Raw genomic sequence first — 119,997 nt, forward strand, 5'->3', positions numbered from 1 at the left:
GTAAGGCACCATGCAGTATAGTATTACTTCTCACTTGATCTACTGTGAGACCTGTATAGGCCGCTCAGTTTTCTCTTCATCTGTTTATGCGCTATGTTTTTCTTCCACTTATTTAGACAGTCTAAAGCTGGAAGTCTGTATGGTGTATAGGCTTCAAAGCTGAGTTTTATAAGAGCACTGACAAAAGTTTTGGAAACACAATTTGGTGAGGTATGATACAAGTAAGGCAAACCTCCCATAGATTTGTCCATTATATCTTCTAAGTAAATCTTCAGAGTTGCACTCAGGATAGTGAGCCAGTGGCTTTGTTGGTTCAAACAAATTCTGCCAGTCTCCTTTTGGGTCCCTAGGTAAACTGTATTCCACTAAAGACAGGCCACATCTGCTCAATTCTTCCTTCAGCATTTTCCAACTGGGGCTTTTTTTCTACTTGCTGGGCCATTTTTCTAATTCATTGTAAAAGCTGAAACAGTGATCAGAAAGTTAAATGCCATGAAGCTAGTCCTGTACCCATTCTACAACTTGAAGGGAAACTGGTTCTTGATCGTAATGCTGCCAGTTTTTCATGAATGGAGCAGGAATTTGTGATTGAAGAACAAGTACAGCTGAAGTAATGTCAAGATACAGACTCCATAGCACCTTGTGCAAAACCTGAGGTTAGTTCATCAAAAAAAAAAAAAACTTTTTTGTTGTTTGATTATGGATTGGGATGTTTTTAAAATATCTAAATAAGAAGAAAACCAATAAATTGCAAAGCAAGGCTTTATACTAAGTATTACTGAACATTAGGTAAAACTGTGAGATGATGTCATTTTGAAATAAACCATCCTTATCTGTGTCTTGACCCTGTTTTGGGGCATTCCCAACAGCTCTGCAGTGCTGCTGGCCAGGCTGAACCTTGGATGTTGATCCAAGTTTGCAGCTCAAATGTGACTTAGCAGATGCTTCTGTTTGGGAAAAAATACATGTAGTTGTGGTCAAATTTGATTAGTTTAGCCCTTCTCAGAACATCTCCCCTGGTTTTTGAAACAGGCTTATAAAAGAACCAAGCATATAGAAAAGTGTTTTTCTGTGTGTGGCTTTTTCAGGTTTTCAAACTATAGCAATAGCTACTTCTGCAGCGCCACAATGTAAGATTTCTGGTTTTATCTGTAGATTTGGGGGGGAATGCACTCCAAAGAAGAGAAGCATTTTAGAATCTCATCTGTTCTTTGGCAGTTCGTCATAATGTCAGGAAATTATAACTTGTTACAAAGTAAAAACTTCCTCTTCCTGCCAAGTTCTGTATTTTTGTCAGATCCTGCTTCCATTTTATTAAGCAAAGGGAGGTAATCCAGTCTTATTTTAAGACTGAAGTTCGAGACTGCATTTAGCAAAACAAGATGCTAGTTTTTGGTGTTGTGAATACTCTGACAAATCAGGATTACAGCGGGGGTGGTGTCTGTGTGCTTACTGGCTGACTGAGGGTGATAGTTACTAGCCCAATTACAGTAAGCTGGAGTTTTCTGGAAGACTGCAAAATACCTGGGGACAATTCTGCACCAAGCCGTGTTAAAGGTAGTAGGCAGCAATCTCCACTGCCACGTGCTGGGGGAAGGAGCAGGTACTGTCTGTGCAGAGCAATGAAACAGTCGTATGGAGGTGACTATCACATCTTTTTAAACCCACAAAATAAGGATTAGTCACTTATTTTTTTCAGCACAGCTCATTCTCTCCTCTGTCTATGAGATGACAGCTGTTTGGTATTAGAGACAAGTCGTCATGTTTCTAGTAGACGCCAGAGAACACGTTCTAAGAATAATGATTTCTCATCACGAGCAACATGCCAACACCTCTCTACACAGGGATGCTCCAGCTCAGATACCTTTCTCATCTTTACTTTGACTTCTTCATCACGATCACTGCTGGCTGCTGAAATATCAGTGAGCTGATCTATAGGAGTCCTAAAGGTATTCAGTGTCACGAGTAGGCAGAAGTATTTGATTTGGCTGCTAAATGGGGTTAGACTGCTAAAGCCGAGCTGGCAAAAATGCAGTAACTGTACGGAGATTCATATTGGCTAGAAAAGCCCCCACATACATTCAAAAGAAAGGAAAAAAGAATTAAGTGAAAAAATGGTGCTGTATATTTTTATGGAAATAGCTGCACAATTAAGTGCTACTTGAAACAGTTTTCATTACTTATTCTTCTGTTCTTTATCAGCTCATTTTACTGGACCTTTTAAAGGTGTTTCTTTTATACATTGTAAAACTCAGTGTAACTTTTCTTGAGAAAAGGAGTTGGGAAAGCTGTGAATCACTTCTGAAGGTAAAAGGTAGATGGAACTACTAACAGAAGAGAATTGAGCTGATGTGTAAAATTCTGAACACTGAGGAACTAATCCTCCAGAAATGCTATATGTGGAAAATGGGACTGCACAAACCCAGGATGCAAATCAGGGACACTATTTTGAAGAGGTTAGATAATTAACCTCTAACTAACCTACCTTGGGAATGTGATTCTCAGTACTGTAATATTTTTGGTCTTTTTGTATGCAGGGGAGTGTTTGGTTGTGTGGTTTTTGGTGGTTACTTTCTTTAATCCAATCACTGAAGATTCTGAAGAAAAATTAGAGGTTCTTAAAAAAAAAAAAAAAATGTGCTTGAGGTAAGCTATAGGGCCTTACTGAGATATTTTTGTTTTACATAGAGCCAAACCTGAAGGTTATGATAGTCCCACTGTACTCTGAAGTCATTTAGTTGTGCTCACTCATTTAGCTTTCCTATAATTAAAAGTGGAAGGACTTTTAAGAGACATTGCTTGCTAACCAAACATTTCAACTAGGAAAATAGATCAAGAGAAAGCAGCCCCAGAACTGGACAGTACTAAAATCCTAATTTATCATACATGCCTATTTCTAAAATTTTTTGGCTGATCAAGGATGAGAATAGTAAACTATGTAACAGTACCCTGAAACTCTGATTTGTGGCATAACGTAAGATGATGCCAAATAGCGTTGTTATTGCTGGTTGCTTCTTTCTTACGAATGGCAATAACTTCCCATTACAAGCCGGAAAGCTTTGAAAAGTACACACACACACAGAAATCCATCCTTTGTAACACTAGCAGCTGGCTGCCATGTGAGTGCTTGACTTGTTTCTTTAAAAACGTGATTTATTTGGAGGAGATTTTTCTGTGGCACTTTGTTCCCCCTCAGGCTCTCTCTGAGTCCATAGCACTGGAGATGGTGGTTAATGAAGACAGATGACATTCCCAGCCCCCAGGCTACTGTTTTCATTTCTCAATACTAGCCTTTGCATCTGGGAGTGTCGAGCAGCTGAGACATTCTCTGCCAACAGCAGGGTCTTTGTTTTCTTTCCCAACGGTCTTCCTTAATGGTAGTGTGGGGAAAAAAAATGTTTGTGTTGTAGGAGCTTTCAAGGACAGTATTAGTTATAAATGCAGTGTGGAATGCGGCAACGTTCAGCCTAATAAATGAACATGAGCATGCCATTTCTTCCTTTCTTGTATAGCTCCTATAGTTACTCAATATACAGTGGTGCTAACAGTGGATAAAGACTTGACTGGGAAATTCGGTTTCAAAATAAGTTTTAAGAAGCTATGCATATGGGATTTTTTTTTCTTATGTGAATCCTGTTAAAATATTTTCCAAGAGGGAGGCAGACAATGTGTTTACACAGCAAACATCACAAGAAGGGTTTGTGACTCAAGTGAATGGCTGGGATTTGGTTTGGAGGTTAATCAACTTTTCAGGATCTCACTGTTGGCCACTTAATTAGGTCACTTGGTTCTCTCACAATGCGTATCCCATTGGCGACTCAGTTTGGCTTAGATAAAGTTGTAGAATTTATTTTAAAAACAAAGTGGATTTCTATGAAGTGACATAATTAAATTCATTTGCACTTGTCTCGTTTGTCAACATGGAGGGAAGGGATGCCATCCAGAGGGATCTTGACAGGCTTGAGTGGTGGGCCCATATGGACCTTAATGATCAACAAGCTCAAGTGCGAAGTCCTGCACCTGGGTCGGTGTAATCCGAAGCACAGATAGAGATCTGGGAATGAGTGGATTGAGAGTAGCCCTGAGAAGAAGGACTTGGGGATGTTGCTGCATGAAAAACTGAATATGAGGTGCCCTTGTTGCTCTCTGCAACTCCCTGAGGAAGGGAAGAGCAGAGGGGGTGCCAGCCTCTTCTCCCTGGGAACCAATGGCAGGGCATAGGGAACAGCACTGAGCTGTGCCAGGGTAGGGTCAGACTGCACATCAGGGAAAATTTCTGTACCCTCAGGGTGGGCTAACACTGCAACAGGCTTCCTAGTGAGCTGGTTGATGCCCCCTGTCTGGTGGTGGGGCCTCTTCTGGAGGCATTCAGATAATGACTTCAATAATATGCTTTAACTTGGTTGGCCCTAAAATGTTCAAGCAGTTGGACTTGATTTTTGTAGGTCCCTTCCAACTGAACTATTCTACTCTAATTTGATCCAACTACAAATACACAGATATGGTTGTGGTTCCCTTTTGGTTAGGGAAAACATAAATTGTTGTTTGTACAGATGTTTGTATTTGACTGTGGTTTTATGACCTCATCTTTATTATTATTCCATAATATTCATATTCATGTTGCAGATAGTATCAGAAAAACTGCACAAGGCTTAATTGCTAGAATATTAATGCGAAACAAGCACAGAAATGTAAGTGAATGCATTTAAAATGTGAACACATTTAGAAACATTAAATTTCTAATTGTTTTATAAAATGTAGGGTTTAAATAAAGATGGAATTCCTTCTGTAAAGATACCTGCTGTTTTCTTTTATAATTTTGTAGCTTTCTCTTAGCTTCTGTTTTTCTGAGTCTTCTGCTGTGTTCTAATTGCATATGGTTTACAACTATAAGAAAAGAACACCTACAAAAAAAAATAGCATGTTTCAAGCCATAGAGAATAATTGCTTGCTCCCTTAAATCTAGAAACTTCAAAGTTAAATTCAAAGAGATAAGAATCTTTGAAGAAGGACCACTTGAGAAATGTGAAGATCATTCTACCTGTTCCTACAGAGATGTGGGAAAGTTGGGAGTAACATTACATATATATGCATGTAATCATCTTTGAAGCATGAAATCCTCTTGAAGTCAATGATAATATATAGCTGACTTTAGTAGGATAAAAATTTTCTGCACTTCTTGAATTCTGTAGTGGAAAAAGTCCACCTCAATTCTGTTGGGGAGGGGAGAAGTATGAAGTTACATTTCTCTGAAAAGAAACTGAATTACTTAAGTAATAATTTCACTATTAGAGAGGAAAACAACATGGTTTGGATTCTTGGTTTCTTTGGTCTTATCATAATGTTGAGTTGTCAATTGATAAACTGGCTAAATTTCTTCAAAATGACTTGGGGGGGAAAAAATGAAAAAGGAATTTTGCTGGTGTTTGTTTTTAAGATGCTGAATTTCATAGGATTGCCATGCTGAAATGGTGGCTCTCTACTCTACTTTATAGCTTCTTAAGGAATGTGGCAGAGTGAACTAGAATTAATAAACCAAGAGCTGCTTTATGCTCTGTATCTGTAGTATAACAAGATAAAATCAGTGCTTTTAAAAATATATATTTATTTTGGGAAAGGCTGCATCTATTTGAAGAGGGGCAAAAGTCACAACATCCACATGCATATCTTAGTTTTTTTCCTCTCCTACTCTTGAGAGGGAGCTCAAATTTAACAGGGTCACCTACTCACGCAACCTACTCACCACTGCTGAACGCATTTTAAAAATCTTTTCCTCCCTTCTTTCATATTTTAAGATCACCCTTTCATAATGATAGGGGAATATATATATATGCTTACGTATGTATTATCAGTTTATAGCTAAAATGAGGAAAAACAGCTCTGTCTTGTTTTTTGTTTTGTTTTGTTGTTGTTGTTGTTGTTGTTTTTCAGAGATAACCAGTGAGGTTCTCACAGGAATCACTAAGGCAGAAAGAAATCCAAATGAAATTGTTACAGTAACATATTTCCTGGTACTACTTTCTTAAAACTTTGGAACTTTTTTCCAATACCTTCCACTGAAACCTAAGATAGATTTTTCATTAATTCAGGAATTTTATTTACAATGGAAATTGTTGGCAAATTTTAAACAGGTGCCTCAAGAATCTTAGGAAAGGTATCTCTAAGAAAGTAGGTCTGTACAAATAAAGTTTAAGTTTCAAGATGTACTGTACTACTCTTTTGCAAGTTCCCTGCATAAACTTCTTAAAGACTGTTTTCCAGGTTCTGTCCCCATTGCATTTTAACTCTCTTCTCTCCCTTTCTTCTCCTCACAGGAGAGGATGGGCTTGTAATTCTGAAGTTTGGCATGACCTTAGCAAGCTGGTGTGTTTGAACTGACTAGAAATGAGATGCAGTGGGGTAACGTCCATCTATAAGAGTGCAAGAAAGTCATATTACCAGAAAATTCCCCTACACTGAAAAAAACAAGTTGAGCTATGTTAATGCAGGAGATGAGGTTGAGAAACGCGGTGAAGTCAATGGTGTTTTGCCTGCTTTGGGACTGCAGGGAGCAGCCCTAGTACCAGCAGGGAATAGTAACAATTTGAAAAGGGTCACTGATTGCTCAGCTTTGCCTAAAGGATTCTACTGCAGATTATAAATAGGACAATTGTGCATTGAACTCATGGAATTATAGGCATCAGTTACACATTTGTGGACTTCTAGTGAAGGCAAGATCACAGTAGATATCCTTGAATATGGCTCAACCTCTTCCAAATCAACTGCCTTAATGTTGGTGAAATCTGTTTTCCCCTCCTCTACAAATACAGAAGTATTGAAATAGTATATATAAATTCTTTGGGATCAAAGTAATGAAAGACAGATACACATTTGGGCCTTTATATACTCCAAGAAATAAAAAAAGCTGTGCCCAGCTGCTGCCTCCCTTGGCCTCCTGCCCAGGTGTTGCCTTACCTCGATCAGGTGTTGCTGGATCTCATGAGAACATGCCTGTCTTATAGCAAGGGATGAAAGCATTAAAAACAAACAATTTTTCTTTTTCTCTGGTGGAAATTGTGTTTGAAATTAGTTACACTGTTTGGAAATTGAGTGCAGAATAAGCACATGCTCTGATTCACTCTAGTCTGGTATTTTCTGTGGCTGCTTTTTGTTAGGTACAAGTAAACATAAAGCACTGTTGTGGTTTGTTAGTCTTTTAACAGCCACTTTACTTTCAGTTTGTGCCGGTATGAATTATGATTGTCAGTTCAGTAAAACTGAACTATAAATCAGACTTTACAAAAAATAGTCACTTTAATACACTGTTAATTTCAGTTGCCCGTCTTTCTGGCTATGCAATATGCTGGAAGCATTTTCCTTACCAGTTATCACAGTAGTCTGAGCAGTTTTTTCTTTTGTTTTCCCCAGGCCTGTTTAAATCATTTTAATTGAATTATTGTGATTCAAAGCTGGTGGTGGATTTGTAAATGAATCCACTGCAATTAAAGGAGCTGACTGCTGTAGTATAGATCCTTCTATGTGCAAGTAACTCAATGTTTCTTTTTAATTTATATTTCTTAAAGGCTGAACTGCCTGTTAGTGACCAGAAGTTTTCGCATGTTTCATCTTGTAAACCAAAGTAACACTTTTTTCAAAATGAAAAAAGTTACCCAAGTCAAAATGAAGAAGTAGACAGGAGTGAAAACACCTGAAGAGAAACAAGCCTGAGTATGAAAAGAATGTTAACATTTTTTGTTGAACTTTAAAGTTATTGTTTGTATCTTATCATGAAGGAAAGAAAGTTTGCAATCAAACATACAAAGAAATTGAAAATGAGCTGATAATATCTACTCATATAGCATAGTGTTTTATCTGCCTAGAACCTGCATCTCGTAATTCCTGCAAAACAAAATGATTGTCATTTTATTAATTCAAGCATATGTATTAAAAAGGTACAGCTCTCCAAAGAGCTACAGAAACTGGAAATAGATTCACTAAGAACTCCTTTGTCATACTTGACTTGTATAAGGTAGCATACCATGTTATGAATTGCAAGTTATGATAGAAAATCAAGATGGCACACTTGAAATTGGTCTTTAGATTTTACATATTAATAAATCAAGAGCAAAAGTAGTAAATAAAATATATCATGCTTGTGTGTGTTCTAATGAATTCCCAAAGCAATTATTTACAGATCTATGGTTTCTAGCATTCTCTTGATCAAGGAGAGAACAAAAAGCAATTGCCTAGCAGAGTTTGTATATGAGACAAAATGAGGAGATAGTAAAGGAAGCATAGTAAATCTCACCAATAGAGGATTATCTGATTTCTTGAGATGACAGTTATGAAAGAGCAATACATACTTTAGTTTATGAGTCTAGTAATACAGGCATCCCATTCTTGCAGAATTGGGTATGGGTACTGGCTCTGAAAAGTGCTGATTTAAGGGTTGTGGTAGATTATGAACTGAGTAGGGAGGGTAACTGGTAGTCAGAAGAACAATCATCTCTTAATGCAACTTCCCTGTGGTGACTAGATTGCACTTTACCTCTCTGTCACTGATGTTGGCAAGCAAGAAGCCTCAGTAACAAAACAAGGTATACAGGTATAAACATCAGGCTCTTGAGTGGCTGCAGTTAACTCTGAGAAAAGAATATCAAAGCTTTAGGGCAAAGCAGCAGCAGACAACCATAAAATAGGAGTAGCTGAAATGAAACTTTGTGCTGGGGGAGCCATATTTGTTTATGAGATAAAAGTTGTTTGCTTATGGAAAAGAAACAAGCTTTTTAGGAAAAAAATGTTGCAAATGAATACAGCCAAATATGAATAGAATATGCTAATTGATTTGAGTTGAATGACACATAACGTTGACTTGTGTTTGCCTGTGGAAAGAAAGGTAGCAATATGAAACCTGGTCAGAGTCCATCACTTGCCTCCCTCTTTCCCACCGTGCTGTTGACTGATTGCTCGGTAGTTTGTCTAGTATAGAAATGGCATGTCTGACATCCAGCTCTGTGTCTTTTCCTGGAAGAATCAAACAGAGCAGCAGCTAGAGTAAATGCTTCCAGGACATTGCTTCAACTCCTAGGCATCAAAACAAACAAGGCTGTCTCTAATCCTTCTCTGGGTTTAATCAAAGTATAAAAAATTGAACACCCCCCTGAAACATCAGAGAAAAAGTGTTTTCGTGTTGTGGCTATTTAGGTATTGTGGCTTCAGAGGAAAAGGTGAAGCTTCAGTGTTTCTTCTGTTATGTCTCTGTACCATTTTTGGCTAATGTTCTCTGTGTAGTAGTCAGGTGGTCATCACACCCGGAGGGCTGGCCATCAGTAACGTCAGGTTTATTAAGAAAAATACCAGATGGGAATCAATCTTAAGTTAAAACACAAATAAATGAAAACATTTGGAGTAAAATTGCCGTCTTCCTTGAATGGTGGAGGGCAGTAGGTATGTCCTTGCTGCAATGGTTATTGTTGGGTGTTGAAAGGGAAGAGGGAGGTCGTTATTGAGTGTAATTGCAGCTCCTCAAGTTCTGATGGCAAGAACACCGAACGGTGTGTCCTTCTTCCCCTTTCTGTCAGGGGAGACTGGAGCCTATCCTATATTTAGGGAGCATATGCAAATTATGTGATATAATTTGCACGATCAATCATTATCGAGGTACTTGTTTTCAGAAATGATGGCTAACAGTTTGATTACGAGTGTAAATCCTAATGCAATAGCACAAAGTGAGTTTTAGCAAAGGAACTTGTGATATTGACGGGTCATAAGTGTGCCTGTTCCACGCAGTCCCTGAGCTACCCTGGCAGGGGGAAAGGGGAAAAAGGTTGCTGATTTGGATGCTGATACCTATTCTGCTTTAAGTTCTGAATGGGCCAAGGTATGGCTGGAGCATTGTGCAATAGGTCCACGTTTACAGCTACTGATCACAGAATCACAGAATCATCTAGATTGGAAGAGACCTCCAAGATCACCCAGTCCAACCTCTGACCTAACACTAACAAGCCCTCCACTAAACCATATCACTAAGCTCTACGTCTAAACGTCTTTTAAAGACCTCAAGGGATGGTGACTCGACCACTTCCCTGGGCCGCCCATCCCAATGCCTAACAAACCTTTCAGTAAAGAAGTTCTTCCTAATATCCAACCTAAACCTCCCCTGGCGCAACTTTAGCCCATTCCCCCTTGTCCTGTCACCAGGCATGTGGGAGAATAGACCAACCCCCACCTCGCTACAGCCTCTTTTAAGGTACCTGTAGAGTGTGATAAGGTCACCCCTGAGCCTCCTCTTCTCCAGGCTGAACAATCCCAGTTCCCTCAGCCGCTCCTCGTAAGACTTGTTCTCCAGACCCCTCACCAGCTTCGTTGCCCTTCTCTGGACTCGCTCGAGCACCTCCATGTCCTTCTTGTTGTGAGGGGCCCAAAACTGAACACAGTACTCAAGGTGCGGCCTCACCAGAGCCGAGTACAGGGGCACAATCACTTCCCTAGACCTGCTGGCCGCACTGTTTGTTATGCAAGCCAGGATGCTGTTGGCTTTCTTGGCCACCTGAGCACACTGCTGGCTCATACTCAGCTGCCTATCAACCAGTATTCCCAGGTCCTTCTCTGCCAGGCAGCTTTCTAACCACTCATCTCCCAGCCTGTAGCGCTGCTTGGGGTTGTTGTGCCCCAAGTGCAGGACCCGGCACTTGGCCTTGTTGAACCTCATACAGTTGGCCTCAGCCCATCGCTCCAGCCTATCCAGATCCTCCTGCAGAGCCTTCCTGCCCTCGAGCAGATCGACACGCACTTAGCTTGGTGTCATCTGCAAACTTACTGAGGGTGCGCTCGATCCCCTCATCCAGATCATCGATAAAGATATTAAAGAGGACTGGCCCCAGTACTGAGCCCTGGGGGACTCCACTAGTGACTGGCCTCCAACTGGATTTGGCTCCATTCACCACAACTCTTTGGGCCCGGCTATCCAGCCAGTTTTTAACCCAACGAAGCGTATGCCAGTCCAAGCCACGAGCAGCCAGTTTCTTGAGGAGAATGTTGTGGAAAATGGTGTCAAAAGCCTTACTGAAGTCAAGGTAGATCACATCCACAGCCTTCCCCTCATCCACCAAGCGTGTCACTTGGTCATAGAAGGAGATCAGGTTCGTCAAGCAGGACCTGCCTTTCATAAACCCATGCTGACTGGGCCTGATGGCCTGGTTGCTGTGTAAGTGCCGCGCGATGACACTCAAGATAATCTGCTCTATGAGCTTCCCTGGCACTGAGTTCAAACTAACAGGCCTATAGTTCCCTGGGTCTACCCTCTGACCCTTCTTGTAGATAGGCGTCACATTTGCTAGCTGCCAGTCGACTGGGACCTCCCCTGATAGCCAGGACTGCCAATAAATGATGGAAAGCGGCTTGGCCAGCTCCTCCGCCAGTTCGCTCAGTACCCTCGGGTGGATCCCATCTGGCCCCATCGACTTGTGTACATCCAAGTGCTGTAGCAGGTCACCAACCATTTCCTCATGGATAGTGAGGGCCACATCCTCCTCCCCATCCCCTTCCACCAGCTCAGGGTACTGGGTACCCAGAGAACAACTGGTCTTGCAGCTAAAGACTGGGGCAAAGAAGGCATTGAGTACCTCAGCCTTTTCCTCATCTTTTGTAACTAAGTTTCCCCCCGCATCCAGTAAAGGATGGAGATTCTCCTTCAACCTTTTGGTGTTGATGTATTTATAAAAACATTTTTTGTTATCTTTAACAGCAGTAGCCAGATTTAGCTCCAGATGAGCTTTGGCCCTTCCAATTTTGTCCCTGCACAGCCTTGCAACAGCCTTATAGTCCTCATGAATGGCCCGCCCTCTTTTCCAAAGATTATAAACCCTCTTTTTTCTCCTAAGCTTGAACCACAACTCTCTGTTCAGCCAGGCCAGTCTAGTTCCGCACCGGCTCGTCTTTGGGCACGTGGGGGCAGACCGCTCCTGAGCCATTAAGATTTCCTTTTTGAGGAGTGCCCAGCCTTCCTGGACTCCTCTGCCCTTCAGAACCTCCTCCCAAGGGACTCTGCCAACCAGCGTCCTGAACAGCTCAAAGTCAGCCCTCCGGAAGTCCAAGACAGCGGTTTTACTGGTCCCCTTCCTGGCTTCGCCAAGAATAGAGAATTCTACCATTTTGTGGTCACTCTGCCCAAGACAGCTTCCGACCACCACATCTCCAACCAGTCCGTCACTGTTTGTGAACAGAAGGTCTAGTGGGGCACCTCCCCTGGTAGGCTCTCTAACCAGCTGCGTCAGGAAGCTATCTTCCACACTCTCCAGAAACCTCTTAGACTGCTTTCCCTGGGCTGTGTTGTGCTTCCAGGATATGTCTGGGAAGTTGAAGTCCCCCACGAGAACAAGCGCTGACAATTTCGCAACTTCTGCCAGTTGCCTGTAGAACTCCTCATCCATCTCCTCATCCTGGTTCGGTGGTCTATAACAGACCCCCACCAGGATGTTTGCCTTGCTGGCCTTCCCGCTGATCCTAACCCACAGAGACTCAACCTTATCAGTCCCAGCCTCAAGTTCCACAACATCAAAACACTCTCTAATATAGAGAGCCACACCACCACCCCTTCTGTGCTGCCTGTCCCTTCTGAAGAGCCTATAGCCAGACATTGGAGCACTCCAGTCATGGGAGTGGTCCCACCACGTTTCCGTGATGGCAACCAAGTCATAGCCTGCCTGCTGCACGATGGCTTCCAGTTCCTCTTGTTTGTTACCCATGCTGCGTGCATTAGCGTAGATGCACTTCAGTCGGGCCATTGTCTTCTCCCCTGGCCTTGCCATTGTTCCCCCTGGCACAGCTCCAACAAGCCTAATTTCAGCCCCATCCCCCTTCTTTCCTAGTTTAAAGCCCTCTCAATGAGCCCTGCCAGCTCCTGGACTAGGATCCATTTTCCCCTTAGAGATAGGGACCTGTCTGCGGCCATCAGGCCGGGTGCCGAGTAAAGCGCCCCATGGTCAAAAAAAAACAAAATTTCTGTGTTGGCACCAGCCTCTGAGCCACGTGTTAATCAGGTGGGCTTTCCGTGTCCACTCTGTACCCCTCTCTGCTACTGTAGGGATGGACGAAAACACCACCTGTACTCCAGCTCCATCCACTAATCATCCCAGTCCCCTAAAGTCCCATTTGATAGCCTTCAGGCTTCTCTATTCAGTATTATCACTGCCAGCCTGGACTATCAAAAGCGGATAGTAGTCAGAGGGGCGAACCAGGTTAGGAAGCTTTCTGGCAACATCCCTGACCCTGGCCCCAGGGAGGCAGCAGACTTCCCTATGGGTAGGGTCCAGCCGACAAATAGGGCCCTCTGTTCCCCTGAGAAGGGAGTTGCCTACAACGATCACCCTTCTGTCTTTCTTGGTGGAGGCAGTCTTGAGGCATGGAGTCAGCTTCCTCGCCCTAGGCATCCTCCTGGGTAGACTTTCTACCTCATCTTCACCCACCAGTCTCTCAAGCTCCAGGGCCTCAAATCTGTTATGTAAGAGCACCTGGGAAGGTGGGGCCAGTGGGGGGGGCGTTGCCTGCGAGGTCGAGCAGGGACCTGTCTCCATTCCTCCTTAACTCCTAGGTCCCCTCCCTCTGCCCGACAGGGCAGGGGGTCTACCCCCATTTGGGGTGTCTCACCCCAGTACCTCTGCTTCCGGCCTTGCAGGGAGTTGCTCCACCAGTCTATCTCTGATGATATAATGGAGCAGGATTTAAACTCACGGCCTGGTTCAGTGCTATGGTATAAGTACTCCAGGCATAGAGATGAAAATTAAAAACAAATTGAAAGCAGGTCACCCAGGTAAAATGAGCTTTTGCTAATCTGAAATATTTCATTAAACTTCAGGCTTAAAAATTTTGTCATAGAAGATATAGAGTTTGTGCCTATGGCATCTATGTGAGATGGGATATTAAGGATCGTGTATAATACTATTGATGAATAGATTTGGTAGTATCACTCACATTTTTGAACAACTATGTGATTTGTATTAACTATCTTTTAGGGATTATAGACAGCTAATTTATACTTGCCTTTTTAACTTTAAAAAAAGAAGGTGCAACTGGTATAAAAGTATTGTTTTGTTTTGTGGTTCTGAAAATAGTTGGGCCTCCTCAACTCAAATATTTCTCTAATGTGATTAGAAAACCTTCAAATGTAAATATTTATAATATAAAGTTGTAGCAAATTTTACCTTTTTGTTTTCTAACTGTATCCTCTCCACTTCTTTTAAACGCGCTTAAATTCTGGATTATAAACTAATACACTGGAACTCAAAATGCTAAAAAGATAGCTTATAGTCTCTCAGTAACGCAAACATTCTTACTTAGAGCACTAAGTTAGGTCTTAATTATGGTAAAATAAACGATTTATTTACTAATTCACAGTCTACCATAATTTGTTACTTTATCTCACTAAGAATAATTAAGTTCCATCCAAACATCCTATCGGTTAATCCTCCCTAGAAAATGAGCTCATTAAATATGTGTGAGAAGGGTATTCTATGTCAAAATTTTTCTCCTGGTTGAATAAACAAAGCTTTATTTGTGTTGCCGAGTTTGGAACATCTTGAGTTTCGTGGTGACACTTTAATTATTACTATTGATGCTACGATTAAGGGCTCAGTGAATCAGCACGGTAAGACAAGGTCTGTACCAAACTTTGTCTAGTTGTTGCTTTCAAGATTTTTTTTTTTCCTATCTGTTGCATGGGAACACATGGAAGGAGGGGGCTAACACAGACGTGGTTCTTAAAGCACAGAAACTTATATTTAGGGCTATTGTTTTCAATCTAGACAGGTGATCTGAACTGCAATTGCTACTCTGACAGCTTTTCTGCTTCCATTTGATGACTATGCTGGTTGTAGAGTAGTCTTTGGTGGCCAAATTCAGAGTGCAGAATTTCTAGAATATAGCAATTCAAAAGGCTACTGTGTGATCTAGTGAACAAATCATTGCAGAAGGAGAATTGCAGGTCTGAAAATGAATTTGGTGATTACAAAATTTCTAACTCAATAGATTAACCCTATAATCCACTTTTTTCTAGTCATACCAGCCTTCAATAGTTCTGACCTTTGTCTGGAAAACTCAGTAAAACCACACAGTGCTTCAGCCTGTGCTTGTACAACACCTGCTGCAGTGCAGAATGGGCTGTGGTTATGATACAAATAATAAGAGGAGAAAGGATGAATAATCTCAGGGATTAATTATGAGTCATTTGGGAGGAATAAGTGGCAGTTCCTGCTAACCCCACTTTGAATGAATACAAATATTATGTTGTCATATGTCTGGCACTCTTAATTTTAGGAATTTTCAATTTCAGGAATACCATATTTCTTTTATTTTTGTTCTTAAAAAGTGCATTTCACTTATTTCCTTTTTTTCTTTGCATATGCTGTCTTCAATATTTTAAGCTATTTCAGAGATTCCTTTTGAAGCATTTTTTTTTTTTGAAGTCATTTAATTTTTCATTCCTGGATGATGGCAGTTACCTATAAGTTTCAGTAGATATTTCTATTATGGAAAACTGGCTATTTCTTTCCATGCCGGGCTTAAAAAATCAATAAAGTAGTATATGCAATGACAAAAATTCGCAGTGAACTAACAGCTTGATTACTTACCAAAATTGTTTTCTATGGCTTTTTGTTCCCTGGTCTGTTTAGACATCTGTTGTATGGAATCCTGATTATGAACCAATCTGACAGCTGTCACTCACAAGCTACTTGGAGTGTAACTGTGCAAAGAACTTAGTTCTTGTTGTATGTTGAAGAAAATGCATTAGAACTAACCTTCACTTCTGTTACTTTTAGGTCAAAATTAGCAGAACTGTTAAATTTGTAGTAGTATCTGTGATTATGTTTTTAGTTATGTTCATATTCTGTAAAATACATGATTTAAAAAAAATAGGGAAAGGAAGTCCCTGAAGTACTAAGTGAAGTACTAATTTTCCATTTATCAATAAGTGTAGGGAATAGAAATAACTATTTTTTAAAAAAAAAAATTTACTTGGGACAGGGAGAGAAGAACAAAACAAGAACAAGTGGTATGAATTATATATCCTGGGTGTGACAGATACAGTATTGTATGGAGATGACGCTGGGCGATGCTCAGATCTGCTTCTCATTCTGATATTGATCTGTTCTCTTACCTGTGTGTCTGGTTCTTCCTTCAGACTTCCTTTTGCTTAGTTAGTGCTGGTTTCTTCAAAACCTGTCGTTGAAACAGTCACTGTACCAACAAAGCTACAGCATTGTCTGGGGGCTCTGAGCTATATGGAGTGCTAACAAAATAAAGTTCCTTCCAAGGGGGACCAGATGTCTTTCAGATATTGAAAAAAGTATTTCCAAATTTCTTAACTGTGATTAACTGATCATTGACCAATATGACGTACAATGAGGGCTCCCAGACCAGTTTGCTTATGTGTTTCTCAGCAGTCTGAATTAAGAAAAAATTAGCCCTTCCGGGTTCACGCTTGGCCTGTTGAAAAGATGTGGTGATGAGGCAGATTAATTTCCTTCACTTTGGATTAGGATTGGGAGCTTTCTGATAAGCAATAATTCTACCTTTAAAGAAAATATCCCAGTGGGCGTATTAATTTGAATTTGCTATATAATATTTATCTGTCTAGTTAACTGGCTTGATTATCACTTCATAATGAAACAGGTAACATAATTTTCTGTTTCATTGTCTGACCTACTGTACAGACTTTCCTTGTTCTTGCCACTGCATTTTAAACTTTCCTGTTGGAGACGTCTTTTTTTTTTTAAGTGTATTTTAAAAATTAATTCTGATTAGTATTACATAATGTGATGTACATTTAGGTATGCTGCTCAGGCACTCCTGGGTCACCTCTTTTTCATTCCTTGTCTCAATTTTCTCATTTGGGGTGAACAGTATTACTGCATTTACATCATAGTGCTGTAGGTGGCAAAATGGACACCACCATCAATACTTTTTCTTACTTATATTCCCTTTCTGTCTCTCTGGAGCTTTGCTTCTGATTTTTATGTTCCTCCTCCATGACAGCAGTGCATTGTATTCAAGCCTGTACATTTTCAGTAGTAACTCCCAAATCCCTACCCTGGTCAGTATGCAGCAGCCTAAGCCTAAATGTCACATCAGAATCTTTCTAATTTCCATTTATTTTACTTTTCCAGTTCTGGCTTGGAGGTTTTCCTTTTATTGCTAAATGAAAGGCTACTAATACCTGCAATCATCCGCAATTTCCATCATATAAACCCAGGAAGTAAAATGATACTGTAATCCACTTCCAATCATGTTACAACAATCCTCATTAACTGAGGCTTGGTCTTCAATCACCTCATAAGATTATGAAGATGGATTTTTGCTTAAAAACTACCACCCTAGTTGAAAATATTACTTTGCTGAAAGCCTCACTTGTGTGCTGGAATTGGGCTGGGATACAGTATTTTTTCACGCATGACTCAGCAACGTACTCACAACCTGTGAACTGTTTCACATTACTCAAATCTCTGCTCAGTGCTGAGGTGCAAAAAGCCCACAGCTATAACCCACGTAATTTTAAACTCTGAATGCATAAGGGTCTAAAGTTGGATGGTTGAAACTGATTTTCCTAATTAGGGCTGCAGTTTCTCATTAGATCTTTTGGCCAGGTAGGAGGTGATAGTGGCAATTATCTTGATTGAAGTGCAGCTTTTTCTTTTTTCTCCAGATGTCTTTCTTCCAAATGAATCTGGAATTAAATTCAATTGTATGCTGGCTCAATTCCTACAATAACAAAAGTTTTATGATGTAGCTGGAGAGGGGCCTGATTACTTAGATAAAATCACTGCTTAGATCTTGGTTTCTCAACATGAACTGAAAATGAAGACGTACAAATACGTTCCAGGACTTTACTATTTAGCTGTACAGTAACATCTTCTGATTTCTTTACCAGGGAATGGGATTTTGTTCTCTCTTTCTGATGCAGCCTTTTTGAATCTTCAGTTTCTTGCACATAGGGCTTTTTCACTTTATAGTATTTTTTTTTCTAGTCAAATCTTTAAAATCCAGTACTGTGCTGCTTATTTTCCTTGACAGGCCTCACTGCTCATTGTTTTGCCATTTGTACATAGTATGTTTTTATACTATTCCAGAATCACAAGGAAGACTTAGCAGAAAAAAATCATTTTATATAGCAGAATATATCCAACACTTACAATAAGTTTTATTAATTTCAGGGAACTTTTTTTTTTTTTGTCAGCTATTCATTTTCTGTGAATCATTTGATACTGTATTAATAATACTACACTATCAATCTTGCATTTAAGTCATCGTATTTAGACTTTCACATTTCTTTTCATAGCATATTCTATCCTTTATTCACTTGGAAATAAAATTCTTACAATTTCTCATCAGTTCTTTTAGAGCAAGAATATATTGCTCAAAGTCAAGTACATCTGTATCTTTAAAAGTCTGCAGAAAAAAAAAAAGTGAGCACAGCCAGATTTTGATATTCCAGTATTTAACAAGCTATTTCTCATAGAATCATAGAATGGCTTGGATTGGAAGGGACCTTAAAGATCATCTAACTCCAACCCCGCTGCCGTAGGTGGGGATGCTACCCACTATGGTGAGAAATGTTATCCTGTGTTATAATACTAAGAAGCTTATTGTTTGAAGACCTTATATAGCACCAACTATAAATCAGTCAAAGAGAGGTGACTGCTGCTTTTTTACAGTGACAGACATGCTATATCTCATATCACACATGAATTAACTCTTTTTGGCGAGGTAATTTTGGTCATATGTCATAATATTTCTCAGAAGGAAAAAAAGCTTCTAAAAGCTTATTTTTTGTCAAATACCAAGACACTTAATTAGAGATAAGGTGTTCAGAATGGGGTGGGGGCAGTAGCTACTTATTGCTTTGTGTTTTATTGTCTACTTTGAACAGGTCAGAGTTAACTAAGCATTTTTTTAGGTATTTAGGCCATACACAGTTGTTACAAGTCACAGCCATGAGGCTCTGTTGTCCTGGGACTATTGCTTTCTAGTCCTGACACAGGTTGTCTGCAGCTACACAATGTTTCCACAACCTCTGTGTTTTTTATCCAACAGTCCTTATAGCATAATACAATCCATCATCTCAGTTTTGTCCCGAGTCCATTCCCTATAGCTAGTCCTTACAACTCAGCAAAAGGAAGAATGAAACAAAAGCATGTAATTAAAACTTTAGCAAATTAGAGGGTATCAGAAAGAAATTCTAGTTCAAGTAATACCACACAGAACTGTGTAATTTTGCCAACATGGTGTGAGACCCAAATTTGTTCAGACAACCCCATTTTAGTGTTTCTTACGAGATAAGGATGAGATACCTGGTGATCATATGCTCAGCCATCGTGTTTGGCCACGTTAACTTTCATAGTTCAAATGATTTGACTCTACCTAGGTGAACATAGCTTGAAAAACAGGTTTTGAGAAAAATCAGAAGACCTTCAAACCCAATATACCTCTAAGACCATTATCTTAAGAAGCAAGGAGGAAGATGGCAAATTAGAGTAGTAAAGCAGAATGCAGAGCTCTACCTCTATTGTAGGTTGCAATAAGCCTTTTAAAGCCTTTTAGAATCAGGCTTCCAGGATAGGGATGTAATTGATTCACACATATGAATAACTTGCCAGTTTTCTCCATGGGAAATTGGAACCGAGATCTGGGGTTACTCATGGGGTGCTACTCTAAATGCTAGCTCATTTAGAATTGTGGTCACAGCTCAGACCACAGATTTAGAGAGATTCTCCACAGCTGTGCCTGTGTTCACAGTTTACTCAGCCAATGCATTCACAGCAAATCAGAGGTATACTCTAGCTGGGTAGAAGAAATGGTGTTGGAAGGTAGATCGGCCTCAAGGGTTGTCATGCCTGTGTCTCAGTGGCACTGTGCAGTTATACTCAAGCACGCTCTTTGTAGGTACTGAAGATACTTAAATATACTAAACAAGAATAAACACCAGATCAGAAAAATTACTTTTAGGGTATCTTACCCTGTTATCAAAACGTTAATAATTACAACCTGACAAATAAGGAAGGTTTTCAGGATATGTGTTCTGCTGCGCCACTGAAGTCTATGAAAAGAAATTCATAAACTTACTAAATAAAATTTAATCAAAATCACCATACTAGCAGCTGCCAAGTAGTGGGATGTTGTACCTGACCTGAAGTGGATGCTAAACCCCAAACTTTCCATTTATTTCATGAAGTTTAGTAGGAAAATGGCACCGTTTACACTTCTCAAGAGATTATGTAAAATAGCATAATTTGCATGAAGGCTGTTGTGTTAGTAGGTAACTAGACAATAAAGTTTAAGCAAGTACAAATGAACACTGAAGCTAAGGATGAGAGAAGAACCAGTTGAAATTAGGGAGGAATTTAACACACACACGTGTGTGTATTTATATATAATATCTGTATCTCTATACTTATAAACTATTAACAGTATTCTAATCAATTGATTACAGGGTTAGTGTTGTTTCATTAGGGTTGAGAGAGCCCAAATCATCCCCTAATCTGAGCTCCAAATATACATATTTAATACTAAGGTATTTTGACCAAAGGACATTCTGCCCTTGGCTAATTCCCAGAGATGATGCAAATTTGCCTAAGGGTCAGAATGTTTTACACTTCCTCTAATATTAGCCATAGAAATATCATAGTGTATTTTGTACAGATATACTCTACCACTTTTTCCCTGAGCAAATAATGAGGAGCAATGGAGGAAAAAAAAAAAGTATATCTTATGGCAAGTCACAAAGAATAAGAGCTTATATTTACTGAAAAGCAGCCTCACAGTATTGTTCCTGGAAGACTCCAATGCCATAAGGCAACTGGTTGTATTTAGTAATCTTCTGCATCAGTAGCTTTGCCTTTTGGGCTCCGAGATTGATTTTCCTTATCTTGGCACATCTTTACAGCTATGTCCCTTGACCTATTGCACTGCACTTGCCAGTAGTGGCGTGAGTAGCAGAAGAAATGCAAGTCAGACTGGTGATTTCTGAGACTTCAGGGCTAGCAGTTTCATGAGTAAACAGAGTTGAGGCATTTCTTTTGAAATATGCTACGGCTGGAAATCGGTCACCCAAAAAGCAGTTCAGATTTCAGAAACTTTCCTCTTCATGGAGAAATCCCCTGTGAGTAGAAATGTGTCTACCCTCTAAGTGCTCAACTCCTAGTAGTTTTGAACATATTTTAGAATTCTGCTAAAGACTTTATAAACTATGTGAGAGCCATCTGTCTCAACCCCCTCACTGTCCCCCTCCCCTTTTTTTATTACAGAGACTTGCTGGGATAAAAAAAGCCTCCACAAAATGTATTCCTGTTTTATTTAAAATTTCTTAAAACTGTCTTAAGCCATGCTATTCTCTTGTATACTATTCAGTCATGTGGGGCAATAGCTTCTGTGAGGATTGTTGACCCGTGTTTGGGGCCACAAGGGGGAACAGAACTGTTTCTTTTAGCCTTATTTTTTTAATGGTGTCCTTGTGATGAGACCACAGAGGCAGCCCCATGCCAGGTTTTAGGATTTTCCACAGAAACCTGTGGCTGGTGTGATCCTGCCCTGTGCTGGGTTGCTCCTGTTTGGCCATGGCCGGGGGAAGCTGGGCGGTGTGGGGGCTGGCGGCCCAGGCCACTCTGGGTTCCTGGCTACTGCTGAAGCCCTGACCAGACCTGGAATCACAAAGAAGCAGATCTGACAGCTGTGACATTGCCTTCTGCCCTGATATACAAATGCATGTGTCCACTGTTTGCCAACCTTGCTTGGCCTGTGTTGTGCTGCTTCACCTCTCACTTTGCAGCCTCCTTGTCTTCAGTTCCTTCTGGTCCTGTATAGGCCAAGTTTCTCCATGTCCTTTTTTTTTTTGTTGTTGTTGTTGTTTTTTGTTTTTTTGTTTGTTTTCCCCCGCTATGAACACTTATGAGAACAGCATGTCCATTCCTATAACTGTGCATAGGGCTAGAACCCTTTGTGTAGTGCTTGAAGTAATGGAGTTGAAATCTCAGGCAAGTTTTTCTCTGTTACAGTACAAAAACTAGTAATAATAGAAACAAGGTATATTTTTGGTCTGGGTTTGGGGGCGTATTACAAATCAGTTTCTGCTGTGTTGGTTTTCTGTTCAAGCTGTTGACCTTGAAGCAAGCTTTCGTTACTTCACTGATGCACACTGTCCAGACACAGTTATGATGTGAAGTGGATGATTATTTGCACTGACCATGGTTTCAGATACCATCAGTCTTTATATCTTTTAAACATACTTTCCAAGCTATTAAATGTTAGATATAATAAAACAAAATAATAGCTAATAACCCATCTAGCTTGCCTGCTATACAGAGGTATAATTGCTTGTCTGACATTTTTTAGAGCCAATATTTACCTTTATCACTGGTAAGTGTCTCCTGAGACTTATTATTCTTGTAATTCCCATTAAGAGGCAGTAGTAAAGCAGCCTGTTGTCTTACAACTGTTGTTGTCAAATACATGGTTTAGTAATAAATATGTCAGATCATGCTATATCAGAGAATTATTATTTATCTCTATACATTTATAAATAAATGAATCATGTTTGTTTATAGACTTCTTTCCACTTAGTTCTTGCAGTGGCCAGATAGAATCGCATTTCTTCAGATGAGCTTCAAGAAATATGACCATATACTACTTTCTACCCTTTGAGCCTAAGGCTGTAAAAAAAAATAACGTTCTTACTTTTTATAAGTCCTACTTTGCAATGGACCGAGAATGCCCTTTAAGTTGAGGGGAGGGGGGAAGCACTGAAGTATAAATATCAGGTCTAGAATAACGTGAAAGGCCTATTTCACAAAATTGAGTTAACTTGTTACTTCGACTTCTGTTATCAAGGTGTGATGCAAGAAGGTTATGATTAGCTTGTGTTTCTAATTTGATCTATGGCTCCGCACAGTTCTATGGCAACCCTCAATATCAGTCTTCCAGTTCTGCTTTATAATTTAAAAAAACTTTGAGAGTGGCATGAACACAACTAGAATTTTTTCTCTTTCAGACACCTGAGACACAGGTTTCTGTGGCATGCCAGTGTAGTATTCATGGCACTGTTCCTGTGCCTACCTGAATAAGATTTTTAGCCCATGCCCTGGCAAAATACAAACTAAGAAAATCATCAGCTGAACTTGCTGCAATGTCAAATTCTCTGCTTTCTGTTGCTTTCTCTTAAATATTATTTAGCAGCATAGTATGCTTTAAAAGTCATTCTGTGTATGGCTAGAAATATCAAGTAAGCTTTTCAAAAGCACCCAATGCTGGTTTTATTCTTCTCTTACCACTTCAAAGGATTTTTGTTATGTTATAAAATACTTTTGCTAGGACAAGACCAATTCGTTCTAGGAGGAATTCTGTCTAGGAGGTGTGTGAAGCTGTCGATAGTCAGGACTAAAGCTGGAACAAACATCTAAATGTGAATTTCTGGTTTACCAGGTTTCTATAGTATCCACAATCATCTTTCTGTTCTGTTTCAATATTATAAAAACTGATCTGCTCAACTTGTAAACTTCTAATGACGGGAGTTGCAAGCAAAAAATCCTTCCATTCAAAAACCAGAATGGAAGTGGACACTCTCAGCCCTGCTACCTCCCTTAGAAAAGGCGGCCAAGGAAGATTAGAGGCATTTACAAATAAACATAACCATTGAGATTCAGTAACTCAATGACCAGGGAACAACTCCTATTCTTTCTTAGAAGTGTGCTACTAAAATCATGGCTGAGAAGCTCTGGAATTATCTTGTGGAACTTCAAAAAAGACTTTCCTCTGCTGGGAATCTGGTGGTATCTTTTAATCTGGCATTTACATATGGATGTAAAAGAAGCATATTCAGGTGTGAAAATTCTGGCTTTGCAGCTATCTAAATATACCAGTGTATATATATTACTCATAATACACAGCGTATCCTTTTAAACTGTTGAAATAGTTGTGTTCATTTGTTTTCTGTGCCTTGCTGCAGAAGAGACACTTAGGAGAGAAGATAATTGCAAACAAGCTGGTAAACGCCCTGATGACCCAAGGACACATTTTGCTCAGTCTAAATTAGCCCAGCTCTTTACAAATCAAGCAAACTAGGGAGGAGATGATGGAAATATGCAGAAATCAGCAGGCTGACTTACAGTAGGTGTTGTTTTCAGAATAGCTGTGCATAGCATATTTTTTTCTTCAAAGCTTGCTTTAGCTGTCTGGTATAAATGAAGAAGCAAAATCCTATCAAGCCCTCGCTTTTACATTAATCTGCATATTATTTTGTTGTCTCCATGAGGCTTAGCTGAACATTATGAGTAGTTAAAAATTGTTTCATACTGCCATATTAGAGCTGTTTTATGTAAGACTCCCACACTGTTATTTCCTGGGATGCGCACAACTACCTTTTGGGAACTGCGTCCTTCATATCTCCATGCCTGCCTTAGCCTCCCCAACAGGAAAGAAAGGAAGCTGAATTTCATGGGTGGCTTTTTTGCTTGTTTTTAGAGAAACAACATCAAAGGGGAAAAAAAAATAAGTCTAAAAGGACTACTGAAACTAGTGAAATTGTACCATTTTCATCCAAAAAGTAGGTGGTGTCTTTTGTTGCTTAAAACCCGTTCCAAAATGTTAATTTGCTTAAATTTTGGCCCCTATGGCTGGTCCTAACAATTGGCAGAGATATCTTACTTCTTTCTCTATTAGTTCTTTCCCTTATTGAAAAGGTGCATTCATTTAAAATGAGCCTTGTCTACTATGATTTTTTTCTGTTTTTGTAAGATACTTCTTTTTTAAAAAGGTAAATTCAAGACGAAAATAAGGATCTTTCTATTGTAGACTCACTTGTTTTATTTGTGATTTTAGATGACCATGAAATATTTTTTGTTTCATTCTTTTTGATGGAGTTTTTCATATCCTTGTGGAAAACTTGTTACATTAATAAATGTCTACAAGGGAGAAAAAAATCCTAGAGGCCTATAAATGACTTATTTAGAAGTGGTGTTTTGCTGTTGCAAGCAGTAGTCAAATAGGAGCTTTAAGTTTTTGGTGTCTTTTCTGTTTTTAAGCAATTTAAATTAATTCCCTAGCAGGGGGATGTAAAACAATGATGTGGTAAAGCAATCGTGATTGTGCTTTCAATCAGATGGTGCTTTCTGGGCAGCAATCAGCAAACTGCTTCTAGCCAAATTCAGTATCATAGTCCTAGTTCAGGTCTTAGGCTTGTTCAACTTGAGTTTAATTGTGTCCTTTGTATATGAAAGCACTTGGAAAGAAATTTGTCCTATCTGTTTGTACTCAAATGTCCTTGTTTGGAGCCAGAGTCCACCAAATACATCTTTCCTCACTTGAGACTACATTTAAAAATCAGTGTCATATGGTCAGTCTGAAGAAGGTTTTTTAGGGAGGTCACGTCTCTAGTTTTTGGGTGAAATTCCTGTAACAGACAGCTGTGCTGCAAGTGTTGAATCTACTCACAGCATCTTCAAATGCCCTAGAGCAATTGAATCAAATGAGTTTATCAGCAGCTGTGAAGTCATCCTGCCTGTTGGGATGGGCCTGTAGGCTGAGTGAATGAGCCTACAGAAACTTGTCATTTGGAGGCTTTTACCTCTCTCATTGTATTGTACAGTTTGTAATCAGATGTAACCTGACAGCAACAGCTTGACAAGCTGATAATACACTTCACTAGCAAAATTCATGTGCTAGGAATGCAAACACATTTATATTTAAGCTGTCTTCTTTATGCATAGTAAGTCTTTATTTTTTTCCCTTGTGGATCTATTACAGAAAGTCTGAGATCTTGAGTTTTTTATCTTTTGAAATGTGGCTGATATTTTTCCAGCCTCTAAGAAAAAGTTAAACTTTCCCCTGTCACACTAATTTATTTGGACAGTCATTTGGATCCAAAGCCAAAGCTGAAAGAATTTCTTTTATTATTTGCTCCCTGAAGCATGTGTGCCCCATTTTCTGACTGTTAGTGTTTCATAAGCTTTTATTATTTGCCATATTGGTGGAGAATAGGAGGAGCTAAAGAGAAAAGGAAATCAGTTTTTCTCAGGTTACCCATCTGTCAATCCAAGCAAAAGAATATAATTAGAAAGGATTTTTTTTTGTGGTTTTGCTTGACTCTCCCAATATTAAACATCCCATCAAAATGTCAAAGATGTTCTTCACCTTTGTTTAACCTGTCAATAGGTGTGGCTAATGCACATGCATTTCTGTGACTAAGGCTGTATGAAGTATGGCTGCCCTTTGACACTGACTGCTTGGGCTGTTGAACCAAATGGCTACCAGGTTGCTGACGGATGCTTCAGCTAAGCGCAGGTATGCGCTTTGACAGCGAGTGAGACTTATTCCCTCAGCCAGACTTGTTCAGCCTGCTGTACTAGTGTGACGTTAAGTGTAGCAGTCCTGAATTACCACTTGTGATTCTGATAATGTGATCGACCCCAGAAGATCAAAACAAGCAGAATGTACATCAAAAAAGGTTTCTTTCTGTAACCTAATGATTAGGTTATCCTGGCCTGTGGACACGGACTCCTTCATCATCTCTCCATTTCCACGAGAGGTGGCTTATGACTGAGAGATAAAACATTTTATCCTCTGCCAATAAATAGGGTTACAGGAGGCACAAGCAGGTTTCAAATTGAGCTAATCTTGTTCTACATTTTTTCAGTAGCTTCCAGGGACAATCCCAGAAAAAATAGAGGATTTTCCCCTATTGATGTAATATCATAGAGCAATGCCATGTCGGGGTGTCGTGCTGGACTGTCTGGTGACTGAATTTACCATCTGGCAGAGCTGTTCTTCCACTCTGTGAGGCTGAATGGTGCTATATGTTTTTCTCTGAGTCAAGTCCTGTTTCATCTTTGTATTTTTCACTCATTTTACTCAAGTTCTGTCCAAGAATGTCTGAGCGGTGATAAAGGAGATGGGGGAGTCTTCATGTATGCTTTGCATCTGGCATGTGAACACAGGAGGTGGATGTTCAGTGTCACTTGCCACTTCCCTACTCCTCCAGAAAATCCTGTGTGGGTTTCCATAGGGATTCGGCTCTGCGTAGTTAGGAGGAGGCAAGGAACAGGGATTCAGACTGCATTATCCTCATTCAATATAGAGGAAAGCAGAATAATTAGTTTCGTTTTTTTCTTTTGTGTTCTTTGTTTTTTTTTTGCCCATATTAATGCTATCTTTCCTTCTATTTTGATAAGTTGTTTTGTGAGACTCAGTTTCTTAAGAATGCTATAAATATTGTTATATACGTTTATGAGTCTTTCCTGCTTTGGTTCCTTTGAAAAATGCCTGCCACTGGTTTTTTCTGTTTCTGTTTCTCTACATAAGAGTATGAGGCTTACTCCCAGGACCTTGCCCAAGAAAATTTGAGGGCTGAGTGCACTTGAATTACTTTTCCTGTATCTGGTATTCTTCTATGTGGAAAAGAAAGACTGGAGTGTTTTTAAGCTATACATACACATGTCTAAATGCTATCCCCATAACTCATTAAATAAGTGAAATAGTGTTATTTTATACCACCTGAGGTCCTGTCCTGACAGTCTTTCTTAGACCTTAGATCTGTATTTATACGACATCTATAATAAAAAGATCCACATCTTTACTAATGGTTTATCGGCCACTTTAGGTGGGAGAGAGCATATTTTATTCTCTTTCCACCACATATCATATTCATTGTTGTGGTACTAAACCTCACCAATTGTTCATCAGATTCAATTTATTGCTTTACTGGAAATACGTTATGTAGACTGAATGATATTTTTTGAAAGTCAAATCAGATTTTGGAAATATTCCTGTTGAAAACACTGAACAGAAAAATTACATCCATTAAACTGCATTCATTACCAAATCTACGAAAAGTTTTTGAATGAATAGCAGTTTATAAAGCAATGTGTTGTAAAAAGCAGTAACTAAAGAAAACCAAAGTAAAACATTCACTTTCATTATTGAACATTTTTAGCTTTATTATTATAATAGAATTACAGTCTGACATAAAATAAAGAGCTTTTGCTAAACTCTGTAAAGCAATACATGCTTCTGCCATAAACAACCTCTATTAGATTTAGGTTTTATTGCCACATCACTGCACTGAGGTGCAATAAACATTCAATGTCATCTTTTTAAAATTATCCCAGGAGTAAACAGAAACTGTCCTCTATAAGAGTGTATCATTATTTTCAAGGAAGACTTACTATTATTACATGGTTTAGCAAAGCACTGTAAAAAAGCTACATAGAATACCTTGTCTTTGATAAACTCTGCAATCAAGTTTGTACAGTATAATACTATTGGCATAGACTAACAAACTAAGAGGTGATATTATGCAGTCATTGCATAGCAAAAAGCAGACTAATTAAGTAATATTCACATCTAATGTGCAAAATGCAGACCAAAAGGTAGCTATGAATTACTAGGAGGATAAAATGCCCTAAATGAACACACTAGTTTAACGCCAAAAATAACAAGATAAACAAGTACACTGAAGTTAAAGAGCCATAGTTTATTTTTTTCTATACATATATCTACACATGATACCAGAAGATGAAAACATCCCCTTTCAATAAGATCCAATCAGATAATTTATCAAGTTTAGACAGGACTAGATGTTAGACAGTGAAGCATTAAAAAGAACCAACCAAACAAACAAAAACCAACAAAAAACACTAAATAAAACAGTAACTATTTCCATTTTTTTTTTAACGTAGAGAATGTCAACTTTCTGATTTATTGAGAAAGTTTATAAAACATTGCCTGAAACACGACTATGAAATTTGATTCTCATTCGCAGTTTCTCTGGAGGTCCATGTAGTATTGTTTTAAAATTCATTCTGTACCATGTATTATGGTTTTTGAATTGATGCTTGCACCACCATTCTTCCCATCTCTTTGAAAAATCTTTATCTGAAGTTTTATTTCTAAGAATCAGCAATAGGAATACTGTCTAGATTTTTTTAAGGGAGCACAGTACCCGCAAAATGGACATCTTGTATTTAAAGCCCTTACATATTGTTCCTACAAATATATTGCTACAGTAAAAATGAAATGTTATAAGTTTACTCAATAAAATCTATTTTCCTGTACATTCTTTTCTGTATGACTTTTTTTGTATTTAATGCTACATATATTACATCACTTATTGTAACAGTTATGTATCAGCAAATATAGCAGTAATATACAGATGAACTTCTGTCTTAATATTTCATCATTTTTACCTACCAAATATAATCCCATTCTTTATTATTTATGCATGACCTGAGCAGACCAGTCGTTAATCTAATAGTAAACATCAGATGACATTGTCAAATTGCAAGCTACTGTACACTTAACCACTTTACAAATGGAAATAATTCCAAGCACTTTCTATGTATTTTTTAGGCTTTCCAGTACCAATACTTTTTTCTTCATCTAGGCTCTAAATATGTTTTATTGAGCATTAGGTAACATATTAAGAGCTAAGAGGTGAATCCTAAATGATGTTTTAAGATCAAAACTTTAAAAAAATTATAAAAAAAAAAAAGAAATGTACAATCTCATGCTGCGTATTTACATATATTATTTAAATACTATATTTTGTCTTTCTGCTATCCATAAATTTCAATCTAAAGCTTTTTTTAATGTATCATTTTATAAAAGAATACATTCAACATATCTAGAGCTTGTGATTTTTTTAACTTTCTAAAACATAGTGATGAATAAAACCTATCTGTAAAAGCATCCAGGATTTGTTTGGATTACACAGGAGATAGAGGGGACTTGGGATATGCACTTGATTGTGCAACTTGTTTTAAATCTAGTCTAGGGACAACTTAATGCTTAGAACAAGACTGCAGTAAGACAGCAGATTAAAGCATTTGTTACCATTAGATCTTATGTGCTATACAGTGATAAACTGTACCTACAGTGAATAATTTCCCTTTTTCTTTAAAGACCATTTAATATTATAAATCAGGTGGTTTGGAGTATAGAAGGGACGAAGGATTAGGAAAATAACATTTTATGTTATTTCAGCAAGGATTCGGCAAATGGGAAGCTTTACATCCTTGAAAAGATTATAAACAGTGGTTGAATGGTACAGCATAGTATATGCAACATGGACTTTGTAAAGAATATTATCCTGCTCCTCACAATCCATTGAATAAAAATATCTTTTTCATGTCCATATACAATATCTGTTGGGGACAGTCAGTACTTAAGGTATCTAAAATGCTTTTCTTTTTCATTATTAGATCTTTCCCTTTTCAAGAGTCAGTTTGTTAAATTATATAGCATATATCCTTCTCTCCCTTGGACACTGGGTTTTTACATATACGGATATATTTTACTTCTGGTTAAATGAAGAAACCTTTATTTTCTTTAAGACAGAGGCAATGAAGCATATGGGAATTACTGTGTGTGAAAACGGGAAGCAATTCCCAGAGCAAAAGACAAAACAGAGCTAGATGAATAAATGAGGTTATTGGTGGGGAGTTGGGGCTTTTAACTGGGGCTCCCGGTTTAAATAGGTAGCCCAATAGACTAAATTAAAGATTCCAAAAAGCAATGGGAAGGCTATTCTTGATAGTCGATCAATTTTGCTGACGCTGTTAAAAGTTTTCTTGGGTTCTGCAGGTTTTGCTTCTGGCTTAACTTCTTTGGGCTCTATCGTTGCACTTTTAGCAATGGTTGCCAGCCCAGGGTCCCTTGCAATATTAGGGGTGTAGCTTGTAGCTGCAGCTGTGTATGTGTTATTTTTCTTAATGAGAGGATCCTTCACTTTCTTTGGCTGAAAAAAGAAGAAAATATTTTACTCTTACTGTTTTCTTGATAGATAACAAACTGAAAAAGCACCATGAACTTTTGCAACAAAAGAAGTTTACACCACAAATTGTGATAGGCTCTAAGTAAGAAGCTAATATTTGGGCACATGACTCATGCAAAATATTTAGATGAAGACATGGACAGAATCATCAGTCTGGATTACTTGTATTAGTTAAACCGACGTATGTGATTGATAAACTATAATGAGGACTTGTACTGGTAGCTAGGCTTACTGATACACAAAATTACCTTTAATGGTAATTAGCAGTGATGATCGACTCAGAATTCAACATTGCCTTAATCAACTGTGCTACCTGACCAGGCCAAAAACTTTAAAAGACACTTAGTTTTTAAATGTAGCTTTCCAATGTTTAGACAAATAATGTTTTTTATAATGCATTCTAACACAGTTCATACATAAAAATACGCAATAAATATATAATGTGATCGTGCACTAAAAGAGTGAATTATTTAGAAATAGGCAAATCTACTAGTCTTTTTACATTAAGGTTACATGCCAGAAGCATATGAATTAAGGAAAACAAAGCTGAAGTTCATGTTTGAGTGTTACAACTGGTTCGTAATGGATGAAATGTCATTCTGAATATAGGGCCCTAAATAGCTGTTCAATTTTTTAGCTATCTAGTGTGGTATAGACCCAGTACACCTACCTGTATTGCTAAAGCAAGAACGTGTTGAAAAGCTTTCAGTGGAGAACTTACTGGAAAGAGTATCTAGATTTTCAAATGGGTCCTTGTGTTTTCTAGTATTTTACTTGTGAGAGAAAAAAAAAAGTTTTGTGTGGGGATGTCAGCTGGAATTCAACTGTCCAGGCTGCAGACAGTCTGAACCCTTCTTCCAGCACTGCACAAGGATATAGAGAAGAGATATACTAGATTGATAAGGAGGTGTAAAGAGAAGCACCATTTATGAGAAAACAGATTAAAAAAAAAAACAGAGGGAGCTTAGAAAATCATTAGGCAGTGATTGCCCCAAAAAGCTAAAGCAAATGTTGATGATTTAGTCCTCTAGAAGGCAAATAATAATGCTAGGTGTGATTTTTTATTACATTATTTCACTAAACAGCAAGCATAATTCTGTTTTCAAGCTGCAGCTATCCCAGGGAGGGAGTGGTTTTTGGTTTTTTGTTTTACTATTTATAACAGATCAACTACAGATTTATAGCTGTATAAACAAGCCAGTAGGTTGGCTTTAGTATAAAAAGAAAAAAAAAATCTTGTTCAAGTGATGAACATTTAAGGAAGCAGAAGGGTTCCTGCAGGATACCTGAGAGCGTGCAGAAAAGCTGCAAAAGCATCTGGACAAGTGGATAGAGGCTTGTAGAAGCATGACATAGAGTCCTATGCAGGAAGGAAACGTAGGCTGAATATTGCGTATTTACTGTTGTGTTTTTTTGTTTTTGTTTTGTTTTTCCTGAAAATAATAGTTTTATTTGAAACAGATTAAGTGGCTGGTTATAGTAACTTATGCTACCAGGTAGGCTATGTTCAAAAGGCAATATTTAATATTCAATTATTATGTTTTATTAATACCATCTATTTTATTAAAAATAGATATCATGAAGATAGGGGCAAAACAAAGAAGCAAATAAATGACTTTCAATGAAAGTATCATCAGTAACTGAAAACTCAATATTGACAAACTGTCGTGAAGCTCAACACCGTACTTTTAAGTTATTTCACTTTGTTCTGCAATACTTTTATGTTTGTTCTCATCTTGTAAATGTCTTAATTTTATTTCTATTTTCTCATTGAGAGTCTTATGCAACTAAAATAGAAAAAAAAAAGATAAAGAATATTTATATATAGGCATACATTCCTGAATTAAACACATATATTCGCATACCAATGAGTAACATCTGCTCCTCCAAATATTTATTCTGCTGAATCTCTAATCCGTGAATGTTCGTAATAAGTAATTAGGCAAGTTAAAAGTCTCTTTCAAGATCTCTTAAAAAAATAACCAAAATTAGCTTCCTCACAGAAGGAGCTCACATGATATTTCATAGGAAATCAGAAACTTTTTCTTTCATCTCGTATGCACCCTTGACAGTTTATTGATGCATATGTGATTTTCAGACAGTCTAATCCCATACCAAAGGAGTCAATGTGATGTCCTTCATTTCCTTGAGGGATGTGTGGAACAGGATTACAGACTCCCAAAATGACTGTCAATGCTTCCCCCAAAACAATTCAACTTCTCCTATATGCTAAGAATTAGGAATAACTTTTTTTTTTTTTGTTAATAGGGAAAAAACAGGAGGCAAAGGAAAGAAAAGGTTCTGTAGTGATTTACTTGATCATGGCTACATGGCAACTCTCTTGAAGTTTAAGTTGGGGAGCAATATAATTTGAAAACTCTCAAGTACTGCAGTCACGAGATTTTCTTCTACATATATATTGAGGCATGAATACTTTCTCTTGCTAAAATATTAGAGAATGAATTGCCTTCCCTTTAAAAAAAAAAAAAAGTGTCTCCTTCCTGCTTATCTGCACAAGTCAAAATCCCAGAGCCTGTTTGCAAAAATGTTTTTTTTTCTCTATGAAAATTCAGAGACTATGCATATTTTTTATGTTATTAATAGCATTAAATATCATCCAGAGAAGAAGACTACATATTGAGGTACTCAGTGTCTAAGCAATTATTCTGTGTGTGTGTGTGTGTAGAAATGCTGTGTGGGTGAGCATGAGGAAACTTTTAGAATAATTATTTAAATTGCACAGGAGCTCTAATAGGCTAAAATATATGGAGATCATGCATGACATAATATGACCTGTTGGAATAAATATTAAGTGGTGTTACCTTTTCAGGAACGACACTTTTGCCATCCCATGCATAACCTCTCTTTGTGAAGTAATTCACTGTTGCAAATTCGATGAGTGCAGAAAACACGAAGGCGTAACAAACCGCTATAAACCAATCCATAGCAGTGGCATAGGCCACCTTGGGTAGTGAATTCCTTGCACTAATGCTCAACGTAGTCATTGTTAGGACAGTTGTTACTCCTGAAAAACAAACAGTTTTTAGGTCTTTATATCAGTGGCTATATTTTGTGTTTCAATTCTCGACTATTACAATAGAAGTGAAACCCTTATTTCTACCCCTAATTTTTATAGACCTCTCAACTTAAATTCACTTAAAATCAAATTTCAATTCCTGTGGAAGTTGCAGGTTCTCTGTAACTTCTCTTTTATACCTTTGTTCTTTGACATTGTTTTAGTAGAATGGTATTTTTTTTTAAATGGGGATGGAAATAATATTTTGAGTTTTGGACCGGATGCTACTTTATGCTTCATGGAATTTGAGGAATTATTGTTCCTGTTCCTTATCCAAGCCCTGTGAATTGCACTGCAGATGTAAAACTTTCATATTTTTAGTTCTTTCTTGCAACAGTTCTAAGATAATAAGATATAAAACTTAAAAACATTGTTTTCATGTTACTCAGCCTGATTAATGGTAACATTTATATATGTTCCTTCAAACCTATACTCAAACATACTAAGCTTTATGTGATATATTCCACATATTTAAGTTGATGGTTTTAGAGATCTCTGTCCTTTTATTTACTGATGCACTGAAAATAGCAATGACCTTATGTAGGAACAGTAACAATGCATTTGTATTTCTGATATCCGCTTGTTCCATTGCTGATGATGCTTTTTTCCTTAGCTGGCCATGGAGCTTTCACTGAGTCACAGGGCTGTATTGAACTCATTCTGCCTATAACAGCTTGAAAAAAAATCTACAAGCGTAAGCTAGACATATACATCAAACTGTATGTCCACAAGTTACCTTGACAACTCCAGTGTCACGTATTGAATGTGTTTTGCTAGTTCATCTTCACTGCACTAAGTGTTATTGAAAATGTGCAGCGGTCTAAAATAGGGCAAATAATGAACAATGTATTTATGTACTGGTGTAAAGAACTTGAATTTTTGGTGCCTAGTGAGGAAGCAATTTCCTTCCCCGAGAGACAACCTAATCTCATCTTTGACTCATTATTGGTGAGCTTATATTTCTCTTATGTAGTAGCCAAGCAGGTTTTATAATTTATATGGTCTGCATTAGTAAGTGGGCTAAAATATCTAAGCTGTATACATACATGCATGCAAAATATTCTGTGACATTTTTTCACTGCCATTAGGAAATGAAAAAACCTATCTTGTTATGTTATGATAAAGCAAACAAAACACTATTTACTAAATAGTGCCTTCTAAGAGGAAAATTTTGAGATATCTCAAGATAACAGCTGCAACACCATACAGTATTATTTATTATTCATTATGAGACTAGTAAATTTTGTTCTCCATCTAGGGACAATGAAGTACGGCATTGCAAAATGCTGATCTGACATTTCTTTTTAAATGGCATGTGCAAAGAGAGATAAAATAGTTACAATTTCAGTAGCTTTGAGTACAGAGGCTCATATAAGTCCCAGATCAGTTCTCAGTAATAAAACTTCTGAACTAATTATAGACATTAATCATATTATGTAAATCAAATTTAATTATCTTGTGCTTTAAACCATTCTTTCGTAAATGCAAATCCATACATCTACAGAAAGTCTTTACTTGGTTCATGAGGTCTAAGGTTATGCATGTTATGAATTATTTCCAGAGGTTTTGGGAAACTAAAGCAAAACTATGAAGAGAGCAAGAAAAAGGTCAATAAAAGCAGCTCTTGTTCAACAACAGTTGAACAGTGTCTGCATGTTTCTCAACATCAGGCCTTGTTATTCTCTCCAGTTTTGCTGTGTACAGTGTAAATGCATAAACTCTTTTCAGCAAAGCAGGAGGGCCTGTGGCATCTTGCCCCAGCACTGCCCCGAGGCAGGGAAATGGGTCTAAAGACCAACTTGGCTGTGTGTTTTTCCACCTCCTCCTGCCAAAGATGTTCAGATGTCCCACAAAAAGACTAGGTAACATTCCAAAAATCTTAGGTTCTATTTTCCCTAACCAGATTTGTTATATCTTTTTTTTTTTTTTAACCATGTGCTTGACTTGGATTAATAGCTTCAAAAAACATGCTAGTTGTTTTTTTCTAATTTTAAAATAAGTGTTTGCAGGCAGCAGTTAAAATACTAGGGACCAACTGTATAAACTTAGAATCCCACAGACTCCCTTCTTACTGCATTCATTAAGTGCATCTTTTCATTGCACAATAGATGATCTCTGATTTCAACAGGAGACAGCAGCCTACAAAAGGGATTTTCAGGATAAGAATTTTCAAAGGGCCTAAGGATGTCAAAGGACCAACACCCATTGATTAAAACTTTTTGACAATCCCCGCCATGAAAGCCATTGCCATTTATCGGAAATGTTTTATTCATATATTTATTGTTTTGGAAAAGTAGAACTGGAATAGATTGATTGAGATATTTTCAGGTCTCTTTTTACAGTCAGTTTAAAAGCTTTTGAACTTGTATCAGCTTCTGATGCACCTTCACAATGAAACACATTAACTGTTGTGTACTGCACTATGTACAGGCTCCTGCTGTTCTCCAATATCACATTACACATAACCACTTTTATCACAAAATTTCTTAAAATTATCTGGCATGTGATTGCCAAGGAGTTTATAGGTCTTTCTTACCAAATACAGTTCTTGCTGGAACAGATTCTCTGTTAAGCCAGAAGGACACCTGTGACAATATCACTGTCATGATGCATGGCAGGTAAGTCTGAATGACAAAGTAACCAATCTTTCTTTTCAAATGAAAATGTGTAGTCATAACAACATATTCTCCTAAAAAAAAAAAAAACAAAACAAAACAAACAACAACAAAAACCTTAAAGCTTTTATAAATAAACAAATTAAAAGACCTTATAGGAACTCACTTTTCATTATAATCACTACTATTATAAAAATAAGAAGTCCTCAGATCAAATTGGGTCAGCTCTGAAGAAAATATTTAATAATAAAGGTTCCACCATTTAATAATCAAGTTCCACTAATAATACAAAACTAGACAGTTCTGGGAAATGCTAATTAAATTTGCATCTTTTTCATCTTCTTCACTGAGTTGTGAATAAAAGTCTCCATTAACTGGTGGCTGTTTAGGCCTCTTGTGAAAGGTTTCATTCTAATAGGAGGTGGAAACACTGTAATATACACATGTAAACATCAAACAATGACTGAATGGAGACAGGAAGTCAGAAATGTTTCAGTAGGGCCAAGCTGTAGCTGTAATTGTTGATGTGATTATGTTTGTATTATCACTGTTTGTGCTTTATCTGCTCTGAAGATTAAGCATCCCTATACCACTAATTCAGTTCCTTACTAAATTAATATTCTCTCCCATAGTAAATGGCCAAAGCAAGAATAACGTATAATATTTTCATTACCAGTAACTTTTAAGGTGCTACAAGAATATATGATCTGGGTATTCCAATTACATACAAAAGGCATCTTAAGTATTTATATAACTCTATAAACCATTTCTTCCAGAGGACAGCAAATATTTACAGACATTATTGACAATATCATTGAAAACAGATTTTGAAAAACAGTATATAGACTGGAAAACCTATACTTGTGACATATTGTTCACCGTAGATTGATTCTTTATTCAATAGACATTAGCTTAGGAAAGAAACAGGTGGAAATGTGACTGGATGAAAACCTCTGTCTAGATTAGAGATGATGTGAAATTACCATTATTCTCTTTTAAAATATAGGCAACTGGAAAGAGACTGTTGCACTTGTACAGGAAAAGCTTAAACTGGATTGAAAAACTATGTCTAGACGTTGACTGCTTATGCACTGAGCATGTCAAATGCCCTTTTCTTTAATTCAGAGTGTAAAAGAACATTCAGTTGAACAATCTTTCTCAATATATAACCCTGAGGAAATCTTATAAATAAGATGTGACAATACTCCCTGTATGTTTCAATATAAAATAGAAGTCAGTAGCAAAGGACGGAAAAGAGAACCAATTAAAAATTGAGAGCTAGAGCAAAGGATATACAAGGAAAATATTCTTTCAGAAAAGAGGACTTCAGGAACAGTAAGGGGGGCCTTGACTTGATTTTTACCTGTTGTTCTGTAACTTTCACCAGAACAACCTACAACAGAGATTATAATTTTCTGAAGGGTGCCAGTCTTAGCTAGAAAAACCAATAATTAAATTTCATCTACTACAATATGTCATGGGAAACTATTTTAATGCAATCAGATATAAAATGTTCACAATGATGTGTCAGAATTAATTCAGTGATTGTAGCTGGCAAGCTAAGAATATAGAGTGAACACATCACTCTGCTCTGAAGCTTTACTTAGCTGCCCTAAATTATGAAAGTATTTTAACCTCTGGAAAATGAGAATGAGATTCGAAGCATGAAGGCAATTTAAAAGACAGGGATTACTCTCATCTGTTAAGACAATAGTTCTGAGCTAGAAGTCAGTTAAAGGTAATGCCATGAGCATCTCAGGCAAAACATAGGCCTAGAATAATGCTTACAGTTCAGTTATAAGTCAAAAACATTTTTGTAGGTGTCCAAAATACCAATGGACTGGAGTCATTTATTAGAATACAATAGATCTTTAATGGATTTTACTTAAATAACTATAAGAGATTAAAACACTCCAGTTATTTACTGAATCTTCAGTTTCCCATATTTTGTCTTTAATTAAAATGCATGGCCACATGACAGCTGCTGACCACTGTACAACTTCCAACCAATTCCTCTTCCACTCAGAGAGATGGGGGTGCTCAGCCTGGAGAAGAGAAGCCTCTGGGGAGACCTCATTGAAGCCCTTCAATACTTGAAAGGGGGCTTATAAAAAGGATGGAGAAGGACTCTTTACTCAGGTAGATAATGAGAAGACAAGGGGCAATGATCTTAAACTAAAAGAGGATAGACTTAGATTAGACATTAGGAAGAAATTTTTCACTGTAGAAGCAGTGAGGCATGGGAACAGGTTGCCCAGAGAAGTTGTGGATGCCCTGTCCCTGGAGGTGTTCAAGGCTAGGCTGGATGGGAGCCTTGGGCAACCTGAGGGGGGTTGGAGCTAGATGATCTTTAAGGTCCCTTCCAACCCGAGGCATTCTATGATGAGTAAATAACTAGATTGTAAAAGCATTTTAGTCTTTGAAAGACTATCTTGAAGACAACGACAAGTGCAGATCTCTTTTCATGAAAAAAATCAGAATTTGTATTTATCTTGTTCTAGACCCCGAACAAGAAAGAAAGATCCTTTTGTCTTTTTGTCAGATGAGTCAATCTCCACCCCTCTAAAAATAGGGAGGGGTTTCACATTTTTCATTACGTATGTCATGTCTTAAAACAGAGATGATCAGAGGATAAAAATGTGCCGGAGGATTGTGTTGAGATAGCTGCCCAGCTATCTGAATGGGGAGAAAGGTGGCCATTACCCACTTCTGACCCCACCATTATTTTGGTGAAGGCAAATATCAAGAAGCACTTTTCCTTGAGATGTTGAATTTGAAAACAATCAATGTTTCTTCCACTGTATATTCTTATCAGGTATTAATTTAAGAGGGTTGCAAGTTTGGAACTAAAAGATTATTTAACGGGCTCGGATTTAGTTTTGATAGTCATTGTATTTAATTTTTTGGAATGTTTTTCTGCATCTAAACAACAGCATATTTGTTTTAGTAAATTTTAATAACACTTCATTTAACTTTATGGATTAGCATGGTAAAAATTTCAGGCAGAAAAAAGGAGGCAGAATTCAAACCTATGAAATATCATGGGCAAAGGAAATGTAATTTAGTTACTTCATGGAAATATATAAAGAATTTTTACACTTCTTAGGTTTGCCTTAATTCTATTTAAACATCTATTATCTGACTGTCTTAAGAATTTAAAGGGTGCTTCTCACAATACCATCTAACTACCCTGAATTATATCTGCTATTATCTGTTCAGTTTAAATATGTTCCCAAGTTTATGAGTCTTTTCTGACTGTCCTGCTGCCCTTAAAATGCATCGAGTAAGCAGGGAATTGGCAATGAGTGCAAAAGGGCAGCCATGCAGGTTGCTGCGGTCTCTCTGAGTGAACAGCCTCCGAAGAGAAAGAGCACAGAGCTCAGGATCCTTGCAGTCCCTCACAAATCACACTGACTTGCCAGGAAAGGGCAGGTGAGGTGAATTACTGGCTCCAAAGAAATCAACAGGAATATTTCTGTCTATGGCCAGGCGGAAAGTTCTCTCTGCTTTTCTTTCTCTTTGACCGATGCTGACCTCAGTGCTCAATAATGAATGTAGTGAATCTGTGGAAGCAGTTGTGTTGATATTTCTTATGCAAAGTCCTTATTTCTGCCATCCCACTTACTTTTATGATTACATCAACAGAAGCTTCCAAGCAGTAACCTCTGAATAGTGGTCCACTGGAAATTTTAGTCTATGAGAAAATTTGTTAGCTTAATAGGCCGCATGAACATATACTGAGAAGCTAAATAAAAAAATAAGACACGAGTTAGGGTTCACCTTAAAATGACTCACTTTGCTTTAAATATTTCTTCATTTTATGAATGACAGATTAGGAAGTTTGGTATAGGCAGGTACAAGTGTACTTCTTTAGTTCCATTACAACTGCAGGGGCATTCAGAGCAATACAGCTACGTCTAATGGAGTGCTTCCCTCCGATTCATAGAACATTAATTCCAGTCAACACTTCAAGATCTTGTTCATGCTCAAAGTTCAGTTTATTTCTGTATTCAGATTTTTGTGCCTTTCCAAAGTAATAAAAAACAAACAAGCAAACAAAACAACAACAAAACACACCCAAAGATTAAATCTTGAAACAGAAAATGCAAAGTGCAAAATTTTTTAGCCAGCTTCAACATTACACTTAACTAATACTGAAAACAAGGGCTATATGGCTATATTTGTTTATCTCACTTTTAATAGTTTTGGAGTAAAAGCTGGTGGCAGCATTAAGGTACCTAAATACTGTGTTTGGATGTTCCAAATGTTTGTGTGTTTGTTTTTTTTTTAATTTGGTGACATTTTTTTCACTTTCTAAATACCTCCTTAAGAGACTATATGCTTTTTTTCAGCATCTTATTTCACTGCCTCCAAGAATATGATCTTTGAGGTCTCATTTTGCTATAAACTGGTAAACCTTTTTCACAAACCTGTACTGGACTGAACAATTCCAGAGTCCACAGTTTGTCCAAGCAGATCATACTGGTTCAGTCGAGAGCCATCTTCAGCCACAACCACTGATCTTGCTGGTTCCCGTGTCCATTCATACACAACCTCTGCTCTGGTATAAGCATCTAATTTAAAACAAATACATTGCATTTCAGCTTTTGTCCATCTACTGCCATATGTCTTTAACAGAACAAGGTTTTGAGCAGTACTTTGAATATTTAATACTCTGTAATCACTTGTAGAAAACCCACAATTAGCATACTGGAACTTTCTGATTATGGGGAATATAAGTGATTTTATAGGTCTATCTGTATTATGATCAGCTAAATAGCTGCTGTAGGGCTGGATTAAGGTTTGCCCTCAATGGCATTGAAAGTCTTTCTCTCCCTTACATCATTCCCACCTATATAATATCTGAATAACCGGAAGGGAGAGTTAGACATGGAATTTCATGGGCATGCAAGGACTCCAGCTCTTATTCTAATCTTTAACTACTATAAAGAAAGACGAGCCCCAGTATTTTTAATTTGTGGTGGTTTGGTGGTGTCTGGGCCACGGTCAGAAAATAAGTCCTTTTCAGAGTAGCTCCAGTGACCTCTTCTTCAGCCTGGCTAGAGCTCTTCATTTTGTCATCACCCTCTCATGGTGCCTTTGCTGTATAACAAGCGTAGCAGATAGTTCTGAGGCTGCCTAGGCTCACATCAGTTTAAATCACAGTGAATCTATTTTCCTCTTTAGTTATTTCTGGGGAATGCTCACACTTATTCAAGTTCACATTTATCGAAGTCCTAAAAAGAGCAAAAGAAAAACACTATTTTCCAGACCCAATTAGTCTAGCATGTTATATAGATAATTCAGTAGTATCCTACATATATCATCCAGGTGTTTTGTGCTGTTATTAGTGTGTTATTTCTGTTATTTCATGAATTAAACTATACATAACATTTTTTATCGTAGTATTGTAATATTCTTCTGCCATTTTGTGTAGTCTGCAGTCTGACAGCTCTTGCTTTGAGCATTCAGGGTGGGAGTAAGTTGTCTACATACAGGCATTGAGTGTCATTCTTGGCACCTAGGAGTATCCAAGACATGTATGGGACTGAATGTGTGATTAGAACCTACATAAAGCTTGCACCCACCAGAGGCAGCTGGAAACCAGATGGGACATCTTAGGACACCTAAAATGGTACTATAAATGTGTGTATAGGTGACTAACTGACTCCTACCTGCAGGATGAGATTTTCTCTGTGCGTTTTCAGAACAGGCAAGCAGGAAAGGGAAAGGAACAATCTGATTCCCTTGATCTCATTTGTGAGTTAATAATTTTATCGTATCAGTGTAAGAGATAACAATGATTAAAGAGGTGGTTTTGAATGGAGTGTGCTGGTATATTAATTGCATGGTATTTGATCCCGCATTATTGAAGTGGAAGGTTACTTTTGCCCTCAGACTTCTTATTCCCTAAGCACTATAACATATAGTTAGCTCTTTTGGAAGCAGTGGTAAATGCAAATCTACTTCTTAATAATTCTGGCCTTAAAAATAATGGCCACAGTAAGTACAAGAATTGGCCTGCTAATCTAGCTAAATAAAATAAAAAAGGGGAAAAAAAAAAAAAAGATAATTTTAAAGCATTTTACTTGTTCTGGATCACATGAGTAGTTTGGAAGAGAGGGAACTGATTTCCTGAGCTGCTGGGAAACAGTGGATTAGGAGTCAGAGGGAAGGCAGTATGCTCATCAGCGCTGGAAATGAGCTCACCCCACCAGGTTCACTTCTCCATTTCCATCACGGATGGTCTGTTCTCCCTCCTACCCTCAGCATCCGGTTGACACGTTGCGTAAGTTCAACATACCCTTTTGCTCCTTTCAGTGCTGCTTTCCAGAGTGGCCTTAGTTTTAAACTGACAATCAGATTTTTGTGGGAAGAGTTGAGGACAGCAGCTGCCTTTCTGATTTTGTTATGCCAACATATGGCTTTTTGTTGTTCCAGAAGCCTCTTTAGCATTTGTCACATTGTACTTACATTGGAATAACCTCTAGCTCAAACTGCTATTTTGGCAAATCATTTTAGCCTTGGAACTGGGTCAAGCATTTATTGGCCTCTACAGTATGGGCAGAGTCCTTGGGAGATATGCCACTCCTTCAAATGTGAGGCTTTTCTGAATCCAGCTTCAACAAGAGATGAGAAATAGTGGAGGATATGGAAAAACTCTTATCCAATTTAATTCAAAACAAACACTGCTGGGCAAATACTACCTTGGGGAGCTACTAAGTCTGGTATTGTAATCTGTACATAAAGAGTGTCTTTCATTACAATTGAAGGTCTTTTTCAGTAAATTCTTCACTCCATTAAGATGAATTTTATGAATTGCTTTAGTTGTTTGATAAAAATGTCCCAAATGTATTGAAAGGATATTCCCACTGAAAAAGCAGCAATTAAATTTTACAACTGTTCTCTTTTTATATGTACAACCGTGAGACCTATTTTCACAACTTGCCTGAGTCCAGCCATTTGTCCAGTGGGAGACAGTTCTATTTGTATCAATACCTAAGTATTCAGACAGAAATATTTTATAATCTGATAACTATGTTATATAATGTAATGGGAAGGATGGGAGAGACCCATATTTAAGGTCCTCTTTTGGACAGTGAAGTCCCCAAGCAGTGTTTGCAGTAAAAGCATGTTGCAGAAGGCACTCCCCCAGATTAGAAGCTCCTTTTAAATTAGTAGCAGAAAGCAGAGTTTCCCTGAAAAGGCCTTGATCTTGTCTCATGGCCCTTCCCAGCATTTGGACTTACTTGTTTTGTTAGGTCCTGCTAAGAACAGCTGGCTTGAAGGCCATTTGTGTTCAAAGTACAAAAATACTCTAAATAGCCTGTAAAATATACAGGTAGCCCATACCTACATTCTGAAATTAGAATGTTAGTATTCACCTCTGACTCTGGTGCAGAAAATGATATTTCAGTTAGAAATAACTCTGATTTTTTTTTTTTTGATTTAAGAAAACTAATGTATATAATGATAAAAAAATACTTTACAGAATAAATTTAGATAGAAGTGTAAAATTGAGTCTGCTAGTTCACATTTATACAAAACCTGTTGATGGTTTAACTTTATGTTAGCAGGTTTTATGCACAAGTACCCGTCTTCCTATCTTCCAGATCCAACATACAGTCAGCATAAACTCCTTAATGTGCATTTCAAGAGAAATTCAGCTCTGCAACCACATCTGATGTAACTGGGATCCCGGGTGATTCCAGGTGCACAGATCTGCTGTTATTGGTCCAGGACCCACTGCCCTATATTAATTAACATTTTCCCCTCTGCTGTTTCACGGGAGATTTGGAAAGGTTTATTGGACGTGCTGTAAGAAAACTTAGCATTCAAATAGTAAACTGTTCCTGTCAGTTATACTCCAACTTTGTATGAGCTTTTTGTTCTGTAAATCTTATCTAGGAGGCTAGTAGGTCTTTAAAGACAAAAGATCAGTCCTTTCTCATTGTAAACACAGAGCTATTCAGCCCAAAGTAAATTATCACCCTGTCTGGTACCACTTGAAGAATGAATCGGGTGTTCTGTTGGTTGACTTCTAAAATGTATCAAGCCACTAAGTACCTATTATCAGTGAAATGACCCATTTCTACTAGAAAAAATAGCCACTGAGGAAACAATTTGTACACTATTACATTTTCCACACATTTTTTCTTCTATGTTTGTGTTGAATCAACCAGAGTAAAACAGCTCTTCAATTTATTTATTTAATCTTAAAGAGTTGTAGCAGGGATTATATTTAATTTATGGAAATAATATGTTTAGCTAAGTTTCAAAGTATCAGTTACAGGTTGGCTGCAATTCAAATCAAAATTTTTGGGAGAAATTCTTGATTTATTGTAAGTGGTGTCAGTTATTACTCTGATTTCAATCACATTATATTTGTTCAGTGTGTTCCCTAATCTAAGGTTAAAAAATGTTGCAAGTGTAGGACTCTCTTAGGAGATTTGTGACATCTTCCACTTCCAGATGTGTCACATGATTGTAATATGAATGGTATTGCAGTCTAAGACAAAATTTCATTCTAAACATAGTAAGACTATGGTAGCGAAACTATTTTTACCTAAACCAATTGAGTTATCCACAGTCCGTATTACTTCTCTCTCAAATTGATTTCGGGACTTTAAAAAAATCAACTGTAAGATTAATATTTTCTAAGCTATTTTTCCAGAAGTTGAGTGCTAACATTTTTCTCCTTTGTGAATGTCCAAGTATGACACTGGAGGATATTTAAGACACCTATTTAAGATAGGAAAATACACAATTAAAACCTTGAAGTTTGCTCAGTTGCAAAATACTTTTGTAAAGTGGCCTTAAAATGGAGAAACCTCAATTTAAAAATAAACTTACAGCTTCCAAATTTCAAGGGGCAAGCATGTGCATCCATAGGAAAGTCTTCTAAATGCATTGGACACTCTGCTCTCACAGTCAATCTATAAAGTGAGCAAAAAGACACATTTATTCTAGTTTCATAGAAATAGCAAATAGACTTCTGTGAAGACACATTAACAGGCATTATACTAATTTTATGTGATTAATAAACAGCTAGAAAAGGCCCTGTCTAGGGGTGCTGACAGGCATGCTGACAGGCTACATGCGTAAACACAGTAGTGGGACTGAGTCTGCCCTCTACCTTGGCTTATTATACAGCAGAGACACACTCAGACTTGTACCTTGGTGTGAGGATTAAGTTCTCTTAGAAACTAAAATCATTTCCCTGCTGCTGTCACTCAACTGGCCCACTCTGGTCGTTCGGACATTTGCTGAAATCATTATGATGCTATTGGCTTGGATGCAAGAATGTTGCTTAATATGAGAGGTTAAGTAAACTAGAAACATTCGCTGAAACAGTCGTGTATCAAACATCAGCAAGGAATGGACAGTAACACTTGAATACCAGGCAGAAGACTGCATTAAAGCACTTGCAAAGATGAAGAAACAGATATGGTTATGGTCAGAAATGGAGACATGAACCACGTGCTGCCATGGTAGTGTTCTTGTGGATTAAACCCCTAGCAGCCCAAGCATTTAGGTAGACCTGGACTTGTCTAAGCACTAGCCAACCGTATTCTACTCTAGCCTAGGGAGCCTTGAATGATGTTTCAGATACATTGAACACATTTGACAAACTTCCAAAAATCCTGGAGACTTTGTTTTCTCCAAATACTTGTATTGCTTTTAAAAGCATTTTTAGAATTGTAAAAAGAAAGTTCAATATTCACCTGCGTACTAAACTATCCATCTTGACTTTGAGTCAAAAGATTCACAAACATGTAGCTCTGTAGAGACAATATACCATTTCTTTCATTGTTTAATTCAAGGTCTTTTTAATCCAGAATGTTTTCACCACTGTGTACCATCATTATTTTCAAAGGACATATTTACCGCATTGCTGACAACCGTTTAGTTCAACTTGTTATTGTCATGGAGAGAATACCCCATTTCCAGTAAGAATGATGCCAGTACAGGAATCTTTCATACCCCTAACATTTCAAATACTATAGTGTATTCTTGTTACAAATGGAATAAGAAATGTCCATTTTAGATTCTCATGTTCACCAACAAGCACAAGAAATGAGAATGTGCAATGAATTCTCTGGTCATCTGCTAGTTCTTAGAATCTGCTTTCTATAGGAAGCAAAGATTAGAGACCCTTATATATGATCTAGTAGGCCAGATTATGTTCAACTTTCAGTCTTTATTCTACTTCTACTGGAAGTGGTCAAAGCCAGGCTGGATGGGGCTTTGGGCAGCCTGATCTTGTGGGAGGTATCCCTACCCGTGTCAGGGACATTGGAACAGGATGGTCCTTAAGGTCTCTTCCAACCCAAACCATTCTGTAATTCTGTTTTGCTGATGGAATACTTGAAAGCAGATCTAAGGTCCTCTGCAAACTGATGGATTCCTAATACTCTAGGTACCTTTTTAAAATCAAGTATTGAGATGCATCCAGGACATGTAAAGGTGGCACAGCAGCAGGAAAAAAATGAACACTGCAAATGTCTGTTTATCCACCATTCTATGACCTATTGTGAAAATAATTACTAAGCAGGAATCAAATTATGCTGAAAAAGGAACCTGTTTCCTGTTTGGAAATTATCTTGCTTTACCAAGTTAAATTGTCAAACTAAATGAAGGATATAATATTTTAGGGCTCACCTCATTGTGTACAGCAATGTCCCATCCTCTGTAATTCGTAATAATTTATTTGGCATCGTCATGTTATGAGCCACTGACTTCTTTCCATTGTGGAAAAAGGTATCAGGTGTCCAAATTTTGCTGGCCATTAAATTGTTTAACCGGAGAACAGTCATAGGTCCTTTGAATTTTAATCTTTCATCTTTCCAGCTTTGGCGGAAAAATACATCTATAGTGTATTCCTACACCAATTCAAAAAAAAAAAAAAAGGTAATATTGTCATATGTTGCAATACAAGAACTTGAAAATTATATTCTTACTGTTCCCTAAAAGCAAGACTATTAATGAAATTAGTAATTACCAGAACGTTTATTCTTTATATTACTTACAATGTATCTGAAGCTGGTTATTTAACAGTTACAACATCATTGCTGTGTTCAATAGAGCAAATGCTGGGAAGAATAGCATATCAAAAGTTAAACAAGAATTTGAGGTATAATATAATGGAAACAAAATATTTTGCCCTTTTCTCCCTTTCCTTTCACCTTCCATAAAACTGTGATTTGAAGCTGTGGATATTCAGCCATTTTGCATAGCCTGCAAAGAATATGTATCTTAGAATAAAATAAGCCTGGTGAGACAGGATCTTACTAGAGCCTTTTGTTTTAGGTGTCTCATTAGCATAAAGAGGTAGTCAACCTGTGAAAAGTTCACACCACTAGAATTATGTGGTCTTATTTATGAGACGTGAAATGGCTCATTGGTCCATATCACTGGACTCAAGAGAGCACAAGCTGAGGATTGCTTTGGACCAACAGTAATAGTTTGGTTATGCAAGGACTGAGGCAGTGGGGAGGAGATGCATTGGCTGAATCAGTGTATATAGGGAGAATAAAACAAACAAACAGAAAACTTGCTATGAAATGAAATAATTATTTTTTACAAAGCAATAGAAATGAAGTTAAGAGGGAGACAGTGAATTTAGGAAACATATGTTGGTGTATTATAGATAAAACATAGAATACTTTCCCACTCTGATGTGGTAAAAATGTGGAAAACTCCTGTGGATGCAGTATAATTTAATATTTACCTAGAGAAAAACCCCATTCTAACATGGAAGTGCTGTATGGGATTATCCTATTCCTTCTATCACTCATGGCTGAGATTTTGTGATGAATATCAAAAGCAGCTATCCAAACACTGTTCAAAATTACTCTGAATTATAATCATTTGGCTGAGAAGCTGAACTTTTGCTGAGATCTTGTACCAATGTCTGATGGCAAATCCTGACGGAAAATGGCACTGGCACACACTGCTACAAGTAAAAGGGCTTCCCCAAGGAATATGCTAGTAAAGAGAAACATTCTGGAATTAACATTTAAAATCTATCCATAGCAGACTCCTTCAGACTCATGAATTTTGTTTTAACAAATTGTAACACTCTGTACAACATAAGCAAGTGTGAGCTGTTTATTACTCGTGCAACTATCAGCAAGCAACAATAGTGAGTTTGGCAGTGGCTTTTCGGTTTTCAAGGCACGTAGTGACTAAATAAATTTATTGTGGACAATAGTAGTAGTTCTATGGGATGGTCTTTGCTGTCGTGTTTTTTTTTTTTCTTTATATCTGAGACCAGTGAATCATGTTGATGCATATTTAATTGCAAACATAATAGCATTTCCACTTTCTTAATCACGTGCTTAGTGTGCTTCTGGAACCGAGATTTGTTCAGAGGAAGGGGCGTTAAAATACTGTATTTTCTCAGTGTTTTACTAGCTCCAAAGATTTCTTCGTACACACGTGGGAAAGGTAAAAGACAAGACAAGCCCAGAAGGTGGTATCACTTCAGTGTGCATTCCCTTTTTACTTCTAGCAACTGCAAAGTAGGAGGTGAGTGGAAAGTGATACAGGTTGAAAGAAGGGAGTTTGGTTCTTCCCTTTATATGAACACAAAATTTTTAGGTTGGAAAAGATCAGAGTCTGAGACATTTGGTAAGGAATATGACAGCAGAAGACAAAACTCAATTAAAAATTAGCTGATAGGTCATACTGCACACAAACTGCATCATTTTTGGCTGAGCTTTCTCACCTCCTTAGCTTTCACTACCCGCTTTAATATGTACAGTAATTCCCTTCGAATCCTGACACATGGATGATCTTTAAGATCTCTTACTCTGATTAGAGCTTTCTTCTACAGGAGAGTGCCATGCAGAACAAACCATGTACTATAGCACTGGTCTATGTGCAAGCAGATGAGAGAGATAAAATTCAGATAAATTCTCCACAGAGGAGATTTTTCATCTCTTAGTGTGCAAGTAAAGAAAGAAGATTGCTATCTGCAATAAATTGTATAGCATTGAATATTTATAACATTTTGTCTTACATGTGAGATCCAGGCAGGAAATAATTTAGTATTTTATACATTCTCTAATTCACTCATCTGTTCTTTCTGCCCAGAGACTGTTTATATACAGGGTAGAACACACCATGGTCTGTATTCTATTAGGTGCTGTACAGGAAGGTACGAAGACAGAAATTCTTTCCTGAAGAGCTTACAGTAGAGAAACAGTGAATGAAAGCTTACTAGAAAAACATCATTTTGTCCTTATGAAAAAAGTGTGTGTTTTTTATCTGGTTCTTATTTCAGATAATATATATCAAAATTTTCACAAAATGATAGTGACTTGAGAATAGACGGTTATCTGATCATTAGTTCAATCCACCATCTGAGAGATCATACCTGAAAACTTGCAAAGTTCTTCCAAAATTAGATGTTTTTATTTTAAAAAGTGCTTTTCTCCTGTTTAACTTGATTCCCAGGTTTAAGACGGAGCCAAGGCATTCTCTTTATAGAATAGCAGGTTATGTCTGTGCTGTTCTTAAAAGAGTGTCTTGAGAGTGGGTAGGAACACCATGTACTGCCTGATATATCAACCTACTATCTATATAACTGCCTCATTGGATTCCTGCAAACAGATGGTCTAGGTATGCTGGTGTCTCACTGTGGCTGTAGTTTCATAACATATGGCGTCAGCTGGAATAGCTCATTCCCAGCTCCCATCCATCAGTCCTGGGCCCAGACAGCAGCACATCCCTCCCCTGGTGTGCCAATACAGCTGCTAGTGAGGCTTCCCTGTGCCTATATCCCATAATGCCAGCAACATCGATTGTTGGTCTGCTTGCTGGAGCAAATTTAGGGTAGCCCTCAAATGGGTCCTGCACCTGGGGCACAACAACCCCAAGCAGTGCTACAGGCTGGGTGAGGAGTGGTTAGAAACCTGCCTGGCAGAGAAGGACCTGGGAGTATTGGTTGATAGTCGGCTGAATATGAGCCAGCAGCGTGCTCAGGTGGCCAAGAAAGCCAACAGCATCCTGGCTTGCATAACAAACAGTGTGGCCAGCAGGGCTAGGGAAGTGATTGTCCCCCTGTACTCAGCTCTGGTGAGGCCGCACCTTGAGTACTGTGTTCAGTTTTGGGCCCCTCACAACAAGAAGGACATGGAGGTGCTCGAGCGAGTCCAGAGAAGGGCAACGAAGCTGGTGAGGGGTCTGGAGAACAAGTCTTACGAGGAGCGGCTGAGGGAGCTGGGATTGTTCAGCCTGGAGAAGAGGAGGCTCAGGGGTGACCTTATCACACTCTACAGGTACCTTAAAGGAGGCTGTAGCGAGGTGGGGGTTGGTCTATTCTCCCACGTGCCTGGTGACAGGACAAGGGGGAATGGGCTAAAGTTGCGCCAGGGGAGGTTTAGGTTGGATATTAGGAAGAACTTCTTTACTGAAAGGGTTGTTAAGCATTGGAATAGGCTGCCCAGGGAAGGAAGGGGTTGAGTCGCCATCCCTGGAGGTCTTTAATAGACATTTAGATGTTGAGCTTAGTGATATGGTTTAGTGGAAGACTTGTTAGTGTTAGGTCAGAGGTTGGACTAGATGATCTTGGAGGTCTCTTCCAACCCAGATGATTCTGTGATTCTGAGTATCTACAACCAACCTGTAGTATGTATGGAAGACTTTGCACTAAATGTACACAGATAATAATCTAAATTTCTATTCTGATAAGGACTACATTTGATCTTTGTCTCTCTGTTTTTCTTGTATTTCACACATTTCCTTAAGCAGAAGAGTTAGCATGAGTAGGCTGTACACATATTACTTTTTCTGGGAGGTGAGTAGGAGTATTACATGAAATACTTTTCTGTAATCTCTTACTTTTCAAAATGTATGAACACCTGCCTATGTGTTTTTTGGTCACACTTTATTAAGAGGTAGATAAATTCTTTCTCCTATATTAACTAAATGAAAATTGGGAGCCAATGTGTTATGTGTTTTTAAGTATTTTTGAGAGCCTTTTTTCATGGGTCATTAATGCTTATGCTATATTAATGCAGCTAAACTGAGGTCTTTTTTTTTTTTTTTAAACATACCTATTCCTAATTTTGAAAGTAGATGATTTTGAGCCTCAATATTTTATCCCTAAAAACCAAATCCTATGCACATATCAGTTTTTCCCAGGAACATCAAATTAGGTTTACCTTCTACTTCATAATTAAATCATCTGAAAGTATCAGGGATAAGTATACACTGAAGCCTATATGTGAGATAATACCAAGTAATTCAGCAGGCCTATTGGATGCTCTCAATTTATGTCTGTATGTAGGAAAGCATATATGCCTGTTTATTTAGCCTGCTGTTCTGTACTGGAGTTTCCTAGTAAATCTGACTCAACCAATCAAACAACAGTTTAGCCAGGCAACTCAGAAGACAACTCTAACAAGTATTACTTTGTATTTTCACCAGCATATATGTATTACTTTTTTATTTTTTTTCAACTCTCACAAACATGTGTCCTGCCCTATACTTTAAAGGAGTTTAATTTTCAGGAACTTTTCAGTGTTTACTTCCCCAAAAGACAGATCTCTAAGAAAACGGAGAAACCTCAGATCACTCACAAACTGTAGCTGCTACCATTTTAATTCAACGCTTATTAACTAAATATATATATGTGTGTGTGTGTGTGTGTGTGTACTAGTTGCATGACTGTGTATGAAGTTTTCATTCAGTCTAATGGTGGTCAGTTACCTATTTCCAGACAGAACTGGGAAAGCAAGACGAAATGTTTTGCTCAGCTAATCACCAGAACACAACGGGGGATGTCAGTGGCAATCTTTAATCCAAGAAATTTCCCATCTTTTAATGTATAATTTAGAGTAATAAGTAGGCATTTTAATTTCAGAGGATTATCCCATAATAAAAAAAAAAAAGCAGAAGTTGTTGAATGATTGGGTTTTTTTTGGAATTACTCTTCTTAAGAGTATAGCGGTATAGTATCTAGACATAGCATTCTGTGTATGAGCTGAGGAGATGTCTTCAGTGTGGCTGTTTCCCTGGGTTGCCTTTCAATTGTAAGACTTCTCAGCAGAATACTAGTCAAAAAGTCTGTGCTGGCCAAGCTATTCTCTCTCAACTAAATATGATGCCATTGGTTGGAAATATAAATTTGACTGCAGTTTTATAACTGTTGTTATCCATGCAGTCAGGAAAATGGTAGCTTTGTGTAAAGTTCATTCAGGAAAATAAACTATCTTGTAAAAGTTACTTTAATAAAAGTGTTTAAGACCTGTCTACATTTTTAGTTTCAATTAAATAACTGATAATTTTGTAGTGGTAAATAGAACTTGCTTTCTTTCTTGTGATAATTTTTCCTCTTATTTTTCTTTCTTCTTTCTTTTGTGAACATCTTTAGTTTAATGTGGTCAGTTAAAATACTGAAGTGTTTTCTTTTTTAAGTTAATGAGGATGTTTTCAGCATTCATCCTAACACAGGATCCAGTAGATACTAGTAATCAAACCAGGCGTTCCCTGTCAGTAGCAACCTACTTGTGAAGGCCTCATTTATATGCAAAATTTAAAGTACTTTATCCATATTTTTACACATTTTTTATCTCTTAAGACCAGAGATCACAACATCTTCATTCAGTCTTCTGAACCTCTGAATCCCCTGCAGTTATCTAGCAATTTGATTTTCAAATTCATGCCATAAATAAGTGACACTAATTCGCTCATTAATCTTCTCTTCTCATTCAGCAGCCAAGTTCTAGGAAACTCACTTCCCATTGATCAGTAGCTTTTAATATAAAAATACAGGTTGGACTGTATGGATGTCACACTGTAAGCGTAAGTGTTAATTGCATTTTAAGATGATGATCTTTCTCAGCAAATTGGATCAGTGAGGTGCCAGCAAAGACCTGAGCAATCATTCTCAGAAGAGTACTGATCCAAACCCTAATGCATTTCATAATATGTTACGTAGTAAATATAAGGTCTGTTAAAACACATCATTAAAGTCACTGAAGATGGTAATTTCAGGGCACTTAGACGCAGTCACAGTTAACAGGAATCATTGCACATAAAAGTTGACAACATTTTGGAATCAAGAGGGTTTTTTTAAAAACAACAACAACAACAACAACAAAAACAGCTTTAAAAGGAGTAAATAAGTTATTGCATAGATCTTCCATCCTTCAAATTGAAAAGACAAGAGAAAATAAATGCCATAGAAATAGGCAATCACTTACCATATCATGGTCTGAAACAGGCCCAAAACTGGTGACGAAGATGTCAGTCTTCACTTCAGTTACACGCTCTGATGAAGCAGGAAATTAGGACAGTGAGTGTCTATCAACCATCTTCATTAGGTCTAACCACTACCAATTCTCACAATAAATAGAAAAATTATTGGCCTTGATTAGCCATTCTAAAATTGGTCTACAATACAGTCCTGATAATTTATTGCTTTGAGATGTAATTTCACAGTCAATATTGTCAGCAACACTTTTTTATTACAGCATTTCCACAGAACTTTTTGAGACATGACTTATGATGCTGAAGTACAGCAGCCATAGTTCTGCTGCTTGTATAAATCCTGTCACTCTGACAAATAAAGTTTCTTGTCTGACATTATAAACAGTGCTGAATATTTTACACAGTACTCAAAAAGTCTCATTGGGTACTCAGTGTTTCTGGGCAAGCTGATTGCAGGTCTGTAGTAATTAACCCTAGGCTTATGAATTATGTATATAGTATTGAGACACAGGAACATAGAGGAAAGAGAGAGAGATAATACATCATGACGTATACAAACATAAAAAATATTTTATTGGCATGAAAAGCTGCATTATTCTTAACTACAATAAAGAAAAAACAAGTTAAAACTTTACCAGATAAATATAATTTAAACCTCTCTACATCTTTTTGACATTTGTATAAACATTCTATTTTGTAAGTTTTAGGTGGTTTTTTTTAGGTGTAAGTTTAAATATTTTAAATTATATTGGAACTAATGTTAGATTTCCCTTAAACTACCAAATTTGTTTTATAGGCCTCAGTGACAGATTAGCATGAATAATAATTCAGTAATCTATAATGTGTACATAACATAGATCATTTGTATATGTTATTTCACAAAGCTAGGCTTCTCTGTGATTTCTAGGATGTAAATTTGCTCAGTGGCACAATGACCTTGGCCACTTCAGAAGAACCTAACAATTTCAGGTGTCACAAATGTTGAACACGAGACACCAAAAAACAGCACCATAGGTGCTGAAGGATAAATAAAACCGAAGGATGAAATTTTTAATGTATTATTTGTAACCATAGAAAGTAAGATACTACAGTGTGGTTGAGTTGACTAATTGTATTCTTTTGGTTCTTTGAATCCATGACTAAGAAGTGTTAAAATTACAGTGAATATTGACAAAAATGTCTCATAGGTGCTGTTTTTTCTCCAGAAAGAGCCAAACAACTGGCCTCTGCAGATCTACTGTTAAAAGTTCCTTTGAGAAACTCACAAGCTTAACATCCCTCCTTCCTCTACTCACAGCCTGCCAGTCACTTTTGAATGTATTGGTATTTTCTAGGCCACACATCAGAAAATATTCACCCAAGGTGGCATCTATAAAAATAACTCTGTTGATTTTAATATAGCTACAGGGAGTAACAGCACCTGGAGGAATAAATGCAAACAGTGTTGAGTGGAGCTAACCCCATCAGCTCTCAGAACTTAAAGTGATGTAAGTCTGAATATTTACTGTAGTACCATACAAGCCAGTGTGTTTTTTGTTGTTATTGGTTTGATTTTGGTAGAAATATCAGATGTGGAAAGAGTTATGCAGTTCTCAAAGAACTTTCAAATAAAAATAAATAATTTGAGAAATGTGTGATAATAAAAGTAATCTTAAAGAAAAGAGGCTAACAGAAAAGGACATGTATGGAAAACAAGTCATGCAGCAGGCAAAAACACTCATAAGACTAAGAAACATGTGGCTATAACATCTATATAATACTATTTAAATATAGTAAAATAAATTTTAAAAACTAATACAACCCTCTGATTTGAAAATACTTTGGTCTGCTGATTTTTTTTTTTTTGCATCAGTCAACACAGAAGATTAATAGAGTTCTGACACAAGAAAAGTGAAATAAAGAATCACGTTTAAGAAGCTAGTGACAATATACATTTTTCTATATGACCCAAAAGTTCTAATCAGAATCAGTGCTCTACAATGTACATAGGTTTTTCAATTACATTCAAAAAAAGTCTGCAACTTCAATGTTTTAATCAGTTTTATATAAATGATTAATATGTATACAATAAAATATGTCCTTTCATAAGACAGTACGAAAGACGAAAGTCTTTCTTTCCTTCCTTCCTTCCTTCTTTCCTTCCTTTCTTCTTTCTTTCTTTCTTTCTTTCTCACTCTCCTCCTTCCTTCCTTCTTCCTTCCTTCCTTCCTTCCTTCCTCCTCCCCCTTTCTTCCCTCCTCTCTTTCTCTCCTTCTCTCTTTCTTTCTTTACGTAATCCAGATGTAAAATTAGTTCTGATTCTACCTTCATTCTTGTAATAAACTGAATGACACTTGTTTTGTTTTAGCAAGATGGCTCAAAAAATAGGTAGTAGCAAAAGAAATCTGTAGCACTCATTAGGAAATCTGAAGGATGAAATTTTAAATGTATTATTTGTAACCATAGAAAGTAAGATACTACAGTGTGGTTGAGTTGACTAATTGTATTCTTTTGGTTCTTTGAATCTATGACTAAGAAGTGTTAAAATTACAGTGAATATTGACAAAAATGTCTCATAGGTGAAATTTCCTCCTCTGCTGTCCAGTGAAATGAAGCTATGACCCTATCATTGCTTACAACCTTTTCAACTAAGAGAAATTTAAGTATTTTCCTGACAGCTGACTCTGGACTTAAGGAAGTTCACAGTGAGAATTTAATTTTCTATTACAGGAAGAAGCATGTGGTTGTCCAGAAGCTACTTGGCTTGGAAGAGTGTTCTCTCCTTCAGACCATCACTTTTACAAAGTTCAAGAGTTGAAGACTGTGCTCTTGTATGAAACAGCTAGCTAGCAGAAAGAAGATGGAGATTTCATGATGTCCGGTAAGACATTGCTGAATAGATTTTTTAAGTTCCAGGTACTCTATCACCTCTTAAGACCGAGAAACTAACATTATCATGAAATCTATTAGCCGTCTGGATATTGAAAAATGAAACAAATGACTCTTTAAAAGATCCTTTATTCCAACTTCCAGTCTCTCTATCTCCTTTCCACTGAGGCACTCCTGTGTCATTAGGATATAACAGATGGTGAAAGATCTTCAGTCCCATTGCATTCATTCTTAATGGTACAACCTCAGAGTCACAGCTGAAGCAAAATGGTGACCCTCTATTTAATGTAATGTGACTATCTTATTTACCTCACCCAAACACAGAATACACTGAATCAGCAGCGAATCATGTAGTGATTAAGCTGAATCTTAGTTTTAAGAGATATGGTCATAGTGTAGAAGTTAAAGCTTAAGGAAATCATTTGTTAAGGAAATGTTAATTATTCGTTAAGGAAACAAAATGGAAACTATAGAATTCCACAGTAAGATGGAAAATGTCTGAGGAAATTGAAAAATTAGTGGTGCCTTTCATTTCTATATAGCATTAAAGATAATTAAGTGACATATAAGTCATAAATAATGACAATAGAAAATGTAGACTCTGAAATCACAATAGACTGTTATTTTCATATCAGTTAGACTTTTGCAGACTATCTAATACCAGTCCTCGTCAAGTCCAAATAAAACCACTGTGAAGATGACCAGATGATTTACTTTTTCTTTGGTATGTACCTCATTTTCAAAAGCTGTGAAAAAACGTGTATGAGCACACAGAAAAGCATTAGCCCTTCCAAATATGTGTAGAAGTTTCGAAATTTATTTACTGTTTTACTAATTAGATGATTCAACTGTGCTTTGTTAAAAGCTACAAAAGTTGAGTCACTCCTGCACAGAACATACGTTTACTCATACAGTAGGGATATATTTAGAATCAAGGTTAACCATGTTCAGTTTGCAGCTTGATTACCATGGCAAAGCTGAAACTCTGCTTCAAATACTCAGAATGCATTGAGATTTTTTTCAGGAACTTCAAATCCTGAGCTACATTCAATACCATCACAATGTCCCTGAGAACTGGGGAAAATTCTAAGCCATTGAACAAAACAAGCTCAGGCCAGGAGCAGATCTTACTGCCGAGGATAAATCCATCGGTTGTGAAGACACGTTAACCATGTCTCCTGACTGTACCATCTATCTCATGAACCAGAAATAGAATATAGGGATAGAACGTGTAAGGATTTCAGTTAAAAAAAAAAATAGAAAAGTAAATTAATGACTTACTATCTTTACATTATGTTTAATGATGTACACTATAAGGCAACCATAGGGTCCAAGTGGTTACTAATCAGCATAATAACAATTGAGTTCAACACCTAGACACTGGAACACAACCTCAGGCAATAAACTAGTTTATACCAGTGGAAAATGATTTTGGTCCACGTATGGCTATGAAAGCATCAGTCACAGTGAACTGTTGAAGTGTCACTGTTTGCAAGTACTGTGTTTTTCTAATGATGCTAGACTAACGTAAACTCTCAAAATTAATAAGTAAAAACAATAAGTGTTTTGATTTAAACTCCCAGGGAGCTTACTATTTCTAGAATTGTGATTGGATTACAAATTGAGAACAAAATGAGAAGACTTATTTTAACAGCATGAAATAAGCCCATTAATCATAGAAAACTATACATTAACTATTTCCCTTTCTCACCTGCTGGAATTTGAGCACAACGTTTATTAGAATTACTCATGTTGATAGTTTAAATTAATTCCCTTTTTTCTAATAATGCACCTGCTCCCCCTGCACATCTTGTTTAAGCATGTGCTGTAATTGTTAAAATGGTGAAGAGTCTTCCTGTTGTTTTGAATGAAAGAGATTTAGATGCCTGTTTAGCAGACGCCATTCCTACTAAGAAAACAATACACACACTAGTTGTGCTGGCTGTGTCCTACAAAGAGTTTTGGTTGAAGAACCACAGGAAAAACACTAAGAAGAATTTTATGCTGCTGCTTTTGCAGAAGCAGAGACCAAAAAGGGAGAACGGTGAGCTGTCCTGTGATTACTCAGCCATAGTCCATGCCACTATGAAGGGATGACTGAGAGCTGTGCAGTGTCATGCTAGCTATCCCCACAGCAATTAACAGCTCAAAGCTGCTCATATCCTCCCCACCTCCTTACTGTTGTATCAAAGCAATTTTCCTAGGGTCTTCTTATGGATTTTTACTGTTCTCTTTACATCAATGTGGTGCCTATGGTGTGGAAAAAAAGACCAAAATAAGCCCCTTAAACTTTTACAGAATTAAGTGTAGTATCTAGTGCTTCTTCACCAGATTATGAGTAAGGGCCCAGTAAAGGCCTCTCTTTTTATTTAGAGTAGAAACATTTGGGTATAACTAAATTTTTATTGCACATGAAGACCAACACTGTATTTTCAGTAAATTTTAAGTTAGTTCAGATGTGAGTTCAAATTCAACAATTTCTGTTGAGACCGCAATCATCAAAAGGTAAGTTTATTATGCATTAATATATAATGTTCTCATAAAACTGAATTTTAAAACCTAATTAACATAATACTGTCAGGTTTATTCCCCATCATTTTAAATATGAGCACTCTATGGAAGTAATGAATTGCCTAAGATGGACCAACATTCCACTTAGGGACAGTCACACCCAGTTTTGATATACATTACAGTGGAATTGCTCTTACTGATAGCACGAAAAAATATAATTCCATTCAATACTAAAGTAATATTTATAATCTATTTGGTGTGACCTAATGGCAATTCAACCGAACTATAAAAGCAAATTTCAGTTAGAAAGATTTACTCTGATCTGCCTAATCAAGCCCACTCTAGTTCTTCTTAGTTATGTATTAAACAATTTTTCCACTACAAAATTGTTCTCAAAGGGATAGACTGCATATATAGTTATTCTAAGAGGTCACAGATCACCTGATATCCTTTAATTTTATAGATGGGATGTGTACACTATAAAGGGGATAGCATAAAAAAAAACTGCAGCTAAACTTGATTTCATGTTACTGAATCTCAAACACCAGGTGCAAAGAATCTCCTTTGTTGAAGCCCTCTCTGCCTTGTGGCATTCCAAACCTGTCTCACTGGCAACCCAGGGCTCATATCTATTCCCCACATGAAGACAATCCAGAACAAAAGTCAATGGAATATTCATTTATCCACAAAACTTATTTTTTCCATCATTTCTTGTTGCTTTCTATTTCTTTTAAACTCCCACTGTAGATATAGCGGTTTACTATGAGAGGTCACCAAACACCGACTTCACATTTCCTCTTTATTTGACTCCTTTCCACTACTATCTGATCCTTTATTTTCTTCAGGACTGTGTGTTTGAAAAGGGGACAGCATCTTTTCACTCCTAGTTCTACAACCTAAATAGTGCACTGAAAATTATATTACCCAAGTGACCTCACTGTTTGTTTATACTTTGTCTAACATGATTTCCTCTTTTTCATTTTCAATATGTTACTCTATAAAATTCATCCTCCTTGCTTTTTGTAAATGATTATCCTCTCGCAGAGTTAATAGGTGTCCTCTAGTGTGATTCAGAATGTTTTTAGATTAATTTTAAAAGTTCTATTTTCCAAGCACAAATAACTGTAAATGTAGTTATTTGTCCGTGTTTATGGACGGATGCAACAGATGCTATTTCCTAGCGATGCCTGACTAAGTGACTGTGCCCACGTACGGAGGTGGTGAGCATCTAAATAACATAATTTATATCAATAATTATTGATAACAGGTGTAAATCTGTCAATGCATAACAAAGTACTATGTGTGTTTCCTTTAAAGTAAAATCAGATTAAATTTAGCCACAATGTCATTTTTTAAATGAGCATATTCAATTATATTCAATATTTTTTCCCCATGGGTAACATACTTCATTTTTTTTTAATATTCTTTCTAATGAGAAGTAATTCTTTCTTTGTTTAATGGCAAAATGCTCAGACCTGTTCACTTTATTTCAGGTATTGACTTAGTAGGTAATCTGGCAAATACCAATATTCATTACCTTACTGTTTATGGACCATATGTGTTTTTTCATTTTCCTTTTGAAGTGATACCTCAAAAGATGTTAAAAAAGAAAAAGGATGATTTAAAATTAATACAGCACTGACTCCATGCTTGGTGAAAGAGTGGTTCAAAATTCAACTCTTCTAGATTTTTCATTATCTTAACACCTCGCCTTTTAACCTGTCTTTCCAATGAATATACAGTATAGCTCCGATAATGTATCTTTATAATGAGATCTCACCATGAGCTTGTTACAGATTTCATGCTGCCACTATGATCTGCTCCACCATGGTATTTCCACGTAACAACGAAACTATTCACCCCACTCAGTAACAGGAAGTTTGTGAACTTGGGACAGAGAAATATCATGGGGTTTTATTTCAAAAAGGAGGAAATTACTCTTGCAAGCAAGTAGAGCAAAATCAAGATCAAAGCCCTTTCACAATTCATTACAATTTTTTTGGTAAACAAACCTTTTTTTGTCACTGAATTCTTCATGTATACAAATAAGAAACGGGAAACAGACTGAAGAAACTCTATCATATACCTTTTCTGCTGTAGATGAAAAAGAGAGAAATTGGTTCTCTTTTCTGTTTCTGTTCAAGCACATAATACGGTTTTCTGTGGGTGTATATATTTGGAGTATTGTAGTACATAAGGAGAGGTCTTACAGGGATAAGCACAGAGCTTATTGCAATCTGGCCCTTTCTGTAGGAGAAAGTAGCTACACCATGCATTGTTTTGTTTCATCTACTTATTCTCAGAATGCACAGGGAATAGAGAGTAGATAATTTTGGATAATTAGAAGACTGCTACAGTGTAATCAAGAGTAAAAAGATTTACACTGTGCCTAACAGTGTAAAATTCATCAACATAATATGTATATATGAGGATCTCTGGCTTCTTAATTTTTCTCAGAGCTGCATCATAGCTAATATGGAATGAATGAGTTTTAGGCCTAATTCTGTAAATCTAAAAATGTTCTTGTATTAGTAAATAATAAAAATCCTGGTCTGGATTAAATATTTAATAAGAAGCCATCGGTGACACTGCTGAGAGCAAAAAGGAAACCACTATTCTTCCACGTATATTTAAAACTTGCAGCAACAGATCAAGCTATAACGGAAGGTTGTTGAACTTCCACCTCCAAAAAACATACCATACTGATACACTGATTTAGACTTCTTGCTGGATATTTCTATGTATTGAACGTTTCAGCATATATTCCCCCATCATATAAAGTGTCTAAATCAAATATATCAAAATTGCATCATCTTGAGGTTCTTAGCTCATAGAAACCATTCAAATTATGCCTTTCCTCCACTCTGTATCCCCCGTGCTCTGCTCATTTTTGCTTTTAACTTCTAATGATGCAAAAGGCTATTAAAGTTTGTGAAGAAAGTCATTTCCTCCTATAGAAGCAGTTACATTATATGGTCTCTGAGTAAGGAGTGAATTTTAACTGGACTGAGTGATCCTTTCATGAGGTATGCAGACCTATTCTTCCAATACACCCTTGAAGTTCGACTTCATAAAACATATTTGTAAACACCCATACCTAAGGGTCTACACTAAAGTGCTGAATTCTCTAAATTGCAATCCAGAGAATGAGAGAAGAATGAGAGAAATTCCTTTCCCTGCATCTTCTTTTGTTTGCTTTTCTAGTAGCTATAACACAAATCATAACAGCTACAAAACTCATAGAAGAAATCATTGTGTTCTCAGATTTTTCTTGTAGACATGTACCAGACTTTACACAGTTTACAGAGTTTCATTTATTTATTGCCTTCTGTGCTATGTTTATTTACTGTGATATAGTAGCTTACTGAATTCTACTGTTGCATTAATCACAGATTAAGGAGCATTTATTTTTACACTAATCCAAAGGTTTACAAGCAAACAGGCAAAAGTACTGGTAGATAAAAAGTGATAGTTATTTTATGTATTATCTGAAATTGCACACAAAAAAAATTACAGACCAACCCATTTTTAAGTGTGTTTCTTACTGGACACTTTATAAATAGATTTTTGTCTCTAGCCATTCCTTGAAGTCAATGAAATCAAACTATGGAAGAAGTTGGCTCACAGTTCAAGAAATATTGCATGATGGTAGCCTTGAGTCACAGAATAAGCTTACTTGTAATTATCTTTCTTTTCATCTGCAGGAGATGATATCAAAATTCTTAATGCAATGCCCTGTTGTTCTTATAACGCAGTTCTCCTGAGAACTAGTATATGAAATCAGTTGAACTATACTTTGTGGATTGGGTGGGTTGCTTTGTTTTGTTTTACTTGGACAATCCAAAAGAAAAAAAAAGTGATGTGTGAAAAAAGAAATAAAGCTGTCCTTTCCATGCACTGGGAGGAACAGATTTTTAAAAGAACAGACATTTAAAACATCCAACTTTATGAATAACGTCTTTTTAAGACCCGGTTTTGGGCTGATATCACTGAAGAACATATCAGAGTCAATTGGAATGCAGAGATGCTGATAAAGAGTAGGCTTTGTAACAACATTTTTATAAAGATGTAATTGCTATGTGGTTTTATACCTTTTTATGGATTCAGCTCCAAGAGCAGAAGAAAGACATTTTACCAACCTGTGAAGATAAAATGTTAAAGAAACAAATTCTGACATACCCCCAAAAAACTTACAAACTTCTCTGAGACATTTATGTGACTAAGGTTGATTGATGTTTTCTCTTTGAAAACCAAATCCTCTTATGAAGACACTCAATAGGATTTTTGCATACTTAGATATGCTGTTTAGGCCTAATTCATAAACTTTTGTCGTTTGTCAGATCACATCTTTTATTCTTTGTACATTTGAAAGTTTAGTAAGTATTCAGAGGTCTTCTTGAATTGTGAACCATTTTCTTCTTTTTGGGTGCATAAATGGGTGAAAACAGTATGTAGAAGACACCATGGCACTTGTGAAAAAAATGGATGTTACATATCAGCATTATTTTATGTATATATAAGTTGAATGAAAGTAAGTATATCTTAGAAAAATAACATTGTTTTAACTGATTTTTCTCAAGCATGTAACCTTGAAAATTTTAACACACCTCCCAGTCCTGGTCTCAGGCGGTTATCATAACCATCCAGCAGACGGTCCAATATTCTGGTAAACACTGTGGTGTTGTCTTTAAGTTCATCTTGTGATGAGGTTTGCCCATAGCTGAAATACAGAACAGTTAAAATTGAAAAACAGCAATCAACTAATAACCTTACAAAACAGTAATTCCAAAATGTATTTAATCTTACTGATTTATGGTCACAAAATCTCCTCCATGAAACTACAATATAGAGCTTCATAGGGTCTTTTCATTTAATCATTTTCTTTTTAATTGTATATTTTTAGTAAAATCTTACAAAACTAATGCCTTTCCATAAATGGTGAGCAAATATAACTTAAATTGCTTAATGTTTATTACATTATTCATTAATGTTTACAATATTCCAATGTGTTCTTCAGTAAAAGGCTCATTTACCAGCAAAAGTCAATGTGTTTAATTCATTATAGTCATAAAGGGTTTGCATAAGAAAGATAAAGTAATTTAGAACACTGATATTTAAGTACTGAAAATAAATGCTAAAACAAAAATAAAACCCCACAAAGATATCCTTACAAGTACATAAGTAAATCATTTGAGTGTATACTTTCATAGAACAATACATAATTTTGCTTTATTTCCCATTTTTCTGTAGTGATTTCATTCGGAAGAATACCTCCAATTTTTCCTTACAAATGTGTAATGGAATCATCTGTTGATATGGAAATCTGTCATGTCTATAAAGCTTCACTTACAAATCCCTAATGCACATCTCTAAGTCAGATAAAGGTACTGAAATTTTCCTTGAATGAGGATAGAATTAAGCTCTTTGAACTCAGCTACCAAAATCTTACTTCCATCAGTAGAAATCAGAATGAAGTCCTTGGGCGTGCTGGTTTCTGTCTGCTGTAAATGGCATAAGAATCAACCTTTTTTTGTAAATCTGAAACCTTTACCAAACACCCTGTCATGGATAATTCCCTTAATCATAGATTACAGTTGTCTTAAAGCCAAACCCGGTACTATTTTTTCATTAATTGCTGGGAAGACTTCCATTATCAACACGTGTAGTCATCACGACTGAAATACAAAATGCTGCCTTCCAAAACAGTGCTTTCTCAGACTTGCTGCTGAACTGGATGAACAGGTCAATACCAAAAGCTTCTGTTAGAATCAGGTCTAGCCACACAAGTGATTCTTTAGGCAGCCTGTTATCCATATGGCTCTGGTGCTACATGGGTTTCAGTGCTCTGCCAGTCCCTCCTGCTCTAATCAGCGAAGACCATCTTGCAAGGGATATTACTGATATGCGAAACAATATGTTTCTGTTAAAATACGTGCAAAATTATTTTATGTAAACCACATCAGACAGGTATCCTTGTGTATCTCGTGTGTATCAAATCATCTCACTTGTATCAAATCCAGGAAGAAGGAGGAAAGGTACTCTGATACTCCGAATGTAGGTATTCTGGCAATGCCTCCAAGCTATTTTGCAGTTCAGATTTGAATAAGTAACGCTACAGATTTAGACAAATTTTAAAACTGACACTCAGAGTATGTGACTTTGCTGAGAACAGTTTTCAGGGTATTTTAATGCATATACATCACTGTTCCTAATGAAGAAGACAAAATCTCTAACAGTTTAAAAAAAATAAAAATACTATGAATTCCTTCTAGCCATATTATATAATTTCACTTAATAAAAATTAGGTTGGTCTATACTTATTTTTTATACCCACAGTTGCATTTTAAGTCACAGATGTTATTTTTTTATTTTTCCTATATGTTACCAAATAACAAGCTCTCCTGCTGTCTCCATTGAGCAGTATCTCTCAAAGCATCTTTTCTCACACATCTTACGTAGAATTGCAGTAGAGGACTTTTCACAGGATTAAATTCTATATTACCACTCACCACCAGTACACAAGCTGCTGCACATACATATCTCAAGGATAGCAGAAGGTCATCAGGATTAAGGTAGCAAAAGGATATAATAACACTTCAGAAATTCTAGGGGTAAATAAATGCGTATGTTTGCAGAAGCGGCATCAGAAAGATGGTTTAGTGGCAGTGCAATGTGAAAGGATGCAATACAATACACTGCTTCCATTCTGGCTGACACATTTGTCAGTACCCTTACCTGTTCCTTTCACCATTTTTTCAGAGGCAAAAAGCACCGTTAGGGCTGCTTTTAACTGACATATGGTCACAACAGGAAGAATCTGAACATTTGTATACGTATAAAGTATACTGTAAGTCCACAGGGACTGTGATTTTTCAGTCAAAACAGTTGTGTTAAAATATTCCTAATGCCATTTTGGTTTTTTGTGTGCTTGTTTTGTGGTGTTTTTTTTTTTTTTTTTTTTTTTTTTTTTCATGAAAAGAAAGAATATGGAAAGACTGTGTTCTCCTGCATCACAGACACTTTATCTAATTTGATGATTTTTTTTCTTAAAGAATTAACAGTGATCCAGAAGAAAAAGCAAGTAATGTTACTATGACAAAATGGCTTTAAAACAGGTAAATTTAATGTAAATTGTGTACATTTTGAGGAAAAATTGACTGTATATGATTGTGTTCATATTAAACCATAGTGTAATAAAAACACTGTGCACTAACTCCATCTACAGGTCATTATAATAGTGACACACCATAGAATTTTTAAATACTAGTCAAATGCATTTAAATTCTCATATTAAGAATGGACTTGCATACATTACAGATATAATACATATATAGGTACACATACAGATACAGCTAAACAGTTTCACAAAATTCTCTAGGTAGGCCAAATGAAATACTTCGTGAATAGTTCAAATCTCACCTTTCTTAATATATTACCAGGATAAATGTATTTCTTATAAAATGTTATGTTTATTCCAAATGACAATTGTTGCATGAATCACCTGCTTTTATTCTTTTTTTTTTTTCCTCTCCCCAAGAGAAAACACTTGTGCAGATGAACCTTCGCCCCTTTGCCCACACCACTCTATTTAAATACTTCAGGGTAGCCAGAACATAAGTTTATCTAGAGCCACTAATGTATAAGAAGACACTATGGACATCAAGGCCGAATACATCCTTTAGGTACCACTACTGACAATACAGAACTGATAATGCTTTTTGGTCATTACGTATCTTTATTGGCGGGACATTAATATTTTTAAAATCCAGAAATACATTTGTGAGCCTTCTTGAATCCCTTTACTGAATTTTGAATTGAATAGAGTACTTCAAGTATATTCTGAACTGCTTTGTAGTCTTTAGTTAATCATCTATTAGTTGCTAGGTAAGTTGTCATACAATTACGAATGATAGTCACTTTTAGATTGTGACTTCAACATATATTTCATAGAGATTCAGTACAGCATTGTCTTTCAAATGCATCAACTGCTTGGTTGTTTGAGCTTTCAAATTGTTCCTTATTCAAGCAGTCCCCCTTCCCCAGAAAGGTCTGCTTTGGCTTTGCAAGAATAGGTACTAAGTCAGGTCACAGTCCTGACCCAATCAAAAAATGAAGTTTTTCCTTTCTTGTAGGGATAATAAAGTTAATAAGTAGCACTTAAATTTAATTTTTAAAAGAAATAAAAAAACAGCTAAATTACATTTTTTTTCCTCTAAAGAAACTTTTACTTCTGAGCAGTCATTCCATAAGAGTATAAAGAATTGCCTAGGTGTTTTAAAGGTAGTTTAATTTGTTTCAGATAGCTTTTGCTTTGTTTCATTCACAATATTGAAAAAAAAAGAAAAGATGTTATGCAAACAAATTGCAGTTTTCTTTCAATCTTCTCTTAGATTTAGCTGGGATTTGAACAGGGATTAACTTTCCCCAATACACTGAGTAGTAGTACAGCCCTTGAAATATTTGCTTTATGCTGTTGTATTAAATGCAAGGTTCCTAAAATATGTAGGTGCATTAAAAATTATCTCCTCACCTTCTTTCAGTCAGTGCATTCAGGAGGAGGCTCCAGGCCCAGAGGCAGTCACAAAGCACCAGGATTCTCTTCATGGTGGACTCTGAAACTGGAAGGAAAATAATCATCAATGACTCCTGCATTAAAACAGGTACTGTGGAAAAAGAACATCCAATTTATGCAACTTTTACAGAACAATTTGATGTCAGACAATGACCTCACAATACTGTATCTCATTCAGTATAAGGGAGGATGGCGTTGGCTGTTTTGTTTACTTTCTGCTTTTGGACATGGAAGCCTTGGGTGGGATTTATTTTGTGGTAAGGAAGCATTCTTGTCAGCATTATTCTTGAACTTAAACGAAAACAATTACAAGTTAAAGCTGCTGTCCCCAAAGTCTGTGAGAGTTCTTACTCAGTTTCTCCCTGTGTTGCAAAAGCGACAAGGCAGCTCCCTAATGTTTCCAGAGAACAAGTGTAATTGTTTCTTTTTTGACTTGAACCAGCCTGAGTCCTTCCACAGCTCTTGGAAGGTGTCAGCATGTGGCTGTGTGACTGAGGAGAGCGGTGCTTCCCTCTCAGCCACTGCTTCGCTTTGGTATGATGGAAGCAACTTTCTTCTACAGGTAATACCGCTCCCCCTTCCCTGAAATATTTGTGTCAGAGAAGGAGTACAATCACCAGATTCTGACTGTAATCTGCTGCTAGGTATGCACACTAACATTTTTGTCAGGCTAAAGGGCACAGTTCATAAAGAAACCATGTGCTGACAGCCTACACACCATCTCCTAAGTCTCTACCAGTCTCTGATGGCTGCAAGGAAGTGTTTTTGCATTAGCAACCTTTTCCTCCTCTCCAAACATTTCCTGTCCTCTCCCCAGAGTGAGTTACTCTCAGCTTACCTTTGAGTAGAAAGTAATAAAACCCAGAACGTTTCTTTTGCTTTCCTACAAATCATCAAATACAAAGTTAGCTGATATTTGTGGGTTTGGCGTTCCAGATTCAACTGATTGCCCAGGAGATGCTGCAGGTCTCTTTACATATCTATATTGTGTGCAGGAATCCAGTCGATTTTTAGCATTCATTACACTAAATAAACAAGATTTGAAGCCTGTATTTTCCCCCCAATAGTGAACTGGAGTTTTCCAAGTGCCTGAGAATATGAAGCACTGTTCATGGAAATGTTTTGTATCTTTAAATAAAGCTACCCCAATTCACTGCACGCTCTCAGGGACAATTTAAATCAATAAAATATCATTACAAAGCTGCATGTAAGCAGTGAGATATAATTAATGCGTTTACAGACAAATGATCGTCAGATAAGCATTGAGTGGGGCTAAGCTAACCTAACTGGGTGGGAAGGAGGTGGATGTGGCAGGAAAGTAAGAATGAAGATTTTCAGGGACGAGACTGCATCTCAACTTGCGCTGCAATCAGCCCCTTACAGAGAGAGGCAACATCTGTGGCTTCAAAATTTGCCTTCTCCGAGTCCTGCCAACTTCTGCCTTTGCAAAAGCCTTCTAGGGATAAGGAATGGAAAGTGAATTATTTTGAACTATCTTGATCTGTTGAGCTCCGCGTACGCTCCCCTCCAAGACCCCCGACACCAGCCCCTGCTTCAATGAACCCATAAAGGCACTGAAAATCCCGGAGAAGGAAAGTTTCTTGCAGCTGGAAAAAACAAACGTTAAAGACTTGCACGGAGCGTTAGACAGCAGCAGCCCCTGCCCCCGGCCTCCCCCAGCCCGCACCGCCTGTGCAACCACCGCTGGTTTTCCCCTTCAAAATGGGAGAAAGCCACGCGTCTGGGAGAATTCCAGCAGCGCCCACTGGAAGGAAGAAAAAAAAAAAAAAAAAAAAAAAAAAAAAAGGAGGAAAAAAGAAAAGGAAAAGAAAAAAAAAGGAAAAAGAAAGAAAGAAAAAAGAATAGGCATTTTGATGCATTGTGACCCCCGGTGAGAGATTTGCACAGTTCTGAGGTGCAAATCGCGACTTGTTTTCCTCCCGGCATTTCAACTTTGTATTTCCCCCTCACCCTGAGCAAGCCACCCCTCCCACCGCCTCCCTCGGAGAGAGAAAAAAAAAAAAAAGGTAAAAAAAGCCCCCAACCCCATAAACCTTTTCCAAGGGGAGCGGTGCAAATCCGTCCACGCTCAAAGGTAAAGAGCCCCAAATAAATTTAACCGCCCATCGATCGCTGCGGCTTTTCCAGCCGGAGGGAGGGAGGGAGGGAGAGAGGGAGAGGGGGGGAGAGGCAAAAAAGCAAACGCCAGCGGCCGCCGGTACCTGCGGAGAGCGGGCGGAGGAGCCGCGCCTGGCCGCGGAGCCCGCAGCAGCAGCCGGGGGCGCGCTCCGGGGTGCGCGGGGGCGCGCTCGGGGGTGCGCTCGAGTGCAGCCGCCCTTGCCGGGAGCCCCGCAGGTCCGCTGCCCGGCTGTGCCGGGGGTCCCCGCCCGCCCGCCCGCCCGCGGAGGATGCGCGGCTCCGGCCCCGCCGCTCACTCCTCCTCGGCCATCGCTGGCGTCGCCGCTGCTCCGCTCCTCCGGGCTTTTAGCAGCCAAATCTCCCTCGCCGATATTCCGGCCGCCGCTCTCTACAACAAAAGCTTTCTCTTTAGCAAGACAGTAGTAATACGTCCCAGGGTAAACCGGATGTGAAATAGGCTGTGACTTCATGCCAGAGAGATTTTATTTTAGAAAGGAAGGTGGTACCAAGCTCTCATCTAGAGACCAATCCGCCCATTTTTTATATGCAGCACAATTTAACTTCCAGTGCTCTCGCCCTAATCCCTTTCTCTCTGGCTGCAGCCTCAAATCCTTCTCCAATCTGCAGCATTATTGTTATTGGGGGGGAAGCCGCACGGCTGCGCGGGGGGGGGGCTGGACTGGGAACCTTTTGACACCTGCAGTTTACAAAATACTATTTTAAGGGCCGTGCATTTCAAAAATACAAGCGGCTCGCGTTAGCGTTCAACCTTTGATCAAACATTTAATCGCGGCACAAAGATGAATGAAGGCTAGCTGGAAACGTAGAAGATGCAGCACTACGCGTGTGCGCCTATAGACCGCATATGCCTACCGAGCCGGGCCGGTAGCCTATGCATGTAGCCAGATGGGGCCAGGGATGCTTTGCAATCCTAATTAACCACAGGTAACCTGCGTTTGGGGCCAGACCCCGAGAAAACCGGCTCCGGGACCTGCTGCCCCCCCCCCCCCCCCCCGGCGCTGTCGCACGTCCTTTGCCGGTGGGTGCCGCGTTTGCAGGGAGCGGCCCCAAGCCTGTGCCCTGCGTGTCCCGCCCCGATCCCCGATGTCCCCCGGGGACGCCCCCCGCAGCCCCTCGGGGCGCTGCAGCCGGGACAGCTCCCCCCGGCTCCCGCTTCTGCCCGGGCCACGCGTGGGCTCGGAGGAGCAGGGCCGGGCTGGGACCCCCCCGGGACCCTGCCGGCCTCCGGGAGCAAAGCAGGAGCGCTGGGAGGGCGCCGCTACTCGTGCGGAGAAGCGAGGAGAAAGTTGGGTGCAGCCGCCCCGCGAGCGCGCCGCGCAGCCGCTCACCTGCGGGCACCGGGGCTCGGGCTCTAGGCACCTCTCATCGCTCCCAGCCTTCTGCTGAAGTGGCAGGCGCTGCGAAGTGCCGGGAGCGCAGCATGGTCAGCTGCCTCAGCTCCCGCTCGGAGTAAAGATAATACCAACTCCTCGCTATCTGTTACTTATAAGGCACCGCCAGCATCCATGGGGGGAGAAAAATCCTCGTATCACATGCGCCTACTGGATCTCAAATACTGCTTACTTTCCCTCTTCCCCTCCTATTGCCATCACCGATAGAGTTTCTGCTCCTTCCTATGATGCTGCTCCAAGGGATGCAAAATCCACATATTTTGCCAGAGATAACTTGAGTTGGTATCCTATGTCACACTTAACCTATCTATTGCAAGCTTTACCCAGGTTTTTAAATCAAATATTGCACAGTCTACACATCCTCACAGAACACATGATTTGTTTGTCTTTGTAACAGCATGAGAAGGATTTGATTTAATCCTACAAACCAATGACATTCATAGCTAAGGCAGGCAATAACTTCCAAGGTGGCAGTCATTTTGGATGAATGCCTGACTTATAACAGGCTAAACACTGCAATGATTTCCCTAAGCACAAGGAAAGCAGATTTTTTTTTTTTTTTTAATCAAAGTCCCTTAGTGCACCAAATCCTGACAGTTCTTATGATCAGCATTAAATAGCCACAGGTTATTTCAAAGAGATCTGCAATGGACTTTTTACTTTGTTTCCTGGCATCTCCAATGTAGTTCATCTTAGTTTGCTTCAAGGTTGTTAGCAGTGCACAGAAAAGTAGGGAACAGGAAAACCTAGTGACTTCCCAAGGGAATTTTAAGTAATGAGTTTTCAAATCACGAACATGCAGACTGTCTCTTAGTGGCTGGAGGTATTTTCCAAATATGCAATGTTTTCACATTCTTTGCTAATATATTTACTATGCTTTTATTCTTATCGTGAAATGTCAGAGTTTTGCTTAAGCAACAAGTATGCTGAGGTCCTTACCTGAGTTTACAAAAACAGTGCAAGGCTTTTTGTTAAAGTACATGGAAGTTGTGTACTGTAAAACCGCTCAGATTCCTTGCCCTGTCACTAGAGAGTTAATTACATTATCTACAATGACCTTGTGTGTGTATACACACAGAATCTCTTTTAGTCTCAACAAATAGTGTGTTCGCAAAAATAAATACATTTTCAACGTAGCTCCAGTATTTCACTTTCCCCTTCATTTCATATGAACAAATAAATTTTGTGTATATTTGCTGTATTTATGTGTCTGTAAACAGAGAGACAGACAGACAGATGGAGTAAAAAGTGAATGATTCAATGGCAGAGGTTCATGCACCTCTGTGCCGTAAAGAGCAAATGGGTAGCTGGAATAGCTTCAGAGCCAAAGAGACATAACCTCGCATCCCACATTTGCCCCTCTTGAATTATTTTAATTGGTATATAAACAATGGCAACTGTTTTTATTTTAGAAAAGTGTCAAGGGTTACACAGGATGGTCTTTGCCTCCACGGACATGAGTGCTGCATGCCAAAGGATGACATGTTTTTCAGAGTTCTCCCTGGGTGAAAATATTGACCTAAAATTGGAAGTGGCTCATTCTGTCTCTAATTCTCATCTGCTCAGAAAGTAGGACAAAACTATTTTTCCTCCATGGCTGAGATTCCTGTCCATCAGTGCTCACATGTAACCCAGATTTTCTCTTTTCTTTTCAAGGGCTGTTATCACAGTTATCATGTCATTCCATAGTAAATGCTAAAAATATTTGGATGTAATCAAACAAATAGGCTGTTTTGTGATGGATTGTGGTAACAAAATAACTGGCTTTTACGGGAAAAAAGCACAGAAGAAAATGTCTAGTCTTTTAAAGACAAATATAATTCGTTGTTAGCAACAGGAATTCTCTTTCAAAGAACAAGTGCTAAGGGAAAGACACATGTCGCGCGATGCTTATTTTCTTTCCCTGTCCTACCCAAACACCAGGAAGGGTAATGCATTTATCAAGACCAAGACTATTAGGGATTCACTACAGATCTGTTGGTAACTCAATATAAGCTGATGTGCATCTCAGTGGAAAGTGTTATAGTCACATTTGGAAAAGAAGAGATCAAGAAGATTATTTTTTTCCAAGCCAGCTTTATGATTCCAGAAAGTTTTCAAAAAGATGCTATGATGTTACAAGATAGTAAAGAGCTAAATCCTTTAAAAACAGTGTTATTAAATCTAAACAGTCAGCCCAAACTAACTTGGCACGACTTCTACATGCAGTGCTCTGAGCCCTAAAGTTAGTGTAAGTGATTACTAGCAATAAAGTTAAACCAATTGAATCCTATTTTGGCAAAATAATTAAATTAAATTAAATTAATATTGGCATAGAAAAAGATTTTTATAGTAGTGAAAAAAATTAAAGTATTTAACTCCTAATTTACCACTATTTTTTGCTTTTGAATTTCTAATAAACTCTTTTTAAAATCTGGCCTATTGCTTGAGTGTCTGCATCCTCTCTCTTTATAGGTGTACATAACACCTATACAGTGGATTTATACAGGTCACAAGGGCAGTATTTTTTTTTTCAACAGTTTGTTTTTCATATTGTTCTTTTGTATGCTAAATATACATATGTTTTGTTTTAGTTTAGGAGTCTGTATAAAACAACTGACATTCTACAATGGACACAATGTGTCCTGAATAGCCAAGGGATTTGAATAAAGCAAATGAAACTCAGAGATTTACTGGCACACAGCAGATCAGATGAAGAATTAAAACAGAAAGCCCATCTGCTCCAGAGCTTTGAACTCTGTTATTTACAAGTCTTGCTTGTGTGATTAAACAGAAATATTTTGTTAAATATATGATTTGAATTTGATTTGTAATTTAATGTGCTTCAGAAATATATCAAAGAATAGCTATTGCCTCTTCAGTAGACATAATAAAAGTGCTCTTTAACTTTATTTTTTCCTTTATTTTACAGCCACAGTAAAGAAAGCAGGACATATCATTGTCAACTCACGTTTTTACAAAAGGCACATGATGAGTTCAAATAGAAGTTCACTCTCATTACGCCTCTTTTAGTTCACAGTAGGGTTCTATCCAGTGCCTCTTTCCTCTTCAAAAGATGAGTAGAAAGAGAAGAACTTCCAGGGAAATACAAATGAGAATCTTCACAAAACCAAGTTGCACTATTTTCAAAGAGTCAATCTGAGATACAATGCCCATTAAAGAAATATGAGCTTTCTAGATCTGTGTTGAAAATTGAAAGTGGCATGTCTTTGAACCCATTATCTATTAAAAATGGAATAAAGATGTAAAATATCTGATGCCCGGAAACTTGGAGATGATGATTTTTAAAGTCTCCAAATGTGATGTTTCAAACAGAAAACCTTACTTTCTCAGAATTTCTAATCCACAGAAACAGCAATTTCTTATGCCTTCCCTTGCTGTTGCCAAACATCAACCTGGAAAGCCAGAAATGAAGGATTCTTTCCTAGTTAATAGGAATTCTTGCCTGATGTCAGAAATGAAGAATGGGATAATCTTCTGTTTTCTAAAAACAAAGAAACAAAGCAAACAAAGAAAATCCACTGCAGAATTAACAAAAACCACCACAAACAACAAAGGTTAAAACTGGGAGCTTGTAGGGATTACAGGAGCTTGGTAAATCCAGTGGTGATCACTGATGAGATCTTTTTCAGGAAGCTTTTCTTGCAACAGCTGGATTTATCTGTATTGGAATACAAACACCATATGTGTTTATTCCCTGGTCTCACTGCTTCTGATGAGGTGAAGTATTTACTGTATATCTACAACTTCCTGGTGCTTTCATAGAACCGTTAGTGTAAATTTAGCAAACCTACTACATCTAGAAACCTCTTCCACAGAGCATAGAGTGTGCTCTTGTCAATCTACTGTTCAAATATACTTCAGCAGTGAGTGATTTTGTGGCTCATTGGCCTTCCAGCTCAACATTTGGAAGGAAATGTTTGTTTGAGACTCAAATCTTTGAATTATGACTGACAATTTGGTGTACTAAACAACAGTTCATATTCCTATGGACTATTCCTATGGACTACCTATGGACAGCTACCCTGTAATTTTGTAGTTACTTAAGAAACAAAATCGATCCATAATGATGATTTCGCCTAAAATCAGCTCAGGTAAAATCTATGTAAACAGAAGAACTAGACAGTTCTAGAACCTTCAAAGTTCCTGAAAGTTGAAACTTTTTTTTTCCTTTTAAGAATTTATATAGCAATAGAACATTCAGTCCATTAATAGGCCCTTGTTACTTACTACTTGCAGGGAAAGAAAATCAGTGAACATGAAAAGAAAATAAACATTTCCAGAGATTAGAAATGGTAAAATACATTTTTTAAATGAAGAAAAACCTACAGCAGAGAAAAACACAGTTCACCGTTTTCCTAGTATATATATTTGCCTTTGATTGAACTAAAAGATGCAGTGTCAGAATATCTCAGCCTGAATTCAGACAGATGCTTAAAATGCGTTTAAATCCATCCCTATTCAGCCAAACACTTAAAAATCCAGGTAATGCCAATAGGCCATAAGTGTTCTTAAACTTAAATGAGTTTAAGATACAGAGATGAATTTTGCTGCTTTGCTGCTTTGGAAGTCAAATACCCTTCTGACTTCTTTGGTGACCTTGGATACATTTAATTTCTTGGTGCTTTTATCTAAAATGGGAACACTGCAACCTGTGAAGTTCAATTAGCCAAAATTCCTGTAGATTTTGGTGGGATTTTTTCCAGTGAGTGTAGTGCTACGCTGAAGCTTTCCTGCAAATACTGTTTAGGAACCGTGGAAAAGTTTGTGAAGCAAATGTAATGCACACATTAGCTTGTCAGGTGCTGGCTCCCACTGCTGTAGAAGCACACCCTGTTTGATTCACCTGTCCTCTATTACACACCTTTCCCCACTTAAAGACGGTGTCCAGGAGGCTCTTCTGATGACTTTGCCTTCCAGCTGGATACACCATATGCTTCCTGCCTGCTGATGTTGCTGCACAGAGATATGCTTGCCCAGTTGCCGTACACAGGCAAAGGACTCTTGCGTACACTGTCTTGATCTTGAGTTGGAAGCCTGCTGTAGAAAAAAATGGGAATATACTGGGACAATCATTAACAAAGTGGTGTCGTAATGGTACGATTTTATGTACAGCTTTTGTGCTTGTCTGTTCTAAGGTCCTTATCCAAATGGTCCTAACACAGCTCTTTTGTATTTTCCTTACATTTTAAAATTACTCATGTTTGGTTTGATATCTGTTGAGAATTACACAGACAATATCCTAAAAACTGCTGTGCTGGGATGATTGAAGGCCCAGGTAGTGGCAGCCATTTACAGGCAGTCTAAGAGCAGGGTGAGTTGCATGCAAGCTCTTTTCTGGCCTTAGGCTCCTGGTTTCTATGCAATAGGCTTCTAAGGTGGGATTTTTCTGATTTATTCTTGGTTTCTTAGTGCTTGTTCATTTGCTTTTACTGTTGTAGATTAGAACCTGGTTTATATGTTTTGATTTTCTTTGCAGAGCTCTACGGTCTTAGGCAGAGCTGAAGTTTTGATGTGAGTGGTGCTGCTTGATGAACTTAATTTTTTCCTTAATTGTCGTAATATTTCCTGTTTTACATAATTCATTCATTGAAATATCCCTCCCAATTGCTATATCTATATGCCAATCTTTGCTGTATGAAATCTGCATTTACAGTAGGCTTTGTGGTTATATTGGGAAACTATTGTTTTCATTCAAAAAGAGCTGAAATAATTTCTGGGCTATAGAAGCAAAAAAAAAAAACAACTATTTTTGTTTTACATACACTGTCAGTGAATATAGATGTTAGAATTGAAACTGTGTTGTTGTAATCAAAATCTGTGCTTTACCTCACTAAGGGAAAGCTGTAACAATATCATTTCTGAAGGCCTTTGATAATCCATAACGATCCAAATGCTATTTTAGAATGAAACCAGTAACTTTAAAGTTGAATCGCATAAACAACTTTGTAGATGTCTGGATTGGGTGCCCAGCACACAAACTGGCACAGCTGTGCTCAGTTCAGCTGGGTTGTTGCAGCAGCTGTGGATCTGGTCCCTGCCTACTACCTTGTTTAAACAAATGAAGCAATTACTATAAACATCTAGGTTTGCTCAGGTAATATGTGAAAAGTCAGCTATTTAATATGAAGTTGTTTTTAACTTTCATAGTATTTACTTGCTTCTTCCATAAAAATGTTAATGTTTACTTAATCATTTTGGTGCGCACTCTTACCTCGTTGGACGTTTTGTGTACTAATATTAATTTCTCTTTGCTTTAGAGTTCAGCCAGTATCTCTTTAGTCAGTGGTGGTTCTTTAAAAAGAAGCATCAGGGTTATTTTTCCTACTGCTGCAAATCAAGAGAAAATCTACTGAGGTTAGAACGTTGTCGTCCAGGGTAGCAGTCACTGGTGTGCGTTAGAGGGAAACATTCCTTTTTTCCCCTTTCTTGAGTCAATTCTGCTGTGAGGAAACGGTCTCAGTATTTTTAAGAGTAATTCAGAGCCTGGTTTTAGAACCACCTTCTCAGTTACCACTGTGTACCCTTACTGAAGGGAACGAGAGTGCACAATATTAGCAGGGTCAGGCTGTTAATTGTTAATACTTAACAATAAGTATTAACAGTATTAATATTTAACAATAAGTATTATTGTTAACAATATTTCACAGGCTGCCAAGAAAGTTGTCTGACTTTCTCTTTTCGTGGTAAGGTAGTGAGTAAAGGAGTCAGCTGTTCTTTTTGAAAGTAAAACTCTGTTTTTCAGGTCACTGAAGGTAGAGTTCATCTAACACCTCTTCAGCCATGACTAATTAGATTCATAAGGTTTTTTCTAGACACCATTTGTGATCAGAGAGGTACGATGACTCAGTTTACTCTTTTAAGAGATTGTTGGAATGGAATGAATCATTTTTCATAGGGTTGTTTTACTTTCTAGTGGCTATAGAGGAATCCAAGAAGCGTAACTCCTAATAACCAACTAGAAATTAGACATTTATTCGATCAGATGCTATCTGAACAGGAGTAAACGTAAAATATCTTGTTTAGTTATAATTTATCCAAGGATAGATGTCGTGGATTTAAAAATGGCTTTTAAAACTTTCTCTTGAAGTCACTTAAAGATTTTCTGTTGGCCTCAGTAGTTGGTCAGTTGCGGTACAAATGATATCATATAGAAGAGTGCTTATTGCTTAGTCTCTTAAGGCATTTGGTACAAGAGTAAGAAGTCTGCTTTCCATTTCTTTGGATACAGTTTTCTGTACATAAAAATACTTAAAGTGTGGCATATAAGCATATAGTATGTGCATAATTATATACAAAGTATGGAATTGTCTAAACCCATTGAAATGCTATGGCTTCTGTCTTTCCCTTTTAATAAAATGGGCAATCAAGGTCCTATAGTGAATTGCTAGACAATACTAATAATTATTTAGTTAAAACTTAGTTACAGAAACATAATGGAGGGTTCTAAAGTCAGGTCTATAGAATATTGTTGCTATCCTGTAACAGGTCTAGACTTTTTCCACAACTTGTTATTTGTATCTGACTGGTTGAGAGTTCAAGGTACAATAAAGAAAAATATGTAGCACCACAATATTTTGATAGTAAGCCAGGTACAATGCTGTGACTCTTTTGGTTCTTTCTTTGGTGGGGATTGGTGAACATTAGTGTATGAGAATTTGTCAATGGTGAAAATATTTTCTGCGTTGTGAATGCAGTGTTATTTACAAACATACATAATTTAAGCAAAAATTTGAGAAGCCTAAATGTTCAAGTGGATTAAATCTCTATCATAAAGCAATTGGCATGTGACGCATTTGTCCTAGTAGTGTGCAGCAAGATGTTTAATTAATTCTTAGCAGTGTCATGAACTTCTCTCATCTGTCAGGGATGGCAATAGCCCTATGACTGCAAAGCTGCTGGTACTTCTTGATAACACAGTGATTTGCTCCAGTAGCTAAAATGTTTCAGAGTTTCTCTTATAAGACAAAGCATGGAGTAAAGGCTCTCTGTAGACAATGATCCAAAGTAAGCAGGTGGGACAGCAGTCCACCACGTGGCTGCAAATAGAACTGCTAAGTGAACAAAGTGTTTATGGGAACCTCCTAAAGCTAGATCCTTGGCAAGTAGTGATTAGAACCAGCTCATCCTTGGTCTCCTACCACTCCCTGTAGAGAAGTAAAATGGAAGGAAAAAGTAAACAAAATAACATAAAGTTAATAAGTTCACTAGAACAAAATATCTGCTGTACAAAACTGCAGATTTTTGTCTTTTAGAAGAATTAGCCAAAGGTGCTTATAGAAATAATTCTGTATATAACTTACTCTACTTTTTTTACCACTTTTTTTCAAAGAGCAAAATATGCATGCTTCCCCACCCTCCAGTTCTCTAACAGTCTTTCTTGTTTCAGTTGTTTTCTTGTTCTTTGAATTAAGTTATATAGATGAAAAAATAATTGGTCATGTAAGCCACTCAAGTATTTTTCCCAGGTTGGAAAATGCGTGTTCATTCAGCATTACTACTTCTACCATGTAATACTGAAACTTTTCCCTGAATATTTTGCTTTATACACAGGAGTTCAGATTTTCCCATTAAAGCTTGAAGGTCTTTATTTTGTTGATACCATAGCAAGTATGCCTATTTTAGGAATTGTCTGTGTCTTTTTCCCTTCATAAATCAGCGTGGCTGTGTAGAATAGTCAGTATTGTCTGCATCATCAGATCTGCTCACTGTCCTAAGCATTAAACATATAGAATGTTCAACAGGGTCCTAATATCACTGATTTTTTTTCCCTTTCCTGCTTTATATTTAGATTATAGGGGAAAAATAAGGTTAATCAGGTGAAGTTACTGAGCAAGTGCTGTCAAGCAGTTTAAGCAAGACTCCTTTCTAATTCATTGCATCTTGATTGTAAAAGTAATTATAAATATAATAAAATTATATTTATAAATATAATAAAAGTTGTAAAAGTAATTTTGTTATTTTAAGAACTGAGACTACTTGGATAACTTCTTAAACTAGCCAAGTCGAATGCTCAGAACTGGTGGCTCATCCTCTTTAGCAAGTCAAGGAATTAATGTTCATGTAGCCCATCCTGTGCTTTACTCCCACTTTCTATCTGAAACAGACCTTTCTGTTTACCTTGTCAGAGTAGGGCAAAAGGTCCTTCTGTAGAATCAGTGTTTTCTGGTTTGGTCGTCAGTGCGTACTGAGAATCAGGACATGTATCAGACCTCAGAAGAAAGAATGAGCTTCAAATATAATTAAAACAACACAGTCCATTAGCAGGAATAAAATACAAAGCCCCTCTTGAAAGGTGAAGAATTGTCCTGCTCTTTCGCCACAAATATTTGCATAATTTATCTATAAAACCATTTATGTCATTAATCAATGATTGAAATGCATGAGTTAGAATGCAATCCTGTGATTTAGGATACCTCCTGTAAACTGATGTTTCGTTTTCTGGTGATGCATGGAGTGTTTTCCTTTTATTTTCCTTTAGTCTCACTAGAAATGAGGAAAATACTTTGAACAAAACAGAAGCCCCAACAACTCCAGCACCTGACAAGAAACATCTCTTATGTACTGGTCTACAAATGCTTTGCAATTATCTATCTTAAGCATGTTAGCAGTGTTGCTGAATTAATCAGGAATGCCTGATGTATGTTCATGTGCCTCTTTAGTTAAGTTTAGGACTTCAAAATGTTTTCTCAAATGTTATTTTGGCTATTGTTGTAAGGGTCTCCTTTTGTTATTTTTATTTTCTGGAAATTTGTTGACAGAACTTGACACCAATGGGGAGACAGTGACTGTTTACACATAGGGAAAAACTAAAAAAACAACTCTTAGAAGGAAAAAAAAATCCTTCATTTGTATGCTATTGTTGTGGTTTTGACCCGGCTGGCAGCTAAACACCACACAGCCGTTCGCTCACCCTCCCCCCTCCCTCTCTGGGATGGGGGAGAGAAACAAGAAAACTGAAGCCTGTGGGTTGAGATAGAGACAGTTTATTATTACATTTTCTGTCCTGATAACAATAATATGTACAAAACAAGTGATGCACAATGCAATTGCTCACCACCCGCTGACCGATGCCTAGCCAATCCCCAAGCAGCTGGCCCCCCCACCCCGGCTAGTCACCCCTGTATATTATTCAGCATGACGCCAGATGGTATGGAATACCCCTTTGGCCAGTTTGGGTCAGCTGTCCTGGGTCTGTCCCCTCCCAGCTCCTGCTGCACCCTTAGCCTGCTCGCTGGCAGGCCAGAGCAAGAAGCTGAAGAGTCCTTGGCTTGGTGTAAGCACTGCTCTGCAACAATTAAAACATTAGCATGTTATCAGCACTCTTCTCATCCTAATCCAAAACATAGCACCCTACCAGCTACTAGGAGGAAAATTAACTCTATCCTAGCTAAAACCAGGACAGCTATATATATTGAAATGTATAAATTAAAATGTAGCATGCACTAGCCATTTAAATACTATGAGCTGATTTAAATCATTTAAACTGGGGGGGGGGGGGGGGGGGGGGGGGGGAGGGAAGAACACAGCTTACACTTCAGCAAATTACATGTCTTCATGTACAATCTGTTCTTAGAGTAAGACCTGTTACTGAAAATAGTCTGATGATAGTACTGTTTAAAAATGGTAGAACAATTTAAAATGTTTCTTGACCTCAACCAGGTTTTATAGGGCTAGATGCTACATCACAAGGTGAGTCTCTTACCTGTTGGATTTCAGTATGTGTGTATATTTCAAATTCTTAGTCAAAGCAAATGTTTATTGAAAAACAGCCTTGGACTCATACAGAAGTCGAGTTGACCCTTCCATCTGCAGTACGACAAATTATTTTGAATATAAAATTTCTTCAACTATACCTTCTGGAATATTTTGTGTATACTTAAATATTAATGTTACTAGCACAAAGAGGGAAATAGATGTGTCAAAAGTTTAGTTTTAGTGTCTTTAGTGAAGAAACGGCATATGCAGTTTTACAACTCTTAGCCTATTCTATTTCTTTTGCAACATATGAGTTATTAAAGATGTTACACAAAACTGAAAAAAAAGTATGCCAAATGATTAATGTTATAGTGAACAATATTGCTTCCAACATCCAACAGAAAAATACTGATTGGAAAAAATCATGTTTAAAATGAATTGTAACTTAGAGTATCATTCAACCAAATAAATTTTGCAGACGTATAAAAAGAAGCAGTTTTTGTAGTTAGGTGAGTGAATGCCTTTATTTCAGTATGCCAAGTTAAAAAACCTTTAGAGCAACATTACTGAAAGAAAAGCTATTTAAAGGACCACTGCAATGGAGAATGACTGACAATTTGGAGCAGTACAGAAGGGACCTCATTATTTTTTTACAGGAGGGAGAAACTGGAAACCTAAAGATTTCAGAGGCTGAGAATCATCCAGTGTAACCAGGAAGTCCTTAAAAGAACCGTCTTTTCACCTATAACATAGCAACCATTGCAGTTGAAATCTGAGCGAAGCCTTAAGATACTGTGGAGAACTGTGAGATGTGTTCATAAAACATCTCATCCTTGTGGAATTCCTGATGCTAAATTTAACATGAAAATACAAATATGCACGCGGTTGTCCTGATATAGGGTAATAAACAAATAATCTAAGACCATCTTATTTGATAGTGATGATTATATAATCATGGTAAGAATTAAATATCAACATCAGAGGAATTTATATCACTAATACAGTAGGAGTAGCTTGGAAGGCTTTTTGTATGCAGTAATATGGAAACTGTGCTTTACAGTATGTAGTAAAGCCATTAAGTAAGAATCCAGACCTGAAAAGGTATTTCACGTAACTGTTTTTATTCTACATTAAAAGCTAGGAAAAATAAATCAGAGGAATTACGTTTACTTTGAATCTTTGAATTTGATGGATTCTCTCATTGTTATAATAATGTAAGACAGCTTCCCCAGTCAAGTGACAGGGGACAGGCAATTAATAGGAACGCACAATAGGCAAAATCCCTTCATCTTGACTTAACACAGGCTTACTGCCGTGAAGGAAGAAATTTTAAGTCAATGAAAGCTGTAACTATTCATTTGTTACCCTTTTCATCTCTGACCATCAATTGTAGCACCCGCATGTATCTTACTCCTTAATAATTCTATAGGATTTTCTAGTGTCATGTACACCTGTCCCTACATTCAGTAGGGGAATGAAAGGAAGTCTTTATGTCCAACCATTTGACAGGATGCTTTTTTCTTGTTTCACCACAGGCAAAAACCCATAGCTTGGTCTGTCCAGGTTGGTTTGTTTCAGCAAAGGTGGACAGTGTAGATTTGAGCTTGTAACAATTGTGGAAAGAACTTTTTGACAGTGAGTGTGCATGTTTTTACTTTTAAAGCACGCAACCATGGGAGGAGAGTTTGCCAAGTTAAAGAAATTTTATAGTTAAAGGTGTACCAAGAAAAGAGACAACGCATACACAGAGAAAGTGGAGGTGTATCACAACAGCTGGGGAACCAAGGTGAAACAGTCCTGATGTAGCTGTTGATCCTTTGACAATACAGGTAGTTGTGCACTAAATAACTTGGTCCTTATACACTGCTGCTAGATCCCTGGATAGTGCGTGCTTCTGAATTAAGCTAAGATGAGAATCCATCTAACCAGCAAAACTTCTTGTGGATCTTGATGCAACAAAAGAGAGAGAATTGAAAGCCAAAGCTATGAAACACTGAAATGTTGTCAATTATGAATTAGGAAAAAAAAATGCCACTCTGTTAATGGGTCTGATCTTCAACTCTGCATCTGCCATCTTCAAGAGACGTAATGTTTGTTACTCCTCTACAGAAACTGTGCTTTAAAAGAGCATTAGCATTATGTAACTTTAGTATATGCATTATATTCTCAACTACTAATCTTAATCTCCCAGCACCATTCTTCAACTATTAATACATTGAATTACATTCTTATACAGGGCTAGAAATGTAGTAACTGTAAACCATAAGAAGCAATTGAATATTGCAAACGTTTGTATTGTGAAGCTTCTCATTTAACTCAGAATTTTCAATAGTTTGTTCAGAACTGAAACTACTCAAATTAGTAAGTAAATCAAGGCTTCTGAAAATCAATGTCTTACTGCAAAAACCAGGGTATGCCTAACCATTACAAAGTATCAAGATTTTATCCTTGGTCATTTGTTGGTTTGTGGTGGTGGTGGTTTCATTTTTTTTTTTTTTGATGGCATAATTAGAGTTGCATTTAACTCATGTCCTAGGTAATTTAGTATCTAAATCATAACTCAGAGAGCTCCATAAATTCTGTTCATCTAGGACACTCATTAGGCAGTGAAGGGATATGTTCTTGATCTTAATGACTAGTTATGTCTTCTCTATTCTGTCCTTTTTGGATATTTCCAAAACCCTGTGTCAGAATTCAGAGGAATTAAAATAAAGCTTTGTTTGGGATCTTGAAACTTGTCATTCTCCCATCTCAAAGCCCTTTTCAAATATCTGTGGAAGACCAGCATAAGACCTGACTAGAGAGAACTAATCTCCCCAGGTAAAATGTGTGTGTCTTTCAGGAGAGGATTTGCAGGTATTATGATTATTTTTAAAACTATGAAGAGGCCTATGAAAAGACATGCACTCAAAATACCCTTATTTTTGTTCAGTATTATCACTTTCAATTCATAGCTTCTAGCACTAAACAAGACAAGCACCAGCATTAATTTAGTCCTTATCTTTAGTAAAAAATACTGCACTGCATCTATGCTTTACTAACATAGCTTTTGGCCAAATGAGTAAACCACAGTTTAAAAAACAAACATCGTCTTGTAAAGCAGATTTGTTTACAACCTATAGGAATTCTTTGAAATCAAAAAGACGAAAATTAAATATAGCCCTTTTGATAATTCCCATCTGTACCACAAGACCACCCGACCCTCGCATCCTATTGCATGAGGTCCAGCCACTGAAGTTCCAGTCAGTTAGTAGTTGGGGTTAAAGCACAGGAAACAATGAAAAACATTTTCTATTCCAGTCCCTTGCCAATTTACATCTAGAGAACAGCGATGACAATTAAGTTTGACCTTTGTTTTTCTTGCCTTGACTTTTCATGTGATTGCTGTATGTTTATTGAGTTCAAGGAAAAAACTTGATACGTAATTGAAAGTATTGATTGCCAGTAACTGATTTGCATGTCAGGATATAAAACTTTCATGAATTGGCAAGCTTCTTTGATGGTGTTATTTTGGATAGACTTCATGAATGAAGACTATATTCTAAGATAATATGAATAAGATTTCAATAGGAAGGGAAAAATGTTCTCTCTCTGCCGTTAATAAAATATAAGGACCTGAAATCTGTTTGTTATTGTTCCTTGATGTGATTGGCTCTTTGCCTATAAGAAGGGGGGGGGGGGGGGTGTGGAACATGTTGGAAACAAACTCTGAACTGAAACCTTGTGGTATCAGGATCTGGAATTACACATCCAGCCGTTCATTGCCTGAAGTCTGTGAAGTCTGAAGTGCAAGCATATCCTTTGTATTAACACATGGAGATGCATAAGTTTTAACAGTGGAGAAGTGCTGCATAGCTACATGACAGTCAGACCCCTCCCTGTCCTGGAGCTTTTTCTTTTAACCTGAAGGGTGTAACTGGAGCCCATCATGTACTCTCCCAGTTGGCTTGCCAGTTTATCCTTTCAGGACCATATTTAGTTTGAAATTTGGCAGCGGTGAGCAGAACCTGAGAACAGAACCTTTCGATAAAATTTAATACATGGTTTGAGATTTAACTTTATTGTATTTCTGTGCTTGCTTCTATATTTAATTTTGAGTTATATGGCTACTAGTCTTCTGTGAAAAGAAGAACCCCTCTGTGGGGTTCTTTTTTTTTTAGCTGATATGCTTAGACATGCTCACAGGGAAGCACAATTTTCTGGGTATATGGCAAGACTCATCTCTAGGCATCTTATTTCTTATGCATATAAGGTCCAAAGCTCTTTTCTCACAATAGATGCTTCTAGCATTATGCTGGATGTTCAGTGGTCTCTCAGATGAGACTGGTGAAACTTTAATAGTCTTGTGACTCTCTAGGTCTTGAAGACTTCCAACCAATCATGTCTCCAATACAACTGCAATCAAGAGGAAGAAGTTTATTGATACCAAAGACAGATTTGGATGATTTATTTTCACCCTTCTTAAAATATCAAGTCAACCAAGGTCATGTGTGAGGGCACTGTAATGTAATCCATTTTGGGGTGCAAGTATTCATCAAGTTCCTGGGGGAAAAAAAAAATCCTGCTACAAGGGACATCTAATTACCAATAAATTTATATTTTTAAGTTGTGTTAGAAGTTGTAATGAAGAGTACTTTTATACTCCTCCTTTTATACTCGCAGAAATTGTAGTGCTTTGACTGTGATTGTTTAAACCGGATATCAAAAATTGCTTATAGTTATATGATCTTGATAGTCTGTTTATTTAAGCTGTATGTCATGTTATAAATGGCAAGCAATCAAAATTATGTATTCAAATTCTATGCTAGTAAAACTTTAAATGTCTTGGAGATTATGTGCTGAAGTTAAATTAACATTAAAAAAAAAAGGGGGGGGGTCTTGCACGTATTTCTTGTCCTTCTAGAGTAAAGCCTTGGTCTCTTTTTCAAACTTAAAATTGAATGATCTTTTACATAAGGATTTCTTTACATCACCAGAGCGTGACAATAACAAGTGGAAAAATACACTGTAAGATAGTCAAACCTACACATTGCTAATACATTCTGTCTGTAGGAAAACTTGCTCAGGTCGAGGTTTGCTTAGAAGTGGTAAAGGTCTTAAGCTTGGTGTTTTGTTTAAAACAATTCTGTTGTTTGTATTACCTTAATTAACTTTTTCTAGGAATTAACAAAATGTCCCAATTATATGTTAATTACCCAGCTCTTTATGTAATATTGTCCATGTCAAAAAACCATGAGCATGGATTCTGACACCAAAATGATCTTTAGCTGTATCCATTTCTTCCATGCGCATGCAGGTTTGTTAGCAGGTTGTTTACTCCAGGGATAGTAGCAGAATAGATTCCCTGGAGTCCCAGGTAGAGTTCTTGATTTGTAGTAGAAATAACATGCTTCAAAGAATAGATCTTCACAAGAAGGAAGAGTCAAGGGAGATGGTGGGGTTTGTTTTATTTTTTCTAAAATTTGAATATTGAAGAACATTCCTAAAATACAGTAAAATGTGAGTGAATATTTTTAGAAGGAATCTGTTTTGGCACTGGAGTAATATTATTCAAAAATAAGAGACATTCTTGCAGATAGTAGTGTCATTGGTCTAATCACACAGTTAAAGATGATGAAATGCATATGTATTTTTCAGGATGAGATGCAAATGATATAATAAATGGATAGATTGAAATTGAGCTGCCTATAATTAAAACAAAACAGAAGTATTTAAGTGCTTCCCACTTTTAGTCAATGGCCAGGTAGAAGTGTTCAATTTGGATATGAAATACTTATTGCTTGATTCTGTGATTATAGAGTATGATAATTAAAGGCTGATGAATGATTTATTAGTTCTCTTAAAATATATACCCACTTTCAGTTCTGCTTCTACTCTTGTTCTCTTGCTAAGCTAACTATAGATTTGAAGGGGGGGGGGGGTGGAGGGGGCCTTGCCAGAGAATGTATTGTCTATATTTATTACACTTAAAAAAAGATATCAGTGGGTATTTTAAAATGTAGTGTTCATTAAGCTTCTATTCTTTTTTGCTGCTAGTCTCATTCCCATTCTGTGCTTAGCATTATCAAGTATAAGTACCTATGAGTACGGAAGCAGACATCTATGGTGTCTTGATGTTTTCATCTGCTCCTCCTGTCTGTCACTCTTGCTATGCTGACTGGGACAGTGAAGCAGGCCCTGCGGCAGGGGGGACCAAAGCCCTGTTCTGTGCCTCTTTCCTGGTGACTTTATCACTTCTGTGCAGTTAGCTTGGAAACACCTATCCTCTGGGGATTATGAAGCCGACTCACCCACCTACTTGAGGATTGAGCTGGGGCCAAGAGTGGTTATCAAAGTAAAATTATGTTCTTCTGTGACCTTGGGCCTGGAGCATGACATTTATGTAAAGAATGCAAGTGGTTCCAGTGAATTGAGAGGAGCTGACACTGAAGTATTTTGTTGAGCTGAGGCATTCATAACCATCAACCTGGATGGTCTCTCTCAGTGCTTGGGCCAACTGTACCCTGGGGTGCATCAGGCACAGCATTGCTGGTTGGTCAAGGGAAGGGATTGTCCTGCTCTATTCTGCGCTGGTGCAGCCTCATCTCAAGTCCTGTGGGCAGTTTTGGGTGCCACAATATCAGGACATAAAATTGTTAGTGATGCTCCAAAGGAGGTCAACAAAGATTGGTCAAAGTTCTGGAGGGCAAGACATATGAGGAGCGGCTGAGGTCTCTTGGTTTTTTCAACCCAGAGCAGAGCAGGCTGAGAGGAGGCCTCATGGTGGCCTGCAGCTTCCACACAAGGGGAGCGGAGGGGCAGGCACTGAGCTCTGCTCTCTGGGGACCGCGACAGGACCTGAGGGAACAGCATGGAGCTGGGACGGGGAGGGTCAGGCTGGGTGTTAGGGAAAGGTTCTGCACCCAGAGGTGTTGGGCACTGGGACAGGCTCCCCAGGGGCAGTGGTCAAGGCCCTGAGCCTGCTGGAGTTGAAGAAGCATTGGGACAACCCTCTCAGATGCATGGTCTGTTTTTTGGGTGGTCCTGTGCAGGGCCAGGAGTAGGACTTAGTGATCCTTGTGGGTCTCTTCCAACCCAAGATATTCTACAGTTGTATGAATCTGCTGTTTATGTAATGTGTGTGTGTGCATATATAATTATTTAGATCTTCCATACAATGTGAAAGAAAAATGACAAATATAAAATTAATAGGAATTGTGTAAAGGTTTTTAAATATTTCAAATAGTATTTAAGATCTAACAAAGTATATAATCCATACTGTATGACAAAGTGAGAAATGGTTATTTCTGCTGGGATGAAATTTAAGTACCTCAAATGCAATTGTATCATCAAATGAAATCGGATTCTGTTGTACCACTGCACATAAAGAAAATGATATTCAGAATAGGTCACTGTTCTGTGAAGCAAATGTGGACTAGCGTTAGGTAAGGATGTGTGTGTGTATATATTGCAATGCATATATGTATGTTGGTGTCCCATTTTTATATCTGGTTAATTCAAAGGAAACTAATATAAATATGAATACTAAATAAAACTTAGATCATCAGAAACTTGTATTATTCTATATTTATACATATAAGTCATTTTTTCTTCCTTTAAACACAAGGCATGTCTTGGCTGCACAGCCTTTGGGTCTGCTTGTAAAAGTCACTTCTCGGGGCTGTAAAAGGGAACTACTACAATAATCTTTGACACGTTAGTAGAATCAGCTGTGTTCTTGTTAACTTCCTCAAATTGTAGTTTGTGAAGAGAAATCTGGAAATATCTGGCTGTTTGGTATTTTAATATTCCTAATTTGCAAGCAAAACCTGAGCAGAGCCTGCAGACTTCCTCCCACTACTTCTTCCCAGTAACATGTAGCTTCCACAGGAGTACTGAAGCCTAATTTCCCGTATCATGTGTAACCTTCAGGTCACTGATATCTTCTGCAGTGATTTTGAGATAATGTAATATATCTGCTCCCAGGCCTTACCTTTGCCTATAGTGTACAGAGCCCATTTGAAATGGAGGGTGATGGTTCTCCAGCAATGTGCTGCTAGTGTTTCAGTGAAGTGCAGTCACAGGGCAGTCAGCTTTTAACAAGATCTTTACTCTAAAAGGTTGGAGGGGCTGTATGCAAACTCACAGGAATTAAGGGAGAAGGTCTAAAAATGTCCTGGCTCTGGACACTGTTTACAGGGCAGGAATGACAGGGAATCTATTTTGCTGAGAACTGTTTTATTTTAATGTTAGGAGAAGGCAAAGCCACTTAGCAGACAAACTTGCACGGAGTGCCCTTGCTGAAAATGTTTATGCTTTTTCATAAAGGGATGCTGTGCATGCTAATATACCAACGCAGTGCTCAGATGGCAGAGTTGGGAAAGCAAAATAGTAAAGACCTTGTAGGGAGGTTATCCTCCTTTGGGAACATCTCCTTCGAAAATGCCTGCCACTTTGGGCAGCCTGATACATTCTGAAGGCAAAAGTATTCCCCTTTAGAAGTCTTTCCATAAGCCCCAGGGAAAAGTTATTTCTAGTAGGGATGATTAAGCAGTATTCAGAGAGGGGTGAACTCCATCAGAGATGGGGAAATCAATCCTACCTTCAATTCGGTGGTGGTATTTTAACAAAGGGCTTCTGAGAGCCCCAGAGAGAGCTCTTTGGCAGAGACAGTGTTCATGTGCAGCGTCTGGAAGAGCTGGACAGGAGGATACTTACGTAGCTAATGCCTGCTCATGCCAGTACAGGGAATTTCTGTTCCTCCCCACTGTTAGTGAGGTATTTAAATTCACTTGGCAGTCTGAGCACGAGTTCTTTTTCAAAGAGGTTAACAGCTGAAGGTTATACTATGCTTTGCAGTCACTCATGGTTTTTTAAGTGTTAGAGTTCTGGATGGTGAAACTACAAGTAATTTCTACTGACCGTGATCCACGAGAAAATGTGAACTGGATTCATCTTTTTAGAGGGATATGAAAAATGACTAAAGATTATAGCAAATCTGTTAATTGATTCTGCAGAAAAAAAATACTGCAGCTCCTTCTGCTATATACTCTATGCCAATTATTCCCTACCTTTACTACATTTCTTTAATTTTGGAATGTGAGAAAAGCCTCTGGTCTCCAATTTCAAAATATTTATGCGTGGAAGGTGAGAGAATAGAGGAAATTATCAATGAGATTTGACAAGTTTTGTTATGGGTTTTGTTTTAAGATGGAAGCTATTTTGACAAGCAAGAATATATCATGCTTGTACAGTGTTTCAGATAATGGATAGTTAATTGATTCATCCATTTCTGATCAGTATTCATTCTGTACAGCATCCACTTAATCTTCCTTGAATTAAATGAAACAAGGAAAACAACAGAAGTTCCACATTACCCACTGGAAAGCAAGTATTGCTGTTGAAGTTTATTTGAGAGTTATGAATTTTTGGGAAGAGCTCTTCTGCTTGCTCTGGAAGGATATGACAGATAGTATCTAGATGGAGTCTTGAACTGGGAAATTAGTCACCTCTGAGAATAAAATTTCCTTTTGAAAATTGGAATGTTAATTATTAATCATCTCCAGACTGTCTCCTGGAGTTTCTGTGAGTTTTTCTTTATTTGATTATATACATTTTTGACTGATTAACCAATATTTTCATTCTTCTCAGTCATAGAGAGAGACACCTGCTGATTAAAATGGAATCTATTAAGTGTAGGACAGACTCATTTGACAAAGCAGTTTAAAGAGCAGAGAAATAACAGGAAATGCTACAGTTAGAGATGTTTGAAACATAATTTAGAGGAACTTTGTCCTCAGTCTGGTGCACACTTACTGAAGACAGAATTTCCAGGCCAAGACGGATTCCTTTTTTTAACCTTGTTTTCTTTTTTTGTGTCTAAAGAAATGGAAGTTAAATCGAAGGGAAAAAATTCTTATACAACATCCAGTTTTCAGGGTCTCTTGTTTTTCCGTATAACATTGTCCTCCCAAGCAAACTATCCCTTCCTTCCAACCAAAAATGACATCTCAGGTTTGCTTCATAGCTACAATAACTGCCGTGATGGGCTATGTGTGACCACACAAGCTGTCTCCAGGTAACTAAATCTAGTGCTGGAGGAATGCTGATGAAAACAGACTTGTTCATCTCCTTCCTTCGTGTGTAAGTGTTATGGTATACACTGAAAACATTAGTCCTTCTGAGTTGTGGGCTGGTGCTTGAATTGTCTTTGTGCCTTTTCAGTGGGAACGTAATAGAGTCCCTATGGAAGAAGAAACAAATGTGTAGGTCTGTCTCTTTAATTTTTCCCCATATAACATGACTTAGTCATGGTCTGAGAGGGGAGACTTCTTCAGGTCTGATGCTAATTCAGTAGCTAAGGTTGGTGTGCACGTGTACTTGTGCAAATCCAAAAGATTGGAAGCAATTTTGCCAGAGACTGGCAAGTGATTGGTTACCTTGAAAACCTTGTGGAAGGTGAAATAATGTCTGATACTAAACTGGCCCAGATCTTCCTTATGAATTTCAAAACTGTAAGGAAAGGACTGTCATAGGGAGACAAACTCATAAAAAAGAATAGCTTTTAATGGCGATATGCGTTTACCTTCTTAACTGGATGTAGAATTTTAGCTTTTTATTGTGTTATGAGACTAAGGACAGATAGGATGATTTGACTTTTTCAAAAGAGCTAAGAAAGACGTTAAAATCACACTCTGACTTATATCAGCATAAGAAGCAATACTGGTCAGTACTAAACATATTAGAAAAGTGACTACTGTTCAAATCACTTCTGCTGTAATTCTGTTAAACTGTCTGTTCTGTTTATTACATGCAGTGGCACAGCAAGAAGTAGTCTTTTTACTGCAGCATACCATTATTTGCTTTGAATGTTAAATCCTTTCAGAATAAACAGGAACTGAAATTACTGAAGTGACTGTAGTCTGTGAAAGAGTTTTGCACTAATGATTTCTACAAAGGGAATTCAGCCTTGTTAAAAACTATGTAAACAGTAAGAAGCAATTCTTAAGCCCTCTGATGTCAACTGAAGCCTTTCTATCTCAGAAATTCATATATGTTTGCTTTAGAAAAACAGCTTCTCGACAGTGGAATGCTCACAGCAATTTCAAAAACAGCAAAGCAATTAGTTTTCTTAGTCTGAGGTTGCTGAGGCAATATAAAATGGAGAAAAAAAAAGTTCCTACCCAACAGGTTGGGAAGGGTTAAGGATTAAGGGTGTCTTCCCCTTCAAAAGAAAAAAAAAATCTTCAGCTTTCAAATCTCTCAGTGAATCTCACTATCCTATAGCCTTATAACAAAGTCATAAAAAGAATACTAAATTTGTCATATCATAATGGTCTATATTGTCTTTTATCTAACTCATGGTAGTGTTTCACTTAAACATTTATTCACTTTTCAAAATAAATATGGGTTGTCATGCTGAGCCCTTCAAACAGAAGAGGTGGTGTTTCCTCTCTCTTGCAAGGGCTCATCCTATGACTTCATGCCTAGAACTGTGGGATTTTTCTAATTTTTGTATTGCATTTCTAGGAATGATAATGAAGACAGAATTGTCTACCCATAGCATATAAAAGATCTGAGAATGGTACTTTGAAAATTTAATGACAAGATATTTTACTTTTTTTCTAACTGCCCTAGATGAGCACAGTATACAGCTCAGGCAAGGAACAGGCACTCTTGGAACAGGCACTCTTCAGAAAGGAACACGAGGCAATTTTATCATTAATCTTCAATCAGAGAATACTATTAATCTTCCAAGTGGAAGGGCTCTATTTGGTTAAAAGAGCCATACAACAGCATATTTCTCCCCTTCCTTTTTTGTTTGGTGACTCACCCTACAGACCTATTACTGCAAAGCTTTATTTTGTGACACTCTGGAGCATGTCATACCTAGAAAGCACAGTAAGGCTTCAGAGGACTGTGCTTATTCTTGGGAGAAACAAGTTACCCTAAATATGCTAATGGCTGCTACTGACATAAAAGAATTCTTGAGGCAGGAGGAAGCCTTCTTCACCAATATTAGGAATATGCAGAGGGAAGAATGAACGAAGCCATCCAGTGGTCCTTACTGGTTAAAAATGGTTATTAAAATAGTTATTCTGGATCTGTTCTGTAACTTCCTGCATATGCCATGGCTCCTGACTTGCAGCAGACTGCAGACTGAATGGTTAGGATGTGTTGTTTAAGCGTTTGCCCCAAGTGCAGTACTGCAGCTCTTCTGCCATGGGAACAAATATTCTGGTGAATCAAGTCAGATGATGGGGGAAAGGGTGGTTGACGGGGTTGAGGGGGGAGTTTGGTTCTTAATGCCATGAGTTGATGGAAACAGAAAGAAATAGAGCTTAAAAAAGAAAACACTGTTGCCCAAGGCAAGCTTTTATTAGCATTTCATGTCTTAGTTCAGTTCAGTGAGTAAATTCATTGCTAATGGTTCACCAAGAAGTGACTGCAATACTTCCCTTCTGCCCACCTTTTTTTACAGGAGGAAGCTGCCTGCACAAAAGGTTCTGTTGTGGTTCATAGTCGTGCCTTTCAAAATGCCTGCTTCCTGTAGCTGACACAGAAGGTTAGGTTAGCACACAGTCCATTTGCTGAGCTATAGTGACTTAGAGCATTTGAGGATGGGAGCATGTAAGTTGTGAATTTGTTTCCATTGTACATTATTTAACATAATAATTGAAATCTAGATTATCCTCTTCACAGCAACAAATGTTTTTTGCTGATCTGTCATTTTTAGCTGGAGAGTCTAGAAGGTCCTGAATGTTCTGCTTGCCACTTCTTTAATGTAAGATATTACATAATGTATTTGTCTGTTATGTCCTTGGAAGAGGACTTCTTGTTCATTGTTTACACAAAACAGAAATGCACAATTCTCTGACAGTGAGAATCTAGCTAATCAGTATGACATTTGCAAATGCAATCACTGATTACAAAAGGGCATGTAGAGATTGAGCTCGAACTCTAGAGTCATTACACAATATCACCACATCCAAAACTATAGAACTATAATACCTGAGGATTTTTTCCAAGTAGTCTGGCTTCTCTTCCAGTTTTTGTCAAGATCTGCACAGTCTTTTGACTCTTTTTACCCCATAGTTATCTCTGACAAGTTACTTGCTTTTTTGCTTAGTGTTTCTAACCCATGGTTGTTATGTGGAGATTGAGGCTGGTGATTTGGTGACCACTGAGTCTGGATGGAAACTGAAGTTTTCCCCTAAGCTGATCAATTCTGTAGTAATATGCAAAATGTATAAACAGACCTGCCGTTCTCCCATCTGCTCATATTTGCAGAAGTTCAGGAGCTATCAACCAAATGCCTCTTGGCCACTGATTAGTAGTCGTGTCCCCCCCCATTGGTAAAGTTATTCTTTTGCTAATTTTTCTCGTGTTTGTCATACAGGGAGCTGAAAGTTTGGCTTTGAATCTTCTTTTTCCTTGGTTAAGGAAAGGATGTGCAGATTTGCAGCTCCAGAAATATACGTCTGGTTTTCAAACTATTAGTGGCCTATCTTTTCATTCCAGATGGAATAAAAAATTCTCTTTGCAGAGCAATTCATTTTTTTTCACTTGTATTAACCTCATTAGATTTTTTTATTAGCAGAAAGAAAATGCCTGAGTAGTACAGCTATCGTTCTGACTTAATGAGAAGCCCCAATACTGTAACCTTGTTTACACTAAACAGGAAATATGATCAAAACTCAGCCCTTATCTAGTACCTACATCTAAAAGGCAGGAATAGAGTTAGGGCTAGTTCTCCAGCTGAGATTCTTGGTAGAATAGGTGAAGTTGTTTGAGATAGTTTTGCATAAATGTATAATAGCAGCAAACTCAATACCTTCAAAAGGTGACCTAGGAAAGATGAGCAGTATGAAGTATTTCATTATTACAGACTTGCAGCAAGCGTTGGAAATCTTGGAGTTCAGGATTCTTCTATTCCTAGCTCTACTATGCAATTCCAACACAATTTAAGCAACCTATCATGCCTTGATTTACCTGTCTGTAGGACAGATGAAAAATTGAGCCAAACTTCAAAAATATATTAACAGATTTAATACTGGATAAGTTCTGCTTTTCTCCCCATTTTTCTCCTAAGGAGTCTGGGACTGCCACTAGAGGAACAGTGTTTCGCTGCCACAAAGGACTGAGCATTGTGTGGTAATGACAGTAGAGAGAAGGACAAGTTCATCTGCTCTGGTGCTTTTTTGTGTAATACTGAGGATATTAAAAATCCATTTTTTTTTCTTTGCCTAGAAAGTATTAACGCTCCACTGCTGAAGAATAGTAAGGAAGGGCAAGCAATTGTATAGATTCAGCACATCAAAATGTTAAGAATGGGAGGTGCTTTACAGCAAAGAGTTTTAAGAATCTGGTATTCCAGATCTCCATCCAGTATCAGTTGCAGCAAAAACTCTCTGAATAATTTGCATAGCAACTGTTGCTAAGAAAAAAACTGCAGCCTAAACCAAAATTCTGATAAATTCAAATCCTATCAGCATTTCCAGCAGCTGGAGAAGACTAAATATACATAGTTCAAATGGCTGGCTTCCTCCAGCAGTGGTATTTTTAGATGCTTCAAAGAAAAATAATGATTCAGAGCACACAAATAATTCTTGCTATATATAAGCTTGGGGGGTGGGATGATGGGGGGAATGGCCAGACCAAGTCAACAGAGCACCTAGCTTTCAGGTATGTTATCTGACCATGGGCATAATTCAAGTCTGAGATTACATGCACCTGCTCTAAGTAATCCATGCTTCTGCCTTTCCAGTAATTAACTGCCCTTCTTACCTAAAATCCAAGTGGTGAAATGGGTGCTCCCAAAGGCTTCTGCATCAAAGCGTAAACTTTCCCAGATTTATGAAACTTACCATGGTAAAGGTGATCCCCAAGTTGCAACGGGAGGCTGTAGAGAGTCTGTTTCCTCCCTTCACACCACTTCTAGCTGAGTTTGTTTCACAAGTTCTTCAACTAGCGTATCTCCCTAGAGATTTCCTCTGGTGGAATGTTTTTGGGGAAGGGCCTCATAATACTATCTAGAATTAAATATTGGAAGGTTAAAGAAACACAGGGACTGTTCTCTTAAGGAAAATAAAAAAAAAAAAAATAGGGTGCAATGCTTTGCTAAAACCACATGTGCTGAGTCAAAGGAAAGGCTAGATTTGTGTAACCTGTGAACAACACTACTCAATGAGTCCAGACCAAACAGATCTGAAATTGACATGCTTCAGTAAAGACTTTCCTGAGTCTCTGGTCCTTTGGTGTGACAAATGTATTCTATCATAGGCAAGGTCTAGGGTTAGCTTGTAGTCTGCACTGGATAAGGTGATGACCAGATTGTCTAGCAGCGGGAACTAAGTATATTCACACTAAACCACTCCTGTCAAGCAGGCTATCTACTGCTAGTAGCACCGCTAAAGAAAAGACATTATTTCTTTAGGTCTGACTGTATCCCGTCCCAATTGTTTCTGCACCCTGGACTCCTTGCTGGGTGAGAAAACAAGAAGCCTTGACTCAGTCTAAGTAGTGCTCAGTGACAACTAAAACAAGTGCTTTGTCAACACTGTTTTCATCACAAATCCAAAGCATAGCACCATAAGAGCTGTTATGAAGAAAATTAATTATCCCAGCCCAAACCAGCGTAGTGTGTAATAAAGTATTATCGCTCCATTAAAGCTGTAAATGCTGAAGATTTTGTGCTGTTAAATGAAGACAAACTAAGTGGATTCCTCACTTATTTCATGATATTCATTCATGAAGGAATATAATAACAATATTCAGTGTTTTATGAAACTGAAAATACAAGTAATTTTATTCTAAGCAAGATATTTTCTTACACACCCACTATCATTTTCTATTACTATAAACTGTGGTGTAATATTAACAGGAAGGACTGGCAGTAACTTAATGTTTTAATACATGTTAACATTGTTCTCCTGGATATTTAAGAAAAAAACACAACACTCTTTCTAGTATAATAGTTTCTTTTATGTTACACCCATCTGCAAAAATTGGGGGAAGCTGAAATATAACTAATAACCAATTAAGTAAAATCTCAGTGCTGCAGTTCCTGGGTATTCAGTATGCTAGTGTTTTCTAAAAGGAACATTTTAATATTCTGCAATGCAAACAAGGTCATAATGTCATGCAAATTAACTTCCAGATTGGAGAGGTCTCCCATTCACGCATTCGTTATGCTCCAGTTTCATGGTTGCTGATGACTTCAAAGCATTTAGTTAGAACCAATGTCTTATTGCAATAGCAATGCAGTGAAATGATAGATGTGTAATATATTCCATAATCGCATTCCTTACTGGCACATCAGCGAGACATGTTCCTTAACATAAGTCTGACAGCTCATGCTTATCAAAATCAGTGGTAAAACTTCTGGTTTAGTAGCCCACAAGAAGTTGTTTGAGCAGATGGTACAATAAAATACTTTTTTTTTTTGACATGAAACAATGCAACATTGTTGTGATATTGAGCAATAAAGCAGAAAATGGTCTTTAATGTTGCATAGATACTACTTTTCTAATTAAAGGTGTGGGAGAAAAAAATAACTATCAAGTAAATTCAGGGCTTTTTTTTTTTTTTTCCTCCTTATCCCTAACGTTGTATTTACCAGTGACTTTAGGAATAGAACAGTAACTGTTGCTGAGACTTCTTCAGAGGCTTTGTTAAACAGTTTTGTGATTTCTCCAAGTCACCTGTTTACCAGAAGTCATATAAATCACACTGTCACCATGAAGAATAACAGAACAGTAAATGAAATTTCATAAATATATGATGTGCTGGTGAAGTTTTGTGAATTGGTGTAGATCTGCTATAAATACAAGCGGAAAATCACCATTTTATATTTGTTCATCGTGCAATATTCCTATGTAGAAATTTCTGCTTTGGAAAGTTTCAATTTTGAATATATTTACTCATTCATTACCTGAGCCTCATTGATGTATGTAGGGAGGTAATTTAAAAGATGAGCACATTATATGAATAGGCCATGTAAGTGTAGTGTGCTTCTCTGTTCCCTGATTTCCACACTGTCTCTTCCTGCCTAAACAACACATCTCAAAACAGAAGAGGTATTCTTAATTGCAGAAAGAAATATCATCGGAACCCTTTTCAGTCAAAAAGTTTATGATAGGTTGATTCTGGTTTTAATGTTTGAAGGGTATCTGCACAAATTAATGTCTCATAATTTAGGGTTTTGTCCAGATTAATTATTTCTGTTCTGCTTTCCCAAAACGTGTAGCAACCCCATTCATTTCAAGAAAACATAATTGCTTTGGAAAAAGAATATTTTTTATCGGAAAGAATCCCACAGTGTTCCAACAGTGAATAAAAAAAAAAACAAAACACATTTATGTGCTACACAGGAGCTGCTATGTAAATCTTTCTTGAAGAGATACTTTAATCAAGAGCTTGTAATATCAGGATACAATTCCTAAATATTAGTAACCTAACACGAATAGTGAACAACTGCACAGATGAACACTTCCTGCTTACTCTATTAAAAGTTTGGAAAATCACTTTTTTTTCACTTAGAGGTGCTTGGAAGTATTTGCATAGAACTTGGCATCAATTCTGCTTATTTCATTAGGGAAAAGGTTTCAGATTGGTGGGTTTCTGTTCCAAGTTTTAGTCTTGTGTTGAAGTTCTGATGAGGACTAGACAACAGCAGCTTTGGAAGGGGAAAAAAAAAAAAAGGTAGTATGAAGGCTATACTGTACAGAACAGGATAATCACCAGGATAATTTCGTTACAGATAGCAAGAACCGCATTGTTCTGTTTAAAGAAATGGAATTTCTCAACAAATTCTTTCCACTAACTTGATCATACAGTGTCACTCAAGACACCCAAACAGCACCAAGACAAATACATTTTCTAGCTCTCTTTCTGTTAGTATGTACAAACTCCTAGATTTTTCCTGGCCTTTATGTTAACAAATAAAATCTTCATAGAGTTGATAATCTTTGTATTAGACAAATAATTTATTCCCTGTGTACTAGATGCATGATGGCAATAAAAGTTTAAAGCAGTTTACTTTAGAGAAGTTATAACGAATGTTTCTGTCATAAAGGGAATCATTAACTGCTGTCCGAGTGGCAGGTTATGGCTTCTTTCAAGCTTCAATTAGAAATGTCTATTAAAATAAAAATTTGGAGGCTAGCAAAATGGGTTCCTACTTTGTATAAGACAAAGCTACAAAAGCAGCAAATTTCATAACATCAGGAGATGAAAATACTAAGAATGCTTACAATTTGCCAAAAGTGAAGTTTGAAAAGCAGAAAAATAAGAGAAGAGAGGAATGAACAAGTAAGACAGGTTCAATAGTATTACTTTCTTCCTTCTGTTTGGTCCTAATATGAAATTATTGTAGGGCTTCTCTTTCTCTGCCAGTCTTTTTCCAGTTGTTTTCTTGATGTGGGGACAGAGTATACAAATACACTTATTCTGACTGAAACTGGAGTGTAGTCATGGCAGTCCCACCTCTGAGTGGTCTGAGAGATGAGCTTGTGGAAAAGAGCCTATAAATTGGCTGTTGAAGAAGCTTTGAACTACTTTTTTTTTTTTTTTTTTGAATACAAATGAAATAGTCTTAGAATATAAATGAAATATGGTTGAATATAGGCAAAGTCTTGAAATAGATAGAAACTAGCAGTTTTGAATGCAGAGGTGCTGCAGGGTACAGCAGGGTCCCTCAGCTCACGCTGCACGCCTGGGGGCCGCGTGTCTGTGCTGCATGGGAAGGCTGCGGTATCCACAGGGGGCAAGCCCCCGCAGGAGGCTTGCCTAGGGGGCAGTTACAGCCCTCCTGTCAGTGGTAACACTTGGGGAACCCCTCCAGAGGTGCCAAACATCCTTAATCGACTTGGAGAGTGCTCCAGCACCTCCTTCAGGTGCTTCATCTGGTCTGTGAAATAAGTGCTTGATGCTGTACTCTCCGTAGAAAAAAATGCATTTTGGTAGATGTCAGAGGTGAGAAGGTGCAAAGCAATGCATGCTCCACTCTTTCATTTCCAGCTCCAGCAGGTCACCAAAACCACTTCAGGTTTTTGCAAGGTACTGATTTCTGGATGCTTCTCCCAAGGAGGCTGAGGGATGGCTTAGGCTCCAGGAGAGTCAGCCACAGACGCTGGGAGGGGAAGGAAACTAAAACTTCTCCAGTGTGAGAAAGAGTACATTGCATTCTGTACAGTCTTTGCTTCCTGAAGTTCCTCTGCCACCCTTAGCGTGCTCTTTTAGTTTTCAAATCCTGTCTCTTTCTGCTATCCTTGTTCCTTCCAAAACTTAATTCAGGATCTAAATGAGGCAGGTGACTCATGTTATCCTTCAAGGCAAGAAGTTCCTGACATTGAACCTGAATAGTGAGTGCTGTGAATAGATCCCCAGCATGTGTGCAGTCATGGGAATTGTATTTAGTCAGCATTTTTCAGGGAAGGTTTCTATCGTACTGAGCACCAAAAAAAAAGCCTACAAAAAAAACAACCAAACAAAAAAACAATCATCAGACCCTGAAACCTGCTGATGGTGTATTATATCAGAAAGAGCAGGGCTGGATGTGAGATGAGGTTAAATGAAGGTGGATAGGTCAGGGAATAGCACTACAACCTGGTGCTCAGACTGGAGTATTAATGCAAGCCAGCATGGGTGGAGGTGTTTAATGGAGGCTTGATAATAGTGTGAATAGTGTGTTGTCTTTGGGTCTGTCTTTTTGTCCTTCTGGACAATGCAGCTCAATTCCCCTTCCCCCAAGTCTTTTTCATTGTCTGAATTGAATCCTAAGTGTTACATTCAGAGGCTTATTTCTTTTACTTAGAATTCCTGAGAGGGAAGCATCTCTTGCCAGGAAATTTTCAACTCCTGCCTAGAGTAGGCTGAGTTGTTTATCTGGTTTTTACTTTTCAAATGGTTAATGATAATGAACTGTAATTGAGAATTGCTTTGGGCTTATTAATATGTATGTTGTCATCCATTTATCTCACAGTTTCCTTTGAAATCACCTTCTCAAAGCTTTGGAATGATGTTTGATATTCATTTTTTTTTCTGCCTTTCTGTTAATATTTGTGGAGACTTTTTTTTTGTCCTTTTTAAGAACTATATTCTTTTAATGTTTTTTTTCTCTGAATAAATTTCAGTCTCAAATATTTTCTGTAACTGTGTGCTTCTTGATTTTTAACCACCCTAAATATTCTAGGATTTTAAATGTATTTCCAGTGTACAAATAGCTAAGAAGTTTTTCTACTAAAATTTTCAGTTATAGCTTGCTGGGCTCTTGTTAACGCATCTACTCTCGCTGGCTTAAGACACTACTGAAAACAAGACGTTATATTTCTAACTTTTATTTTGCCTTGACAAAAACTCTATTATGCAATAATAAATTATCTGTCAGATTTTGCTTTTTTTTGGAGAGTTTTCTTATTGTTACATGCTATTTTTTGGGGTATGATCTCTCATGTTTCCAATTCACCTGCTTTAAAACATAAGTTCACCAGTTTTAACAACCATCCGAGTGCTAAGCTTCTGAAGGTCGAGGAGCAAGTATAAGATTGGAACAAGTACAAGGAGTTGATAATCTGACTGTGTAGAAGATTTAAATGCAAGAACCATCTCTTCCTCCCTTGCCCCTTCCCCAGCTCCAGGAATATTTTCATACTTATTCTGTAGCATGAAAACTGTGTTTGGAGTGCATGTGGTAACAGCAGAGGTGTCATATGTATGAACAACCTGCATGAGTTGCTGCTTGCTCCCAGACGTGATAGTATTTGATTCTTTTTACCTGTTGTACAGGTGTTGGGGAAAGTGAACCTCTGTACAAATGAGCTCCTGTAGCTTGTTTGTTTGTTTGTTTGTTTGTTTTAGCCATCAATAGTGAATCTCTGTTTCTTGGCCTGTCAGAAGCACTGGGTTCAGAGCTGGTTTATTTAGATGTAGCGTGGACCTGTACTGCTCATTGCCTGCCTCATTCTGTACAAACTGAGGAGTGCTGTATATGTTTTAGAAACCACTCGTTAGGTACTGCTGTAATGATGTTGGATGCAGGTAGCTCAGACTCCTTCCTCCATCACCCACCCCCGTCCGCTCCCTTCACGAGGCAGTAGTGCACCCTGAGCATCATCCCTTGGACCTGCCCTGGGTTCATTCCTAAAGCTTCTTCCTCTCCCCTGCTTCCATGAATAGCAAATCTGTGCTTTCTGAGGGGATGCTCAAAGTAGGAAGTAGGAGCTCAGCTCTGAAAGCCTCATTAGTGTGTTTCAATCTGAGTGATCCCACATGAAAGAGTAACGGGACTGTATCATTAGTAAGAGAAACAAATTTTGTTCGTGATCATTCACAGTTAAATGAAGAGATGAAAATAATAACCGATGAAAACTAATATGAAATTGTGTTTATTCTAGTTCTATTCATTCTAATTTTAGTCAGCCTTGTGAGGACACTTTTCAAACACCAGTTTTGGAAGAGATATTCTCATCTTTAAGAAAGCCAACAAAATAAACATAAAGCAACAGCAAAACAATCCTGAATATTTGTAACTATTTTTATGTAACACTGCTTGTTTTTCCTGAAAGAAAAGTTTAGTATTTTGGTTTTAATGATAGCAATTTATTCTCAGCTCTTCTTTGGAAATACAGCTCCAAACACCAACACTGAAAGCCTGAAAATGTGTCTGAGAGCTTTGGACAATCTTGGGTCCAAAGCTACTTTGGTCTGCAGATAGCCCCTGATTCACAAGGGACGTATTCAGAAATATTCAGTTGTTATCTAATGATTTACACCTTACTTTTAAAAACACAAATCCTTTCACTTTCTGTAGATGAGCACATTGTTGAGGCTTTTGACCTACTATTTATCACCAAGATGCTGGTAAAAGTAGCTTTGTGCTTTCCTTTTGCATTTTATTTGCCTGGGTTTCTAGTGTTCCTTTTCTGAAAACATCTTCTGTTTACAATCTTTTTTTTTTTTTTTTGATAATAGTAGGATGAGGAAGGTGATATATTATTAGATAGCTTTTTTTAAAGTGGAATTTTGTTTCACATGAAGGTTTTCAGGCATGACCAACAGCTTTATATACTATTCAGCCAGTGAGCCTGAATGCAATGTTACGAGCAAGAAGGCTTGCTCAAGTTACTCAGTCTTTGTTGTTTCACACCTTCCTATTTTCTATTTGGTATAGAAAGGTATTTCAGGCTCTGAAACTACAATAAAAGGGTTATTAATGCCCTGTATTTTGGTGGAGAATACCTATGCTGCAAGTATCAAAACCAACTACTGTATGTGCTACCTTAAGTGCCTATTTGCGTACCTTGCCAGCATTAACACAGAAGTCAAGCTGTCAAGCGTTTCAGAGTAGGACTGTGCAGCGCACCATGAAGATTGTGTCCAGGTTTGTTTCTGCCAACAAAGTGAACAAATGGGTGTATGTCCTGGGGCTGCTCTGGCATCGTGCTAAGAGATAAAACTACTGTAGGTTCCCAATTTCATGAGCAATGTCTTCTGTGAAGTGTCTCAAAGAAAAACATCATGTTGCTTCTGACTGTTGTGATTTATAGAGAGGAAAAATCTGTATGTAGCATGGAATGTAGCCTTTGGCTTTAAATATTTCCTCATGTCATTTCTTCTGGGTTACAATTTGACTATTAAGTTCTGGACTTCAAGTTATTGGATATAGTAACTCCTGTCATTACAGTGTGTAGAGAATTGTTTTGACTACTGTTTCTCTTCTGTAATGCAGGCTGCAGTTTGATCCATGTATTCGTTAGTTAAGCCCAACTTCTAGTTGTGCCAATTTGCTTAGTTTTCTCAAATGGAAAATAGGCAGAAGAGTGCAATTGCATAATTAGAAAATATACATTTGTATATTCCCCCACTGTTCTGACAGCAGCTTGCCACCATGACTCTTGCAGGTGGAAGAGCAGATGTTTCCCAGCTGACATCCATGCTGCCCTTCGGCCAGCTGGCAGGAGAGCTCCATCCCTGCCTCCCACTTGAGTTCACAGATGTCCCTTCTGAGACATGTCTTTACACAGAGCGTGATCAAACTGTGCCAGACTTGGCACTGCTGTTCATCACAAAAGGGGAAGTTACATGTCTGTGAGCTTGTATAGATATGTTGATTTAAACAAACAAACAAACAAACAAAAAACCACAAAGCCACAGAACCGTATCTGGGGAGTCATATATAATGTGGCAGACTCAGGCAGTTACTTGGATTGTGATTTATGGTCTAATTCCTATGGGGACTGTTCTTCTCTTATAAAATGCAGAGAAAACAGTGATTATGCCAGCTCTGATGTTCCTGCTGCCGGAGCACACCTCTTCATGCAGGCCAATCACCCAGAGGGATCGGCTCCTTCTGCCTTGACCGACTTGGTTATGTACCCTGTCCGGCTTTGGATGGGGGTGGGACAGAGGAGCAAACAGTTTGTGAGGAAAAGAACTGTTCATGGGGAAAAAAAAGACCAAGTGTTATCACTTGTGATTCAAGGAAGCTCTGTATCCTTGTTCATATATTTTCAGAAAGAATCAGTTTTCAAAAGGGTGATCAGGAGGTGCAAAGTAGCTGTTCTTGGGCACTTATTGCATCACTGTGTGTGATCTGGAGATCAGCAGTTTTGTCAGCAACACCAGTTTCATTTCTCCCAGCACAAATGCTTGTAATGCTACTTTTCCTAGATGCCCAATATAATGCTTGGTTTTCTACAATTACCCAATCTTCTGCTTTTACAAAAATCACATTGAATTGAGTCTGTAAATTGGTCATACATCAGCCTTCTGTGAAATGTGAAATACCTGTAAGCCAAGGATATTTTCTGTGAAAAATGTTCTATATCCTTTCATTGCCTATGGACGTATAGAACAGAAAACGCCAGATAACATTTCTCTTTTGCAGTCCTTCACTGCAAAGCAGTGTGAAATCAGGCTAATTTATCAAGTAATTATCATAGTGTGATGTCATTGCCAGAAATATTGGAAGTATTTTAAGAACAGAACGTAAGAAGACCTTCTTTTACGAACAGAGGTTTATATATAATCCTGCACTACTCCAACCGAAAAGCAAACAAAGCAATGCTGGGTAGACCTTGATCACCAAAGACGCCCTCCTGACTGAACATCCTACTACAGCCCCTCTGTGCCTGTCAGGAAAGCCAATACCCAGACTTCCCAGCCCTCATCTTTCTGCTTTGCCTTCCTTTTTCCCCTTGTTGTACAGGCAATGAAGAAGACTCTTCTTGTTTATAGCAAACAGGTTAATTTCAAATAGCACAAAGGGATGAGTCTAAAGCAGTTGCAGGTCATTTTTTAAAGACAGCTACAGAAAATATTGTTTTATTTTAGTTACAGAAAGGGGGGAAGGATCCATAATAAAGGCAGAAATGTTGAATGTAGAAAAAGAAATATTGCTGTGATCTCTTCCTTATTACTTTCTGTAAAAAGGTTTTAAAACAAGCAATTTTTTTTTTATAGTTTGGACAATATAATAGGGACATTCATTTAAAAACCTTTTGGTGTGTCAGGTTAATAATCTATTCTTTGTTAGTCCTGAGATGCTTCAGGGTTTGTGTTAGTAAGATATTGATTTATTTTTCAGGTTGTCAAAAGCATTGCCATTCTGACCTCTCATCTCACATCTTAGGTGTGCTCCAAGCGTACCAGAGCAGCCAGCTACTTAAGGGCTGAAAGTAGGCTGACTTGATGTGACTTTGCTCCATCAGGCTTAAAAGGTAATCCTTCCCTGAGCACTGTTCAAGTAAACCAGCTACCAAATGTGTAGAGGAACTGTGGGACAGTCAAAAGTTATGTCACGAAACCAGGCACATCAGGTGTTTCAACATTCACATTTTTCTTTTCAAGGTGAAAGGATCACAGAATCACAGAATTGTAGGGTTTGGAAGGTCCAACCCCCCCTGCCAAAGCAGGTTCTTAAGAGCAGGCTGCCCAGGTAGGCATCCAGACAGGCCTTGAATATTTCTAGAGAAGTAGACTCCACAACCTCCCTGGGCAGTCTGTTCCAGTGCTCCGTCACCCTCACTGTGAAGAAGTTCTTTCTCATGTAGGTGAGGAACTTCCTGGGCTCCATCTTGTGGCCATTACCCCTTGTCCTGTCCCCACAAACCACTGAAAAGAGGTTGGCCAAATCCCTCTGTCTCCCACACCTCAGGTATTTATATACATTGATGAGATCCCCTCTCAGTCTTCTTTTCTCCAGGCTGAACAGACTCAGGTCTCTCAGCCTTTCCTCAGATGCTCCAGGCCCCGTATCATCTTTGTGGCCCTCCACTGGACTCTTTCCAGGAGATTCCTGTCTTTTTTGTACTGGGGAGCCCAGAACTGGACACAGTACTACAGGTGAGGCCTGACCAGGGCAGAGTAGAGGGGGAGGATCACCTCCCTTGACCTGCTGGCCACGCTCCTTTTAATGCACGCCAGGATCCCATTGGCCCTCTTGGCCACCAGGGCACACCGCTGGCTCATGGTCAACCTGTCGTCTACCAGGACCCCCAGGTCCTTCTCCTCAGAGCTCCTCTCCAGCAGGTTATCCCCGAGCCTGTACTGATACGTGTGGTTGTTCATTCCCAGGTGTAGGACTCTACACTTGCTCTTGTTAAACCTCATTTAGTTTCTCCAGCCAGTCCAGGTCTCGCTGAATGGCAGCACAGCCTTCTGGCGTTACAGCCACTCCTCCCAGCTTTGTGTCATTGGCGTACTTGCTGAGGGCAGACACTATTCCCTCGTCAAGGTCGTCAATGAAGATGTTGAACAAGACCGGACCCAGCACCGACCCCTGGGGAACGCCGCTAGTCACAGGTCTCCAGCCGGACTCTGCGCCGCCGATAACCACCCTCTGAGCTCGGCCAGTCAGCCAGTTCTCAACCCACCTTACTGTCCACTCATCTATCCCACACTTTCTCAGCTTTGCTAGCAGGATGTCATGGGAGACAGTATCAAAAGCCTTGCTAAAGTCAAGGTAGATGACATCCACTGCTCTCCCCCCATCTACCCAGCTGGTGATGCCATCATAGAAGGCAACGAGGTTGGTCGAGCACGACTTCCCCTTGGTGAATCCATGCTGACTACTCCTCATAACATTCTTCTCTTCCAATTGCTTGGAGATGGCATCCAGAACAAGCTGTTCCAACACCTTTACAGGGACAGAGGTGAGACTGACTGGCTTGTAGTTTCCCGGATCCTCTTTCTTGCCCTTCTTGAACACCGGAGTGACATTGGCTAACCTCCGGTCTTCAGGCACCTCTCCTGTTCTCCGGGACCTTACAAAGATGATAGAGAGCGGTTCGGCAACCACCACTGCCAATGCCCTTAGCATATGTGGATGCATCCTATCGGGGCCCAGGGATTTGTGTGCATTGATCCCACTCAGATGCTCCCGAACTACTCCCTCGTCAACCAGGGGGGAGCCCTCCATTTCCCAGACCCTTTCTCCTCCGTCCAGGTCCAGGAGTCCCGGGGGGGGGAGTCCTTAAAGCAAAGACTGAAGCAAAGAAAGCATTCAGAATCTCCGCCTTCTCGGTGTCTCCCGTTACCAGGACAACCCCCTCGTTTAGCAAGGGACCCACATTATCCCTAGTCTTCCTTTCACTGTTCACATACTTAAAAAAACCCTTCTTATTATCCTTTATCTCTTTTGCAAGTCTCATCTCTAGGTGGGCTTTAGCCTTCCTCGTTGCGTCACTGCAGGCCCTGACAACACTTCTATACTCCTCCCAAGAGGACAGGCCCTTTTTCCACATTTCATAGACCTTCCTCTTCCTTTTGATCTTGTCAATGAGCTCCTTGCTCATCTACGCAGGTTTCCTGCCCCCCTTCCCCAATTTCCTACTCTTACAGATGCACCGATCCTGAGCTTGGAAGAAGTGCTGTTTCAATGTTGCCCAGCTCTCACAAGCACCCTTGCCTTCTACCAACCTAGCCCATGAGATACCCCCAAGCAGGTCCTGGAAGAGGTCGAAGTTGGCTCTCCGAAAGTCCAGGGTAGCAATCTTACTTTTTGCCTTACCTCTTCCACCAAGTTCCATCTTGAACTCCACCATCTCATGGTCGCTGCATCCCAAGCTGCCCCCAACCTTCACGTCCCTAACATGCCCATCCCTGTTGGTAAGGACAAGGTCCAGAAGCACCCCCTGCCTCATTGGCTCCTCCACCACTTGCGTCAGAAAATTATCTTCAACGCCTTGTAGGAACCGTTTGGACTGCGCATGCCTGGCCGAGTTGCTTACCCAACAGATGTCTGGATAATTGAAGTCCCCCATGAGAACTAGCGCCCGTGATCATGAGGCTACTACCAGCTGCCTGTAGAAGGCCTCATCGACCTCCTCCTCCTGATCTGGTGACCTGTAGTACACCCCCACAACAGTGTCCTCCCTACCAGCCCACCCCTTAATTCTCACCCACAAGCTCTCAACTTGTCCTTCACCCTCCCCCAGGTGGAGCTGGGTACACTCTAGTTGCTCCCTCACATAAAGGGCAACCCACCCCCTTGCTTCCTTAGCCTGTCTTACGTCTAAAAAGGACGTAGCCCTCCATGACAGCATTCCAGTCACGCGAGCTGTCCCACCACGTCTCTGTGGTCACAACGAGATCGTGGCCCTGCGACCAAACACAGATCTCGAGCTCATCCTGTTTATTTCCCATGCTCCATGCATTGGTATACAGGCACTTTAGGGAAGCAGCAGGCGCAGTTACCCCTGGAGGGATGCAAGAAGAAGATTCCAGACGGGGTATCGGGATCATTACCTTCTCTGAGGAGCCCTCCAACAATCCTATGGGACAGCTCAGAGGTTTTTCCCTGCTATCTTCAACAGTGACAGCAGTGACAACTTCCCCCAGCCTTTCTCTGTCACTTTTAGCTCCCCTCCCTTCCCACATCAAACCTAGTTTAAAGCCCTGGTAATCAGCCCAGAGAGCTTGCTCCTCAACACACTTGTGCCCCACTTGCTGAGTTGGAGTCGGTCAGCAGCGCACATACCTGGCTTCTTAAAGGACTGCCCAAGATCAAAATACCCAAAGCCTTGGTCCAGACACCTCCCCCTCAGCCAGTCGTTCGCCTGTCCCATTCTCCTCCTTCTTTCTGGGTCCCGGTCACCCAGCGGGAGGACAGAGGAGAACACTACCTGCATCCCCGATCCCTTCAACAACCTTCCCAGGGATGCAAAGTCCTTTTTAATATTCCTCATTTTTCTTGTCACAGCTTCCCGGGACCCAGCCTGAACGACTATAAGAGGACAGTAGTCCTCCAGTTTAATGAGCTGTGGCAGAGCCTTCCTAACATCTCTGACACGCACTCCAGGAAGACAGCACACCTCTCTGGATAGGTTATCCAGGCGACAAATGGGATATTTCTCAATTAATTTTTTAATACTATAAGAAAGGGAAAACATCTACCATCAGGTAGAACGCCAGCCAATTGCCCAACAGAAATAGGGCTGAGAGGAAGGAGGGCAGGCTTGGAGAGATTTCTTCCTGTACAGTGCATAAAACTTAACACAGCAAGCAAATTATATCAGTTCTCTGCAAACAGAAGTCTAAAGCAACCAGTTTGTGTACACACAAATTTGCTTGTGATAACTAATTCCTACTTTCGATAGTAACCCAACAAGGAGGTTCAACCAAGGTCAGTTAGTTGAGGCAGAAAGGTGTGCAGGTGTAAGAGTGAGCCTTGCTTTGGCTGAGGAGCTATTATGTCTCCTGCAACAACACCAAGTGTCTCATTGTTTTGCAGTGGCACCATCCTATAGTTTCTCATGTCTTTTCTAAAATGACATCTTCATTTATGATATACCGTGGCTAAGAACAGGCAGGATGCTAAAAAAAAAAAAAAAGAAATTCCTTCACCAGCTACTACAGGGTGGAGGAATCCCAAAGCAACTCCTCCTTTCTTTTATCTACTCCTGAACTGCTAAGCACTGCAGTGATGTTTATCTAATAACTCCATTCCCCTTGAGGCAAATTTTCTATTAATAGTAATTATCTATGATTTATAATTTATCTTGAATTCTCCTTACTAGCACAGCACTTGAACTGATTATGTACTCCCACTGTTAGAATAAAAAATGATGTGACTGCATTCTTAATAACAGCTGCATATAAGTGTATGCATAAAAATATCATATCTTCTGAAAGTGAGAGGTGTTTCTACCCACAGTGAGGTGGAAGAATGTTCACCAGTTGCAGAGTAAGTGGGATGAAGAGGCTCCTGACATTCTCTTTAACTAGAGAGAATGTCTGCTGACATTGACTTGCAAGATTTGGAAGACTCAGGTTATTCTTAGTGTGTTTATATATTGTGGAAACTCAGAGAGCGATGATAATTTTGGTACTTAATTGGGGATTTTCACTGCAATAAGAACGTAATAAGGCAGACCCTGATTTGGGGAGTTTAGTGTTTATAATCTGCGTAGAAAGGACAGAAATCATTACCATGTGTAATCCCAAAATGTAAATTCCAGATAGATCATGAACTTCCCAAGGTCATCTGTAAGAGTTCTGACAACACCAGGAAATAAATGTAAATACACGAAATTGTGTTTTAGTGCATGTTTTATAATGTCCCACATCCTACTGGTTTCCTTTGGTAAAGAAGAATAGGGTCTGGATTGATATACTTCTATCTGGTTTGTGGTTGAAAACTGTGTATTAGCCTTTAAACTGCTTTGAATGTTTGAGCAAATCCACCTAGGTAGTGAGTGCTATCCTATTTCTCTTTAAAACAGGAATTTAGGTTTTGCTGAATGTGCAAAAGTAGGTTGGAAAATTCCAGCAAAGAAAAGAGCAGGTGGATTTTATCCCTTTGCAAAATGTATTATTTTGCAACTGTACAGCACTTAGAGCTCCTTGTATAAATATTGTTGCTTAGATATTGTTGCTTTATTGGTAATTATGAAACATGCCACAGAGGAGGAAACTTATAAGTGCTGACTCTTGTTCTGTCTTGATTCATCTGACCTTGGAAAGTTGCAGAGATCTTTAAAGCAGCCTCTAATTTTGAATGTTTGATGTACAGCTCAGCTGACGTATACAACCTTAAATAAAATAAATGAGATTTAGAATTTTTCAGTGCATCTGGTGCTGAATGTCATATTGAACAGCTAATCCTGCTGTACTTATTTTCTTACCTGATTAAAAAAGAAAAAAAAACACCCCTGTGTTCTCCTCATAGGAATGATGTAAAATGTAGTAGTTTATCTTTGAAAAGTCTTCTGAAAAATCTTCTGTTAAAAAGAATTACTGTTGTAACAAAGGACAAAAAGATAGAAATTTAATACTTTAAAATAATTGTTCCAATTTTAAGCATTTTTTAATATATATGCTAGGAAAAAAGTGTCAGGCACTTTGGAACTAAATCTTTCAAATTTTATATATAATAAAACCTCTTGTTTCTAAACTGGATACCAATTTTCATCCCTACATATGATTTATGTACATAATCAATGTCATTTTTACAAAGGGCATTGTCTGTTCTCATTCCTAGCAGTTACAGGTGTGCTAATGGCTGGAAAGAAACCTCAAACTCTCAGTATGCTGAACTGAGTGTGAACAATGAAAATCTTTTTGAACATCAGTAGTTACAGTATTCCTGTAGGGAGAGAAATCAGTGATGTTGAGCCCACCCAGCAAATTAAACAAGAAACATGAATTTCCTTACAACCGTTTTGAACAGATGTTCATCAACAGAAGGAAGGCATAGCTATCTTTCTTTTTGTCTTTAATTGATAAGTCTTGTACAAATATTAGGTTTTTGGGCTGGGAGTTGAAAGAGGGGACAGTGAGGAGGGGGGAAATCTCCATTCCAAGACTAAGAAAAGACTTAGACCAAATCAGATTTTCCCTTTTCTTTTATAACAAGTGACCAACATAATCTGGAATGCAAAACATGCTTGTAAACAGATTATTCACAACTGAAAATGAACTAGTAATACTACATTTAACTGCATCATCCAGTGATACCTATCAGTATAATATATTCAAATTACTATTATGTTTAATGCCTCGCTAATCTTGCACAGAACATCATATTCTGTTCTGATAATCTCATTTTAAGAAAGATGTAACAAAAGTTGTGTTGGGTGGAGGAAGACACTGAAAGATTAGAGCTGATTACAACAGATTATAGTTACTTAAAAGTAAATGAATGGCACAGAACTTACATTAAAAAACTCACAATTGTCTCCTGTGCCATTGAAGACAACATGGTGAACTGTATAGCCAGCTTGCTCAGGGTCACTAAAGAGTTCTCATGCTCTGGAAATGGGAAAATCTCCTGTTTTAAGGACACGGTGGAAGTTGTCTATGTTACTTTAAAAAATATTGATGAATATACAAAATAAATTTGCTGCTTCTGATCCTTGAAAAATGTGGCTGTTAAATCACAGAACTGCTTAATGGAATTAACAGATGCTCACCTACCCCTCAGTCTTTGCACCTCTTTTCTAGTAAGAGCAGTACCTAAAATCATTTTAGTAAGGTCACAAAGTGAGAATTTGTCTGAAAGGTATGTTTATGTATGAGTTTCCATAATTATCTGCTCATGTTAACAAGCACCTCTGACAATTTTTAAATTTAGCAAAATGGATGAACCCCCCTGAGCTCTGTGAACATTGTTTTCTCTTAATTAAAGGAGAACTTTAGTACCAGCTTTTAGCTTCTAGCAGTCAACTGCAAATTTTGCAGATCTGGCAAGGAAGTAATGAGAAGCCTAAAGCAGGAACACTTTTCACAAAATTCAGTGAAAAGTTTAGTAACCTGAATTGCTTAGTTTGCTTAAGAACTTCTTGAAAATTATTTTCCATATAAGTCTTTGTTCAGGTTGGAAAATTTGAATCCAATCTGTTTTGCTTAGAAAGTGTGTTTTGTACCAAACTTTCCTTCTCTCATTCAAAATGTCAAAGCAGTTTGAGTGATACTGCCAAGGGAGTCTCCACTGTTAGTTTATGATTATCATACCTCATTGCCTGCTCCATTCCTACAATGGAAAGGAAAGTTACTCTTCAGAAACATTACGTGAGACAGTAAAATAAGAATCCGTTCTGCAGTGCTAGTGATCCTCAGGGCTTTGACAGTTGTTTTTTGTACTTGGCCTCTTCTTTTTTTCCTCGTTGTGTATGATGACACCTGCTTTCTGTGTCCCCCTGTTCCCCATGGTTATACAGAACTAAGATGCCAGGAAACAAGATGGAAATGCTGTATTTTCATTCCCCTTATGTCCCATTTTGAATAAAATGTGCCATGTTTAATTTCTGCTTGAAAATGTAGAAGCAGAAGACGGTGGTAGCAGAAGTTAATTTTCTAATTTGCCAGCATTGTGGGGCCATTTTAGGTGTACCCAAACAGAAGCAGGAAAAAACACATGTCCAACAAGTTTTCCAGTCCAAGAGAATTGACTACAAATATGCTTATATCGAGAAAGCATCCCATCACCAGAAAGCTTATATCAATTTAATTCAGTTTAGGAAGTAAAAACAACACCTAATATTTTTATTAAATTAGAAAGTCAGGGTTATTTGCTATAACTGTTTTTGGGTAGTAATGAAGTGCAGAGTTGAGATGGAATGGTGCTAATAACTACAATAACAAGTTCAACTCAAAAAGCACTGATAAAGTGTGGATATAAGTGCTTTCTATAGAATGACGATTACATCTTGAAGTATCAAGCAGTTTGGTTAAGAAATGTGCTAAATGAATGCCAAATAGACCAAAATAGGATATTAAAGATGTGTTTAATATAACGTTTCCTCGGATCTTCCACTACATGACACTTGCAGATGCTAAGTCTTCCGAGTTTTTTCTGAAGTAAACAATTTTGTTTTAGAAAGAGAAAATGCTAATTCCATCTTGAAATTCCCCTAAATATTTCTAGTAAGGAAATGTTGGTCATGAATAGACCGAGTAAACTAATGGATTTTTTTTTTGGACCCAAGTTATCTCAGTCCAATCTGATGGCTGACTGGGACCTCAGCAAAACTGAAAATGGGAGGGCAGCCCTAGTGCTGAGCTTCAGACTCAGTGCTTTATGGCACGCTCAAATGTGCTTCTGAATCCTGCATTACATAACGTGTAATCACAGTTGTAAAACCTAGTGAGGCTTGGTGTATTTAAAATTTACAAATGTTTCTGGCTGTTCTATAACCAGTTTTTTACAGTAAACTATAATTTACATCTTTGCTCTTTGTACATAGATATTCTTTTTCTCTTGGCTCTCTTCTCCTTAATCTGTTCAGATCAGATTAGTCAACACTTTTTATATGTCATTACATGAACACTGTACGGAGAGTTTAATTACAACTGTTAGTCCAGCTGTAGCACGATGAGGTGTTTTAGAGGCTTCTCAACATACTTGCTTGTGTAACTGTTTTGACTGGAAACATCTCCTTTACATACTACATTTTTTGCATAATTACTCTGTCATGAGGTTAATTAATCTGTGTATTCAGCTGGCACACGCAGTACGGAAAACAACTCTAGCGTCACTTTATTACTTAAGTGCGCCAGCTCTTCCTGATCTGAAAGACTGCCTGGTCCCAGCAAGCCACTGGCATTTTAGTCAATAAACCATGCATTATGGGTGCTTAACTGGCATACGCTGAAACAACAGATTAACCCAAGTGTGTCTCTAAGCTAAATAAGAGATCTATATATTACAGGAACATCAACAGTATTTTAATCAAAACATTTAGAAATGAAAAGGTAGAAACGAGCCCTTGAAGGAAACTATTGTGGAAAAGTACCTCTGAGGATTTGTACTGTACCATAGAACAAAGTGACAACTGCCACGTCATCTGAGGCATGTATGTGATTATGTAACAGGAAATCAATATGGATTTACTGGGAATGTCTGCATTTGGAGCCGATTACAAAATGACTTTCAGAGACACTTCTTTTCTGTGAATGTGTTAGATTGACACTGATTTAGAATCTTGGGTTTCATGAGTGGTATCTTCCTATTTCATGGAAACTTGGCATGTCTTTACCTCTTATCCTCTTGAGTTGCTTGTCTCCCTTTTAGAGCTTCCTATGAGATCATAGAATCATAGAATATCGTGAGTTGGAAGGGACCCATAAGGATCATCAAGTCCAACTCCTGGAACTGCACAGGTCTGCCCAAAAGTTTAGACCATGTGACTAAGTGCACAGTCCAATCTCTTCTTAAATTCAGGCAGGCTTGGTGCAGTGACTGCTTCACTGGGGAGCCTGTTCCAGTGTGCAACCACCCTCTCGGTGAAGAACCTCTTCCTGATGTCTAGCCTAAACTTCCCCTGCCTCAGCTTAACACCATTCCCGCGGGTCCTATCACTGGTGATAATGGAGAATAGGTCACCTGCCTCTCCACTCCCCCTCGTGAGACGGTTAAATTAGTAGTAAGGACTGATACAGATTGAAAACTGAGGATGTATGGTGCAAATGGAGAAAAGTTCTTCCGTGGTACCTAGGTTCCATAAAATAGTTTCTAGTATCAGATCATGTGTGTTTTAACATCTGTAAGATAATGATAGAACTCAAATAAATGATGGTGATTTTTTTCCCCCAGAGTATGTGCCATAAAAAGTTAAGAACTCATCTCTCCTCAAGGAAAACAGTCCTATAGTTAAATAATACTGCAGTGGTAAATAGTCCTCTCCAAAACTGCGCATTCTAAGCTGGACATAAAACTCTATTCATATGATAAATATGTGCTAGTAAACCAAATTAATAGTCTTGGATGCAAGTGGATATTATAGTAAGATAGGAGCTGTTTAAGATCTAAAAGTAATTGTTGACTTAGCTTATTTTGGTACCGTTGTGCTTTTACAAAGCACGTCTGTAAATCTTACAGCAAAATAATGGTTTGACTGTGTGCCCCAAAAGGACTGTGGGTTTTAGGCATAGGGTGATCGTTTGCCTGCCCTTAACTATGTGGATGGCATCGTACTCTGGAATACTTTCGACTTTTAGAATAGCCATCAGGAGATGTATGCTGGTCTTAAAGCCTCCTCATGGTAATGCATTTATGAAAGTGCTTCATAATAAGAATATGCTGGCCCTGAAATGAGCACAGTCTATTGTATGGGGAAAAAAAAAAAAAAAAGCATTCCCAAATTATTTCATTTTATAAAACTAAAAGGTATGATAAAACTACTTGGTGCACGTTATTTCACTATTTCTAGAGCTGGTTCAGCAGTAACAAAAGCCTGTTCTTGAGTAATATATTCAGCAGTTGACAAAAATGTTATAAAGTAATCATTTGTATTATACAGCCATGTGTAGAAAGATTTCCTTAATGTGGAAAAGGAAAAAGATGAAGTAATTGTATAGAGCAAGTTCAGGTTTTTGGAGTTATGAAAGAAAATAGCCTTAATATTTTGGAAGAAAATTCTGTGAGTGCAGTTTGAAATGATGAGAATGAGATTCTGGAAACCACATTTTATAGAGATGAGAAATGCTCGGAGATTGACTGCCACGGGCTTGAGTGGATGATGGCAGGCGATGGCTACAGTCTTATCATAAACCCACAGGAATACGTATGCGACATAACACATTAAAAGCTATCTGCTGCTCTTATGTTTTAATGTAATGAACAAGAAAAAAAAATCTGTTGTGATACTGAGCAACCAAAGAACTTTTGAAACAGTTGTTTTCACAGGACTGGGTGTCCCTGGACACTTTCTAAGCAAGAGGAAGCTTTTTGGCAAACTTGGAGGAAGATAATTTGATGACTGAAGTAGTCAGGGTTGCTTTCTGTCACAGTTGTGACAGAGCCACAGCTGCACGTCCCTCTTATCCTCACCAGCAGCAGCTTGTCACCCGTAACAGCGTATTCGCCCTGCTCCAGGCCATATCTGAATCAGATCTTTAGCTGTGTAAGTCAGGCTGTAAGCATTCTCTGGAAATCTGTCATAATTCTTACGTGAATTCATTGTATGTGAATATCCGCACCTCTTGCTTTTATCCTTAGATCGACTAGATTACATTGCTGACAGCTTCATGCTACTTTGTTCACTCAGTTTGTGCCCTTTCTCAAAAGTCTCTTGGTAAGTCTCTGGTTGTATTTTGTATCTGTATCTCGGGCAGTATCTGGGACAGCTGCCACCATGTACCTGTGTACTCTACTTCTGGAGCTATGTGCATTTTTGTATTGCAGTTGGTGCACGGTTCTGTTACAGGGGGCTCTTGAGGTGGTCTAAGAGCCGATGGGCAGTGAAGCACCACCACACTGCTCTCTCTCTGCCCCTCCTCAGGAGGGGACAGGGCAGAAATTACCAGGGGGGTGCGTGGGAGAACAAAAGGTCATGGGTTGAGGTAAGCAGTTTAATCAAAGAGAAAAAAAAAAAAAAAAAAAAAAAAAAGCTGTGCAGAAGCAAGTTGAAAAAAAAATATTCTCTACTTCTCAGCAAGTGATGTTCAGCTGTTTCCTGTGAAGTAGCAATGTGCGCAGCGGTTTCTCAAGAAAACCCACGCTTTCCTAATGAGAGCCTCACCCCCACTTCCCCGCCTTGTTTTTGCCGGGGCTTTTATTGCTGCGCATGATGTCCCACAGTATGGGACATCCCTTTGGTCGGCTTGGGTCAGCCATCCTGGCTGTGTCCCCTCTGCATCTCTTGCTCACCCCCAGCCTCCTGGCCAGTGGGTGGGCAGGTTGGACCAGTGGACCAGCAGCCTTGATGCTAGGGCAGCCTTGGTGCTGTGCCAGCAGCGCTCAGCCACAGCCAAAACACAGGCAGGGTGTCAGGGAGGTTCTGGCCGCATGTGCAGAGTATGGCACCATGTGGGCGGCTGTGGGGACAGTGACCTCCCTCCCAGTCCTAAGGGCACACTCGGTTTTCTTCGTTTCATCTTCTTCACACTTAGAGCAGGAACCATTGCGTTTTCAAAAGTGAGAGTGAAAATGTCTGCTCTCAAAGTAAGAGTTCCTACCCTCTAAAATTCTTAATACTAAATGCTGTCCCCTCCCAGGGATAGTGTTCTGGACAGGTGTACTGTACATCTTAACTAAATGATCTGTGTGTGATTTTTATGAAAGAAGCAACTTCCTTGAGCGTCATGTCTTTTACTTCCCACCTCTCTTCCGTCTGGACTATGTTATAGTTAAAATTCAGATTAATTTCTGTTGATACTGTTTTTCAGTGGAAAATTGGTCTCTTCACCAAACAAAACATTTGTCCACTGGAGATTTTTTTTACACATGAAAAAACATCTGCTTTCTTTAGGGAAGGTGTGGTGGGAGTGGGGGTGCATTTAGACCCAAACCTAAACCACTTTAGTCAAAAGGATTAAAATTAAGGAGGTTTCAAAGGCTAATTTTTTGGTTTTAATAAAATCACCAAATAACTTACATGAATGTTGTGGTTTAATCTATATTGATCAAAATCTCCCAGGAAAGGAAGGCAGGATGATTTTTGCTGCCCAGTTCTAGGTTTAAACTTTCTAGTGCAAGAACCACTTTTGCCCTGAGTCTAATCAGAGCAAAATTTCCTGCCTCCTCACCCTTCTACTGGAGAACCTATCCAGGAGCCTTTGTGGGGTCACTTCATCCAGGCGTCAACTGAGCCTTGCTTGGCATGGGACACGTTGCACTTTGCAGAAATAACAACCATACTTGGCATTCCTCTGAGATAGAAGAATTCACGTTTCATGCATAGAAAGCCTTTGTATTAATAAATTTGTAATAATTTGTATTATTATATTTTATATTATGTATATATACATAAATATATATGTAATATTTGTATTATTAAGCAGGGATGATGTAGTTTGGTGTCACTACTGATTACTATGTGTTGACCTTAACAGATTTTTATTTAAGTATCTAGAAACATAAACAGAAAAATATGAAAACTGACTGAGGAAAACAGTTCCCTAACAATTTCTGAAGCTTCACAAGTGTGTGCGTTTATTTATTAAACCATGTAAAGCAGAGTTGTGCTGACTTGAATACTCTCTGTTTAACTGGTTTTGTGGGTCTTGTCAATATATGACATCAAGTTGGAAAGGACCAGAGAGACTCCTAAATCTCAGGGACTCTCCATATTAAAATGTAATCGACGCTATTTTCATGTGATGTTTTTGTTGTCATGAAACATTCTATGCCAACTAAAGTACGTTTAGTAGCAAGTATTCATATCGTACTCAAGTCCAAT

The 119,997-nt window shown here is 38.2% G+C and overlaps 1 protein-coding gene across 4 annotated transcripts; it reads right to left on the reverse strand.

Moving 5' to 3' along the window:
- Positions 1-27,930: 27,930 nt before the first annotated feature.
- On the reverse strand, positions 27,931-70,183 carry GABRA1 (gamma-aminobutyric acid type A receptor subunit alpha1). 4 transcript variants are annotated; one of them, XM_035563967.2, is made up of 10 exons: positions 69,872-70,015; positions 67,608-67,695; positions 63,685-63,797; positions 53,692-53,759; positions 47,141-47,361; positions 45,332-45,414; positions 40,909-41,052; positions 36,400-36,552; positions 33,610-33,812; positions 27,931-30,751 (listed from the first exon to the last, which is right to left on the reverse strand). In XM_035563967.2, exons 2-10 carry the CDS (start codon positions 67,679-67,681, stop codon positions 30,443-30,445), a joined length of 1,368 nt encoding a protein of 455 aa, XP_035419860.1. In that variant the 5' UTR covers positions 67,682-67,695; positions 69,872-70,015; the 3' UTR covers positions 27,931-30,442. The 4 variants fall into 4 exon arrangements, with proteins under 4 accessions (XP_035419860.1, XP_050569578.1, XP_050569579.1 ...); XM_050713621.1 differs by lacking the exon at positions 69,872-70,015 and adding an exon at positions 70,085-70,183 and having other exon boundaries at positions 27,937-30,751; XM_050713622.1 differs by lacking the exon at positions 69,872-70,015 and adding an exon at positions 69,704-69,750 and having other exon boundaries at positions 27,937-30,751.
- Between the last annotated feature and the right edge of the window lie 49,814 nt (positions 70,184-119,997).

The sequence above is a fragment of the Cygnus atratus genome, chromosome 14 (assembly GCF_013377495.2).
Source record: "Cygnus atratus isolate AKBS03 ecotype Queensland, Australia chromosome 14, CAtr_DNAZoo_HiC_assembly, whole genome shotgun sequence".
NCBI classification, from domain to species: Eukaryota; Metazoa; Chordata; class Aves; order Anseriformes; family Anatidae; genus Cygnus; species Cygnus atratus.

What these genes read in the sequence shown, in the direction of transcription:
- GABRA1 (XM_035563966.2), bottom strand. Translation starts at nt 67,729, where the DNA reads ATGCAGGAGTCATTGATGATTATTTTCCTTCCAGTTTCAGAGTCCACC. An exon ending in CTGTTTCAGACCATGATATG is followed by an intron (nt 47,362 to 53,691) that starts GTAAGTGATTGC and finishes GAATTGGTGTAG; the next exon opens with GAATACACTATAGATGTATT. An exon ending in CCCCTTGAAATTTGGAAGCT is followed by an intron (nt 41,053 to 45,331) that starts GTAAGTTTATTT and finishes GTTTTAAATTAG; the next exon opens with ATGCTTATACCAGAGCAGAG.